At 36.2% G+C, this 112,522-nt stretch overlaps 6 protein-coding genes across 16 annotated transcripts; 3 read left to right on the forward strand and 3 right to left on the reverse strand.

Moving 5' to 3' along the window:
* Positions 1 to 1,645: 1,645 nt before the first annotated feature.
* On the forward strand, positions 1,646 to 9,149 carry LOC128866464 (BOS complex subunit NOMO1). Its single transcript, XM_054107228.1, has 7 exons — positions 1,646 to 1,854; positions 1,971 to 2,526; positions 2,593 to 2,844; positions 2,900 to 3,533; positions 3,599 to 3,777; positions 3,844 to 4,805; positions 8,061 to 9,149. The coding sequence occupies exons 1-7, from the start codon at positions 1,709 to 1,711 to the stop codon at positions 8,953 to 8,955; spliced, it is 3,624 nt and encodes a 1,207-aa protein (XP_053963203.1). The 5' UTR covers positions 1,646 to 1,708; the 3' UTR covers positions 8,956 to 9,149.
* A 325-nt stretch (positions 9,150 to 9,474) lies between these two features.
* LOC128866465 (uncharacterized) lies at positions 9,475 to 15,194 on the reverse strand. The gene is made up of 4 exons (XM_054107229.1): positions 14,945 to 15,194; positions 10,797 to 10,971; positions 10,504 to 10,734; positions 9,475 to 10,435 (listed from the first exon to the last, which is right to left on the reverse strand). Exons 1-4 carry the CDS (start codon positions 15,108 to 15,110, stop codon positions 9,949 to 9,951), a joined length of 1,059 nt encoding a protein of 352 aa, XP_053963204.1. The 5' UTR covers positions 15,111 to 15,194; the 3' UTR covers positions 9,475 to 9,948.
* Positions 15,195 to 24,035: 8,841 nt separating this feature from the next.
* On the forward strand, positions 24,036 to 25,713 carry LOC128866466 (cyclin-dependent kinase 10). Its single transcript, XM_054107230.1, has 7 exons — positions 24,036 to 24,146; positions 24,211 to 24,320; positions 24,377 to 24,449; positions 24,509 to 24,683; positions 24,738 to 24,940; positions 25,006 to 25,452; positions 25,512 to 25,713. The coding sequence occupies exons 1-7, from the start codon at positions 24,137 to 24,139 to the stop codon at positions 25,655 to 25,657; spliced, it is 1,164 nt and encodes a 387-aa protein (XP_053963205.1). The 5' UTR covers positions 24,036 to 24,136; the 3' UTR covers positions 25,658 to 25,713.
* LOC128866467 (39S ribosomal protein L42, mitochondrial) lies at positions 25,650 to 26,186 on the reverse strand. Its single transcript, XM_054107231.1, has one exon. It carries the CDS (start codon positions 26,100 to 26,102, stop codon positions 25,728 to 25,730), a length of 375 nt encoding a protein of 124 aa, XP_053963206.1. The 5' UTR covers positions 26,103 to 26,186; the 3' UTR covers positions 25,650 to 25,727.
* Positions 26,187 to 29,615: 3,429 nt separating this feature from the next.
* On the forward strand, positions 29,616 to 38,074 carry LOC128866470 (anillin). Of its 2 annotated transcripts, none has more exons than XM_054107233.1 (12): positions 29,616 to 29,850; positions 30,067 to 30,456; positions 30,523 to 31,534; positions 31,613 to 31,996; positions 32,103 to 32,355; positions 32,569 to 32,701; positions 32,832 to 32,993; positions 33,061 to 33,291; positions 34,189 to 34,561; positions 34,634 to 34,932; positions 36,391 to 36,642; positions 36,706 to 38,074. In XM_054107233.1, exons 1-12 carry the CDS (start codon positions 29,833 to 29,835, stop codon positions 37,171 to 37,173), a joined length of 3,975 nt encoding a protein of 1,324 aa, XP_053963208.1. In that variant the 5' UTR covers positions 29,616 to 29,832; the 3' UTR covers positions 37,174 to 38,074. The 2 variants fall into 2 exon arrangements, with proteins under 2 accessions (XP_053963208.1, XP_053963209.1); XM_054107234.1 differs by having other exon boundaries at positions 31,616 to 31,996.
* A 1,285-nt stretch (positions 38,075 to 39,359) lies between these two features.
* LOC128866473 (feline leukemia virus subgroup C receptor-related protein 2) lies at positions 39,360 to 87,360 on the reverse strand. Of its 10 annotated transcripts, none has more exons than XM_054107244.1 (11): positions 87,256 to 87,360; positions 66,759 to 67,199; positions 65,129 to 65,240; positions 55,036 to 55,138; positions 54,575 to 54,703; positions 52,250 to 52,345; positions 45,317 to 45,458; positions 45,052 to 45,242; positions 43,341 to 43,465; positions 42,172 to 42,282; positions 39,363 to 40,408 (listed from the first exon to the last, which is right to left on the reverse strand). In XM_054107244.1, exons 2-11 carry the CDS (start codon positions 66,847 to 66,849, stop codon positions 40,051 to 40,053), a joined length of 1,458 nt encoding a protein of 485 aa, XP_053963219.1. In that variant the 5' UTR covers positions 66,850 to 67,199; positions 87,256 to 87,360; the 3' UTR covers positions 39,363 to 40,050. The 10 variants fall into 10 exon arrangements, with proteins under 10 accessions (XP_053963221.1, XP_053963220.1, XP_053963219.1 ...); XM_054107243.1 differs by having other exon boundaries at positions 87,248 to 87,355; XM_054107242.1 differs by lacking the exon at positions 87,256 to 87,360 and adding an exon at positions 85,961 to 86,519.
* Positions 87,361 to 112,522: the final 25,162 nt, after the last annotated feature.

Genomic DNA, 112,522 nt, shown 5'->3' on the forward strand with positions numbered 1-112,522 from the left:
AAAAATATTATACCAAACCTGGGGGTCAATTCTCGTTTTCTGTAAACGAGAAGTGAAAAAAGTGTTCATTCTTGTTTTCACTGACTTTTCACTCTGTCTTTTCACAAACGATTATATTGCGATTCCCAGAGAACGTTCTATGGCGATTCCCGTTTATGCATCGATAAAAGTCATGAAACCTTTTCAAGTGTGCTATTCAAATTTCAAAACAAATGCCAAGCTAAGGGAAAATTAAAGAAAATATGATTTGCAGCAAAGAGTTCGTGATGAGGAAAGGTAAGATAATGACATTTACCAAATTTAATCCTATTGTGAAAATAATGTAATATTTATAGGAATTTGTTCAGAGTGCCGAATCGTTCACTTTGCGATATATAAAATCCCATTTGAAAGGACCACCAACGATGAGGTTTATTTAAAGGACTTTGAGAACCTGAATTACCGTCACTAATATTTGAAGTCGTAATATTTTGGACATTGCAAAAAGACAACGTTTGCAAATAGTGGAAGATGTTTTCACGAATAATATTCAATTATATAACTTATTCGTATTCATTTATTTTTTTCCATTCATTTTTGACGAAAACATTTGTTTAAAACTATTGTTTAAAGGTAATTCAATTATACTAAAATATTTTAGCTTAAAATAAAAATACTTCAAAAAAGTTCTTTTTTTTTGGTAAGAAATATTAATTATACCTACATACGTAGATGCATACAGTGGCTCTCAGTCAAAATGGTCCAGTGCCCTGTTTTACATTTTACAATATGTATATTACATGTTTCGTGTATAATTTTTTGTTGGTTAATTGTTCATAAAAATAAAGTTCATTATACAAAACAAAATACCATATAAATCCTAGTTTAAAACTTTGTGCAAGTTAAACATCTCGCTATTATACTCGCACTTGCATGCTTGCCACGGACCTCCTAAACTATTATGAAAAAAAAATTCTTATCAAAACATTTTGACAGTTGTTTTCACTTTAACACGCAACAAGAATCGAGTGCGAAATGAAAATGTGAAAAGATCTTGTTTCATTCTCCTTTATTATTTTCATGTGAAAACATTTCGACGCTTCTTTTCATTTTTTCTCGTGTAATGAAAACGGGAAAAAACTCTTCATATTACACAGAACAAGAATTGACCCCAGGTTAACTATCATCCGCGCAACCCTCTGTATTGTCTCATTCGTGTGGAAAATTGCCTTTTGCAGTTGATGGCTGGGTGGCTGAATGGTGGGGAAACGAATAGTAAAATTGTTTGGCTTAACAGTAATTGTATGCATTCAATTTTCATATATTTTGTTTATTACTTTAAGTTTTTTGCTCAATACTGAAAACGGTACTTTGCTTTTAAAATGCACCACTCTGTATTTTAAATCAGGTGCTATCAGCCTTAAAATTCGATAATCATTTCAAAGGTATGAAGGCGAATTCATACAAGATGGCTTCGATAGAGCAGCAACAACATTTATTATTATTTTGTTTTTTGCAATTTATTATTTTATGTGTCAAAATTTTAATGAGAATGTAAACAAAACAAAAAGGCTACAACAAAGAAATCATTGAAAATTGGAAAAAAGAAAAACAAATGAACGGCTCTACCGAGGTCACCTTGTATAGACTCGCCTTAGTAGATGTCATATTTACAGATTTGTACAATACACATGACTTTCACGCCGGGTCCATTTGGTTAAGAGGAGCAATGGGGTCTAATAGTGTGATTTTTTCAATTCTATTTATTAAATTAATTTGTCTTCTGTATTACTCATCAGCAAATGAAGTCCTTGGCTGCGGAGGTTTTATAAAAAGTCATGCAGATATTGATTTCTCCAAAGTAGAAGTTAAACTGTAAGTAAACAGAATTTACTTTATCGTTGTCATGACTCGACTCATTTTACTGATTTCATTTTCTAATAATCTAACCTATGTAATAAATTTGAAAACCCTTGTGTTCTTTTCATAAGACTAACCAAGCAAGGCTCACTGAAAGATAAAACTGACTGTTCGCCTTCGAATGGTTATTATTTTCTGCCCATTTATGATAAAGGGGAATATTTGTTGCGAGTCTCGCCACCTCCGGGATGGAGCTTTGAGCCGGAGCAAGTGGAACTTAGCTTTGATGGAAAAATGGACTTGTGCAGTCAAGGCAAAGATGTAAACTTCGCGTTCAAAGGTTTTGGTATTACAGGCAAAGTAGCGCTAGCTGGGCATAGCAATAGTGGTGCACATGGCGTAGATATAGTACTGAATTCCGAAAATGGTGGCGAGCAACGTCGTACTACTACCGATATAAATGGCATATTTTCATTCACTCCCATAATACCTGGAAGATACACATTGCGTGCAACACATCCTCGATGGCATTTTTCAAAATCGGAACACACTGTTTTAGTAGAAAGCGGCAACACAGAACTGCCAAAGAATTCTTTGGTCGTTGGAGGTTTTGATGTACTTGGACATTTTGACAGTAATGGTCAATTAACATCAGGCGTTGGAATAGCAATATTCAAGAAGAAAGGGGTAAGTTTTATTGTATGCTTACTTTTCCAAATGATATTTATTTAAGTTCGTTTTTATATGCAAAAGCAAACTCTTCCACTACTTTGTCACAAAAGTGCTCCTGTCGCATTGACCATTTACAATGCCGATTATGAAACAGATTCGGTATGCTATACCTTAGTAGATAAAATCGGCAATTATATTTTTAAAGGCGTACCACCAGGCAGGTATTTGGTTCAGCCAATTATTGAAAACCCCAAATACAAATTACATATTACGCCTGCATTCCTGGAGTTAGATGTAAAAAAAGATAATGTCGAATTAAATAATGAATTTAAAGTAAGTATAAAATTTAATGAATTTAATGAATTCTAATAAATACAATTCATCGAAGATTACTGGTTTCAGTGTAACTGGCAACGTACTTAAATCGATTGGTGGGATTCCAATTGAAGGTGCTATAGTTAAACTGGATGGTAAAATTATAACAAAAACGAATGCTGATGGCAGTTACACGATGGAAAATATGAAATCGGGAAACTATAAACTCCACGTGGAATACCCGAAACTCAAATTTGATGAAATTGAAGTGAATTTACAAATAACTACATCAAGTATTGCAGATTTAGTGCCTGTTGCCTACGAAGTCTGTGGAAAAGTAGTGTCCCAAAAATCATACGTTGTAGGAATTACGAAGCACGTATCCAGTTTCCACACCACCGTGTCAAGTAAGGCCGAAACTGGAGAATGGTGCACATTCTTAACAAGTGGGAAATTCAATATCGAAGTTCTAACGACTGATGCTGATAAAACAAGCGGTGTACAATTTTTCCCAGTGCAACAACAAATAGAAGTGCAATCCGAACCATTGAGGGACATAATATTCTCACAATTGCGTGCAACATTAACGGGAGAACTTAAATGCCTTCGAGATGCACCTCCGGTTTGCACGGAAGTCTTGGTTACGCTGCGTTCATTAGACGCAGTGGGTCAACCTACAGGGCAGAAGCAAAGTGTGAATGCGAACGGTAAGCTTTTTGAATACTATTTGAATTAAGTATTAAATGGAAATACATATGTTTCTTACTGCAAGGTGGAAAATACTTATTCAAAGATCTACTTCCGGGCCCATATGAGCTAACCATACCTCAATTAAATATGTGTTTTGATTCTACTACTGCTTTCATCAATATTGCTAGCGCTAGTGAAACTGCGCCGCCTTTTATTCAACGTGGCTATGAGGTTTCTATAATATCAAGCCACCGCGCTATTGTAAGTTATATACATTAACAAAAAGTTGTTGAATCAATATTTAAAAATATTTTTATTTTGCCGCAGATGAAATACAGTTCTATAAGTCCTACAGGAGCTGTTGAGCAACAGCAACCTTCAGTTGAAACTCTCAAGTTGCTTGCAGGTGTAAATACTTTTTGTGTGCCTACATTTGGCACATATAAAATTAAACTAGAAGGCTGTCACATTTATGACGAGAGTCTACCGAAAACATTTAGCACAACTGATGGTAGTCCAATAATTATCACTGCGATTGCCCATAAAATAGGAGTGAGAGTACTATCTACGGATCCGTCAACTGATAATCTACGTTTCGTAGTGGAATCCAAATCCTTGGGTAAGCAAGTGATCACTCCAACTGCTGAAGCACATAAGGTAGATGGAAAATATGCTTTCCGCTACGATACCCATTTGCAACCTGAGGAAATATTGCATATTAAACCACAAAGTGATATCTTACTTTTCTCGCCTCAAACGAAAGAGTTAAAGGGTGGTAACGATTGCGTGGACATTGCATTCAATTTTATTGCTACACGAGGTTTGATTTTAAAAGGTAGAGTGGTGCCGCCCATAAAGGATGCTACGGTTACACTAAGCTATCCTCATAATCAAGAACTGATCGCGCAAACTATTCACACAGATATTAATGGTGAATTTAAATTTGGTCCTATCGATGAGAATCTTGTATATGAGTTGAAAGCAGAAAAGGAATCGTATGTTTTCTCTCAATACAACCGGCACTCGGCTTCTTTCAGTGCGATTAAATTATGTGAGATTATTGTGAAAGTCAAAGATGAGGAGGGTAAAACTTTGAGTGGTGTTCTACTATCTTTAAGTGGAGCTGAAAGCTATCGTAGAAATTTGGTAACTGGTGAAGGACCTATAAATTTCCATTCACTTTCCCCATCGCAATATTTTTTGCGGCCCATGATGAAAGAGTATAAGTTCGAACCCAGCTCGAAAATTATAGATATTAAAAATGGGGAAACTGTCGAGGTGGAGCTAATGTGAGTATGTCAGATCATAAATATGTACATATATTATAAAATTTATCAAATTTTAAGACTTCTTCCAAAATTATAAGATGAACGGTACCTCCAAAAATGTTTTTTTTTTAAATAAAATTAATTAAAAAAAATTATAAAAAAACACAAGAGATGGTGTAAAAAAATATGCATAAAAGTGTTTAAAAATTTTTTTAAACAGAATCAGAATAGTATCATTCTAGTTTCTTTTAAGCCTCTCTTCTAAAAAAAAGTTAAGAATTTTACTCATTTAGATTCTATTGATTCTATTGAAAAGAAAAGAAAAGAAAAGAAAAGAAAAGAAAAGAAAAGAAAAGAAAAGAAAAGAAAAGAAAAGAAAAGAAAAGAAAAGAAAAGAAAAGAAAAGAAAAGGAAAGGAAAAGAAAAGATGCCGCCTATAGAGCCACGCTGCGATCGGGCGCAACGCGAGCCATGTGGGATCGCTACAGAGAGCTGAAAAAGGAAGAGAGACGTATTATCCGACAGAAGAAACGAGAGGCCGAAATACGTGAGTGCGAAGAGCTTGAGATGCTGGCCAACAGGAACAACGCCCGAAAATTCTACCAGAAAGTTCGGCGGCTTACAGAAGGTTTTAAGACCGGGGCGTTTTCCTGTAAGAACAAAGACGGCGAACTGGTGACTGACGTACAGAGCAATCTTAAATTATGGAGGGAACACTTCTCGAACTTATTAAACAGTGACAGCTGCGCATGTCACCGAGAAAGTGAAGATCCCGATACCCCAATCGTTGACGACGGAATTGTCGTTCCGCTGCCCGATCATGACGAGGTGAGAATAGCGATAACGCGGCTAAAGAACAACAAAGCCGCGGGCGCCGACGGACTGCCGGGTGAGCTATTCAAACATGGCCGCGAGGAGCTGGTAAGGTGCATGCATCAGCTTCTATGCAAAATATGGTCGGATGAAAGCATGCCTGCCGATTGGAATTTAAGTGTGCTCTGCCCAATCCATAAGAAGGGCGATCCTGCAATTTGTGCCAATTACCGCGGGATTAGTCTTCTAAATATAGCCTATAAGGTTCTAGCGAGCGTATTGTGTGAAAGGCTGAAGCCCACCGTCAACCAACTGATTGGACCTTATCAGTGTGGCTTCAGACCTGGAAAGTCTACCATCGACCAAATATTCACAATACGCCAAATCTTGGAAAAGACCCACGAAAGGAGAATCGACACACACCATCTTTTCGTCGACTTCAAAGCTGCATTCGACAGTACGGAAAGGAGTTACCTGTATGCCGCTATGTCTGAATTTGGTATCCCCGCAAAACTAATACGGCTATGTAAGATGACGTTGCTCAACACCAGTAGCGCCGTCAGAATTGGGAAGGACCTCTCCGAGCCGTTTGATACCAGGTTTCAGACAGGGTGACTCACTGTCGTGTGACTTCTTTAACCTGATGTTGGAGAGCATCGTACGAGCCGCAGAACTTAATCGCTCAGGCACAATATTTTATAAGAGCGTACAATTGTTGGCGTATGCCGATGATATCGATATCATCGGCCTTAACAACCGCGCTGTTAGTTCTGCCTTCTCCAAACTGGATAAAGAGGCAAAGCGAATGGGTTTGGTGGTGAACGAGGACAAAATGAAGTACCTCCTGTCATCAAACAAATAGTCGGCGCACTCGCGTATCGGCATCCACGTCACTGTAGACAGTTATAATTTCGAGGTTGTAAAAGACTTCGTCTATTTAGGAACCAGCATTAACACCGATAACAATGTCAGCCTTGAAATCCAACGAAGAATCTCTCTTGCCAACAAGTGCTACTTTGGACTAAGTAGGCAACTGAGCAGTAAAGTCCTCTCTCGACGAACAAAACTAACACTCTACAAGACTCTCATCATGCCCGTCCTGACGCATGGCGCAGAAGCGTGGACGATGACAGCATCCGATGAAGCGACGCTTGGAGTGTTCGAGAGAAAGATTCTGCGTAAGATTTTTGGACCTTTGCACGTTGGCAACGGCGAATATCGCAGACGATGGAACGATGAGCTGTATGAGCTTTACGACGACATAGACATAGCGCAGCGAATAAAGATCCAGCGGCTTCGTTGGCTGGGTCATGTCGTCCGAATGGATACAAACGCTCCGGCTTTGAAAGTATTCGATGCGGTACCAGCTGGTGGTAGCAGAGGAAGAGGAAGGCCTCCTCTGCGTTGGAAAGATCAGGTGGAGAAGGACTTGGCTTCACTTGGTGTGTCCAATTGGCGCCGGTTAGAACAAGAAAGAAACGACTGGCGCGCTTTGTTAAGCGCGGCCAAAATCGCGTAAGCGATTATCGCGCCAATTAAGAAGAAGAAGATTCTATTGATAAAGTTTTTAAACATTTTTATATCAACCTTTTCAGTTTACACTCTTCTATTATACCATATATATATATGAAGTATTCTATTATATATGTCGGAAGTTTGCGTTCCGTTATCGGAGGCCAACCACCACCCACCACCCATTGCAGACGAAGCGCTCCAGCTCAAGAACCGTTTCCACGACGGTCGGTTTTACGTTACCGAAACGACCCGGATTTATATCCGGGCAAGGACTGTCACTCCAGCAGCATTCCCCGGGTGTAAATATGGGGAATGTTTATGCTGCTACAACAACAACAACAACCCATTGTAGACGAAGAGCTCCAGCTCCAGCTCGAAAGTCCCGCTTAACCTTGACAATTACGTTCTGGATACTGTAGCAGGTTAAACTCCTACCTAACCAAAATCGACCCCCACATACTAAACATATGTCCGGCATGTGAAGGCATCCGACATTAACCATCTTTTCACATGCCCCATCAAACCCATTAATTTAACACCCCTCTCCTTATGGACCCAACCTGTCGAAACAGCAAGTTTCCTGTGCCCACCGTCAGATGAGCTAGACGAAGACGACCGGTGATTTACACTACATACATTGACAGGGCAAAGTATACTGCTACGACAACAACAACATCTACGACGGCCACATTTTTATGCCGACCTTGTAAGTTCAAACTCTATTACCTGAGATAATTTTTTTTGATTTTTTTAACTTATTTTATTTATAAAAGCTCTATTTTCTCTGGTATTTTTAAATCGGTCCAGTTCACGTAAATCTAAATATTTTCCCAGATATCCTGGGGGAAGTCTTAAAAAATAATATATTTATAAATCCGGTGGAAACTCCACAACTTTTTTTGGTACCCTCATGTAATATAAATAATTTTTTACGCAATTTATTTTTAGCGGAAAGCGTGTGGCTTACTCCGTTTTTGGATCCATAAACTCGTTAAATGGTGAACCCTTCGCGCAAGTAAATATCGAAGCCTCCACCGACGAAGGTTGCCAACATCATCAGGAAGAAGCAACGAGCGAAAATAACGGTCAATATCGTTTACGAGGCCTGCAACCTGGATGCAGTTATGTTGTAAAGCTTAAAGATGCTGGAGCACCTGGTTCAAATGTTGGGCGCGCAATTCCAGATTCACGAACTATTAAAATAGAGCAAAATGATGTGCGTGGTATTAATCTTATTGCCATAAGTCCAATTTCATTTGTCGATGTAATAGCACGAGTTTCAGCTACGCTGAATGATCACTATAAATCTTTACGTATCGTTATGTATCGTAAGGGAGCCTCCGAATCGCCAATCTACTCGCAACGTGTCGAAACTCCTTTAAATCTAAAATCGAACTACAATCCTGGCATTATGGTGTTCCTCCCCCGCATACCTCTTGATGGTAAAAGCTATGTAGTTGAGCTGAAGTCTACGCTTTCCGACAAGACTTACACTTATATTCTACCCTCGGAAACATTTGTTGCAGACACCAGTTCGGTATATATTCAGTTAGACTTAAAATCCGAAGTCCGCACACTTGAAGCGGATCTCAATCAAAACTCAATTTCAGCACTGATTTTAGTGGCTTTAATATCGATTGCGTTCTTCAAGCAAGACATTGCAATGGACTTCCTTAACTTTATATGGAGTAAAGTAAATGGCATTATACACGACATTGCGCAAAAGCAGAAACATAATAGCAAAAAGGAAACCCGCAATGCAGAACCTATCAATCAAAAGAAAATAGAAAAAATGGCTGAACAAATAAATGCCGTTACAAAGAAAAAGACCAAAAAAATTTAGATATTAACCGGTCTTGTGAGTTGGAAAAACATATTTTTTAGCAAATAGTGAAAATGATACGTGGTTCTTACATGTAAGAAAAGTAATAGAAAATGCTGTACAAGAAAGAAAATTTAGTATTTAATTTTTATTAAATTTAAGAAAATGTAAAATTTTTATCTAAAATAAATAAAATCACATCCAACCGAAGTAAATTTCGTGGGTATAACATTTGACCAAAAATTACTATGGAAGGCACACGTAGAAGAGATGACAAGAAATATCATTAGAGTATTCATGGCGTGCAATGCGATTGCATGGAAAAGATGGAGATATGCACCAAAATTGCTGCGATGGATCTACATGACTGTGGTCGGACCTATGATTTCCTACTAAACACTAGTCTGAGAAAATTGCACGAGGAAGCAAGCAGTAATAAACACTCTACAAAAGACTTGTGTGTGTGTGCATAACAGAATCCATGCGAACATGTCTCCAGGAAGTTGACAATCTATCAAAATCAATGATAGGTAGCTTTCAACTAAGCTGATTTAAAGATTGTATAGAATTAAATAGGAATAATTTAAGAATAATCACAGGAATTCTAACAGGACCTTATAGATTAAATTATCACAAAGTTATTAACTTTGGAACATACTCCAATTGAAGTAACAGGCTCTGCAGGAGTAAGATGAAACCGTCAAACATATGCTGGCATTACGCCTAACGGGACAGACACCTGGGTAAACATATTTTGCCAGAGGAGGAAATAAAACTCAATAAAATAGAACTAACACTGAGATTTATTAGGGCAGTTCTGCCCCGAATTCATGAAGGGGATACAATAGATATTTCAGGTCGCAGTGCTACACGCCTTCATAATAATAATACATCTAATCGTAAAATAAATAAATCTTTAATAGCTAAATTTTTTTAAATTAATATCGACACTCCATTGGCGTCTTGTATCTAAAATTAAATCGTCTAGTTTTCTAAAAACGTAATGGGCTAAGTTCAATTTAAGCGCCCCTGCTTCAGGAGGCGAGCGGTCACGGAGTTATACTTCCAATTGTTATTTTGAATTTGTTTTATGTGCCGGCGTTCCGCGTGCAGGTTCGCTTCATTTTGATTTTCCAGATGCATGATAACATCATTTGCGCTATTTTGAATCTCCGTTGAGCTATTATCCATTTCATTGGCGGCTTTAACAGTGTCGCTTTGTAATTCAACAGTATTTTGACTTTGAGATGCAGTATCATCCTCCACATTCTGCTCGATAAATACGCACTCGGGGTTAACTGCAGCACATTCTGCGAACGAATGGGCTTGACCAAGCTCATTTCGTATATTCATGTATTTTTCGAAAAAGCCGCGGCCCACAATCCGGAACGCCATGCTACTGAGTGGACTTGAACGGGAACGGAACTCCATTTCACAAATAAAACGTCGACGACACGCGCGCGAATCCAAGCCCAAAAACTCGAACATAAATTCTGCAATTCTGAAGGTTGAAATTAATTTAGATGCTTATGGTTCTCTACTACAAAATAGATATATTAGTTTATGTACCTTTCCTCAGTTTTCATTAAATGTTCGGTTTGTTGATGCGCACTTCGTCGTCCAACTCGATGTGTGCCTTCTGCTGTTGACGGTATCACTTCTGCAGTGGCTGTTATATCTTCAGCATACGAACCAGCGTAGGCAGAGTAAGGATCAACAGAGTCTGAACTACTGAATGGGTGATCGAAATGTGGCGAGTGATCGAGTGAATATGGTACATGATCATGAGCAAACGATGGACTAAGAAATGAAATTATTTTTTTTACTGTTTGAGATCAAATTATGTGTTTGATGTCACTTACGGCGGATGATCGTATACAATAGTGGGCGAGTCGTGTACAATACCACTAGCGCATTTATTTGGCCAGACGTAACGTAGAGCGACGAATACTGCGCTGCCAACAAAGAAACCCACAACAATAAGCTTTACTTTGACCCAATAGGCAATAGCTAGAGCATGCCAGCCCCAAAGGTACCCTGAAAATATAATAATAATGTGTGATTGGCATGGAGGTATGTAAACAATCGTGGAAATATTTGATATACAAATGTACATAGGTACGAAGTGAGAGTACAGTAAATTACACTTAATTGTAATCTGATTAAAGGAAAATTCTTAACTCCAATTGGAGCTAAATCACTACTTATTGTTGATATTTAAGCCTTTCTGTCGGTGGCTGTCTGTCGCTCGGCTGTGACTATCACTCCAAAAGAATAATTTCCATACAATCTTAGTAATTGGCTTATAAAAGAGATATCACGTTTTTTTAATAAGGGCTATTGGCAGGTGAGCGAGGTTATTGACCGATTTTGTGTTCTTTCAATACCAGGGCAAACAGTATTATGAGTACCAGGTTTCATAGAAATATACGGTAAAACTTTCATATCTCGAACGTAGTTTGTGGAAAACATTAAGACGCACACCGAAAACCCAATAAAGTAGGGTAAATGCTACTTATATATGTACGGGTATATATAATATGAACATGCATATACAACTAAAACAAGAAGTTTGGCACATCTTTTCTGAGTCGAACTATTTAGGGGAACTCCCAAAGTATTCAACATACGACATTAAGCTCTATAGAACTAACTCGGCAAATTCGGATAGGAATGATGATTTAAGGGATTGCTTCGTAAGTTTGAATCTATATTTGCAAACAAATGGCACTACCACTAGTGATTACTATAAGGCTTTGAACAAAATAAGAATCATTTTTTATTGAAAACTCCAAAAGAAAGGTTTTCAATCACTAAATTTTGAAAATTTAAATCTATTGTATCTTTATCTTACATAATGGTATTTTCTAAAAAAACATAGAGCGTGGTGGCTAGAGCTTAAAAGGGTAATCCCAACTTTAAGAAAAGTTTCCCGTTTACACAATAACCTCTCTACAGACTCCTGGAGAGCCGTTTGAAAATGGTGTAAAAACACCGTTACTTAGACCAAAAAATCCATCGAATAAAAACCATTTTTTTTTTTCATTTATATCCTTCCTTTGTCAGAAATTTTCCAATATTTATATTAAAATATTTTTTCATAAAAAAAAAAGAAAACAGTGCTCTAGACAAAAATGTGGAATAATACACAAAATATACAAAATTACACAATAACAAAATTACACAATAACCTCTCTACAGACTCCTGGAGAGCCGTTTGAAAATGGTGTAAAAACACCGTTACTTAGACCAAAAAATCCATCGAATAAAAACCATTTTTTTTTTTTCATTTATATCCTTCCTTTGTCAGAAATTTTCCAATATTTATATTAAAATATTTTTTCATAAAAAAAAAAGAAAACAGTGCTCTAGACAAAAATGTGGAATAAAAATCAGGTGATACACTTTCAATTTACTTATGTATATACATATACATATGTACATACAAAATACATACTCGATTTGTTTGGGATTACTATATTAGTTAGTTAAACATAAGATAAAATTCCCTTTTATTTGGTATATAACTTGCTATAGGAAATTCCACAACACATAAATAATCGAAATATTAATAGACACGAAAGAATCAAAAGTATAATACCAAAACTGGTCAAAAAGTAGAGGCATGTCCATGTCTTTATTGTCCATGGGTGTGCAGACATATATACGTGTCTATATTTATCGCGATTCTTTTGTGCTCTTACATACAATCGTTGTGTAAACAATATTATATCCTTGCACACAGGTACTCTATCTTAGTCAAAGTCGAGTTAGAGCCGGCATTTTCGTAAAGAGCTTTTAAGGTTAGATCAACGAAAATCTAAATCATTTTTAACACTCAAAAGTCGTGTTTTCTTGGAATTGTGAACTTGAGGAAAATACGATCCATTTTCATAATATTAAATATGATTTTCGCATCATTGATTATTCTTAGGTATCCAAAAATTATAAAAACAGGAAAAATCCATTTGAATAAATTTTATTTTCGGTACAGTTCGACAAAGCCATTCTGCAATTCATTATTCAAGCTTGAAATATGGAAAATTCGAGGAATAACAGAAGTCTCCCAGTACCAGTAAGCACATAAGAAAGATCTCTGTACTCTTAGATTCGCAGAAGGAAATGTCCATCAAAGTAAATTTTTCAAAGAAAATTTTATGAATATTGCTGTATTATGCATAGCTGATCCACACGGATTATCCAAGAATACTGTTGAAAGGATATTAATATAGGAAATATAGGGAAATATGTAAAAGGATTGCAACTTTGCTGCTGTACTTTATACGATTCCCTATCCGAAATAAACTGCTCGAAGTAAAAAACAAATTTTACCGCTTAGCTCGGTTTCGGAATTAAATGCACTTCAAAAGAATGTCTACTTTCTAAATGGGAAGGGATACTGTTCTCTAAATGTTCAGGTAGCTAACAAAACGAAGCCAAATTGTTATAAGCAAAAGCGAAAAAAAATAGCATTTCGTAGATTGCTTCTGAACATAGCGGTATACTAGTCTGAGATGCAGGCTACCCAGATTTATCTATACTTTTGACTCCAGCTAGGAATTCGTCATAACAAAAGATGAAAGCTAGAATCTATAAAAAGGCTTCTAATACCCCGTTTCTATAAATATTCTCGATTGGAATAGTCGATTTGCACCACAATGACATCACTCCCTTGTTGTATTTAGTAAAAATTTGTTGAATTGATTGTTGTTGTCCAGGAAAGATGACGGTTAGTTGCATACATTTATAAGTAGTATGTATGTACATATATCCATAGCTTTGCTTCGATGACATTTTGAATTCAAACATTTTTTTACTTTCTACGTTCAGCCGGATATTTTTAAGATCATTCGAATAAAATACTTATGAAGTAAATAAAATATTACAATATGGGTATCAAATGCCAAATGAGAGTTTCAATTCAATTAACCGAAAATATTACAATTTAATATATATCAAATGATTTTTTGACAGCTTTAATTTAATATTAATTTTAATATTGTGTAATAAAATTAAGCCAAAGAAAAGATTAGCTCACTTTCATTATTCACACCTTTTACCAACAGCAAATGCTCCAGTTGATATTATTTTCAGAATACGCATTTGTGACTAAACCGGCAAAATGCATTTACATATGTATATGCATACGAGTATATGTATGGGTGGGCTGATAATCAGTCTTCAACCTTAGTACAATGTAGTAATATGAATGAAAGTGAAAAGTGATAATTTCCATTAAAAGAGCACCATGCATAAAGGTATGTACATACATATGTAGCAGCTTTATCTTGTACATATATTCATTTTAGTGACTTTTTCGGAAAACGAAAATCGTGACTTATCTCTTACAAACACAGATTGAGGTTTTGCAGCATTGCAACATTTGTTAATCATTTTCAGTAATATTTGTTATTAGATTAACGGATACTATTTACATACACACGAAAGTAAATGTATTTCTAAAACTTTCTAATGATCTTCGCAATTTCACCGCCAGCGAAGATGTGAAATACAAGGTTTAGACACGATATCAACATTTCGATTATATGAGTATATAAAAAATATTACGAAATAACATATTTATGTTTAATGCATACCACAATATAAACATTCAATAAGAAAGTGAACTTGAAGATCTTATGGAAATTTCCAATTTCCAAAAAGTATTTTCTTTGTAACAAAAAAGAACAATGAAATGAAATTGTTGATCTTTGATAATTTGATTGCTTCGTTATTTTCAAATGCTTGTGTATGCCTTCAGTTTTGTAATATAACTGGTATTAAGGAAAATTATCTTTTATCACTACAAGGCGTGTATTAGATGCTCAGGATTTGTCTTAATTTTGTATTGTTTTTGAACATACCATAGAACCTAGCATTTGATTATAATGGTTAAATATGATTTAATAAATCATCATTATATTTAAAATCTGTATGGAATGTTTGTTTTTTATCTCGGATTTTGAATACCACATGATTTTTTCTTTTTACTTTGAGAGCATAATCTTACACAATTTGTGGCGATATTTTCTCGTTCTCGCCTCATCTTCTAAGTCGGAGCTGCCGAAACTTTGTAGTGTACCACTTTGCTCAGGTCGCAACACTTCTCCGCTAAGCACCAGTGTAAGATATACAATGAGGATAATAACAAATAACCACAATGTACTCGTACTCATTTTATATTATCCTTGTTTTTTAAGTCACTAGGTATTTCACACGAGTTATACTCCGATATCCTTTTTATACAGTTTTCTCAATTCAATTTACGTAGATTTTCCCCTAAAATGTAAACGGTAAATGCCAAAGCTGCACTGATATCCGGTGAGGAAATACAATTTGTTTTTATATCCGACTGCACTTGTATACAAAATTTAAGACTGAGGTGATAATAGGCCATCTAATTGTTTAGCAAATAAAATCTCCGCCATATACACATAATACATACACATGCATATACGAGTATGTGTGCATGTAAGCTGGGGTCGACCAAGTCCACATAGGCTCATATCGACTACAGTATACGACTATTTGTATTGTTTTCGGATACTCACAGCTTTTTTTCACCCAATGTGCACAACTCATCAACAATATACAAAACATGAGAGAGTACATTTTACTTTCTTGATGGCGGTTAGCGATTATTTTTTTCCAAGTCTATTTTTTAGTGTATTGGCAACAAGTTTGTTTTTTGTATTTTATTTTTTAGTGCAGTATTCCTCTCAACGGAAGCGTGACATTTACGCATTACTATATATGCGTAAAAATATAGTGCAATTAACGTTTATGCGGTGAGGATGCGGTGAGGTATCAGAAATAGCAAATTAGTTTTTGATGAAAGAATATGACATGCCATGTATTTTTAAATATAATCCTTTTGAATGTTGGCCGCAACTGCTACAAGTAGCACCGTTTTGTTGGAACTAAATGTTGTGGAGATCACGGGCTTCAATTTTCGGTATCATAAAGTGGTTTATCATGATGCGATAGCGTTCGCAATTAACTGTTACATTGGTGCCACCCTCGTCTTTGAAGAAATATGGGACAATGATTCCTCCAGCCCATAGGCCGCACCAAACGGTTGTTTTCAATGGATGTAATGCCTGTTCTTGAATAGTTTCGGGTTGCTCTTCAGCCCAAATATGGCAAATTTGCTTATTGACGTAGCCATTAGTTAGTCAGAGCACTCGATGAACACTTTTCATAGAGCGTCGATTTTCGTAATACAATTGTACGATTTGTAAACTCTAAGTTTTTCCATGTTGAAAAGTCAATGAATACGCTAAAGCAAAAGACTGTAAAGTTTACTGCTAAGTTGTGTACAAACTTGATTTTTTTCATGCGGCAGAACTGAGAAAAAATGCCGTAGTTTCGAGTAAAATATGGTTTAAAAAAAGAAATATTTTATAATACATATCTGTATAAAATATAATATTTTATGGTGTCTTTGGAATTATTTAACAGTGTAACAAATTTGCAACAAAAGAGAAGAATGTTGAGCAGACGAATTGAAGTAAAGAAAATTGTGCACTTCCCATAAGTAAGTTTCAACTTTAACTCCTATGATAAAAGAAAATACCGTTAACATAATTTGTATTGTAGTAATATCGTTTTGAAAAGAGATAATGTTATTATAAATCGGCAGTTAAGGATGACCACCACAGCCCTAGAATCAATTTTGAAAAGAGCGTTTTGAGCTTTTGGCTGGGATGTGGCGCTAGGTATGGGGTTACAGAGGCATGTTTCTCTACGAATATATCCCGCTATATTGTTCGTGGCATTATACACAAATGTATTGAAGAGTTTTTGAAGTTATTACCCACAGTCAAAAAATATCCTACTATAAATCATTATCCCGATTCGCGGTTAATTTTAATTTTCTAGGATCTATTTCAGGTTATTGCGATTGTCATTGATCAGTACACGACGAACACGTGTTAAGCAATAGCAATGAATAGCTATTATATTTTAGGTGACAGTGGTTATGCTTGCCAAAATAGACCAATTACTAATTTAACACCATATAAAAGATTGAACCAGTTGACAAGAAAGGCAATGAAAATTCAATAAGTTACGCAGTAAAGCCCTCATCAGTTGTTGACATGTTGAAAGTATGAGTACACTGTCCATCCCTTTCGACAAATATTTCGTTAAAAAATAACGCGCTGTATTCAAGTCATCACAATGCCTTATACTTTAAAGCATCAAAAACAAGTAGGCTGGTTTAAAATTTTTATTTCTTAAATTTGTTATAATAAATTATACTTGCTAATTTAAATTTCTCTATTTATTGAGCTAGTTATTACAAATGAGTATGTCTTTCTGCCACATTGGCAAGCATTTCAATATTTATTGAAGGGTTAACATTGTTTGTTATTTCATCGTTCAACATTGTTTCTCCGTTCTAATTGTATAACTATCAAGTTTAGTTGTTTCTGTCTCTCGCTTTGCTGCTTTTTGCTTCTTCCGCGTTTCCAGGTTATTTATTTTCTTGTACCACTAATCAGCAATGAATCTACTCACTTCCGCTTCATTTCCACTTCTGTTTCTTGTGATTTCTGTTAGTCTGGTTATTTTCGTTCCGTTTCCAGACATTTTCGCTTCTTGTCTAATTGCCTAGACAGACGGCGGCGGTAATCGAAATTACCGATGTAGTTAATTCTGATTAACATTGTAGTGTGGCAAACAACCGCGGATTAATGAACAGCTGATTTGCTCATTGGATAGTTTTGTCAGTAAAAAATGGACCGCAGGCAACAAATAAAGGTATTAGCTGCTTTGATACTAAGAAATAATTAATTATTTAAAAAATATGTTAAACTGCAATTTCTCAAACTGCTCCGAAATATCAAAACAATTAATGTAACTTCGAACGTGTTAGTGCAAACTAGCATTGTATCTATACTATCTCAAGAACGAGAAAGCTGGAAAATTGTAAGTTTGATGCTTTTCATTTCAATTCAACCGGTCTGTTCGGGGCATGTTCTTCGATTTCGATGTAACTCAAATATGTTGCTCTCTGGTCAAAATAATGAGACACGTATTTTTTTGTTCGCCCGAAACATTTTTGAAGTGAAAACTTCTTTAGAATCGTTGGGAGTGATTTGAGAAAAAGTGAAACGAAAAAAGCGACACTCCTGGCTACGAATATTACATATACACGTAGCGACGAACTAAATAACTTTTAGGCCAGCGCCGACAGCATGGCGCGATAGCCGAGCGGCTAGCAATGTGAGCTTCCGATCCAAAATCCTTGGTTCGAATCACAAGAAAAAAATTTGTTTTATACAGTTATTTTATTTTTTTATTTTATGATATGTTTATGAGGAGCTTTTTTTCATGGCTGAAATACACTCGGTGTTTTGCCATTGCCTGCTGAGGGGTGAGCGCTATTAGAAAAATAGTTTTCCTTAATTTTGGTGTTTTCACCGAGATTCGAACTGACGTTCTCTCTGTGAATTCTGAATAGTAGTCACGCACCAACCCATTCGGCTACGGCGTTTGTTTAATTTTACTGATGCAAAAATGAGGAAAAATATATGAATAAAGTTTGCTTACTGTTTACACATTTTCTAAAGGTGACGGAGAACCAAAAAAAAAAGTCGATTTTCAAACAAATACGAGTGCATATGTGTAATTGTGTTAGAGTTTCGGTCACGCCCCAGCAAAACCTGCGTGCATATGTGTTTGTAACATTCAAAAAAATGTAATTGTGTTAGAGTTTCGGTCACGCAGGTTTTGCTGGGGACGCTCATAATAGCAACCGCGTGTGTATTTTTATATTCGTAAATATTTTCATTTTTAAATATTTACCGCAATTATGCCGAAAAATAATGCAGAAAAGTGTCGTGAATATCGACAGAAAAAAAAATCAATAAATAGCATCACGGAATTCATTCACGAAAATTTAATAAAGTATACACCAGAAGTATCGCGGATACTTAGAAAAGATTACAATAAAGTTCCAATGATTTTAAGTGGCGATTTTAACGTAAATTTTGCTTTGGACACAGCGGTTCCTTTAATTGACGTTCTCAATACAACATTCAATTTAAAAATGTGTAACAATCGCACTGAATCGACAACACGATCAAAAACAACCATTGACGCGGTATTTCAAAGACATGTTGACAACATCGAAACCAAAGCATTTGTATCATATTTTAGCTATCATAAGCCACTCGTATCATTTGTTGAAATTGAAAACATTGAGGATGAATAATAATAAAATGAAGAAAATAAAATATGAACTTTATAGCAATATTATAATGAACCTATAATTATCTTGCTCCTAATGCTGCTTTCGTCTTATCGATTTAGCCGGCTGCCCGCACGAAAAAATGTCTCGTTACCTTGCTCATTAGTGTTACCTTGCTTATTTGTCGTTACCTTGCTCATTTGTCGTTACCTTGCTCATTTGTCGTTACCTTGCTCATTTGTCGTTACCTTGCTCATTGCCGTTACCTTGAATGAACTGCAAGCGAAAGCGCGGAACGAACAAAGCAAACGAACGGCAACGTTCGACATCTTGCTCTCTCCTACTTAAGTGAGCGTATATATGTATGTATATGCGCATATGTACATATATAAATTCACGTATTTGTATTTGCATATGCCTTCTTGTTGATTATTATTAATTTGATTTACTTGAAGAATTTAAAATAAAACCAAGTTTGTTAATAATACCTGTTGTTTTAATGTTATTATTATTAATTTCTTTATTATAATATGAAGGAAAAAATGTATGGTAATATTTACCACATACCTTATAAGATATGTTGTATACTAATATATGTATATAAACATGCATATACATATACAATTTCGCGCAATTTTCAAAAAGAACAAATCTATATGTAAAGATGCATACAAGTCATATGGACATATCAAATATACGAATCTATTCCGTACGCAAGCAAATGTAAGCTAATGTGCTTGAACTGGAAGCGAGAGCGCGGAACGAACGACAAAGAGCACAATCGGCCCCCGCGTTCGGCAACGTTCGACATCTGGCTCTGTCCTACTTGAGTGAGCATATATATGTAAGTATATGCGCATTTGTATATAAATTCACATACATGTATTTGCATATGCCTTCTTCCTGTGAGCATGGTAATGAACCAATTCTCTGTTGAGAATTAACGATGATAGGAAAAATAGGAAATGAAAGGGAGTGTTTCGAGTTTAAAGTGTCTTGAAAAAGGCAAATCGATGATGGTGCCTCTTAGTGTTGTTGACTTATTAACGTCTGATGCACCATCGAAATTGAAGATATCTTTCATGAATTTGATAAATGTTTCGTCATTCTTCACGTATGTGTAAATGTAACTTGACCTATTCCATTGCAATTCAATTAACCTCCTCCTCTATATCCATACAAAATATCTATCAAACAAATAAAATTAAAATTTTGTTTTGAAAATTTCAACCATTCCATCAATATTTTCTTATGACGTTGTCACGTTAAACTATCGTCAGTAAACCGACTTTACAGACAACCTCTTTTTTTTTTTTATTGCTCATAACTTAGTCAAAAATGAACCGAAAAATTAAATTCTGGGTTCAAAATGATCGTCATTACTTGCATGAGCGACTTCATGTACTAACAATAGCAAAAAAGTAGTTGACATTTCTTTTATTTTGCAAAAAACAAAAAGTGAGAAATTTTTTCGAAATTCCATATTTCAAAAAGTGTATTTTTTTTAACTTTTTCCAAATCAAGAGGACACCTCAAACTTCAATTGGGTTCAGCCCATTAGCTAAATCAGTTGTTTTTGAGTAATGAATTTTTGAGTAAAAAACCTGTTTTTTCGGCACAAACGTGAACTGTTCAGTAAATATATATTTATAAAAATGTGGTGTGTTCATAATTTTTGCCATATGAGAAGAAATCGCAGGGGTACGAATTAGTGGGGTTATGGCAGGTGTGTGTATATATAGGGTTATTCAATAGGTGCGCTCCAAATTTTTTCCGATAGGGAGGGCGAACGACGCAATATTTTTTATTTTTCGCTTATCATTTGTAAACTTTATTAGTATACATTTCATCATGGAACGCTACACACTTGAGCAACGATTGCAAATTGTGCAAATTTTTTATGAAAATAATCGTTCTGTTGCTGCTACTTTAAGAGCATTACGGCCATTTTACGGTCCATTTAACAAGCCGTCCCGTTTTGGGGTTATGTGAAGTCATTGGTCTACAGTAACAAGCCGGCGACGATTTGTGAGCTCAGAGCCAATATTGAACGCGAAATTGCTGGAATTTCGGCCGATTTATGCAAAAGAGTGGTCGAAAATTGGGTTCAACGATTGGACTTCGTAAAACGTACACGCGGTGGTCATGCAAAAGAAATCGAATTTCATACCACAATGTATATGTTCAAACTCGATAATAAAAAAAAATTAGTTAAAAAAGTCAAACCGTTTGTGTTTTATTCAAAAAAAAGTTAAAGCGCTCTTACTGAAAAACGCTTTATTAACAAAAATAGTATCCACTCATTATTGTTAACATTCAAATATTGTGATATTAACTTCAATTGTTCAAGCGCGAGAACGCGGACTTTAAAATTGGCTATTCCAAATTTTACACTCTCCGACCGAGATGGGTTGTCCTTTCACCTATGAAGCAATTTTGTTTGTGTATTTATTGCACTAATTTTGAATTACTATTAGTGGGCCTGAAGAATTGCTTAAATAGGTATGGTGTCGAAGTTATTTTTTGTATATCGCTTACCATACCATTTAATGTCTATCAAGAATCTTAACCTAAGTCAGTCGTATATGTAACTTATTAAATCACGTGAATCTCAACTTTAATTAAATCATGGCTGTTATTTGGCAATTTTTCACATATGTTCACAAGTTCTTGCCATGTACACTTTATTTTGTTTTTTTGTTTCTTCCAATTTCATTTTTCCACATACGACTTTCCCGAATACCTTTGTATGCTGGTGCTTTCTTCCAGATGTTTTTTTTCTCAATCCGAAAACTCTCTAATTCTTCATTTGGTATAATTAGATGTTTTATATTCGGAGTTTTTTTTGAACGATTTCAACGAATGTCTCTGCAGATTTAATATACTGTGTTTCATCAGCACTTAGATTGTGCCTCGTCGCAAAGTCCCCCCTAGTCCCCCTATACCATCGCACGACCCTGTCGCAGAAAACAACCATTTCATTTGAAGTTTCGATGTTTTGAATTCATGAAATTGGAATCGATTCTTAAAATGACTAGCCGCTCCATCAGAAATTATTGTCATACTCCGCGTTATAATTTTTGGAAATCTTTTCTTCAAATCATGTAAAATTTTGTGAATTGCCAAGAATGCATGCATGAATCATGAGTTAAATCATCAGTAATGACAACATAGCTTTCGGTACTTTGGCCAAAATAGCATACTACAATGAAAATAGAAACTTGTTTCAATTTCCAGTGGTACGACTGTACTTCATTTTTAACAATCACCGACCAAATTTCCGCGAATGTGTAATATTAAATGAGATTAATTTTGTTTTGAGAGTTTTTTTTCGTGCTATTCCATTTTGTTGAATTTTTTTGCACTGAAGGTGAGTATTTACTTTTAAAGTCCATTGAGACAATGTTTTGATAAAGATTTCTATTGAAATGGTCTTTTTGATGAGATCATTACCTTCCCAGACAGCGAAAGGTATGTCTTATTGAAAATAGTCGGTAATTTTTTCGACTATTCCATTGACGCATGCATCGCTGTTTATTGAACAGACTCCGGCACAAAGGACGATATTACGCAAATTCAAAATTTCGACACCATACCTATTTAAGCAATTCTTCAGGCCCACTAATAGTAATTCAAAATTAGTGCAATAAATGCTCAAACAAAATTGCTTCATAGGTGAAAGGACAACCCATTTCGGTCGGAGAGTGTAAAATTTGGAATAGCCAATTTTAAAGTCCGCATTCTCGCGCTTGAACAATTGAAGTTAATATCACAATATTTGAATGTTAACAGTAAAATTATTAAGAGCATCAATTTCTGTCATTTTTTGTAGTGTGGATACTATTTTTGTCAATATTTACTGAGCCGTTCACGTTTGTGCCGAAAAAACAGGTTTTTTACTCAAAAATTCATTACTCAGAAACAACTGATTTTAGCAACTGGGCATTCATCTCAATTGAAGTGTGAGGTGTTCTCTTGATTTGGAAAAAGCTAAAAGATGAAAAAATACACTTTTTGAAATATTGAATTTCGAAAAAATTTCTCACTTTTTGTTTTTTGCAAAATAAAAAAATTTTCAACTACTTTTTTGCTATTGTTTGTACATGAAGTCGCTCGTGCAAGTAATGACGGTCATTTTGAACCCAAAATTTAATTTTTGACTAAGTTATGAGCAATTAAAAAAAAAATGTTCTTATATAATTAAAAAAATCGATTTTGAGCCGAAAAACAAAATTGCCGATAAATCTTGAAAAAAATTTTTTCGGGCGAACAAAAAAATACGTGTCTCATTATTTTGACCAGAGAGCTACATATTTGAGTTACATCGAAATCGAAGAACATGTCCCTAATAGCCCGGATGAATTGAAATGGAAAGCACCTATTATACAATTTATGGGGTTGTAATTCATAATAGGTGCTATAAAACAAATACTCCATTAGTTCTCATCATATTGTGCCACAATATTAGTGCTGCAATGATTATTTCCAGCCTTCTTGTTCTTCTTCTTAAATGTTTGTTATTTTTCATTCACAATAGATATTCGACAGTACTGCCAACAACAATTCCCTTAATCCGCTTAAATTATGGGAACTAAGCCCATCAGTTGATGCGAATTAGTAACGCTAAATTCCTGACATATTGCATACCTCTCCGCTCACCAACTTTAAGTACTTGTATATATCACTAATAGAGGTTTTCATTTATAGGTATGATAACTTGTGATATAAACAGTTTTGTGCGCTTTTGTTAACATATTGTATCACAAAACGTATGCGATTGACAACTCGATTATGACGGTTGCAGCCTACTAACGTCCCGCAAAACAAAAAAATAATTGTTTCGCTTAGCTGAAGCTAACATTAATTTTTGTACACCATGGGTTAATATCTACCGGCATTTCTCATTAGTTATTGTGAATACTTCTGAGTGTACCGTCGAACGTCTAAAATTTTACATTTTTATAACGAAATTGTTTATTGTATAAAGTAATAATACTGTGAAAAACCATGAGTAAAGGTAAAGTTTTTAAGAAAAACAAATTATTTTGTTCTTTTTAAAATCACATTTAAACTGTTTGCAGAAGCTACCGATATCATTAAATCTACGGATCCACAAGCACCAGTAACAAGGAAAGGCTATTTGATATCCATAAAAAGTGGCGAACCGATTGAAATAAAAGATTCGGATGTGGTTTGTAATAAATAAACTACCATTTATGAATGTAAAATAACAAATGTCTTTGACAGCATGGATGTTGTCGCGCAGTAACTGATTTCGAAAAATTGAATCGCATAGGTGAAGGTACCTATGGCATCGTTTGTAAGTAAACAGTACGTACATATAAGGAATCCAGGTTATTGTTTTATATATCTGTTTAGATCGGGCCAGGGATACACGATCGAACGAAGTGGTAGCCTTAAAAAAAGTGCGTATGGACCAAGAGAAAGATGGTTTACCAGTAAGTGGATTACGAGAAATAATGATTTTGAAAGCATGTAAACACGAAAACATAGTAAATCTGAGGGATGTTGTTGTCGGCAAAAGTTTAGAAAGGTGTATATTAAGTATAAATATAAATCCCATATATACTAATTAAGTGTGTTTCAGCATCTTCCTTGTTATGGAATATTGTGAACAGGATTTAGCTTCACTACTAGACAATATGGCACAGCCGTTCTCCGAACCTGAAGTCAAATGTATTATCTTACAAGTTTTGAATGGATTGAAATATATGCATTCACGATACATAATCCATCGCGATTTGAAAGTGTCTAACTTATTAATGACCGACCAGGGTTGTGTGAAAATAGGTAATTCTTTTAGAGAATACAAAATTTGAAATTGTGTAATAATCTCCAGCTAATGCTTGAAACAGCTGATTTTGGTCTTGCCCGTCTTTTTGGAGAACCAGCTACACCCATGACTCCACAAGTTGTAACATTGTGGTATCGTTCACCAGAGTTGTTATTGGGATCAGCAACTCAAACAACAGCAGTAGATATGTGGGCAGTCGGCTGCATATTGGGTGAACTGCTTTCCCACAAACCGCTTCTACCTGGTAACACCGAGCTTGGCCAATTGGATTTGATTATAGATTTGCTCGGCACACCATCTGAAAACATATGGCCTGAATTTTCCAAAATGCCTGCTTTGGAAAATTTCACATTAAAGAAACAACCTTACAACAATTTGAAGCCAAAATTTCAATATTTGACTGCAGCCGGACTACGGCTATTAAACTTTCTTTTTATGTATGATCCTAAGAAGCGAGCTACGGCCGAGGAATGTTTGCAGAGCAGCTATTTTAAGGAGCCGCTATTGCGTAAGTTTAGCTTCAAATGATCTTTCTATTTGTTGACTTTAATAATACGACCATTATAGCATGCGACCCGAAATTGATGCCCACATTCCCTCAACACCGAAATTTGACAAATTTAAAACCACAAACCTCTCATCAAACTGCTTCCGAGTTACCATCCATATCGGCGATCCTGGGCAGTATATTAAAAAAACGACGAGTTGAATAGTTTTTGCTATTTATTAAGTTGAAATAAACATTAAAATGAAGTGTGAGTGCACCGTACACCTACAGTGTATTTACAAATAAGGACGATCCATGGATGTATTTTTTGCACGCTTATCACGCGATCGTGGGAACCAGCGATGTTTGGTCGTATGTGTTAGTTGCATAAGTTCCTGGCGTGCTACTTCTGGTTTTTTGTTCTTGAAGGCACTCATTGCAGTGCGCAATGCGTTTACTTTGATCAGCGATATATTCTGTGAATCTAATGCCTTCGGTAGAGGCTTAGAACATTCATATGGAAATGGTATATCTGGATGCCATGCGACCACAACAGCGCCATCATTGGTTATCGCCACTTTATCAACCAGGCTTTTATCGCCTACTGCATTTTTATGGTTTGTTTGCCGTAATGAGGCAGTAGAAAACAGTCGCAAAAAACGTATAGACATTCTTACAAAATTTCGTTCATTTATCTACTGGCAGATGTGTAATGCATAATCGTCACAACAGCTGATGGTTGGTGTCAGTGTTGCGATCTCCGCACCAAAACTCCCATTCTCAGAAAAACGCCCTTTTTATCCCACTTTAAAATTCGAAAATCCAATATGCACCAGAGATGTCAACTTTTCGTTATCTCTCAAAATGGTATACTCTAATTAGGCAATAAGTGGCATTATGTACCCTCTATAAAAAGTGAGAGGGTGCTTTTTTCAGCTGATTATTTTATTTGTATACAAAAATTAAAATTCAAATCTTATTCTATTTTCATACAAAGTATAGAACATTTTTACAGGGCGCATGATAATATCTTCGTAATGTTGACATATAAGGAGCGGAACTTTTTTTTGAGGAAAGAAATAGGTTACTTATTTACACAATTTCAACTCTGCTGTGAGTTTTTAACCGTTTCGGGACGGGAACTTTTGTGACGTACAATCTCAAAGAAAAGTGTTTATTTCGTCTCCTATGGCTATTTTAAGAAAAGTAATTTGATACTATATTTTTAGCGCATCCCTAAAAGGAGATATTGTCCTGGGATAAAAACATCCCAAATCCATCTGTATTCAAAAATATTAATAAAAATTCTAGACTTAAATTCACTCGATTTCATTTTATTTTGTCGTTTATATATTCAATTTTATCTTATAAGACATTATATTTATATCTGATGGCAAGGAGTAAAACATTTTTTACAAAATGCCAAGTTGCAAGCAATGCAAATCTGATTCGTACGGCTCTCTTTGCCCTTTTTAGCACAATTTACGCATCGTTGTCTCTTGTTCGTTCTTTGTGGCAAATGATCTCCCAGATTTTGTTTAATTTTTTTCTTCATTGCGGAGACCGGTCCTGTTCGAACTTTGCGCTGAATTTTCGCATTCTTTTTCCCGTCGTCGATGAGGCATTCGGATAGCTCTACCAATAATCCAAAGAACGGTTCTCTTTTCTGACGTGGATGGTTTGTTTCCGCCTGGATAATCCAAGCATTTACGGCGCATGTCATCATAAGTCGAAAGAAAACTTTTCGCCACCATTTAGAAGACTTTCGGTCTAGTTCATACAGGGTAACCATTTTGTCGGCCAAATCTACGCCACCCATAATGTTTCGGTATGTTTTCTCTAAATCTGGACAAGTCACATCAACTCTGGTGCCATCTTTTCGTTTTCTTTGAACGGTGCCCACTGTAGCCTCATGGCAATTGCTTAGAAACATTACATGTTTAGTATCTTGCCAAACCACTGCCAAAGTACCAGATGAATTACACCTGAAAACATATTCTCCTCTGTTTAGTTTTTCAGTAACTTTAGGTAAATTTTTTCTGTTAGATATACAGGTACCTAAAGCTGGAAAAGGAATATTATTTATCAATTTTGTTGACGTGAAAAAACGGTCAAAACACAATGTAGTGTCAGGACATCTGATGGTCGATGCCAATTTCATAATAACGCGTTCGCCTAATGTGGATGATGTATGCGAATTGTCTTCTTTTCCGGAATATATATTAAAATCGTAAGTATAGCCAGTCATACTGTCGCATCTCATCCATAATTTTATTCCTCTCTTCACTGGCTTCAATGGCATATACTGCTTCAAGGTAGAGCGACCCAAAAATTTGGTCATAGACTCATCAATGCTTTGGAATGGAGAGTCGGATCTACATTTTTGAAAGGTGCTTTTGAGACAATTGACCAAATCATCAATGAAATATGTTTTAGGTTTTGGATCAGGCTGGTATGATAACGAGGAAAAATATAGTTTGGACATAACGTGTAAGAACCGATCTCTGGACATGGCTTTTTTTATGTATGGATTCCCCAATGAAGGGCTATTTGAAAAATAGTCCTTCAAAGAAGGCACTCGATTATATGACATTACAAATGTGCATCCGAGAATTATGAGGATCTCACTAAAATCGGTTCTAGCTCGTTTGTTTTTTACATGGCTTATATTGTGAATATCAATTCTCTCATTGGTACAATATACTATGTGATGAATAAAGCTTCTAGGCAATAGCTTGAAAAATACCTCCAAAGGTTTCAGTCCACGAGTTATGCCCTCATTACTAATGATTCGTTCTTGGCTAATAGTGAATCGTGGCTTGAATGTCGGTTGTGGGTCTGTCCATATTATAATATCATCGGCCATTCATTCACATTATCTTCTTCCAAACGTTCAACTTCGTATATTTCATCATCAGTACTTTCATTTTCACGATCAATTTCTATTTCTTCATCATATGCTCTGCCGGGCCATCAGAAGATGGAGATCTGAATCAATGTTGCTTTTTTCACTGGGACTGTATGCGGAACCACTATCAGCAAACAGATCATCCTCATCACTCGATTCATTCAAAAAGTTCTGAATTTGTGAAACACCCAGTCTGCGTGGTCTCTCCATTCTGTAAGTAAAATAATGTACATGAGTACGTATGGGATAATAATATCCCACAAATAAACAGATTTGGGATGATTTCTTCCCACGGAACTTACCTTGACTTCTTATAAAGAAAATAAGTTATTCTTTATTCTAAACTTTTTATTTCAATAGATAAGCACTATTTGCACAAAATGTAACTATATTTCTAAGCTTTTTCCAAACAAATACCATCTACGCAACAACGTGTCTAAGAAAATGACATTTAATAAAAAACTGATGACTCCAACCAACAGCTGGTATTTTTGTTTTTGTAGATAAGAGTATAATGAATGATTTGGGACTGTTTTGAACCAAATCGCTTCCATATTGTGACAGATACGATTTTTTTAATTTCTTCGGGATAAAAACATCCCCATCGTCCCGAAACGGTTAAAGTTATTGTGTTTTTCTTGGTGTTACATGAACAGTTCAAAAAAACTTTTTGCTCAAATCTTTCTGCTTAATTTAACAACGCGAATTGAATACTGAAGGCGGTGTTTTCCCAAAACAGTAATTTCATTTTTCGCGATTTTGACAATCCTAACGCGACCCTCCTTTCCAATACAAAACAAACAAAAGAGGAGAAATTTATGTTTGTGAAATGTTTTGTAATTGACTTGGTAATATCGTGATTTGTGTGAAATTTAATTGTGAAAGCACAAACAAATATTGCCACAGCAAGTCACCATCTTTAACATCAGCAGTTCCTAAAAACACGCTCCAAGTCTGAAGAAATAAGCGAACAAATTTAGTGGTCAGGATATATACTTGTTAATCTAGAGATTAAGGATACTCGAAGTGTTCTTGTCAACCCGAAACGTCAGCAAATTGCGGAAATAACAGCGGCTGCCGTGGCACTGTCGCTGTTTGATCTTGCCTGAAGTATATGTTTGATCCAGTCACGCTATTAGTGAATAAAAATATTAAAAAATTTGGTTTGACAAGCTACTAGTGTAGTGTATCTCGCTCTTAAGTTGCCCAGCAACCGTGCGCTTGTATGGAAATGAAACCTATCTTCACGGGTATGTTGCTGAATTGAGCTGAATTTTGCAAAATTCAAAAAGCGTTCAGCGGCTGCTGTCAACGTAAATTTTTCTTAAACCGCGGTCGCATTATTTGGAAAACTTGTCCCAACTTTAGTAAAACTTTGTTTGAATTATACTAAGTGCTACAAATATAAATAATAATACAATTTTTGTGCAGTGACTAAAAAAATATTTGCTGACATATAGAAGGAAGTGCAAAGTCAAAGTTCTAAAAACAAGATGGATCCTTTCACACAGGTACGGACATAGTGTTCATATTAAATGAGGCAATTTAGAGTGTCACTAAATGCTTAACTATTGGTTTAAAATACCACTGTTACGGAATCGTGGGAAATACCACTATTTCGTTAATCATTTTTGAACGTTTTAAAAAAATTACATTGGTACCATATTGATACCTAAACTAACAAAAGTTATATGTCTGTTCCTACAAAAATAAATAATAAATTCTAGCGAATGCTGGATAAAGCTGAACAACGAAGTCGTGCCTTGGGCATTAGCAGCGCTGGAGTATATTCGCGTTATGAGTCTACCGGCGCTACGGAAGATGGACAAACTTGCCAACAACTTACGGTGCAGCAAAAACCATCAATAATACAGCAGTTAGATAGGCAAGTTACCCCAGCGGCGTCTGCGCAAGCGTTGACGCAAACTGTGGTTAACAGAAGTGTCGAGAGCAGTACAAGCAGTGGTAATAAATTGCAAGTCGTTGAAAAAACGCCTATAGATGTAATGAAGCCATCATCTAGTACAAAAAAAGTCCACCGTCAATTTTCGGCAGTCGATAAAGAGAATAGGGATATGGGGATCGAAATTAATATTGTGACAGATAAAAATGTTGAAGTAAGATTGAAATTCCAGAAGAACTACGTTCCAATAATACCAATCTATAACAATTTACATTTCCAGGTACAAGTTCAGGTTGAAGAAGAAGAAATTGTCCATGATGATTGTGAACAACACCGCTTAAAATCAGTTTCGGAGCAACCTATGGCTAAAATACGTGATACATCACGTAGTCGGTTGCAACGTCTTGGAGCTCTTTATGCCAATCCGAACGACCTCTCCTCGCCAATACATCGAACTGAAGGTCAGTTCTGCGCTGATTCACCTACTGAAGGAGGATTTGAAAACAGTGTAAAACCAGTTAAACAACGTTACGGCAAATTAGCTGAACTGGCTTGTTCCATCAATCAATGGGAGGATGATATATCTCATCATGACCCACGTCCTGTCAGTGCAGTACCACCGCCCAAACCAGATTTACCAAGTAGAAAAATTTCTGATGTACGGCCAAGTAAGCCAGCCTTGTCAACTAGGAACACTGCAGGAGAGGCGCTTACCAAAACAAAAGTTCTCACGCAACTAGCTCCGGTCTCGAGTGAAAGAACTGATAATCAGTCTACTGATGTTGCGGAGCAGATAAAGTCCAAACGCATATTTACCACTACAAAACAATTGACATGGGACCCTAATGTGATTAATTCGCTAGAAGCACAGGGATTTCAACGACGAGAATCAACAACCGTAAAACTTGCATATGAGTACCCAAAATTGGATGAAAAAGAGCCAATGGAGGAGGTAGATAATGAATTAAAAGTAGTTAAACTGGCTAATACATTTTCGAAGGCTATAGAAGAAAAAAAAAATGTAGCCAATCCACAGGACGTTAAGTCGATAAATGTTAAGCCTGGCTTAGTATCCGGGCGTGCGGCTGCTTTTGAGAATAAATCGAGTGGCGGTCAGCAATTAAATCGTCCACAGAAAGATCCAACAGAATTGTCGCTAAAAGAGCGTATGCAATTATTTGAAAGAAACAAAGGGGAAGCCCTTGTGCCGAAAGCTGCTCTTGGTATGGCACCATGCATAAGTAAAATTCGGCAGGACGAAGCTGCATTACGCAGGGAAGTAGGTGCAAAAGGTAAGATATAATAAACAGTTTTATATTGAGTTCATGACAAATATAGCAACGCAACATAAATTTGATCTGTTTTTACAGCAGCTTCTGCCGCTCTCGCGTGTAACCATACCAATTCTTCATTATTATTGCCCCCAAAACCAAGTAGCGAAAATAAATTCCGAGGAAAAGTGGCGGCGCTTACAGCGACTACGGTTACAATGGCTGAAAGTAAAATTAAAGCCGAAATACAAAAACAACGACAAGAAGATATGCAAGTTCTTGCAAAACGTTTCAACAAACAAAAGGAAGTATTCGAGAAAAATGAGGAGCAAAGTGTCCAGTCTGAAACTCTACAAATGCAGTCTTGCGTAGTTCCTAGCCCAAAACATACCATAACATCGGCTCCAAGGCAACTACACACACCTCCGCCACCTCCACCAATGCCCAAGACAATATTGGACGTTAACAAAAAGCGTCATTCACGTGTGTAAAAAAGATGTTTATTTGCATAGTCAAGTTTATTTCTTAATGCTTACAAGTCACGATCAAAGTTTGTTAAAAATTAAATAGTTTATCTTTCATTTTTCAGCTAGCGATATCATTGATGATGATGAAAGTAAACGTTCGCGTAAATCTGTAACTATAACGGCAGGATCAAGTAAAGCCGCATCTCTACAAAATCAAATGTATCCCGCTCTATCAGATTTGGAATCCGACTCAGATCGGGAAAATGGTTGTACTACGGCGACTATGTCTGGACATAGTGCCACAGAAGAGCATACACGTATTCTTGCAGCAACGGCTGAAACTGGCCATGCTGATAGCAATATTCACGATGAAAGGTTAGCGAACCGTTTTAATTCTTGTTTGTTTTGCATGGAATAACCAACAAATACTATTTCACTACTAATCCAATTTAATCAATAGTTGTACATAACTTAATGAAAATCTCATTTACGACCGATTCAATTTTTTACAAATTTCTGCTTCATCAAATAAATCATAGTCAAAATGAGATCATGCATTTCTTTCTTTTCATCTCATATTACTTATAGTTACATGGATTCAGAGGAAGCAGACGACAGCAGTATAGACATTTGCAATGGTAGTTTGGGTCGTGTGATAATGCAGGTGGTACAAAAGAATGACCACCAACAGCAACAATGCCAGCAATCGAAACAAGTAAAGGTGGGTACGTGTAACAAATATTAAATTTCTGTGCTTAACACAGTGCGTGATCTGGTTCTTTTTCATTTTTAATTGTTAATGTATTTTCAATTTATTTTTATGCATTTGCTTGACAAATTTTAACATGCAGGAGGTACGCTATGCTGATAAGAATGAATTTTATGGCTGCAATGACAGCTCGATAAATTCTTCTGAAGCGTCAGGAGGTGTTGATGATTTCTTGGATGAAGCCTTAGATGATTACGGCGATGATGATTGTACGGAAGAAAGCGTTGATGACATGCCGAGAGAAGTAAATATTAAATATAAAATTAATATATTGGATAATTATTATTTACTTATTTTTATAAATGTTTCAGAGTAAAGGCACAACAGCCTCCAATAGCTTCACTTTCCGCAAAACACCAAAAAAATACACTAATTATCAAACTATATCAGAAGAAAATATTGAGTCGGCATCGAGTTCAAAAACAGCTGCCTGCACCTCGCAACCTGTGAAATCTGAGCTGAGTATTAATCGTGGCAATGACGACAATATGGTTACTTTGGTGCACACTGTCAGCTTTTACAGACGACAACAGAGCGACAATGTGAATATATATAACTTTTAATTTAGAATGTTTAAACCAACTGATTTTATCCCGCCCTTACTCGCAGCGTGACCCAAACCCTTTCTTGACTTGGCCCCCACATAACATCAAGGTAGAGGTTAGAACCTCTGTTGTTGTTGTTGTTGTAGCAGCTTAAACATTCCCCATACTTACATACTTACATACAGAGAATGCTGCTGTAGTGACAGTCCTTGGCCGGATATAAGTCCGGGTCGTTTCGGTAACGTAAAACCGACTGTCGTGAAAACGACTTCTTTGGTTTTTGCGACCAATCGCCAGAATATACATGTCGGCTTGATACGACAAGGTCAGAATAAAGGCACATATGCTCAGCCCGACCCAGCTCCTTCTTAGGTTTACTGCGGGAACTGAGCCTGGATGAGGTATTGTGATGAGTAGAGGGCACAAACTTTCTTAGACACCCCAACCAAAGTGTTCGTCCACCTCAACGACACACGTGAAACTAATCAGAATGCAAGCTGATAAAACAATTAGAATAAGTGCAGTAAATATTATATTTTTTAAGTGGGGTTGATTTTAACCCTTAGCGAGTAACCGCGGGTTACTGTCCCGCATACTGCAGTAGGTTAAACTCTTACATATTGAGAATGGATTTTGACGTATCCCCTTGAATCCACTCATATAACACCCCTCCCCAACAGTTTGTTTTATGCGTCTACCGATTAATGAGATTTACGATGATGAGCAATGACTGCATTCCGCTTAATAGGGCTTAGTAAAATGCTACAACAAGAACAACAACCGCGTGTTGAACCAATAGTTTACTAATATATCAAAAAATTGTCACTCAACCCCATGATGGATCTTCTAATATATATAATTTTAGATACTAATTTACAATTTCTTCTTTTTAAGAGTGCCAGTTCGACTCCTGTGCGAAAAGTGTCTCGTGAGCAGCAGGAATTACGCTCCGATATCATCAGCGCAACGGGTGCAGCCATGCAAATTAATTATCCGAAACAGCAAGAGATAACCGAAGAAAATATCAAACATGATGAAACTTACGTGGTTGAAGAATGCGGGGAGGACGATAACAATTCATCCGAACAAACTGAGTCAGATGATAGCCATTTAGTGGAGGAAAAAATTAAAAAGCTTCTAGATGAAGTCTGTAAACAACAGACAATAATTTCACAAACCAGCCAGGCATTGAACTTGTGTGCAGCCACTATAGAATTTTCCGGTTCAACAGAGTCCGTTGAGGGCGAGCGCCATCTGCTGGTAGCAAGTAAATTGCAATAGTTTTTAGTGGTTATTTTTTTAATTTCAAAAGAAAAAACAAAAATTTTTAATTTTATAGCACATCGACGTCAGGCTTGTTTAGATGAAGTACAACGTTTGCGCGTAGAAAAGTGCTTGAGACCATTAGGAGCGTTGCGCGACAGAGGGCGTCTCACTGTTAAAGAGATAACCATACCACTGCGTCAAGATTACATACGCAAACTAGCTGCAGATACCATATCTGGTCATCATTTGGTTTGCTTACTCAAATATAATGAATATGTTTTGGCGACGAAAACGGTGCCTACACTCCCCGGTCTACTAGCAGTGAAATTCCCCGATGTATTACAAATGAATAACGTGTATGCAGATTTTAGGGTATGATATTAATTATGGCCACACGCCCATTTTTTTCTAAACCGCGGCTTAAATAATGTTTTACGATAGGTTTAGATCCTTATATTGGAAAACATTCATATTATACATACAAGATAAAAAAATGTCTAACCTTATGTAGAATAACCCGCTAAGGCGAATAGCCGTACTCAGTTTTTTTTTGATACAACTAGCCCGAAAGTTACCCACATAGTCTAAATTGGCTATTTGGTACTTTCTTTCGAGAATTTTAAAATTTATTATAGGATTGTCCAGATAATAGGAATTAATTGAACTAAAATTGAATTAATTAAAATTTTAGGTATATAAGGTGCATATACATATACACGTATACATATATATGTTGTAATATATATAGGCATGGACAGATAAATTAATATTATAATTACATTTTGAACTGGACACTGAAATAGCGCACTTTCATTGATCTGCAAGAAAACCAAAAATTAGTTATTTCAAATTCGTTAAATTTGTTTATTTCTTACCTGATTAGAATTTTGTTGTTAACCACGAGGTAAACTTTTTAAGTTTTGGCGTTACCAAAGGAATAGAGTTTCACGCTTATTTTACTCTTTGCCATAGTTCATTAGCAGTTTTTAATTATTTTTGGCTAATATCGATCCACGGATTTTTAATGGCGTTAAGGTCGGGGCTTTGTGCTGACTAGAACGAAGTGCGGACGCATTGGCTAGAGAAGCTGCGGCCTCGTTGCCAATAGAACCCGAGCCCTTCTTGCTATGGGAGAACACATCATCAAGGAGAAGTTTAGGAGTGAAGAGCTAAGGCTAAGGTAGGTTAGTTGGCACCAGGCGAAATCCTTACAGAGATACAATCAAAAGAGGTTTAGGAAGCTCATAATTCTCCCTAAGGATAAACTGAGAATACTCAGGGGCACAGGCATCTACACAAGATTGGAAATAGTCTATTGACCCTTGTTTCTGCAACCAATTTCCAGAGACTCCCATACACCTTCTCCTAGGATGCGGCGCTATTGCTCAGATAATTGCAGCCGGAAGGTAGGCAGGCCCAACCAAGCTATATCTTAAGTTTAACAAGAGTTTGGGTTTGGATGATGTACTGAAATGAGTGGAGGGCACAAAATACTATGAGGTCGAAGTGCAAACCTCAAATCAAATCTATCTCCATCTATCTTAACTAATAATGGAAATATAAGTGCGCTATTTCATTATTCAACATTAAAAACGTTAACGGGACTTGTTGTCTCATGTTAGAGAAAAGCGATTCACATCCCATTTGAGCATAGTGTCTCAACCGATTCACAGCTTAACATTCGTATAAAAATATGTACGAATATCAGTTAGAGTTCTAAGGAACTACAATTCGTATAGAGGACTCTATAGTTAATTTATTGCTTTTCCTTTTTTTCTTAAGCAATTGTTGTTTGATAAATGTTAATTTCATTTCTTGCCTTATATTTAGATTACCCTGGAGATTTACGGGATGACTGCCCAGCGTGAAGTTCTACCGCACGAGGTGAAATATCATATAAATCTAAACAAGAAGTCAGGTATCAAAACACCTAAAAAGAAGGGCAGCGAAAATCGTTTAGTTATGCCACCTGTTCAAAGCCCAGCTGGGCCAAATGCCGTCCGTACTCCTGCTTTGGTGCAGTATGGTTTTGCCATATTTTCCTTACGTGAGATACAACGCACTTCCTGGACACTAACACAGGTATGATCTTTAAACTTCCACTCTTCTATTTAAACTATTGTTTTTTGTATTGCCTCGGCACAGGTTCTCGGTGTTAGTCCATTGGAAGGTTTGGTACACATGAAAGTCAACTGTGAATTATGTTTTTTGGTAGAACATCGCGGCTTTCTCACCATGTTCGAGGAAATTTCTGGATTTGGCGCTTGGCATCGTCGCTGGTGTTATTTAAATGGGAGTATACTTAACTATTGGAAGTATCCCGACGATGAGCGTAAGAAGGCGCCTATTGGCTCGATTGATCTATACGCCTGCCGTACGCAGAAAGTAACTGTTGCGCCTCGTGATATATGTGCGCGTCTCAACACTATGTTACTTGAGTTTGTGCGGCCAGCAAAAGAAACAGATGTAGAGTCGCTTATTATTGTGCCAAATGGCCGCAATACCGTTGTACGATACCTTCTTTCAGCCGATACGAAAGAGGAACGTGAACTATGGTGCGCATACCTCAATAAAGTTCTACTACTTCTGCGATCTTGGGGACCTCCACAATAAATGGTAGCAGTTATTAACTTAAGATTTGTTACAATATTCGGCCTTAGGTAATTTTATGTGAGCTACGTAGAATTCACGACAAGGCCAATTGTTTTTTAGCTTAAGTTTGTGGGGAAGAGCAAGGTGGTTTATATGACTCAACCAATGTACGTTGTTATATCTCACCGGGATATCCGTAAAGTAGTTTAAAAGAAGACAGAGTAAACGGGCGACTTCTCTTTGATGGAAAAGTTTTACCGTACGCCAATATGTTGCGTTTACAGTTCTCGTTTTAGAATTTCACAATTGACGTTGAATATAATTTGATTATAACGCAGTTTATATTTTCTAGACAGTATTTTATTTATATTTTCATTATTTGTATGAACAAATTGTATCGATTGCTGATATCATGATTGGCCCCAAAAATGTTTTTTTAAATGAGATTCTAATCAGTGTCCAAAATTCGTTATAAAATGATACCTATATATTCATTAATTATACATACATATGTATATGTTTCTCACACGCTGCGGTAAACATTTAATCGCACGGACGAAAGAGATACGGTTACGACAAGTTTCGTGAATAAAAAGGGAAACGAACGAACAGCTGACGGATGCGGCGAAAATCGTGGAATAAACTTTTGCATTAGTTCGTTTTCTGTAGAAAGTTGAATATAAATTGTGAAAAATATTCAATTAGTACTTTAAATTAATAAAATATGTTCAATATATGTAAAATATTGTTTCATAACTCATTTATATAACGTAAAACCTCCTCCGATATAAAATTAAGTGAGTGCAGCTTTTGTGAAAATAGTAATTTTTACAAGACGTTGCACATTCCACATAAATGAGCAAATAATTTAAAATGTCGCTATTAAGATGATGGAATGAATAAAACTTGTTCAATAACTGTGTTTTAGTGTTTTTTATTTAAGTAAAAGTAATGATCCAGTTTTTGTGAATTTTCATTATGTAAAATACTTTATAAAAAAATTTATGTAAACTACTTTTGAAAGGTTTGTAAACCGCAATACAATTTTTTCGTTATGTTTTAAAATGATATTATGAATGAATTGTTATGCCCGTAAAAAATTGGTATTTGTTATGTTCGTGTAATGAAACGTATGGAATTTACCGGTTACTGATCGATCGTTATAAACAGGGTGGCCCAATAATTTCTTCGTTTTCTTTTAATTCTTTTCCGTCTTTCAATAGCTGCATTAATAACCCTTTTGGGTAACTTTTTCTTCCTTGAATATACTTAAATAGTTAGTATGAAATTAATGCTATGCATCCACCACCAACCCCAAGGCGAAGTGAATACTGAAGGTGTCATCTTCTCGAAACAGTAACTTTCTTTTTCGCGATTTTGCCAAGCCTAACGTCAGTTTTCCTTCCTATACAAAACAAACGAACGAACAAAACAAATAAAAGGAGGAGAAATTTTATGTTTGTGAGAAATCAATGAATGGCTTGGTGATATTGTGATTTGTGAGATTTAAACTAATAAGACGAATGAAAACGAAGTGAAGCATGTTGAATTGTGAAATATAATGCCCCCAAATGCATTTTTTTGCGTTTATATACGGATGACGCCATGGCAAGAATATGTGGCGAGTATAATTTCTAGTGTTTGGCAGTTTCTATTGCTTTCGCTTACTCTTCCTGTTCCCAAGCACGCAATTCCCATTCCTTTGTGTGCGTTTATTCATGGAACCTGGAGCGATTTTGAAAAACGCAACCTGGTATTCTATTGTCCTTGCACCACGCGGACTATTAACTTGGGTCAGTGCGTGCACCTATAGCCCAACGTCAAATAAAAAATCTGTAGCCCTATGTGAATCTTGGTCGAATGAACCAATTTTTCGAAAATTACACACCCGCATTAATGTTCTAAATGTGCATTTAAGACTGATCAAGAGCACAATATTGTATGTACTTACATACGTACAAATATATGGTATGAATGTATATACATAAGTAGGTGCAATGAGTTTAGACTTTTCAGATCCCTTCTGCTGATGGTAATACAAATCAAATAAGTCAATATCAATCTACCGATTCGATATAATTTATAAATTATATTAAATGAGAAAAAAAAAATACGGGCAAAACTTTATTCTTGACAGAATTAGGTTTTGAAAAGGGTTTTCCGAAAAGTAAGATTTTGCTTTCCTCTTGTTTGAATAAATGAACTATACAAACTTTTATTTTTTGTTTATCTAAATATTGACACTTGGTGGTGTTTATTATTGTTTATAATTGCAAATAACAATAATTTCTATGTATGTATATGCACCTATGAATATATGTATAGTTATTAATTAAATCTCTACGTCAACAACAATAGTCTTATACTTCTTATTTTACATTTTGTGTATACATATATATTTTTATTAATGTTTTCAAAAAACACTGCTTTAGCTTATTTTGTATTTCTGTTGCTGCTAATATATGTTTTTAAAACTTGTATGTTTTCTTTAAAACTAAATTAATAACTTGCACTTAAAATTTATAAATATATATTATACACTTTTTAACATGTGCTTACTTATTTACACAAAACTGTACATAACATTATTAGAAATAGTTACTTCCATGTGATAACAAGGACGAGGCATTGCCAGTAGGCAGTTTAGCTGTCGCCCAACACCGTCGATTAGAGAATTCAACCTAATATTTTATGTATATATACATTAAAATAAACATAATAACTATTTTTTATCACCTGAGCTATGCAGTGCATAGCTTTGATTCCGCTTAAGCGCTGCAATCTTCTCACACCTATAAAACATTGTTATTCCTTTAAAATGCGAATAGGTGTAAAGCTTTAAAACTTTAAAGAAAAAACGGCTAAAGTTTGCAATGCTTAAACGAAATCAATACGTTCCTATAGGTTAACTCCATCCATTTTGCCAGATGTGATGACTGCCACGTTTGGGGACTGCTTCGATCCGCCAGAAACGGTGAGCGCAGGCCGTGCATTCTCTTTATTTGCTTTTTGCCTTCGCAGATCTGGTTTAATGAACCCTGTAATCAATGTGCCCAGTACCAACATAATGGACATGATCACATCAGCTGGAATGTCCCCATAAGTGTAAAATACTTCTGAGTACATGGATGTGAATCCAATACCAAAAACTTGGGCGGCTGCGTTGAGAAGTCCCGAAGAGGTGCCCTCTGGTTCAGGATATGTCAGTTCAGCGGCAAATTCAAAGCCCACTGGCAAATAACCAGTCATAAAGAAACTAAAAAATAAATAGAAATGTATTTATAAGTGTGTATATATTGTATACTATTTTTTTTTATTTTCTTTATTGATTTTTTCTTACATAAGAAATCAACAATAGGCTTACAAATATTATGCGGTAGAGTTTCCTGCCAGTGCTAAGAAACGAAGTATTTCTTAAATCAAATATATGTATATGTACATACTTATATGTTTAAATCGGATGAGAATGTAATGGAAGTGAATGAATGGAGTGATCCAGAAAGGATGGGTTTACAGTCTCTGATTCTATGTAGTTGGGAGTCTCCGATTTTTCGTAGCTGGGGGCCGAAAGGCATAGTTTCCAGTATCTCTCAAATTTATTTTTATTATGTGAACGAGGAAAATCTTAAGTATCATACTAAATGGACGCATTGACTGTTGCTTTAGAAATAAATAAAAAGAACTGGCACAAATTTGGCACATACAATCAGGACAGGCGGAGGCCCAACGGAGAGAGTGATGACTCCATCACAAAAGTATTAATAAATTAAATTTAAATAAATATTACTTGTCAGCATAATTTGAACTTGCTGAAGGCCTTAGCAGCCATAGCTTTCCTAACTAGGCTTACAATTTTAATTATAAGTTTCAGTTTGTAATAATAATAATAATAATAAACAATCAGGACAGGCGGAGGCCCAACGGAGAGAGTGATGACTCCATCACAAAAGTATTAATAAATTAAATTTAAATAAATATTACTTGTCAGCATAATTTGAACTTGCAAAAAATAAAAGATTTTTCGTTAATTTAAATTTTTTTATTGTCATCAAAATTTTTACCAAAAAACAGTATCGTATATATGAAACAATTTTGGTTTAAAAGCCTGCGGTACTCCTTGTGTCTTACCGTAGTGCACCGTACCGCACCAGCTTAAGAGGTGTTGCTTTTGACAGTTACCTCATCAAATACAATGTTGTTGTTGTTGTAGCAGCATAAACATTCTCCATATTTACATACGGGGAATGCTGCTGGAGTGACAGTCCTGGGCCGGATATAAATCCGGGTCGTTTCGGTAACCTAGAACCGACTGCCGTGGAAACGCATCAAATACAATCTTATAGGCCTGTCACAATGGGTCCGTTGCGTCCATTGCGGCAACGAATTTGATTAAGATTAAGTGAAATAAGTTAACCAGACAAAGTCTCCTCGATTATGCAAGAATTACTTTAAATTACCTTGTAGTAAAAAACATCAATTTTGTGTCTAAACACAGAGGTCCCATTATATTACCACAAGCTTACAAGTCATTGAAATACCAAATGATAGAACAGATTTTTTCTAGTAGCCGTCGCCCATAGGCAGGCAATGGAAAAACCCCGAGTACATTTCGCGCATGAAAAAGCTTCTCATAAAAGAACCATCTGCCGTTCCGAGGAGGCATACAACTGGAGATCCCTCCATTTACGGAGCAACATCAAGAAGCACACCACAAATTGGAGGAGGAGCTGGGACAAACAACCAACAAAGGATGTAAGCGCCAATTATATCGGGCGACAATAAAACACTGTAAACCACCCTACCGCTATCGTTTCCTGTGAAGTGAGTCGAATAAAGAAGACACAAAAAATTAAATAATGAATGCATGAGTGCATACGTATGTCTACATATACATACGTACTCGTATGTATACTGATGAACCATTTCAACCGCAATAATTTACCTTTGCAAATATTTAAATTTTTCTTATTTACTTTATAAAGCTCTTTTTTACCAAGTGAAATTTCGCATCGTCCTTACCCCAAAAGCGCAGCCGTCACGTAAACCACAGCAATATGCCCCGTATCCAACGTAAATGTAAATATCCACATGCCAACCATTGAAAAGGCATAGACAGCCAATGTGGTTTCCCTAAAAAAGTAATGATACATTTAAATTTTATAAAGGTTTGAGGTTTGTATTTATGTATCTGAGACTACATTAAAAAATCTTAAAATTATGTACGCACTAATTATGTATGTACGTACGTACGCATACAAGGTTAATATAATACATTGGGGAATAGAGTTTTCGAAAGAGAGTATTTGCTAGCGGGGTTACATATAAATCTTCTTTTACAAACCGATTATATTTTTAACGGACATTTTTAATTTGGCTGTAATTTGTTTTACGGGTTATACTCGTATATCGAAATATGAGGGTTTTTTATATTTTGGAAAATAGTGAGGGTTAAAATGTTGAACAGGGGCCCATACTAAGTCTTGCTTTAAATTGGGTAAAATCTTTACCGAAACGTTTCAACTAATGCCCAAGGTTATAGTGATTATCACATCATGGTAGATTTCACACGTGTTAGTGCTAGGTATGCCCGAAGTTTTCATTAAAACAGTGCATAAATGTATCCAAAACCAACCAAAATTTTTATTGAAATTCATGAGATTACTCAAAACATTAATTTATAGTATTTTCACGGAAAATCGTGTGTTCGATTAGTTTCACACAAGTTAACCGAAAAATGCTCAGAATTCAATATTTCAAGGACATCATCGAATGGGTCAAGAAGGCCTACAATATTCTGACTGGTAATGAAACGTGGTTTTCCAAAATGATCGCAGAGTCAAATACAACATGACTGCGTTTGTACTGATGGATGCATTCACTCCACTTGCACTGCAGCAAATGTCGTGATAATTTTCCTGAAAGTCGGAAAGGAATATACCTTTTGGACGTAATATTTCATATAAATAGCGTCGTCAGAAAGAGTTCAAAAAATTCGTTTACTTTGGAGCACATGTGTGTTATTGTATCCTCATCATCAATTCCTCGAGTTTCAAGTTGCAGCATAGGGTCACAGGGACTGCCATTGTCGTCGCCATATTATTCAATACAGTCATAACTTAATGAGGTACCATTAAGTGATTTGATTAAACATTTTTATAAAAACTTATTGAAATATCAAGTTAACTTACTTAAATTTTCGCATCTGGTCCAGTACAACACCGCTAGCAACAGATCCTATCATGCCCGCCAGCACAATAGACAAGCCAATGCGGCCAGTGTCAACCTCATGGCCAGGATAATATTTCAGTACAACCTAGAAAAAAAAAAATAAAATCTACTAAAAATGCAAGTGTAAATATAAATGGTACATAGTCATGGAATAATATTACTTTTAAGTTTAAGATCATTACTTAAGTATCTGTTTTATAGTAGGTGACCATGGTTCTCTAATTTTCAGATTTTCATGTAGCCCTTGTTCGCTGATTTTAGAGGCTAGTCCACGCCCCTAATTCAAGTGAATTCTCTGTGTTAGGTGCTGTTTTTTAATTTTATAGAAATACGAGTTGTTCTATTTAGCTGGGTGCGCAAATTTTACGTAGCCAGCAAGAGTAAATGTGTTCAATGTTTTTGCTAAGATCTCTCAATTTTTAATAAAGTTATTCAAACGTCTGGTTTGTTTGACATATTGCTTTTTAACCAATTATAATACAAGGTAGGCGAAATGAGTCAACGTAAGCACAAATATACGGATAGACAGACTTGAATTCCCGGCGACATTCTAATTATATTGGCATATACGCCAATATCTGTGACTATTTCGATTTCGCTATTTTTCTGAAGCAAATACTATGTAAACAAAATTGTAACGGTGCATATAGTGCATATAAAATATTAAATAAATACCGTGAGCAAAAACTATTCTATTGTATGATACTAAGATGTATATCTTTTAATAGTATAGGATTCTTTTAAAATCCCTAATATAAAAATAAAAGATTTGGATTGTAGCTGTACTTTATATAGGAGATAGATGCCCAGCTTCTCCGCTTACGCCATTTCGGCCGAATTTTACAAAGCGCGCCAGTCGTTTCTTTCTCGTGCTAGCCGGCGCCAGTTGGACACATCGAGTGAAAACAAGTCCTTCTCCACCTGATCTTTCCAACGCAGAGGAGGCCTTCCTCGTCTTCTGCTACCATCAGCTGGTACCGCGGCGAAAACTCTCAGAGCTGGAGCGTTTGTATCCATTTAGACAACATGACCCAGACAGCGTAGCCGCTGGATCTTTATTCGCTGCGCTATGTCTATGTTGTCGTAAAGCTCATACAACTCATCGTTCATCGCCTGCGATATTCGCCGTTGCCAACGTGCAAAGTTGAAGAAAATCTTGCGCAGAATCTCTCTAATTAATTAGTAGCGATATTATTGTATTTATTTTTTCCTTCAGATATGCGGTCAAATTACCACTTACTCTGTGAGAAATTAAGAGCATCTACAAAATCATATCAAAAACTTTAAGAATTGCCCACAGAACACTAACTCTCGTAAAAAAGTAAAATTAACCTATTGAAGGCAAAAGAAGAAATAGCCCTTTCACGATCATTACTGCAAATATAAAGATATTTACTGTATTGTTTAGTCAACTGTGTTTTTAAAAAGTATGTAGTTTAAACTTGGCTTCTCTCAACTAAATTTCAAACATTTCGCATGATATAAATGTATATATATTTTTTTACTCTCAGGAGCCCGCATATGAAATTACTATCAGAAAAAACTTTCCCTCATTTTGGTGTTTCACGCACGTATATGGGTATCTATATTACTACCATGAAATATGTACATATTAGAAACCAGAAAGCAGTGTTTTAATAGTTCTTTTAAGCATAGTCATGTTATACTCACCGGATTCAGTAGAGTTGATATCGCATAAAAAACACCAACATTCATGCCATACGATATCAAAAGTAGAATATAGTTACGATTGATCACCAACCTCTTCAATGATTGCATGAACGGTACTTCAGAAGCTCCTCCAGATGGAGCTGTGGATGAACGCTTTGGGTTTGGCGGCGTTGGTGGTTTATCCTTAAATACTAAGGAATGCAAACAATAATGGAAACAAAATGTACTTTATATTTTAAATAAAATAAAATTGTGTATATCTTACAAAGTATCATCAACACCATTAAAATGGTCGTAAAGCCTGCGAAGCAGTAAAACATAAATAGTAAATCACTGCCAATCACTTCTAGATCATCAGAGTTTTGTACTAAAATTGGAGGCAACACGAAACCAACGGCTATGCCAAGCTAGAATAAGAGAGGAAGGCGAGATACAAAACAAACACGTGTTATTACAAATGTGGCGAATAATGCATGCAAGTCATGATGTAGAAAATACAGAAAGTGGGACATCCGTGAACCGCTATCCCGCTCTCAGTGAATTTAACAGAATCACCTAATTAGTTGACGTCATATGTGGGTACTTGTTTTGGTTCCATTGTAGGAAACAATGAAACAATCGAGCGAATTTTCTCTTGTTTCTCCCATTGCTACATCACAGCCAAAAATACTCTCGAAGATGTCACAATCACAAATCTATCATTGTTAGATGTGAGTGTTATAAAGGCCTAAGAATGGCTTGTTATTTCCATATACTGGTAAATTTATTTCTTTTAAATACAATCACTAAGGCGGCCGCCGTAGCCGAATGAGTTGGTGCGTGACTACCATTCGGAATTCACAGAGAGAACGTAGGTTCAAATCTCGGTAAAACATCAAAATTAAAGAAAAACATTTTTCTAATAGCGGTCGCCCCACGGCAGGCAATGGCAAACCTCCGAGAGTATTCCTGCCATGAAAAAGCTCCTCATAAAAATATCTGCCGTTCGGAGTCGGCTTAAAACTGTCCCTCCATTTGTGGAACAACATCAAGACGCACACCACAAATAGGAGGAGGAGCTCGGCCAAACACCCAAAAAGGGTGTGCGTGCCAATTATATGTGTATATAAAGGGTGTTTTTTTTAGAGGTTAGGTTTTCAAGATGAAATAAAACGTATATAATTTAATGTTATGGCCAAGAATTTAGCTTTATTATAAAGATAAGGGTTTGCCATTATGTTTTAAAAATGATTTCGGGCAAGTGGCCGCCGCGGCTGGCTCGAATAAATTCCAGCCGAGAGGCCCAATTTTCGACCACTTTTTGCAGCAATTGGGGCCGTATGTCAGCAATAACGCGCCGAATATTATCTTCCAAGACGTCAATCGTCTCGGGCTTATCTGCGTAGACAAGCGACTTCACATAGCCCCACAAGAAATAGTCCAGCGGTGTTATATCGCACGATCTTGGAGGCCACGCCACAGGTCCACGGCGCGAGATAATGCGCTCACCAAAAGTTTCCTTCAATAAATCGATTGTTGCGTTGGCTGTATGGCATGTAGCGCCGTCTTGTTGGAACAAAAGGTCGTCCACATCAACATCGTCCAATTCAGGCACGAAAAAGTCATTAATCATGGCTCTATAGCGCTCTCCATTGACTGTAACATTATGGCCGGCTTCATTTTTAAAGAAATATGGACCAATGATTCCCTCTGCCCATAGAGCACACCAAACAGTGACTTTTTGAGGATGTAACGGCGTCTCAGCAATGGCTTGTGGATTATGTTCACTCCAAATGCGACAATTTTGCTTATTGACATACCCATTCAACCAAAAGTGAGCTTCATCGCTGAACAAAATTTTCTTGTGAAAATCGGGATCGGTGGCCATCTCGTTTTGGGCCCATTCACCGAACGTGCGACGCGCTTGATCAGGTGTAAGTATATTCATTATGAAATGGCAAACCAAACTGAGCATAAATCAAGTGACAGCTGTCAAAAAGACCATCTACGAAAAAAGTAGTGCCAACTTGAAAACCTAGCCTCTAAAAAAAAACACCCTTTATATATGGTTATTATTTATTAGTTTGCTCATCTGATATCATTTTTTGTTACTAGCCTTGGTTAAGTTCCGAAATGAGGTCTGAAAGCAATTAGGTTTGGAAAATTCTTAAGGTGTGCTATGGTCGTATTTGAGTTATCTGGTATTTTAGCACAACTACCATAAAATGGGTGTTAAGCATATGTATATATGTATATTGAATAATATAGTTTACTATTTTAACGTGACATTCGACCAGCTATTTTTTTATATTTTTCTTATCACCACTGCTGCAAAAATAAATAAAGGTTAACAAAAAATTAATGGAGATAAATTCAAATAATCATGCAATAATACACATCATTTGGCAACCTCTTTCATTATCCATTTTCTTCAATATATTTTGCTTCCATTCAGTTAATTTTGGAAGGTGTAGCTAATATCAGAACGTTAACCGGCTCTCAGCGAATTTTAAATAATCAGCTGATTTGTCGACGTTACTTGGGATATGACGGCAAAACTGAGATTGTATTGGTAATATATAATATATTGTATTGGTATATGTATATACATATAATTGACGCGTACACCCTTTTGGGTGTTTGGCTGAGCTACTCCTCTTATTTGTGGCGTGCGTTTTGATGTTGCTCCACAAATGGAGGGACCTACAGTTTTTAAGCCGACTCCGAACGGCAGATATTTTTATGAGGAGCCCTTTCATGGCAGAAATACACTCGGAGGTTTGCCATTGCCTGCCGAGATCTGCCGAGGGGCGACCGCTATTAGAAACAAGTTTTTCCTAATTTTGGCGTTTCACCGAGACTCGAACCTACGTTATCTCTGTTCCGAATGGTAGTCACGCACCACCGAATTCGGCTACGGCGGCCGCAATACAATGGTAATATACAACAAGAAAAAATCAGCGCATCCTCTCTTCTAATTACTTCGTTGCCATCTAAACCATGCCGTCTCATTTTAAGTGAGAGCATGCCCAGGGACTCCTTTGAAATATTTAAATCCCTTTTTTGAGTATACCGTGCTCTCTATTTGAAGGAAATAGTTAGTGCAGAAATGTTAACATCGAAATATAGGAGGCGTGGTGTCTGGCATGTAGACCAAAATGCGAAAACCAATAGGTATATCTCTAAAACCAATTAAGTTAGGGAACTGCAATTTGAATCTCATATCGTGTGTACGAAATAATGAATCAACGGAAATTTCAAAATCTTAAAACAATTTTATGAATCTCTACCTGGGTTTGAAAAAAAGTTGAGGTATTTTATCACAGGAAAATTTAAAACAATACGTTCTGAGCTCTCTCCTATACAGAGTTTTTGGTATTTATCAAGGTAATTATTTGTAAACCACGTAATATCACGTATACATTTGAATTTTTGTGGTCAAATGTTTCCGGTTCAGTTTCAAAGAACGCAATTTCCAATTACAACTGCGTTTGCAATGACAATAAATAAATCGCACGAACTGACGTTTCATAGTGCTGGGACATTGTTAAAAAAACTGTTTTCACACATGGACATCTATTTGTTGCTGCAAGTCATACTCGAAGCTAAGCAGGATTACAATTATTGTAAATAAAAGAAATCTTTTCAGTAACAATGAACGAGTTTTTACTAAAAGTATTGTATATTGGACTCCGTAGTTTAGTTAATTTTTACAACTAACTAACATTTGTCAAAGTACTTTTCCAATTACTGTCAAAAAAATTGCTGGAAAAACTTGCTGAAACGGATAACCAAAAAGTTTCGGACGCCTGCACGGGAAGAATGTCACCGCTGAACACGGCAAAAACCTAGATCCACCTCCTCGGGAACCATCCTTAAGGCCGAGAGGACATGTACTACCCATTAAATATACGAACCAGACTCTTCGGCACTCTTCTCCCAAAGTTAACAAAGCTAAGGGGGCGTCCATAAATTACGTGAGATGTTTAAGGGGGGGAGGGGGTCGAGTCAAATCTCATCTAATCTTACGTTGGAGAGAGGGGGGGTCTCGGCAAATATCACGCAATATTTTTTCTGATTGAAACAAAAAAATTGTACATGCTTAAGATTTAATCTCAAGCGTAATCGTAGTATGATTAAGATCATTCACTAATTCGTTCGAAAGAAAATAATTTCATTCATACTTCGACGTTATACATTACTACTGTCAAACCACCATATTTGTTTTATACCAAATAGCTCAATTTAATCTGAATTTGCGGTACAGTGTAGCCCGTCGGTTGTTTTCGCGCCACTATGAGCCGAACGCCCTATCACTCAGGTTGACGTTTGACAATTCCGGACTTTAAAGAACATGACGGAAAATCATTTGCTCCATTTCTAATACGCGTACCGATTGAACCGCTGAATGCCTTCACCAGCACGCCTATTGATCTCTATTGCCCAAGTATACGTGATGATTTAGAGAAAATGCAGTACATGCGGTATTTACTTCGCATCTATCACAAGAGCTGCAGAGCACAGGAGAGCAGCTCACATTGCATCAGCTAAGCAGGCGCGTATGTTCCGCAAAGTGCGACCCTCACGGATTGTCACAAGACAAGCTAATGAGTTACTGTGCGCAAGCGTCAACGGCTTAGAGTGGCTAGATTAGAACGAACTTGAAGGAGCACATGATTTTACTGAAAATCATATGGACATGTTGGTCCCAATAGTCTCTCTTGAAACCGCGCATGATTCTCCATGGACTGAATTAGAGTAGATATTCTTTTTTTAATCGCAGTAGTTACGATTTAAGTCTTCTATTGTTAAATTTTTATTACACTTATAACTCTCAGCAATATTGATTACTAGTCTTAACTAGTCGTAAATAAAAGCACGAAGCAAATTTTTTTTCTTTTTACAATAACAATGCAACGCGTTTACATAAGAAACCCACATTTTGAAAAATCTCACGTGAGATTGGGGGATGGGGGAGGGGGTTGAATAAAATCTCACGGAATCTCACCAGGGGGGGAGGGAGGGTCAGAAAATTGAAAAAAACACCTCACGGAATTTATGGACGCCCCCTAAGCCCCATGAGAGAAAGTCGCTGCCTGGGGAAACCTTCTGAAGAAAAGTCATGCCCGGTTGATGGGGTACAGAAGACCCGCCTCAGAGCGCGACCCGGATGGCGTTCTTCCGCCTGACCTCCTTAAAGTGAGCCAAAGAAGTTCTCGTCTCGAGTGATTAGAGCAAAGTAGTGTGGATAACACCCAAAGTGGATCCAATAGACCTCACCCTTCGGCCTTCTCATATTTCTACCAGTCCCAGTCACAGCCCTCCAAATCCTTTCTCCATCTGATGAAGCGAGCTCTTTTAGAACAAAGTCTGTTTCGCTCGGTGAACTTGACTCATCGTTCGAAATTGCTAAAGTGGTAAACTTTGTTACCAAAATATCTAACACAGAGTTAAACATCATGTCCTAAACATGCAAAGCATTGGGAAATGGCAAACCTTTGCAACCTCTGTAGATATGTTTGTGTCACATCTTTGCTGACGCTGTTTCTTTATCGGCTGGTGTTGACTTGCATGTCAACATAAAGGGGTAAAAATAGATACTCTGAACATAAAAGCGGTTGCCTGTGTAAAAGTGCACACCTATGTATGGATGTGCGAACGAGTGCAGTTAGGCAAAATTTCTAAGTGTAAAAATTTGTTAAAATATAGTAACCAAATAAGGCAAACAAAAGGCTTAAATGCAGCATTGAGTATGGCGCAAGGTCATTATAAAGGGGCTTGTTCGCACCGCAGTTGACATTTCTGCACATTTTCCATTCAAGTGGCGGCGAAAGGAAACCAACTACGTGTAGGCTTTTTGTAAAAATGTATGCACATGAAGTAGGCAGATACGGACAAATGTACGAGTACATGCATGTTATATGCAAGAGCATAAGTAGAACCATTGACATGTCAGCGGGGTAAGTGATTCATTTTTACAACCTCTTCAGTTGCGTAGAAGGTCATTAGATAAATATACACATATTTGCATATTATAGTCTAGGATGAGTAAGTAAAATATAATATGTTAATAATCTCCGATTGCGAGTGTGTAACGAGAAATTTAGCATAGTATTAATCTTCGAATATTAGTTATTATATTAGAAATCGCATGTGAGACGCTTTCCCACTTCTGGTACTTGGGTTGTCAAAATGTAAAAATGTTCATTTAGTGATAAATAAACATAATCCATCATAAAATAGTATTTCGCACTGGTGGAGATCTTATGAGGATGGATTTCTATTTCTGCAAAACTAGTACGACATCTAGTATGTGCATAGATATATCTTAAGTGCAAAGTGATTAAGTTAGAAAAATTTTAAGGACTAAGGAAGGAACTTGAAAGGCTTATCTCGGTTTATAATATTAATTTTGAGTTCCCATCAAACCCAGTAAATTGAAGTTAAATTAATATAATATTAGTGTGAGGAAAAAGAAGTTCGTTATTTTCTCGGCAGATGGCTGTAGTGATCGATATCTCGTAAAGTATAGATCAAACAATTTAAAGTTTATGCTCGTTGTCAAGGTGACATTTCCCACTAAAAAATTCTTTTGCTATTTTTGCTTGTTTCACTCAATTGTAAGTTACAGGGTGTTAATAATGAAAGTCAACAAAGATATTCGATACATTTTACAGTTTTTCTTTGATAAAGACGAAAATGCAATGGTGCCGATACTGTAACAGCTAATGGCGTGCAATTTGGATTTCGTCGTAGCACCGCCCAGGATAGTAGTCGTAGCACCGCCCAGGAGCTAAAGATCGACTATGAAACAGTTTTAAGCCATTTGCGCAAAAATAATGGATTTCTTTTACGCAAATATAATCGTTAGACCTAAACAGTTTGAATTTTGATGTCATCCATGAAAAGAGTTCGGAAGTGGACGTAACCAAATCTACGACGAGCAGTTGCAAACGAATCATTGACCATGAAATACGCTCCGATTGCGAACGCACTCTGTTCACCCGACCACTGTGATATCGTGACTAAATAACCCGAACGAATAAAACCCTAATTTTGCCACTGGACACCCAGAAGCTTTATACTGAATTCTTTCGTAGAATGTTTTATTATTGAATCATGAGTATGTTCAGTATACCAAGTTTCAGTACTCAACATATCATACTTTTTAAAACTACAAATCTATTCCGAAACTCCAATACGAAAGTCATTTACTCACCTGGTTGCCAAATACTCCGACACTACAGGCCGATGATACCTGATGCGGCCCAAACCAAACGGCGGCGATTTGCGCCGGCAACGACAAAACGCAGACCTACAACAGAAAACGTCGAAGGGAATTGAAAATAAGTATGTATGTAGCAAAAAACCAAATGAAGATAAAGAAGCATCAGAATTGTAATGGGAAATTTCCAAGCTGTATACAAGTTTACAAATTTGTGGTAGGTATACATATGTAAATATGTTTCAGATGAAAGGCGCACGTATGATGAGCATTGCAGCGGAACTTGGTGACACTCTTTCAGAGTAAATAGCTGGAATATGGTGAAACCAAGCACGTGCTAATTCTCTCCTATTTGTGCTTTATTTTTGCGTGTATGACGAGCTTCACATGCCATCCTATTATTGTAATTCCCGAGACGAAATCATCTACAGTAGTCAGCAATTACATACAATTACAGTTAAACGCACAATTCTATTGAAATAGGGCTTTTCGAGGCACATAATAAAAACAAAAATATTACAGCTCTTATGTATTTATAAACGCTTGGAACCTTGTTGAAAATGCTAAATTGACCCTTTCCTGATGTTCGGCAATTATTTTAAATAGATACGTCAAGGAAAATATGTAAATAGATAATATGGAGTTTTCTATTGTATAAACATTTTTTTTCATATTTTCGATATTGGATAAAAAGGGGTTCGTGGCTCTATAAAGTTCGGTGCGAACCGAATTTAGCACTTCCTCACTAATTTAAGTTTGTTTACAATTTATTTTTTGATTGCAGCTACTCTAATTTTATTGTCTTCACTTGAAACATACAGTTTTATTATTTCAATACTTAATCGTTTTTGTGTTTAGCGCTGCCACAAGTAAAATGTTTCTGTTGAAGTGTTGCAGACTTTTTCCTCAATTATACATACATATCGCACCCTAAATACAAAAGGGTCACAGCTCAAAATTTTCCACACTCGAGCTTGACTTGTTTACAGTAGCACAGAAAACAAACTATGTGACATATCACGTTGAAATTTACCATGTAAGCTTATAACAGTCCTACTAAAAAACAAAAAATTTATTTTTGCCATATGTCATCCGCGGACCGTTTTTTTGATAACGTCTCGTTCATATTTGAGCAGAAGATACATTTTGAGTTGTGACCCTTTTGTATTTAGGGTGCGATATGTGCATATATATGAGAAAACTCGTATACCACTGCCAACATTTCAAGTGTTTTTGAGCACTTAATTCGATTTTTTACACAAAACACAAAACTTCTTTGATCCATTTTTTTCGATAGCAGAAAACCGCCGAACACGCAAACCACGTGTCTTATTTATGCCTCTCACAAACAAACTGCTATATTGCTAAAACCGTGAACATATCTTCGAGATGAGTGTACCAACCAAGACGAATCTATTAAAGGTGGTATTGGTAAATCAGCTGATTTGTCTTTTTTTCTTTCGCCGTGTCCACATGGCTGTCAACACAGACTATAACAATAGTTATACCTTATAAAACTAGTATAACTCACTATGCTCAATGCTGCCACCTCTGTTTTAAGAGAGTTTTATTGGACCGCGTTCATATAAGGAGCCTTTCGTTGCTTTAACTTTGCGAATTCTCTTTGGTGTTGCCCATCGTGTTTGCACGCCTTGCAATTGTTAGTTTTTAGTCTGCAGTCAGCAACAACATTGAGAAGAAGGAGAACACAGAGTGGGTTGACAGAGAACGAGCATCATAAGTAACGAGTTGGAGCAACAAATATTTCCCTGTTTGAACGCGGTCTTACCAATACTCATTAATGCTTCCAAGAAATGTAATTTTAGGCAGCTCTTTTTCAGTGCTACCAAGATATGTTTATTTGTACCAATCGCTTCAGCTATTCGCCTCCTGCTAACGGTTGGCGAATCGAAGAGGCCTAATCTAACATAAATGGGGTCGAGATTATTCCACTTTACTTTAAAACACTGGTATAACAACGAGTTTTTAATTTTGCATGCCTTCCACACCACTTTTGGCTTATGTTGTTTTAGATTGGCAACATTTTATACTGTTCGGTTACGATTGTTACGATTTTCCTATATCATATTAATATGGACTTTATTTTGACAAACCATTACATTTACAATGATAGCAATACATGCGCAAGGGTAACATCCCATTGAAAATCTGCTAGCTAATGTAATTATTCTTGCACTCATAAAAGCACAGTGGTTTACGATTTGTGAATGTGTCTGCTTATTACATACGTATTTTTATATCACTGAATAAGTGAAACATCATGGCTCAACATTTCTTCGACTACGACTGAATACACACCTGGGACAAAGCCACAATCGTTTGACCAATAAATGTTACATAAAAGAGATCCGGTTGCACAGAGAAGACTTTAATCCATGAGCCCATACATGTGCCTACGATGCCCACCAGCGCTGTAATGCGTAAGCCCTGAAAGATATAAATGAAAAAGTTGGAAATATGTTTATAAGAGGTTTTACTTCTACCAAAAGGTTTTTGAATTAAATATAATTCTGAAGGAAAATATTATATGATGTGTGAGAAACTTAAAACCCAGTTCTTCTTTAGTTCGATGAGGTTAGTCAACGAATTCACATTAGTTTTTGTTATAGAAATATGTGCCTAGTCATGATCAAAATCAAGCGGGTAATCGCGTAAGATCATAGAAGCAATAATTCAGATTTATTATCACGAGCAAAAACTTACTTTTGTAAAACAAAGATTAAGCAATATTTAAAGTTTTAGATAAAATGAACTCTTACCATTTTATCCAGGAACCAACTGCCCGGAAAAATTAGCGGTATGTAGACAATCATGTATACCATTGATGTCCAATCCACCCATTTGTCATTGATGCCATAATATCTGAAAGCGTGAGAAAAGATATAAAGTGTTTTGCAAGTGTATAACTAAGTATTATGTAATAATTTGATCATGAAAACACGTGTTTTCCCCCTAATACTTCCAAAAATCAAACGTGTTCATCTAAATTTTTAACGACCATTTATGAAGCTTAGTAAACTCACTCCATTTCGAATCAATATTTGCATATTCGCCCATAAAAAACTCACTTTCACAATTAATCTGAACTGAAACTATCTAAGGATCTAAGTCATGAATACTCAGTTCAGTAAAATCAATCAGTTTTAGTGAAACAACAAGGATTATATTTGCATTGCTGACCTTAACTGTAAATACAACTACGTAAATACATACATACATGTGAAACCGTGCATTCATTTCGAGTGCAATTTTATTTTTGCTCTCAATAAAACACCGCGGCTGCTATTTTGAAAATAAGGTACGCCTCGTTTTTCGAATTTATCTCTTGAACTGTAAGAAAATGAAATTTTTATGAAGAGGTTTTTATTTGGTAATAATGATAGATAATATAAATCCTCATCCTTCCGGTATTCAACAAATCAAGGTTTACGGGGACATCTCATAGAAAACGTGCTGAAGACTCACCTTATTAGTGGTGTGGAAAGAAGTCTAATAAAATTTTATAAATAAACTAATATATAATATATATAAATTATAAAGAGAGTTCTAAAGACATTTTTATCAAATCAATAAAAAGAAAGTTTTTTCGTTTAGTTAATAGTTGAAAAGAAAAGTTTATGAGAAAAGCTCTTCATAAAATTTCATGTTCTTTACCGACCACGAGATAAACTGAAAAACCGAATCACACCTTTTTTCAAAATGGCGCCCGCGGTACACCTCTCCCAACCCTGAAAAATATAATTTAAGTTCACGTTGATGTGTTTTATTAAAAGCAAAATTAATATTGCACCCGATATGAAGTGTTCGGTTCGATCTTTTGTTGGCCCGAATTTACTGCACTAAGGTAAAAGATAAAAAGGTAAATAAATATTTAATTTTACCTCGCTTTTAAGAACAATTCATTTATTTGAACAGGGCATGTCTGAACTAGTTCATAAAACGAGCGGGTACGGTATGTATGTATTATATGTAATAAATAGAATGATTTTAACATGAAGTTATGTAGTGTGAATTTATCCACTAGTTCATTAATAAATCAATCCAATTTATGTAACTTAACAATAATAGTAAGAAGATAAGGCTTTGGTTGTAGGAAAAGAAGGGGAATTTAGAAAAGAAAAAACAAAAGTAGATATTAGAATATATAGAGAGAAATTTATTGCCCTAATTCAATGCAGACAAACACTTCTAAAGTAATTATAGACTTGTGCCCTGTAGTTAAATCTGTTAAGTTCAGTCTTCACAGTGTCGGGTAATGAGTTCCACACTTTAACAGCGTTAATGAAGAATAATCTCGATGATGCCAGGTAATTAAATGTTGGAACGATGAAGAGAGATCTTACTGGTATCAACTTCTCTGTCAGGTAGGGAGGGGACTTGAATAATGTAAGTTTGCACATAAATATGCAATTTCTAGCAGACAAATAACTGTTAAGGCAACAGCCCAGTAACTTTATTCGCCAGGCGGATATATGATCATGTCTACCAATCCCATATACATACCGCGTGACATTATTAAATGCCAAATTAAGTTTATGGCAGGATGTGGAGTCAAGTTTGCTGTATACCACCTCAGAGTAGGTAATGAGAGGCATAATCAGCTGGAGAACTAATTTGCGCCTAGTTTCCTTTGGCGTGAATGATGCAGAGACTCTCAGCTTACGTAATGTAGCATAAATATTCCCCACAGCCCTATTTATATGGTCAGCACAGGTAAGTTTTGTGTTGAGAGTAAATATAATATGTATCTAAAGAGATTAAAGCTCCCACGGTAGAAAGTATTATATATATTTTTTTCATGTAACTATCCATTGTGATTTGGATTTAATTTGCTTCAATAAAAATGTGCTTGGTTTTGTTACAATTTTTTTAGAACATTGAGATGACTCAAACCCAAAAAAATCCTGGTTATATATCTTTATCACAAAATTTTCAAAATTCATTCAAATTCTAAGGATTCGAAAGATTCAGAATTGCAGTGACTCTCAAAATAAACAAAAGTTTCACAATAGCTGTGTCTAAAGTGTAACAATCAGTATAACCAACAAGAGCCACAAATTCTTATGAAATTTACGGAAAACTTGAGAAAAACAGCTACTGAAACGTATGGCAATAATTGTTTATTGCGACAAACGCGAGTTAACATTGCATAATTTATTATAGTTAGCTTCGCGCTGGTTTAAATGCAATCAAAAAAGTATATTTCAACAGATTCAATCCTTGGCTCGGATATGTAGCGCACAGAACTTGCATTCACATTTTTTTTATTTTTTTATTGACGATTCTTATACAGTTTTTAGAAGCACTGTACCTCTATAACTCCAGCCCGCTCTTCTTTTTGTTTATTTCCTTGCAACTTTTTCTGGTGGATTATATCCGACCAAGGATTGTCACTCTATCAGCATTCCCTGTACATGTGGGGGAATTTGTATGCTGCTACAACAACAACAATAAAAACAACTCTCATAGCACTCAACTCCCAATAGGTTCTACTTCATCAGTGCCTTCATTAGGGCTAAAGGATTTTCCCAAATGTTCGCTTTTTGTTTACTTTTCTTAGCCCAATTTCTCTCTCAATTTTAACAGTCGCTTTCACAAGGAATATTTTATGCTTTTATCAGCTGTGAGCACAGACAGAAATCGAGTGAATGTATCATTTTTAAATGTTTCAATAGTTGTGTGCGGCTGTTTATTTTTAAGTTCAATTTCGTTTTAATGTCTGGAGGTAGGTTTTGCTGCCAGCGTTTCCAGTTTTCTGCTACTAAGTTTCTGATAAAGGGTGGAGACTTTTCCCATCAGGTGCTTGTTTTGGTTTGGGCGTACTGTTCCACGCTGTCAACTGAAGTTGAGGCGTAAAATGAAGCATCGCGCCATCGAGCTGCTCGCTAGTAGTAATGTAGTTATATTTTTCTAATTGCTCTAGCTGCAGTTGATAATAATTCCAGTCATTGAAAGCATTAAGTAACCTAATTAAAGCATCGATGTTAATAGATGCAAAAAAAAAGTAGGTGCACCAGTGAGTGAGCCGAGCTCAAGTTAAAACCCTCAGTAACAGATAACTGTCTGAATGTTTTTCTAGACGAGAAAATCAATTAAATCCGGAATTTTCTATGGTCAGTAAGTCGGTTTATCAGTTGAAATTGAATTACAGCCTGCACGCTGCATAGCTTTATATGTACATATATTCAAAAATAGCTCTGCGTTAAAGTTCTCGAAAACACTTTTAATTAAGGCTGTTAGAGAAGAAAATTAGGTGAAAATCAAAGTCATTTGTTGAATGACAAAGTTGTTTCAAATTAGTAGGTGGCCAAATCTTCTCAAATAAGTTTTTGTTATTATAAGTATATTATTAGATTAGAATAATGATTATAAATAGGCATAAGCTGGTAATTTACCAGCAGTGAGATTTTCCAAAGCGAGATATTTCTCTTTTGTTACTTAGTTTTGTCAATATTAAGATATAAGGTATATATTATACAAATTTAAGTATTCCATAAATATATTCGATATTGACAATACATTTTTGATTCAGTTAACGAATATTAAAAATGTACAGACGTGTTTTAATATTGTATTTGTTTGCAATATTTATAAAATATTTATGTTAAATAAAGAAATTTGTATATTATATACTTAACCCTTTCGACCCCAATGTTGCCTGTGAGCAACTTCGGCAGTTTAACAGCTTACGGAAAGCGTTCGTTTTGTTTTTGTCTGTTCGTTATAAATGATAACGGTACTTTTATGTATCTACTCAAAATATGAGCAAAAAAAATATCAGTTGTAGATCATTTAGCGAAGTTATGTTGAATAAACAGCAAGTGCAGCGCAGAAAATATTGTTGTGAAATTCAAAAGAGTTTTTAAAGTGAGTGATTAACTTTTATAATAATGAAAAAAATTAAAAAGTTTATATGCCATGTTTTTTAGCAAGGATTTAGCTTTCTGAAACTGAATTTAAATTTGATTAGTTAAAAATATTAACCAGGTGAGTAATTTTCAAAGTTGCAATGTTGCCTGTGGGCAACCTTGGGCCATTGAAGTAATAAATATTTTTGTACTTAGTTATGAGACCGAAAGAGAAAGGATTGTCAGATGACGACATTGAGAGGATTGTTAACTTTGATTGGGATGCCTCTTCTGACGATGAAAGTGATGACGAGATGGATGACATTTCTGCAGTGCTAGAGAAGAATTTGGAAGGGATCGTGCAAAGAGGGGAAACTATAGAGATTGACCTTCTCGAAAATATGATTGCAGAAGAATGTGAGCCGAAATCTTGTGTGGCTGATAATTGCTTTGAAAAAGTTGACCCCAAGACACTAAAGAGGGAAAAAAGGCCATTTGCACCTTTGGAGACCAGTTGGGAAGAAAATACTTTGAAGGTCGACGATGTGATGATGTCAGTAGAATATTTCTGCACTTTTTTTAATAGCCAAGTTTTTGATTTGATCACACAACAAACAGATTTATATGCGCTGCAAGAACACGGCATTGAGCTCAAATGCACTGTTGAAGATATTAAACGCTATATTGGTATTTTGTTGTAAAATTGGGTGTTTTAAAATTGCCTCAACTCAAAATGGCATGGTCAAAAGATTTAAATCTTACCGCTATAACAGATTCAATGCCGCGCGGAAAGTTTGAAAAAATAAAACAATGTTTACATTTCAACGATAACACTAAACAATCCAAAAAAGGCGATTTGAACTATGACAAGTTGTACAAAATACGTCCTTTACTAGACAGTCTCAAAGAAAATTTTGGAAAGCTACCCCAGGAAGAACATCAAAGCATTGATGAACAAATCATTGCGTTCAAAGGTATACATTCATAAACGTCATAATGAACATTTTAGTTTAAATTTTTGTTACAGGTCGATCGTCATTTAAACAATACAACCCTGCTAAGCCTCATAAGTGGGGTCTGAAAATGTTTACGCGTGCTGGAACCTCTGGATTAGTGTACGACTTTACGTTGTATGTTGGTGAAGGTACCTGTCCTGCTTATGGATTGGGCCTATCTTCGGATATAGTTTTATATTTGGCTAAAGGTCTTCCTAAGGACAAACATTTTAAGCTTTATTTCGATAATTGGTTTACGTCAGTAAGCCTTCTGATCTCGTTGAAAGAAATGGGCATATTTGCAACAGGAACTGTACGTAAAAACCGCATAAGCAATTGCCAACTACTTTCAGATGCTGAGTTAAAAAAGCGTGGAAGGGGATCTTTCGATATGAAATGTGAAATCAACAATAATATTGCATGCGTCAAGTGGTTTGACAATAAGCCAGTTCAACTTATATCTTCGTGTGAAAGCAATGAACCTGTTGGTATATGCAAACGTTGGAATCCAAAGGAAAAAGCTTATATTGATGTTGCAAGACCTGCGATTGCTGCTTCTTACAATAAGGGTATGGGAGGAGTAGATTTGGCTGACATGCTCATGGAGCTCTACAAGGTCAACCACCGTTCAAATAAGTGGTACATACGAATCTTCTATTGGTGCCTCGGAACATCCGTAACACACGCATGGCTATTGTATAGAAAGCATTTAAACTTGATAAACCCGAGACAAAAGCATATTCCTCTAATAAAATTTCAACTAGAAATTGCTCATGAGTTGCTTACTGCCACTACTTCGCTCGGAAAAAGGAAAGGCAGACCATCGAATGTTGAAAAAGCTACCTCGATAGTATCCCTGAGCTCCCCATCAAGCAGCGTATCTTCCCAACAGTCCAAAAAGTACAGGTTCCAACCGAATCCTTCAGTCTCACAGCGTTACGATAAAATGGAACATTGGGTAGTCTTTAGTCAAAAGGGACGTTGCAGATTGTGCAAGACAGGAACCCCAATGTCCAAATGCCTTAAGGAAAGGCAGACCATCGAATGTTGAAAAAGCTACCTCGATAGTATCCCTGAGCTCCCCATCAAGCAGCGTATCTTCCCAACAGTCCAAAAAGTACAGGTTCCAACCGAATCCTTCAGTCTCACAGCGTTACGATAAAATGGAACATTGGGTAGTCTTTAGTCAAAAGGGACGTTGCAGATTGTGCAAGACAGGAACCCCAATGTCCAAATGCCTTAAATGCAAAGTCCACCTTTGCTGTAATAACAATAAAAACTGTTTTTTGTCATATCATACCTAATTTTTCAAAATAAATAAAAATCATTAAAAGTTGTTCGAAAGGAAAAATTTGTTTATTTTGTATACCACCATTGCCCAAAGTTGCTCACAAGTAGAGTTGGGTTTCGGGAATTTCCCGACGGGAATTCTCGAGAAATTCTCGATATTTTTCCATCCCGAATCTCGAGATTTGAAATTTTTAGCATTTCGGGAAATCCCGAATCTCGAGAATGTTTCAAGATTTCTCGAGAAATCCATTTTTTTTTTTTTTAATTTTTGCGGTCAAATATTAAGAGAAAAAACAATTCTTTCAAAAGTAAAAGAATACACATACATATGATTAATACCTGGAAACACCAAACTGTAACGGCCATTATGTTACAAAGAATCGCACACTACATACTGTTTCGCAGAATCACATACAATTCACACCATAGTTTCAATTGCTATGCGAAAAGCCACAACAGTATAACTGTTCCATTTGTTTTTTTTTTTTTTTGTTTTAGGGTGACTACAGAGTAAATGCTAGATGCGTTGCTATGCTATGTCGAGGGAAAGCACTGTAACATCAAGCTAATGAAGTTTAGTTTTATGTGTTTCTTATATGTAGCAGCAGTTAAGCAATTAGGAATGCTTTGAAAATAGTCAAGCAATTTCAACTGCACAGACGACGTTTGTAAATTTATTTTTTGTAGTGAGCGGGTGCATTTCATTTTGTGGTACCTGATTAAGTATAAATTATACACCGTATAATAAAATATTTTGTGGTCCAAATATTACTTATTTTTAAGTTTTGAATCGACGTATCGTTGACTGTGAGTACCGGTTAGTTACTTCCTTTAAAAAACAAAATTTAAAACAAATTTTGAATTTTTAGCATTAAAAATCATGAGTTCAGAATACGAATACGACCAAGTGTGGCAGCTTTTCAAGTGATTTGACGACGAAGCAACATGTTTGAAATGCAATAAAATCATTAAATGCAAGTCATCGTCAACATCTGGACTTCACCGTCACATGGAGAGGATACACAACATGAAGCGAAGAGAACATGAGGCTCCAAAAGAACAGCCACCAGCCAAGAAGACCCGAACTCTTCACAACTTTTTCAATACTTCTTCCTCGCCTGAATCGCTTGAACAAATTGTTACAAAATTGGCTGCAAAAGATGGAATTCCAATAAACGCGATAACAAAAAGTGAGTTCATTCGTAATAGTATCAGCCGCTTAGGATTTCATCTTCCAAAGTGTCCAAAGCTGTTCTGGGTTTGGTTATGAAGTACTGCACGAAAATAAAAAGCGATTTGAAGATCAAAATTGAAAATTTTAAATCTGCACAGCGTAAGTTCAGCTTGAGCATCGACGAGTGGCCAAACGTGCGAAACCGACGTTACATGAACATCCATATATATTATGACGATGGACAATCTGACAACCTTGGCCTGGTTCGCATTCAGGAATCATGTCCCGCTGAAAAAGTATATGAGCTCGTAAATGCAAAGCTTTCAGACTTCAATATAAAACTACAGTCCGACATCGTGGCTATTACAAGTGATGGTGCCAGTGTCATGATCAAATTTGGGAGACTATCACCAGAGCATCAACAGATTTGCTACAATCACGGCATACATTTGGCGGTCATGAAGGTAATATACCAGAAACGAAAAGTCGCAAACAGGATATACGATAGTGACGTGAGCGATGGAGACGATTCGGATGATAGAGGCTCCGATGAAAATGAAAACAATGCAGCCAGTACTTCATTTTCCGACATTAATGCGGAAAACGCTTCCGATGACGAGGACGACAATATCGTATTTGTTGCTGACAAGATGGTCACTATAAAGTCTGCATTTGAAATCGTAAAAAAGGTTCGCAAGATAGTTTTGAAATTCAAGAACTCGCCTGTACGGAATGCCATCTTGCAGAATTATGTTAAAGAGGTCGAGAAGAAAGAGCTTTTCTTGCTGTTGGATTGCAAAACACGTTGGAATAGCCTGGAAACTATGCTGGCCAGATACATTTGCATCAGCAAGCATGTTCGTAAGGCGCTCGACACTCTTAATTTAAATTTTATGGCCACTAGTGATGCAGAAGTAAAGTATTGCGAGGATATCATAAATGCTCTTAAACCTATACGTGTTGCTGTAGAAGCACTTAGCCGCCAAAATGTGAACTTACTTGCTGCGGATTCTATTCTCAAATTTTTGTTCACAAAATTGGAGAATCAGCACACCGAATTGGGCAATGAATTCTTATCCAGCCTAAAAAAAAACTTAACAGCTCGTAGATCTAGCCGTTTGTTATCGGCCTTTAAATATTTACACGATCCAGTTAACAGCTCTAGTGACAAATCTGAATTTTTCCACACGTGTTCTAAAACAGAATTGATAAAAGAAGCCGAAAACTACTTGGTTCGTCTATTTTCTACGAGCATTCAAGAAGACCAAGCAGTGTCTAGTTCTGACGATGATGACGTATTTGCAACCAACAACGTCGATGAAGAAGATATGGCGAAACAGCTTGAAAAATACGTTCAGCAATGCTCAAAACCGAAAGCAGAGATTGCGCAACATGCGGCGAACCAGATGTTTTCGTCGCTTAGAAACGAGCTAAAACTATATGAGAAAACTGGAGAGAAAACACAAAATGTTGAAAGACTGATCGGGGCTTTTAACACTGTTAAGCCAACATCGACTCAAAATGAGAGGAATTTTTCTACAGCGGGTAATTTTGTGTCCAAAAAGCGTACGCGATTGTCAGACGAAGCCATTGACAGTCTGTGTTTTTTAAAACACCATTTTGGGAAATAATGTTTACAATCACTTTTTTCCCCTATTTTAATAAGTATAATATTGAATTATTTTTGTTTTGAATTTTTTTGCAATTATTTTTGTTTCACTTTTTTGTTTGCAATAATTGAAATAGTAATATTTTCAAATATTTTTTTATGTAATTTATACTTTAATAAAAATAAATAAAAATAATGTTTTATGAAATTCATTGCTCCAGTGTAAGTTTTAGATTTTTTTTTTTAATTTTTTGGAATTTTTCCCGAATTTTCGAGAATTCTCGAGAAATCTCAAAAATTATTTTCGGGAAATCCCGCATCTCGAGAATTGAAATTTTCGTTATTTCGGGAAATCCCGATTCTCGAGATTGGGATTTTCTCGGGAAATACCCAACTCTACTCACAAGCAACTTTCGGTAGCGCTAAAACTGTGGGGCGTGACGACTCAAAATTTTGGGCAACTGCTTCTTAAACAAATACAAAAGGATTAAAATTAAAAAAAAAATTTTCGTTCCACAGGAAAAAAGTTGGGGTCGAAAGGGTTAAACAAATTGTAGCGTCTTTTAGGGATGGGTTTCTTTTTACATTCCTCTTCTGTTACTGTTTTATAGGCGCTTACCGCCAACCAATCGCGGTTGTTGGTGGATATTGACAATAAATGGTATCAAAAAGAAGGTGAGAAGGTGTGATATGCCACACAGTCCACCGAGCAATCAATTTATAGCAGACGAGATTTCCCTTGCACTATTTTCTGTAACATTATATAACTGTAACATTGAAAACTTCATGAAAATAATTGGCATCTATAAGCGAAGTACATTTGGAAAACATCATTTATCATTCAAATATCATTTATATGTAACAAAGTAGATAATAAATTCCGATTCAGCCCTTATATATACTTAAAAACAAACTTTCTATAAACATAAAACTTACTTCACAATAATATTGTTGATAATACTGTATTGGATCCATTGTGCCGCATTTGAGCCCGAATAAAACACAAATAGGAACAACACGACCCAACGACGTTTGTAAACTTTGATCTCTGCAAAAAAAGTGTAATATTCATAAAATTATTTCGATTTTTTGATGTTGGATTGCATAAAATTCTTAAACTCAAAATACGAGGTGTGTTCAAAAAGGTTTTAAATTTCGCGGGCTACGTCCATTGGACTTTCATTTATTATTATTTTTTATGTTGATACACTCATCTCGAAGATATGTTCACGGTTTTAACAATATAACATGATTAGTTTGCTTGTAAGAGACATAAATAAGACAAGTGTTTTGCGTGTTCGGCGATTTTCTGCTATCGACTCTTGGCTCTCCTGAACTCTTCCCTTGGGACGATTGGGCTTTGGCTTCGATGTCGTAACCACATACCCATGATTCATTACCAGTTATGACCCTTTTAAGGAAATTTGGATCATCGTTGAAGCCATTCAACAATTCCTGAGCGATGCAAAATTCAGCAATTTTGCCCAAAATTGCATGGCAAAAGATGGCATGGCTTGAGCCAACCGATGTGCCGACATCCTCAACAACTTCTCTAATTGTGATTCGACGATCCTCCATAACAATTTTCTTCACTTTCTTAATATTTTCATCGGTTGTTAATGTGGTGGGGCGTCCAGAGCAAGCGTCATCATTCACTTCTTCTCGACCTTCTGAGAAATGCTTGTACCACTTGTAACCATTTTTTTTACTCCGAGTACTCTCACCGTATGCCACTGTCAACATTTAAAGTCTTTTTGAGCACTTAATTCCATTTTATACACAAAATTTGAAGCAACTTCTTTGATTCATCTCGCAAACAACTAAACATGCTAAAACCGTGAACATATATTCGAGACGAGTGTACCACATAAAAAAAATTATAATCGAAAGTCGAATGTACGTAGCCCGCGAAATTTGAAACCGTCACCTTATTTTTTTAACACACCTCGTACATATACAAAAGCCAATTTACTAAAATTTTGTACAAAAATTTATTATTTTAGCGGTAATTTTTTATACTGAGATTTCGAGAAATTTTTAATATAATCCTGTGATTCCTAGATTCGATTTTTTGATCACTTGGATGACTTTTTGTACAAATTTCACATTTGGCCTTAGAAAAAATTGTCGCACTACTCAAAAGTTTGCCTCCCAATTACACAATTTATTTATTTTTAATTAAACTCACGTGTTTTGGCTTCTTGTTTGACTCTCGCAGTACTGTTGTACATAACCACATTATTGAAATGGCTACAATCTGTAGTATATAAATATATATCTTTTCAAACTATTTTTCTGTCTATTATATTGAGTCGGAATTTCTTTCATGCTTTTAATGGTAAGAAAAAGGAAGCAAAAGCCTCAACAAGCAAAGGGAAATAATCAAGTGCATTTTTGTAGGCCCCTCCTTTTGTGGAGCAATACTTGTAACATGATGCCCACAACAGATTGGAGGAGAAGCTCCGTCTTACACCTAACAAAGGATGTATGCGCCAATTACACAACAAAAATTAATAAAAATAATCCATATAGTAATAATAAAATTAAAACAGCCGTTATAAAATACCTTCAACTTTTATTGTATCCGTGCCCGGTCCAACTGAATATTCACTTCCGGTGAACCTAGTCGGCCGCAAATCTGTTTCGATAGTAGTCATTTCGGCCTTGTTTAGACCCTCTTCTTAGCTATGCTGTTGATACTGTTGTGGTTATATTCAACAAACACTATTTTAATCAAGAATTCCTCTTTTTATACTGTTTCTATATACATAATAGTGTTTGTATGTGTTCTTGCCAAAGTGCGGACGGGTATGTATGCTCGGTGGTATTGCAATTTCAAATAGATATGTTTTTATTGCTCTTTTCCCTAATAGTCAGTTACTCGCAGTAATTAGTGAGGTTGCAGCTGCATCAGTTTCAAACTCAGACTGTTTGCCGACCACTTACTATTTCACTGAAGACTTCATCACAGCCCTAGCTGAATTGATTTGAGCTAAGCAATGATAAACTGAAATGAAAAAAAAAAAAATTAATAAAAATTTGCATTGAATCTAAAACGGATTTCGAAAATAAACAATGGCAATTTTTTATTAAAAAACCTTAGCCGAATGCCTTACTTAGTGCATGGAATTAATTTGACGAACCTTGGCATTATTTAGTTTATTCTTGTTTAAATGAAAAAATCCGGTTTTGGGCAGTAATTGAATACCTGATTATTCTTCTTTCTCATGCCCTTCGAGTGTACAATTGCTTGATCTACACCACAATTATCAACCTCCCACCATTTAGAGGACAGTGGCGGTAATAGTCATAGTCCAGATACTCATTTGGAACATACAGAATGTATGCCTGTCAAATAATGTCTTTTAAAATAGTGACTTTTTCTGGGATATATGTATGTACATATAGTATGTATGAAGTACACATAATTCCTCCATAATTAGCTAAGAACTGTATGCACATATGGGTTTTCTATAGTAGTTTTTTCTCCCTTAAATTAATTTATATATTGTTCAATATTAGCAAATATTAAGCATAAGGTATATTTAAAAGTTAAGGTAACGTACACCATATTCGTAAGGTGAGTTTAACAAAAATTTTATATTGAACGTTTTTACTACTTAATAAGTAATAAATATGTATACTATACATACATATCGTCGTCTGGATAAATCAATGTCGTGTGACAAAATTGCACCGAATTGTGCTAATAATATGGTCTTACCAAACTAATAAAGATATTCAAATGTCGTTAATTATTTTTTGATACCTCCTTTAGTTTCCAAGATACTGAGTATAATTTTGTTGTATTGTATATCACAAAATTTGTCGCATACGACAATTTTACGCATACAATAATTTTAAGGAAAATGCCTCATCAACTTTAAAATAATTAGTAATAAACAACAAAAATAAAACATTATCAGAATCTCCAATAGTAGGAACATTCTTTGAGACTTGGGAGCAAATCCGCACTCACGTTGTTGAGAATGCTTATCATGCTTTGACTTCGGCGCCCTAGACCAAGAGGAATGAAGGTAGTGACAATAGACGATACATTCGACGTTTACTTTTTCTTTTATATTGAAATTAACATAAAAAATAACTTTAACTTACACTTGAGTTTTTACAACCCTTTGTTTGGTAACTGGAGGGATTCCTTTGCTAACCTTTAGTATTCATTTAGTTAAACAATTAATATTCGGATATGTACTTCTTTAAAATGTGTAGATATAAGGCACATCTCTAACTAAGATATAAGGCACATCCTGTTGACCTTCTACCAACAAGGTAAAATTTAAAATTAAGCAAACTGCGTTGATTGTTTCGAAAAAAAATGTACAGATATCTCGAGAATGGCGAAACAAAGATCTGGAATATTGATTCAAATTCATCTTTAGCTTAGGAGCTTTCTCTTCTACTTTAAAATTAAGTAACATTTTTTTTTTAATTTTTTTTTAAGACGTATAGGTTAAACAGGGTTTTGCAATACCTTCCAGATGTATTAAACGAAGCAGAAGAGGAAGGTGTATAGATTTATGTATTTTATAATTGAGTTGTTGGTTCTATTTACGGTTTATGTTTTTATACGTGTAAGTATAGTACGACGTTGTAAGAAATATTCCAAACTTAGAGGAAAAAATAAAAAAAGACATTTCTTTTATAAAAATTGGCTTTTTGGGACCATAAGGCAGAAGTGCAATACTGCAAAAATTTCGGAAAACTAAAGACTTTTTTTGTTGTTCTTTCCATCCAGATCGAAATGCGGAATCACCTCAAATGTAATGAATCTCTCATATCACAAACTGAATTGATATTCTCATTCGCAAGGGTAGTTCCAAATTTTTCAGGAGTAACTATTCGAATTGGAGCGCACGTTCTTAATCCCTCCAGCTCTGGATTGTCCTTTGGCAATTGAATATTTTGTGAAAGCAACATATTTAATATCCGATTCCACGTTTTAATACACTTCAAAGAAACATTTTGCTAAACTCTCACTTTGAGTGTCTTGAACATCCCTTACTTTTCTTTTCACTTCTTGAAACTTCATTACAGCTTTAACCTCGCTAATAAGACGCTTTATCCGCATTCTACTATGCATATGTGGGTGATTCATAACTGGTGATATTGTCAAAATGTCTTAAATTTTATAAAGGCTAGAAATATTTTCGAGTCTTGACAGTTTTAAACATTTGAAAATGTATGCCTTCATGGCAATATGACTGTTACAAAACCTTGCAAATTACCCAATTGATTGCTTTTCACAATATTCCGCGTTTAGTTATTGCTTTTTTCTCTGGCTGAGTTACACGAAATGTGCATAAAATTACGAAAATATATTAAAGCAGATAAGCGAAAAATAATTGTAGTTCTCGAAAATAAAGCGCAAATTAAGAATTTTTAAATTACTCTCTTTTTGGCGCATTACACAGAAGCAATTTTGTAATGCAATGCATAAATATTAAAAAAAAAACAACACTTATTCGATGATTGGTTATTCCACCGGAGCGGAGAGAAAGCTACCCCTTAGGACGTGCTCACTTTCGATGGCGCTTTCAATATCACGGAAGGCTACAAGAATAGAATATCAATGAACTTAGCAAACTTTGAAGCGCTGTTTGTCGTTTTGTATACCATATACCACCTGTTAATCAGCTGCGCAGATGTACTCCCATCAGGATCGGCTGCTTTATATGACTTCTTTTTATGGCTTCTGAAACAGTATATTCGCCGCAACAGAAGAATCAATAATAGACGTATCTAATATTGTCCGTTTGCTACCCACTCTTAGGGGCACACAACAGGAATTATTCATCTAGTTCGCAAGATCTAAGAAATTCCTTTTGATTGGTTTTTTTATATGGTACTGGTTTTCGATGTACCTTTTGCGCCAAGTACCTGTGACGTCATCATTTTGAGAACATGTTTTTGGGGAAATTCTGTCAACCTAAGTGGGAATCTTACACAGTAATAACCACATACATATATGTGCATGCAATGCAAATATCAAAAATATAGGGTTAGCCCTTTAAGGTTCAGTCTTTACGATCAAATTACAAATTATTATGCTCGTAACTAAGCTCAAAAAATTACTATTTAGTCGATTTTTGGAGACGCTAATTGCAAATCTGATATCAGTTATTTTCAAAATTCAAAATGGCGGTAATTAGCGACTCCAAAAATATCAGGTTTTTCAGTTGAACGAACTTAACTCAGTGACACAATTAGATATCTCTTTCCTACAGTCATCACTGAAAAATAACTTTGGTGGGCTCTCATTTCTTTCTTAAGGAATGCAGTTATTCGCTTGTTGTCCTTAATTTACGTCATTAATATTTCTCTGACACCTGGTGTTTTCCTTAATCTGTGGGGGGTTATTTAAATCTGAATGAATTCTGGTTACAAAAACCACGTCAGAAATTATAGGTCAATATACAAATTAACTATTTTTCAAAACTTTTTTAAAGGTGATCAAAGAAAAAATATAATTTGCAATAAAGTAAATAATAGATCTACAACAACGTGTATTTAGTTGGGTATGCTCCACAGTCTATTCCAAGTGCTGTAACTCAGCCTTATATACATATATATATAATTGGCGCGTACACTTTTTTTTGGTGTTTGGCCGAGCTCCTCCTCCTATTTGTGGCGTGCGCCTTGATGTTGTTCCAATGAGGAGCTTTTTTTATGGCAGAAATACACTCGGAGGCTTGCCATTGCCTGCCGACGGGCGACCGCTTTTTCTTAATTTTTATGTTTCACCGAGATTCTCTCTGAATTCCGAATGGTAGTTACGCACCAACCCATTCGGCTACGGCGGCCGCCAACTTAGCCTTACCCCTTCAAATTATTCGGTCTTAAATTTCGAACACTTCGGGATTTTTTGGATTAAGGAGTTTTATTAGATTTAGGTTTTACTTTACTACTTACATGTAAGCTGTATGATTTCTAAAACCCCACATTTCAAGAATCCCTACACCTGAAAGTGGTTTATATCTCTCTAGTTCGTTCAAAATGGGAGTGTGCTTTAATAATTTGGAACCCATTCTATAACCCCCACGCTGATAGAATTGAGAGAGTTCAAGGTAACTTCGTTCGGGGGTTAAATGAAGGAGTTTAATTAACCCCTTCTCGCCTTACAGTGTCCAATGCGTGCTCATAGATTTGAAGTCTCTTTTAAATAGGCGGACCTGCAATCTTTAATGACTTGAATCACTGCACACTTCTGCCCACACTTCACTTTCCCACTTCTACTCACTTCTATAGGAAGAGTAAAAAAGCCTTAACGTCCCTAATAAGCTGTAATGGTTCTATTATTCTTTTCAAGTCCCATAGATTTGAAGTCTCTTTCAAATAGGTGAACCTGCAATCTTTAATGACTTGAATCACTGCACACTTCTGCCCACACTTCACTTTCCCACTTCTACTCACTTCTATAGGAAGAGTAAAAAAAGCCTTAACGTCCCTAATAAGATGTAATGGTTCTATTATTCTTTTCAAGTCTAATTGTGTATCATATTAGATTTTTCTATTTATGACAAATCAGTTGTAATCAGTAAGAAAGTAAGAAATTACAATTAAGCTCTTCTGTACTTCTAGTCTGTAAGGTTGTGTAATGACATACTTAATAATAAAGAAATGAAAATGAAATTAATTCTTTTTACCCATCTGATAAGTATGCACTATAAATATGATTGTCTTATCCGGTTATGATATCCGGAAAAATCCGGATAGGGGTTTTTGTTATCATATATGGTATTAGTCTGCCATCAGCACGCGCCTTAAGGTGATTTGCAACAGATACGATATTCCATATAATTTAAACTGTGTCAACTTGCAAGGTCGCATTACTCCACTTGTGCTTCCACAAATGTTTTTCATGTTTTTCAGATGAGAAATAATTTTTTGCTCGTTCTTTGATTCGTTTTGCAATTTCTGTACAAATAAGAGATCTAATAAAACTTGATTTTGCTTTTTTGCAAAATTTCCTTTCTTCAGAGCTCAATTACATATGCCCATTTACGTAGATATTTCTGAAGTATTATCTTCCATTTACAGCTATTGGACCCACGTCTCTCTTTGCAATTGATTTGAAATTTCCAAACGGAAAAACCCTGGTCGTTAACGTTTCATAAAGGTAGATTTGTGCTTAAAATTTTTAAGAGTTTCCTTGGTGTCACAGTTGTAGCTTTAGGTTTTCTGGAAATTAAGCGAACTGACTAAATCAAATACAAAATTTTATTTTACAACGCTACTGATAATTTGACATTTCCACTTTTTTCTGTTTTTTGTAATAGGGGAGAACTAAGAACTGCACTATGTTGACCTTCCTATTCAAAATTCTTGGGTTTGGGTTTGACCTTGGGTATCCCATTATTTTCTGCATTTATAATTACAAAATAAAATTAAGTTGACTTAAGTCTTTCTTACAGCAGTTTGCTGCTATACTCGGAACTCCCGAAATGGATTTGACTCAAATAGAGAAAACGCAACAAGACAATACACGGGAACAGTGGTAGCAAAACGGCGCTAGTTGCTAATTACTATTATTTCAATGGAAATACTCAACCACTTCAACAACAACAACAACAAGGTGACTTAGACATAGCCAGACTTCGCAAAAACCTTGCAGGCTGTTTGAAAAGCTTAATCTTTGCTTTGCCTTTACATACGTTTCATGTAAAATATTAAAAATGGAAAAGTAAAAAATCTATATTCTTCCATATAGTGTTGTAAATTGTTGCATGACGCATACGAATAAATAAATGCAAAATTAGCCAACTGAAAATACCCGTTCTGACTTATGAATGCAGTGAAGCAGTTTATTTAATTTTAATTGAAATTGAAATTGAAAGGTGAGTAAATATCATATTTTCACATACATAAATACACGTACAGGCATAAAAATATGTGTATATTGGGCTTCAAAGATTAAATAAAAAAACAATGGAAACAAGATCTCGGTTTTTGAAATACGAATAACGTGCTACCACGACACCTGTATTTAAAAATACCTTCGCAAAAACGAAATAAACAGATGTTCAAGAAACACAAACTTTACAACAGTACGACAACATTAAGAAATATCAGCAAAAGTAAAATTCAATTTGAGCACAGGCGTATTTTCATGGTTGATATTATTGTTGATGTCGGATGACGAATAACGAATAACGAATAACATATCGCAGTTGTTTGTTCATTGAGTTGTACTGCTTATAATGCACAAATGCATTTTATTAATTTGTTTAGTTCAATTTTTAGTAATTCATTTTTAACTACAAAACAACGTGCATCCGGATTAGTTGCGTTATGCTCCCCCTTGCTAGGTTGATTATTACCACATTGTCCTAAGAAGTAGACAAAGGGCGAAGCAAAGCATGGACATAATATACATATGTAAGTATGTAGTTTGAAAAACAAATTGTGATATACGATAAGAGATTAGTTGTTTGCAATGCTCACTTTATTGTTTCACGAGCCGACACTTCACGTAGTTAGTGCAATCGTAGCGAAATGTGTGCTTGGTGCTAAATTGATAAGCGATATTAAGCCGCATGGAAGTGAATCAAGTAGGAAAAAATTCATAGATGTTACTGAGTGGATTGTGAGTAACTACCATTCGGTTGGTCCAGGTAAGATACGTAACTCCGAGAGCATTCTGCTTTACAAATAATCATTTGCCGTAGGTTCCTTCAGTTTTAGCACAATATAAATACACATAACTCACATTGGAGCAGAAGCTGAGATAGTTAAGTCTAACATATGACAAGGACGTAAACATAATAATCCGGGCGTAATCATGACCAAAGTGTTAAAGTCATCTTAGGAAATTTACATATTTATTGCACCTTTTTATCATCATTAAAACCATCCACTCGATATAATTCACTAATTTTAATTGTTATTCAGGCACAATGATAACTAAGACCAATACACTTTTTTCATATCGATTGAAAAATTTTGCTTTTGACAGATTTGTTGCCGAGTTATTACTTTTTGCTGATAATTAATGTTAGCAACTTAAGAAATCATAACAGTTCAGATAAAAGTCGCCCTTTCTTCGGTGCTTAGCGTATGATATGCTTACGATATGCCCCGTCCAACCCACTTCAATTTAATCGCGCTCTCTGATTGACGTTCGATGGCATACTAAATGTAAGAGATTGTTAACAGCTAATATAAAACTCAGCACAGTCAACAACAAGTTTGAAATTTGATTCAAGCGGTAAGTCGGCTGTGACACGAACAACCCATCTGGCAGTAACAACAAGAAAGTAGAGAAAGTATGAAAATGGGAAAACAGCTGATGTACCGAGTTAATGAAAGAAATGCATGCATTATGTATAGTATATCTGAATAGTTACAATATGGAGTATGATTTCTGCAATTTTTGCTTTCATTTCATTAAATCAATCATCAACTCTGGTATATCCAATTCATTAAATTTAGCACCTAGAAGAAAACCACCTGAAACTATTGAACGAGAGCAGAATCCGTATGTGTATTGCTTGATTAGTCCCATCAATTTTAAAGTTAATTAACGGTATATAGAGAAGTCGATTTTACAGAACGCTATTTGTTGCGATAAATGGAAAGTTTTGGTCGCTAGGCTTTATTGGTCGTATACAAAAATTTTATTACGCTAACGCTATAAAACAGCGCACATCGGCATGAACCCAAGGGCATTGAACCTGGAACCAAACGAAGCGCAGTTACACCTAATGCCACTCGACTAAGGCGGCCGCCCTAGTACCAGCTCTTAAAGTGCATATACATATGTAAGTATAACATCCATAAATTATATGTTATATTATTCAAAAACAAAAAAAGAATTGTTGATTTAATAAAATACTTGAAGGTGGAACGATACGTGCCAGTTCTATATTTATAATAATTCACACTAATATAAAAATTGTATTATAAAGGGTGATCAGATTGGAGGTACTTTTTCAATAGGGGTTTTTTGACAGATCACGCGTTACTACTGTCAAACTAAATACATAATTTTTTTCAGTATTCATTGGATTTCATCATCGTACATCAGTATTACGAAAATCGACGCGTTTTGCGTGTTCGGCGATTTTCTGCTATCGCCTCTTGGCTCTCCTGAACGCTTCCATTGGAACGATTGGGCTTTGGTTTCGATATCATACCCATATACCCATGATTCGTCAACAGTTATGATCCTTTTAAGGAAATCTGGTTGACGTCATTGAACAATTCCTGAGCGATGCTGATGGGACATTGTTTGTGGTCAAAATTCAGCAATTTTGGAATGAACTTCGCTGCCACATGTTTCATACCCAAAATTTCCGAAAAGATTGCATGGCATGATCCAACCGATATGCCAACAACCTCAGCAACTACTCTAATTGTGATTCGTCGATCCTCCGTAACAATTTTCTTCACTTTCTCAATATTTTCATCGGTTGTTAATCTGCTGTGACGTCCAGAGCGAGCGTCGTCATTCACATCTTCTCGACCTTTTGTGAAAAGCGTGTACCACTTGTAAACATTTTTTTGACTCAGAGTACTCTCACCGTATTCCACTCTCAACATTTAAAGTATTTTTGAGCACTTAATTCCAGATAGCAGAAAATCGTCGAAAACGTAACACTCGTCTTATTTATGCCGCTCCCATATAAACTAAACATGCTATATTGCTAAACCGTGAACCCATGAACGCAGGAATATTGTTTTTTAGCCACTGCAGGGGGGTTTTTGCTTTATGGGCTCTCCGTTGAAGAGACTACTGCTCAACTACCTCACCACGACTACTGAGACATCCTTCTGGCACACCTTTGCCTTGGTCTTAACCGCTTTTGCGCAGAAATGAAGAGATGTAACGCCGTTTTAAGACACTCCCTACCACAGCATTGCGGAGGCTCTATGGTGGCTACGCGGACCCTTGGAACAACGTTGTTTGTGTCTTTAGAAGTTTTTGTATACATTTTGTCGACAGTGAAAACTTCTTCAAAAGTGAAAATTTTCTCCTCTGGGAAAAGCATATTTTCATGGCCGGTGACCGCTTACCACCGAAGAAGCTGTCGAATCCAATTTTCTTAAAGCGCGTTGTCAAAAGATGACCAGTTGAGCGACGGAAGGCTTTCATGTGGAGTTCATCTCTAATTAGTCTTGATATAGACCTGGTCAATACATTCCGCTATCACTACAAAGCGACCCCCTTAGCCGAATGGGTTCGTGCGTGACTACCATTCGGTATTCGGAGAACGTAAGTTCGAATCTCCGTGAAACACCAAATGAAGTCAACTTTTTTTCTAATAGCGATCGCGATCAACATCAAGACGCACGTTACAAATAGGAGGAGCAGCTCGGCCAAACACCCAGAAAGGGTGTAAGCGCCAATTGTAAAGCGATTTTCCTTATCTCGCCAATCTATTGTTAACAAGCGAAGTTTGCCACGGTTGCCAGGTTGTAGTGGCTGTCCGCTATGGGACATACTAAGGCTCATGGCCATTGTGATACCGTGGTTATCGACCTTATACCAAGGTAAGTGCTCTTGCTGAATTTCGTAAAAATATCCAAACCTTCACTCTTTTCATTTTCATCCAAGTTTTCTTTGGGAATGGGCTCAATTTCAAATTCACAGCGAAAAGATACCCTATTGTACGTTCATTTTACGGGAGAATAGCTTAGTTCTCGAATCGAGGAGCAACATACTTTCTCATTCATTTTTGAAGGCTATATATGAAAATGCGAATGGTTTTCAAATAATTTTCTTATTATTAGCCAAGAACAATTTTTATTGGGAAAGTAATTTTCAGAACTTTAGAGGACTCATAGAAATTTTGTTAATTTGGCGATTTGTTAGCAGCAAGGCAAATCTGTTTTGCTGTGAACGACCTTTTAGACTTTTTTCTGGTAGTTTAGTAATGTTCTTTCACACCATCTGAATCACTTGCAAATTTGCTTTGTTTATCCACTGGAAGAAAATAGCCTTGAAATATCAAGGCCCTTAGTCGCTTTCCTTTGGATTTACAAAAACAAAATAACATAAAACTGCAAAGTAATGAAGGAACGAGCTCGGTGTGACGACTTCTATTATATTCGATATTTTAAAGTAATTTATTTATGTTAGCCAATTTCTTAATTCTATACAAACTAATAGTGCAAGTTGTACTTCCCAAATGCCGATAAGATAACCATAGTATATTGTGTGGATGTATGTGCATATGTTCGTATATTTGCAGAATATTTGGGCAAATCGATTTCTTATCAAATTAAAAGATAATTAAGTCAATTCAAAATCACTTACTTTGTAGGCTTAAATAATTAATTTATACGTTCAAGCACTTTTCATAAAACACTTCATACTTTGAACTTAAATCACTTTTTGACATACATTTGGGCAATTGCCAGAAAATTATAATGAGATTCCCTCGGAAGTGAATTACAGAACCTGCCCGAATTAGTTACTCTTAAGTTAACAAATACATTCGTGCTTAGAAATGAGAAGGAAATTTCCATAAAACTTTAAAAACATGATATGTAAGCATAATAAATTTAAAAATTTTGAAAGTAGGAGACGTTTCGCATGGCAAATATTTCATTGTGTACGACAATCAAAGTGTAGGTTAGAGCATAATGTAATAATGTAATTATACAAGGTGTATGACAGGCTTGCTTTGAAAAAGTTTAGGTAATTTTGCCAGCATCTATGTTTCACTATATACATCATACATCCCTCTCTTAACGGACACCTCCCATAAGGGGACACTTGTTTCAGTTCATTACCACAAATCCTTAAGAGACTTTTTTAATATTTTTCTTTTGAGCGGTTAACTTTTTTCATAAGCGGACAAATTCAATTCACATACAGTTCCTTCGGTACCCGCCTAAGAGAGAGTAATCTGTATTACCCTAATTCATAGCTGTTCGTCTTGTCGGGATGATCTGGGAATTTTCCACGGAAACTCTCATCCGCTGTAGTGTGCGTCACGTAGCTATAGTGTGTGTATAGATATAGTATATCATAAATCGCTGATCGTATGGTCCTCGGTCATCGACGATGGAAGCAGGTATGACGACTTGGATTTGAAACTCGATCAAAATCTTGAGCCTTATTTTACGGAATCCGAAGAAGAAAACCTACTTACTTCAAAAGTGAGTACGGTGGTTCCAACCACAGCACTTTGGTAGCACTGGTACAATTCGATGCACGTAAAAACCTCAAGGGTACTAGACAAAGTATACGCGGAATGTTGGATTAGTTTGGGAAAAAAAGGAATCCATTATTTTTGCATAAAATTTTTTCGCTAATGGCTTAAAACGATTTCATTACTAGTAACATGCCGATCAACTTCGATTATTTCTATAATTTTATCGGAATTTTCGACTTTATTGACATTTTCCTTAACATCAAAAAATCTTCAACGAAATACACGAAATCAAAATTCCACGTAATTAGCTGTTACAGTATAGGTACCATAAATACCATTCACAACTTCAGCGGCCTGGCTTGCATTTTCGCCTTTATCAAAGAAAAACTGTGAAATGTACCGAATTTTCTCTTTGTTGACTTCCATTGTAAACCCCCTGTAACGCACAACTGAATGGAACAAACAAAAACAATTTTTTTAGTGTGAAGAGTCACCTTGACAACGAGCATAAACTTTAAATTGTTTGATAGATACTTTAAGAGATATCGATCACTACAGCCATCTATTGAGAAAATAATGGATTTCTTTTTTCCCAAACTATTATATCCACAAATGTCGAAAGATTCCGATGATTGAGAAGGTAGAGAAGGATACGTCAGAAACGTCATTTCAATGGAAATACTCATATTAGCATCTGTTTTTATTTGAAATGCATACAATGTTAGAAAAAAAAGAATTCGATTGATACATCCTCACTTTTAATAAATTTAATCAGAAACTTGTACATTTCTAAATATTTCAAATGCAATTTTATAACATTATCGCTATAGCTGTGAAACATTTGGGTCTTGAAGGTGTTGTTGAGTTACTTAAAATAAACTTATTTCATACCAGAGTTGGTATTCGCAACGATAAAGATTGCCGCTTACACGCAAAACTAGAAAATAATAAAAAAATACTTCAGTAATATCAAAAACCATGGATCGTCAGAGCAAGACGATCGATATTAACGATAGTGTGAAACCATCAATGGTATCGATAGTTTGTGTGCTTGCCCATAACGGTGAAAGTTTCCGCACGGCTCTGGACGTGGCTTGTACCCGATCTCAATAATATTTACATACATTTACTCAAAAATGGGTGTGGCACCGAAATTACTTGCACCATATTTATTTTTTATGATTTCTACTAAATGTGAGTAATTTTTCTTCATTTATAAGAAAGAAACGTGATTATTTTTATTTTTTGAAAATTACCATTATACGGGAGGATATATTGATCCATTTCGATCTATGTAACCCACATCAACGTGTTAAAGAAATCAAGCTCAACGACTAAGCCACGTGTCGTGTTTAAGATAAGGTAAGTCTGAAATATCGTTGAACGATTGTCAGCACACTGGTAAAACTTACAGAAGGGTATCGCCTCTGTTGTTTTCAACTGGCGAAAAATGTGTAGAGAAATAATAGTCCACTGGGAAGGCGTGGACTTGCAAAAATTCGTCTGGTGATGTGACGACGTTTATTAACAGTCACTTATTGAATTAATTTTTCACCGTTTCTAGCTACTTGATCTTAAAAAAACTTGCAAGGGAAGAAGAATGAGTTTGATGATGTGACGACCGAGAACTTTCTTATTTTCGTTTATTAACAGTCACTTATTGAATTAATTTTTCACCGTTTCTAGCTAATTGATCTTAAAAAAACTTGCAAGGGAAGAAGAATGAGTTTTATGTGGATGGCGTTTTATGCGGCAATGTTACCATTGCTGAAGCCAATCGATCAAGAAGGGGGTTACAACAACTATTGCAGGGGGTTTCAATCTACGTAAAATGAACTCCAATCCTCCTAGATGCTTTATGAGACCTACTCGAATGAACGCGGTTTCCCCTCTTATGAGTTAAACATGGAAGACGAGTCGAAGGCATTAGGTATCGTTTGGATAGCACATGCCGATAGTCGACGATCCACCAAACGTCGATTTCCCTCAAACGTCGCGCGTTGATCAGTATTAGTCAGAGAAAAAATACAATTTCAGTAATTTTGGACTCTTGACATCTGCTGGAATGAGTAACTACTCAACAAAATCCAAAACGCATGACATATGCTTCGCACTGAATAAGGGAGCCTGCGCACCCTCAGAGTTCCACCCTGGATACAAACATCTAACAGTGTCACTTCATGTGAATATTATGCATTCATGTATGCATCGACACAAACATATGCTGCGGTTGTCTTTTTCAAGGTCGTTTCGGAACTTGCCACACTCACTGCGCACCAAGGTGAATAGAGCCGATTCATTTGGTCTTTTATGCGTTCTGGTAGACTTGCCCGCCATGGTTGAGCCTACATACGAGGATCTCAACGTATCCGGCCGAGGACTGTCACTTCAGCAGCATTCCCTGTACATGTATGGGGAAAGTTTATGCTGCGACAAGAACAACAACAACATAAACTGCCGCACCTAAATTTTGGACGGCAGAGGTAGGGTGCGGTCAAAAACATGAAGGTGCACCTAAGATACATAGTAGGGTCGGCAACTTTAACTTTTGAGGACTTTTACATAGTACTAAAACAAATTGATGCCTGCCTCAATTCGTACCCATGCGCCGCGGCTACTGATGATCGCAACGATGTCGTGGCGTTAACTCCGGTCATTGTTTCAGAAGGAGTCTCAGAGGGGTATTCGCTTAATGTTAACGCGGAAGAAGCTAAAAGCTAAATTAATTACTAATTACAAAAGTTTATTTCAATAAATAGTAGATACGGATTTTATTTTATTTTTTTCTAAATTTTGACCGCTACGTCCGATACACTATTGGAATCTGTCCTCCTTACTTGGTACCTCTAGCCGGAGAAGTGATGCCATAAATTATCGCGAACGACATTTTCTTTTAGTGTTGATATGGTCACTGGGTTTGTTTCATAGAGTTTACTTTTGAGATACCCCACAGAAAAAAGGGGTGTCCTAGGTAGCCATGATATGTCACCGAAACGGCTTATTAGCTTGCAAAAATTCCAAGCCAACAATACAACATCGCTACCTCGTTCTTATTCGAGATGAACATTTACCACCGAGACTATGGCCTTTGGACAGAATATAAGATATCCATTCTGAGTCAAACGCTATAATAAGAATGAGAAATATTCGCCATACTCAAAGGACCTATCACCAAACTTTTGATCCTACCTGTAAACAAAACGCTGGCAGGCAGTCGGTGTCCCGAGACAGTATAGCTTCGTCTTTGCTTAGGACGGGGCAGCAGCCGACCGTTTCAGCTCAGTCAATCATTCGCTTTTGAATTTCAAAATGAACCCCAAACAGCGTGACGCATTTGTTTAAAAAGAATTATCTCTTGGCCTTTTAAATTCAAGTATTTCGACAATTTGCAATAGAGAGTCTAGTCTGAAGTTAGATTCGGATTCCACATGTCAAAAACCTTCGGGATAATATTCTCTCAGTTTTGGTTCTAACGGCTAAACAAAAAAACAAGTGAGGTCCTCCATTTTCAATGCAATCCTTTGTCATTCAGCCGATATTGTTAACGATTTAATTTAATTTAATTCTCGGAATGTGAGTAAGCAAAATCAATATTCACACAAAATTGCACTTAAGTAGGCGACGAACGAACGCCCAGCGCTTAAGAATCAAACACTGATTGATTGCATTCTTCTGAGTGCAGCGGCATGTCCTTGCATTTACAAAAAAATGCTAAGGGCAGAAGGCCTAATCAATATTTAAAAGTGTGGCAGGTGTGGTTGAATTGAATTATGAAGGATAAGTGCAAACCACTTGAAGTCGACGCAGGAAAGCAAGCAGAGGACCAAGCGGAAACATTTTGTATCATAGCGTTTCTTTTGTAGCGTTTGCTTAGTAACGGGTGATGACAAAAAAAAAAACTTCAAAAAAGATACCGGAGAAAGTGAAATTGAAGTTCAAGCACAAATTTGAAAGTTATGCTCTGCTTGGCAATATCTGAGAAGTGAATCTCGAGGCCTTGAATTTCAAGCCAAGTGACCTTGTAGTGGACCAAGAACCTTAAAACGTACCACTCTAATGGTAACTATGTCTTCTGGCCTGACAAACCGTCCAATAGATAATTTCTTTGGGAATTTAAGTTCAGTGGCTTACAAGAACATATGGAGAGCTTTAAATTGTGCAGATCTCAAAAATTTAATCAGTACATACATACGTAAAAGGGAGAAAAATGCGGTCCAGCGGTCATTCGAAGACATCCCTCCAAAGCTTCGATGTACGACTGATCAGGTATCTTTTTGAACTATACCATAATTTTTCTTTCTTAACTACCTATCGGTACCAAATAATTTCATTGTAAACTTCTTGTGAAGAATTAAAACAAATCATTTTTACAACGTTTTCAAAAAAGTAATATAATTTTTTGTCTTCAACTACTAAATGCGGATTTAGTTATAACCACCTCCGTCTTCCTCTGAAATCACAAGGTTATTATACTTGCACGCCTGTGCCACACCTATAACGCAATGTCGCATACATGGACCATTTCCTCCTTCTAGTCACCTATGGGAGGTGGGCGTATTTACGCTACATTTTTGTGTTGTAGATTTGATTTCTATATTTGTTATAATATTCGCTTCCACCCTCTAGCTAGCAATCGGAAGCCTACATTCAGGAAATGGGCTCAATTCGCTGGCGAGCGCTTAGCTGAATCAGTGCAATAAGTTTTATTACACACCTTATCATCACAAGCAAATCATAACATACCACTACATACTCTTACATAACTGTTTGACAACAATATTCGCCAAGTGCAAGTAACAAATCATATGACCGTTGTACAGATTGGCAGACGACTGACTAAACAACACCTCAGAGTTTGCAAAAACTGCTACGGCACTACTTTAAAAAAAGAATATTAAGAACCAAGTTAACACATTTTGTAACATATAATGAAATGTTATTTATTTATTAAAACTTGCAAACATTATTTAAAGTTAGGTAGACGAAAAATCTATGATTAAAGTTTATGATAGAACATTGAATTCTTTAAAAGCAGAGTGGGATATTTGGATTATGGAAAGTTCACTTTTCAACAGAAACAAATAAAAGCTTTTATTTTATCTTCACATACAGACCATAACACTGGGGTTGATGTCAGGTGATCTCATATTTGTTTATTTACTTAGGTTCAGCAAAAAACGCTCGTGTAAACAGATGTGCACAAATTGGCTGGGGGGGGGCAAATAGACAGACAATTTGTTCTAGGCACTATGTTATGTTAGTGTAAACGACATAGTGTAGGTAAAAAACACATTTTAAAACAGTATTGTGCGCAACCGCGAGTAGAATGTCAATTCGATTTCTTGGGCAATTACATATGAATACATATTGATGCCAGTATTAGCCCTTCTTCTTTTTGCCATGTTTTAACTGGTAATTGCAAAACTGGAATTTTCTCTGAACTCTTTCAACTTTTGTCAAGCGACTATCGCCTGCCAAAAAACGACTCTTGTAAATTCACCTTAAACTTTAGTTTTCGGTTATGGAACTAAAGATTTTGCAAATGCCAAATAAAACAAAGGAGAAATTATGGATCGAAGGGATGCTGCCAGTAAATATACAATGAGTGACTAATATGAATAGTATGCCCAAATAAAAATGAGAAAACCATACTATTTAAGTGTCTACAAATGTAAAATACTTGTTTTAATATAAATGTAGCAAATAAAAATCACTTCATATATTTTAGGCGAAACTCTTTATTTGACAAAGATCATACGATGACTAACTTTAGGTTTGGTGAGCAAAAGAATTTATGCTTAAAAGTAAGTAAAACAGTAATTTACAGCATAGCTATGAACCATAATGTACTCAGCAATTCATGTAAGGCAAATAAAGAAAAAAAAAATTAATAATGGCAATAAAAATTTGGGAGATGAGTATAAGAGATTGCCACCTTAAATAGAAAAATCAAACAAATAACTACACAATTATCAGACAAGACTAAGTTTTGGCAAACAAAAACCCTAAGAGAAGTATTATTCGCAAAACGTTCAACGCCGCCTTACGTTCAACGAGAACAAATACGGATCTATTAATTTCTTTTTTTTTATAATTAATCATGTTTGCGGCTGCTATGGCCTGATGGTTGGTGCTTTACTACCATTCGGAAGTGCACAGGTTCGAAACCCCGTTCACGAAACATCAAATGATAGCGTTCGCTCCGCGGCAGATAATGGCAAACCTTCGATGCATTTCTGCCATGAAAAGTCTCTTCATGAAAGGAGGTGGCGTAGAATTGTAGACCTCTCCATTTCTGGAAAATATCAAGCTGCACACCAAAAATAGGAGGAGGAGCTCGGCCAAATACTTAACAAAGAGTGTAAGCGCCAATTATATGTGTATAAGTATATATGCATGCATGTATTTATATCTTATTGTTCAATTAAACTTGCCTAGCATACTAAATAAAGGTGGAGAATATTAATACGTATCAATGCTTTCTTTAAATGGGGATTTCTTTATTTATTGAAACGGCTAAAACGATTATCAATAAAATCCCCCTTCATTAAACAGTTATTAATGCCCTGAAATCAGATGCCAATATTTATGGAAGTACTTGATTATAAATTCCTTCATTCATATGGAATGTAACACAGAATATGCTCAAACTGAGAAAAAAAGCAAATTTTATCCATATGATTTGGTCAATCTTATTGCAACCACGAATCAAAAGTATATTGCTTACGAATTAAAACAAAGTGGGTTGGGTACAACATTTTGATGGTACGATATTCAGTCCTATACTTGATAAAATTATGTACTGCAAAATTCTGTATTGTCAACCTTTATGTATTGTGTCAGGCCGAATGTTTCCGGAAACATTTCTTAATTTTGTTAAAACTTTTCTAATTGATTTTTGTTATTTTTCGCAGGCGAGTGAGTGAGTGGAAAATGGTGCGCTGGTTGCGGTGTGAAAAATAATTATTCCATCGACTCTAACGAAAGCTGCAAAAAATTGAACATCAATCCAAGACGCCGTAATCCTGGTCGTCTCTTATGCAAAAAACGAGATTTATTATATATATTATATTTGAAAGTTCAGGGCGGACGTGATTCGAAAAAAATACCTTTATCTATTCAGGTAATAATTTCACGATTTCATTTTGAATAAAGCTGAGCTTTTGGTATTAACCAATATAATCAAATGACTTTCAACACTTCACCTTCTTTCACTCTTTTTTGTCTGTTTGACATTTACAAGGAACTTTTTTCGAAATAAGTCGTGGAATTTATGGTAACTTTTTTTCGTTCAAATCAAATTTCACAAAATAACTTAATTGACATAAGTTAATTTAATTTTCACATTAAGGCTTTTTGATGACAATTTAAAAAAGTCTATTGAGAACAAAGCCAGAAATTTCGAAATGCCGGGTTTATATTATTTAATAACGCTTGTCACTTAAATTTAATTACTTAATTAATTACTTTCCATTGAATGTTTATGAGAAACTATTATTATTAATTTTTTGGTCTACTCGAAGTTGGAGAAATTGGAATAAGTTTTTTTTCCAAGCGTCTACAAATTTGCACATATGTATGTATGTATATATGTACATATGCCAATTTCATAGAAATAAATTTAAATAAAATTAGTTGCACGACTCACCACAATGCGGTTGGCTCGAGAATCTCAAGTTCTACGCGCAGGAACCAGCTGTAATAACCTCCGCTGCTGTCGCCAAAGTCTCTAATTGGTGTGGGACAAATGCTAAAATAAGCTTAGCTCTGTTGGCGGCGAGCAGCAGAGAGCAAACATTTGCTTACTTTGCTAGTAAGTAAAATCTTTGTGTGCCACTACCTACCACTTGATGTTTTTTCTTGTGTGCATATGGTATGTATGTACATATGTATGGTTAAAAGTTCCTCGTTCTGTGTACGGCCGTTCCGCTGCCTTAACTTCACGGCGTTGCACTGCTTGGACCTTTCAGTGGGGTGCAAACCTAAGCGCGGCTATGTTTACTATTTTGGAAGGATGCAACTAACTTGAGTTTTGCTGCGCTGTTGTGCCAGTAAAAATCAATTTATAGATTTTTGCTTCAGCGCCTTACTTGCATGATTTGAAATGTGCTTTATTTACAACTGGTGTGCACTGTTCAATATGGCTTAGTTGGGGAAAACTGCATCGCAAACACAGCTTCTGAATGATGAGGGGTGAGTATGTATTTATGTATCTACGAGTATGAACATAAATTGTTACGTAAATAAATCATGTGCATGTCGTGTGAAATCAGCTGTTAAATGTGCGGCGGTAGACGAACAAATCACTAATTTCGATGCTGCTCACCATGAAGGGTGGCAGTAATAAAAACAACAGCGCGTAATGTGGCTCGCAACTGCAATACAACTAAAGCACTAAATTTATGATAAAAGCGTATGGGGTTAGAAAATGAAGTACTAAATTGAATAATTTCGCAGCCAAACAGCTTATCTTTCAATTGAGAATCTTTTCATTAAAACGCGTGCGAGCTCGAAAACCAAATAAATATAAAAGCGGTCGCGAAGTATTCTCAACACATAGGTAACACTGAGCGCTTGATTGAGACTCGGGGTTGAATTTATTCAACTGTTAAATTTGGCGCGGAATTAGTTTAATTGAAAGAATTCGGGATTTTTTTTTTTGTTTGTTTTTTTTTTTGTTTTTCGTAAACTGTAGAGAGGCCATAATGTCTACTAAGCAACAATTTCCGGTGTTAGCCCACCTATAAGACAAGCCACAAATGACTGAAATGATTGACCGCCCGCGAAACAGCGCGATGTTAAACGATGTTTGTGTTTGTTTTCTTTACATTGCATGCTCGTCTTGAAGTGCTTTTGAAGCGTTAATCAAAAGCTGATGTTTTATTTGTAAAGATTTTTTTCTATAAAGATTGTCTACTACTTTTCTAAATCGTACCGCTTCACCTGTAAAACTTGTAACTCTTGCAAAATACACTGACTAAGAACAATTTTTGTGCTGCTTTTGCAGCTGCCACCACGTAACATAACGTTCGGGTATCGGCGTCGTACTGAAATCCCCTGCCATGTGTTTAACTACTTTTATCTGTTTTTGGACTGCAGCCACTTGCATGGACTAAAGCATTTGGCAACCATTCTAGTGGATGCTGGGGAAGGGGCAAAGTGGCACAGACACTTCTGGTTACATGATTATTATTATAATACTAACTACGTTCGCTCACTTTGATTCAACTACCATGCGGTCAACAATAAAAGCATTTGCAATATTGCAGCAAAAGCTTGGGAGGTAACTCAACTCTCTTCCAGCATCCGCAAATTATTATACTAACGTACTTATACACAGTTGGAAAAGCTTTGTAGAAACGCGTTTTAGGGGTGGCTTTCAATGCTTGCGGGTATGGTTATTATTATGATAGGGCGAATTCATACATGTATTCGCCTTGGTTATAGTATTTGTTAATGTTTACTTTAACTTCGAGTTGCACTTGGTTGCGAGATACATTCACCATGAATCTAAGTTATACCTTGCGGTACGTCAGAATTGCAAAGCGGTATATTTTAATACCGGCTCGTCAACGCGAACATGTAATCGTACCTGCAGCAAATGTTGCTACACTCTATTTGGAAGAACTTTTTATCGACTATGCTAAAAAATATCTCATGCTGCCATCGTGTACCTTAAATAATCAAAAATCTACTGATTCTGGATTAGAACTATCAATTCGGCTGATTCAGTAAAAGTAACTAAGTAAAAAATTTAGGCTTACACCTAAATATTTACTTTGTTAATTTGAATAAAGACCTTATGTTGTCCAGATACTGTCATGTACAAATGGTACTCAACAATTGAAAGTGTCGATGGTTCGAAAATAACGGAGCGAAGTACTCAATCAAAAATTTAAGCATAATTAAAAAAAAAAAAATTAGTAGTAGAAGTGTAGTACACATAACAGAGGTGAAACTTTTAAGGCAAGAGAATGAGAGATAGAGAGAGAGAGAGAGAAAGAATATTTATCTAAATAAATTCACAACATTTGCAGAGAATACAAATAGACAAAATTTACAAAACACGCAAAGGGTCGACCGGTGTAGGTAAACGCAGGACACAAACCGTGGAAACAACACGCACTACTCCGGACGTTTATCACCCGCGCAAATGCAGCGATTCCAGAACCGTAGCAACGTCACAAATTACAGCAAGGCAATACCAATAAATCCGACGCCGGAATGGATAGCTCTTTATAATACGCACAAGCACTAGCCAGGAAACTAAACGGAAATAAGGGCCAAAAAGCAAGCAAAAACAAAAAACAACGCCAAAAATTGGGATAAAAAACGTCCCAAACAGTAGGCACCATCGACTCCTAAGAAGTTTCACTTCAAAAAGAACTTTTCTGAACACCTTTGGGAATTTATTATTTTATTACAATGCAGCTGTTATATCGAAGTCACGTTATGTGGATTCACCTTGGGAGCAGCGTATTAAAAATTGGTTCGTGCATGAAACGAATTCATGGCCCCATCCTTTGGATATTCTGAAATTCTATATACTGGTCCAGTATTTGTTTTTCATGGGCACTTTCTTTTATGATTTCGGTAAAGTAAGAATTATTCGAAAAAGAAGTGTAATATTTACCTGCAGTTACTCAGGTCGGAACAGCATACAAATTCGGAGAAAAATCTCAAATCTATCTCCTGCATATTTTATGAGAGCCCAATACACTCACACTAATTAAGTTTTAGCCGAAAGAGCAAGAGAACTGCTTCAACGTAATACACATAAGTATGTGCATACATACATATATTTTGGCTATTGCGCATGTACAAACAAATCGAAATATTTAATTTAAAAGGGGTTGAGGTGCGTCGGGGGATTAGCTAAAACAAGATGCAAACCGAGAAAGCTGTTTTGATGTTTATACCCTATGATCAGAAAGTACTGGGAATGTTTAAATAAATCATTTTATTTCCTTCAAAATATGAACCGTCTGAAGCAACACACATGTGCCAACGTTTAACCCAGTCCTCCATGCACCACTGGTAGGCCGACGAGGGGATGGCCTTCAGCTCTTTCGTCACATTCTTTTTGATTTCCTCTATCGACTAAAATCTCCTTCCACGAAGTGGTAACTTCAATTTGGGAAACAAAAAGAAGTCACACGGGGCCATCTCAGGTGAATACGGTGCTTGCACTATGGTATTTACTTGGTGTTTGGTCAAATAATCCAACACAATTTGGGCTCGAATTGTTTAAGAATTGTTTGCCCACATTTCCGGCCGTTTGCGACGTACAGCATCTTTCAAACGCTTCAAAATGGATAAATAATATTCTTTATTGACTACCAACATATGGAAAAAATATGGACCGGTTCCCACGTGCGCGGTTCGTTTAAATTAAACATTCCCGGTACTTTTTGATCATAGGGTGCACGTAACAGTCTTAGGAAAAGCGCTATAGCAAACGATACTTCCATACTGCGACCAGAGAGAAGCAATGCTAGTAGCGAACCCTATTTACATACATGAAGGTTTAAGTATAAGAGTATTTGTTTTTATAGGGGCTGAAGTGAATTCAAATACAATCTCATACATACGTTTCATAAACGCAGTTCCCTTAATATCAGGTCAGTCCATAAGTTCGTGCGTATTCTACTTATAATTTCACTTTTGTACGATTTTTGCATACAAAAATTATTCGCGGAATATAACGGAGCTATTTATATTTTCTTTTATATATTGTGCATTCAACAAGTGATTTTAATCGCGGATAGAAGCACGTGTTGTTAAAAAATAAAATGGAATCTTCGAACGCGTCTAAGAGGCATATTTTGTATTTTTTTTATAAAAGTGGTAAAAATGCCACAACTGCTGCTGCAGAAATAAACACTGTTCACGGAGAGGATACCGTGAGTGTAAGGACTGCGCAAAAGTGGTTTTCAAATTCCGAAGTGGTAACTGCGACGTGGAGAATGCCCCGCGCACTGGTCGTCGTGAAGACTTTAACTCCGACGCCTTGCTCGAACTCGTGGAAGCTGAGCCAAATTTGACGGTCGATATGATAGCTCAGAGGTTAAATTCATCGCATGGAACAGTTCACAGGCACCTGGTTCAGTTGGGAAAGGTTTCAAAGCTGGGAAAATGGGTTGCGCATAGACTCCGTCGCCAACCTTCAGCAGAGAGTGAACGTGTGTTCTCAGCTGCTGCAACGGCTTGAAAATGAAAGTTTTTTGAACCGTATCGTTACAAACGTCAATGGTTAGATAAAGATGAAACACCAGAACCGATCGCTAAAGATGGCCTTCACCCCAAGAAGATTCTCTCGTTTATTTGGTGGGATATGGCCGCTATTGTTTATTTTGAACTTCTGGAACCAAACCAGACGATAACTGCTGATTATTATTCCCATCAGCTATCAAACCTGAATGAGGCACTTAACAAAAATCGACCGTCTTTAGTGAATACAGTAGGTTCTGTTTTTATGCGGTAGATACGTTCCGCAAGAAACAGCATAAAAAAAAAACAGCATAAAAAAAGCTATTAGTTCTATAGTAAAACTATAGATACGTTTCAAAAGTGCTAAAACCGCATAAATCTGAAATAATGTAATAAAATCGCATAAAAAAGGGCACTAGTCCCATATTATAACTATAGATACGTTCCATAGACCGCATGAATCTGAAATAATTAAATAAAATCGCATAAACAAAATATTGTATTTTTGAAAATTATATCTTTATTTAAGAAACGTCAGAATCGAAAAATAAATTTAAGTCAGAAATAGAATCAGACAATACGCACATGTTGCGCGTTCGTTTAGGATTTGGCGTAAAATCACTTTCGTCATTTGAGGAAATGTACACGTCTGATCTAGATAGTTATGCAGGCGGTTCCATACTTGTAGGGTTAGCATTTCTGATGTAATCTGTGATGAGTTTTTGCTTAGCTGGTTTAGAATCTTGTTTATATGTACAATTCCCGATAGGTCGACATGCATTTTGTAATTTAAAAAAAAACCGCACTATTTCAAAACCGCATAAAAAAAAAGCCGCATAAAAACAGAACCTACTGTATACGCAAAGTTTTGTTTCACCACGACAAGGCAAGACCTCACACCGCAAGGCAAACATTAGGCAAGCTGATCGAGCTCGGCTGGGAGCTAATGCCGCATCCACCATACTCTCCGGATATTGCACCTTGTGATTATCATCTTTTCCGTGGGCTTCAATTCCACATGAGTAACAAGAACTACTCCTCAAAAGAAGCTAAAAAAAGGAAAAAAGGGATATCGAAGCGTATTCTGGCTCCAAGGAAAAAAAATGTTTGAGCAGGGAATTAAAAATTTGCCTAAACGTTGGGAAGACATTTTAAATAATGAAGGAAAACATATTATTGATTAATAAATACTTAAAACATCTTTTTTATAAATTTTAAAACCACCTTTAAAAAACGAACGAACTTATGGACTGACCTGATACTTTCTTTCAAAAAGGAATTTAGGAATTTCCACGAGCGCATTTAATACTTATACATATAGATACATAAATAAATTTTGTGGTTGTATAGAAGCCTTAAATTGCCCCAATGACGCTAAATGCGAATAATAAAAAAGTAATAATAAGGGAGTCTGAAATAAGTGATTTCGCAGAGTTGGTTTTGGTTAGGTTACGTCGGAGAGTTTGTCCATTTTGATGCCGCCTGGGGAAATTGTCTTTATCTTAGGAGAGAAAAAATTTTAGAAGATCCCTGATTTCCACAGTACTGAGATCTTTCAATTCATTAAAAAAAAGAGGTTGTCTGTAAAGTCGGTTTACTGACGATAGTTTAACGTGACAACGTCATAAGAAAATATTGATGGAATGGTTGCAATTTTCAAAACAAAATTTTAATTTTATTTGTTTGATAGATATTTTGTATGGATATAGAGTAGGAGGTAAATGGAATTGCAATGGAATAGGTCAAGTTACATTTACACAAACGTGAAAAATGACGAAACATTTATCAAATTCATGAAAGATATCTTCAATTTCGATTGTGCATCAGACGTTAATAAGTCAACAACACTAAGAGGCACCATCATCGATTTGCCTTTTTCAAGACACTTTAGACTCGAAACACTCCCTTTCATTTCCTACTTTTTCTATCATCGTCCTATTCTCAACAGAGAAATGGTTCATTACCATGCACACAGGAAGAAGGCATATGCAAATACAAGTATGTGAATTTATATACAAATGCGCATATACATACATATATATGCTCACTCAAGTAGGACAGAGCCAGATGTCGAACGTTGCCGAACGCGGGGGCCGATTGTGCTCTTTGTCGTTCGTTCCGCGCTCTCGCTTGCAGTTCAAGCACATTTGCTTGCGTACGGAATAGATTCGTATATTTGATATTTCCATATGACTTGCGCGAAATTGCATGAAATTATGCATGTTTATATACATATATTAGTATACAACATATCTTATAAGGTATATGGTAAATATTACCATACATTTTTTCCTTCATATATTGTATAATAAAAAAATTAATAATAATAACATTAAAACAACAGGTATTATTAACAAACTTGGTTTTATTTTAAATTCTTCAAGTAAATCAAATTAATAATAATCAATAAGAAGGCATATGCAAATACAAATACGTGAATTTATATATGTACATATGCGCATATACATACATATATACCAGAGAACTGCACCGGCTCAGTGTAAAACATTCATACGCTTCACTTGAACAAAAAAACAGGCCTTTGCGTTCAAACGATCGAACTTGTTCAAATAAGTTATTGTCATTGTTTATTTCAGCTCAATCAAATCATGTGCTGCGTTTTAGCTCTCCGATGTTATCACCAATCATCTTCATAGCAGCCGTTTCGGGTATTTGCTCGTTCGGCTATACATTCATTTTTTTGAGCAAGAATAAAAGGGCTATAGAGCCAAATGAGCCGGTTTGAACACGTATGATCCCGCATGAGTTTTTGCTTGTAACTAACGATAGCAAAGTAAAAGCAAAACTTTAAAGCAAAAACACAATATTTTCATATTTGTTTTTTTTCTTAAAACTTATAATAAAACACGAAAGAAAATAATGTAAATAAGGAAACATTGCTGAAACCAACTAATCCTTTCAAATACGAAACCCAATTTACAGCGTACATTGTACGCCAACGCTCGTTTGCTCGAACATGTGCTATTTACTATAATGACAATTACTTCTTTGAACAAGTTTGATCGTTTGAACGCAAAGGCCGATGCTAATTTCATTCAATGCTGCTTTTTGTTCAATGATTAGATTTGAGCCGAAGACATTAGATCATACGTGTTGACTGAGCTGAACTACGCGTTCGCCTGCAGGAGCTGACTGCACTTGTCCAAATATTTTGGTTCAATTGACTGAATGTGAGCAAGAAATTTAGCGTATGAACAACTCAAGAAAACAGTGAGCCATGCAGGTCTCTGATATATACGCTCACTTAAGTAAGAGAGAGCAAGATGTCGAACGTTGCCGTTCGTTTGCTTTGTTCGTTCCGCGCTTTCGCTTGCAGTTCATTCAAGGTAACACTAATGAGCAAGGTAACGACACATTTTTTTGTGCGAGCAGCCGGCTAAATCGAATTATAAGACAATATCACGTCAAAATGCTTACCTAAAATGGTAAATGTCCATCTGAATATCCAGGACAATGACACAGGAGGTGCGAGATCGTCTCTTCCTCATCTAGCCAGCTTCTGCAGAAGTCATGTGCTGGCACGCCCATCTTCTCTGCCTTATAGGCAGCGCACCGTTATAGCAGAAATCAGTGTGCTAAGACTGTGCTTATTTTGACTTGGAAGAAATTACGTGCGTTTAGCATTGAGAGTCACAATTGTCGGGCGATTCTGCATGCGGTTTCATTGCACCATCTTTCATTCCCTGCTCTTAAAAGTCTCTAAGGATATGCCTATGTCAATATCTGTGTATTCATCAATCAACTAGGTGCCGGGCTCTACAGTTACCCTCAATATCACAATGGCCAGGAACTCATGTCACTTTGGCGAAATTACTCAGTCTTCTCCTTAAGAGATGTGGCTGCCTTGGAGGTTGTCGACTGCGTTGTGAGGAATTTTATCGTGTCAATCAGTGAAAATTTAGATATTATCTCCCGGTATCGCATCACACTGTAGCAGTGCCACGGCTTTTATTATTACCAGCAGTTCAGTCTGAAAGACACTGCAATGTTCCTCTCCAGAAAAAGGCCACGATATTTAGCCCTTTCAGTTACTCTGAGAGGTTTTCCCGTAGGTATATCTGGCTGATAGTAGGTGTTTTATTTCTCCTGCTGAACAGTATCAGATCAGTATTTCTAAAAATAAAAAATAAATAATTAGCGCGTACACTTCTGTTAGGTGTTTGGCCGAGCTCCTCCTCCTATTTGTGGTGTGCGTCTTGATGTTGTTCTGCAAATGGAGGGACCTACAGTTTCAAGCCGACTCCGAACGGCAGATATTTTGTTATGAGAAGCTTTTTCATGGCAGAAATACACTCGGAGGTTTGCCATTGCCTGCCGAGGGTCGACCGCTATTAGAAAAATGTTTTTATTAATTTTGCTTTCACCGAGATTCGATCCAACGACCTCTCTGTGAATTCCGAATGGTAATCACGCACCAACCCATTCGGCTACGGCGGCCGCCTTCTCTCAGTACTTCTAGTCCTTGACTGTTACACCTACATACATAAGTTTGAGTCTGTTGAGAGATCTTTGTTGAAGGTCATACAATGTGGGAAGGTATTTACCCGAAGTTGCTATTACAATATCATCGGCGTAAGCAATCATCTTTCCTCAATTTTTTCGAGTTCCTGTACAAGATTATTGAAGAAATTATTCAATACAAAATTATCACAAACAATTCGTTTTAATGAATTTCTCATTTTTCATCAATGCTTTTGAAGAAAAATAAATAACTAACTTTGGTTAAAAATTAAGAATAAAGAATGAAAGAGAATTAACCTACATACATATATGATTTTGCAAATGGTACAGACTAAAGTGAAGCAAATATCCGATTGTAAAATAAATTCCGAAATTTTGGTTTTCAGTTGTGTAAGTTGGGTTTGATTAAAAAATAATCTCATTGGAATTTTAGTGCGATGTGTAAATGCAGTTGAGCGTCAACTGCAATTGAAGCTCAATGGGAATACCGTACCTCTTACACTATTAACATTACGCCTGAAAGCAGACTTCATATGCCATTTCATAACAGTCAGAGTAGTAAAATTAGCACAAAGGTTGAAAAAATATTTCTGCAGCAATATTTAATTTTTTAAAACGTTTATTTAATTTCAAAACCTTTAGAATTGTATATTTGTGGTTATTAGATCGATTTGAAACTAACTTCCTAATTTTCGGATATTATAGAATATACATAGGAGAGTTCATCAATATAATTAAAAAGTGTTAACAATACTTTAATTTATGGTTCAATGATTATTTATTAAGGATCAATATTTGGTAATAATAATAGCTGCTGTTAATGACTCCAGGCAGGTTTGAGAACAGTAGGTGTCGGAATTACCACATTCACTATCTCTCCAACGGTCCGCGAATATCGAAGTAACGAAGCAACTATGCTTTTCCTTGAATAAGTGAGAAAAGGCTTGTCCATTGAGCCTGTCTCATGAGCTCCCGGACTTTTCCGAGGAGAATTTGGGAACACTCTGGCAAAACCTTTAAAAGGGAGTTTAATATTCACCTGGAACAGGTAGAAAAGAATCTCTGTTGCCAACAAGTGCTACTTTAGACTAAGTAAGCAATTGAATAGTAAAGTCCTCTCTCGATGAACAAACCTAGCACTCTCATCATGCCTGTCCTAACGTATGGCGCAGAAACTTGGACGATGACAATATCCGATGAGGCGTCAATTGCCCAAAACACGTATGGCAAAATCTATTAGTACCGAACTGACGTGTTTGTAGAGGTTACGTTCTTTATCTTTCCAACATAAGCAACAACTTAGTTCTGCTGTTATGTCTTAGGAAATATCAAAAACCCCCTGTAGGCCTCTTCTGGTTTGGAACTAATACTAAAATCGACAAATCTAGATTTCATTTTCTGTGTTTTTCATCACTTTTTCGAAGTGTTTCCGCTATTTTTAAATACCGCTAGTTATAAGTAATCCATAAGAAAAAAGTGAAACTTGGCTTCCGCTGCTGTCATGCCATAATAGTAGACAGCGTACGTCACGTTCGAGGTGCAATAAAAAAATTTGATACAAGTCGACAACCTTCCCTCTCTAGATTGTGGTTGGCATTGCAATTTGATAAATGAACTTTGTCTACATACATCACCTTTTATTCGCATATTAATTTTATTTTGCTGGACTAAAAAATGTACATATTTTTGTATATTATTGGAAATTTGCACCACAAATGTTGGCTTAATAAATTTATTTATGTGTTGAGGGATGGACTATATACATATGTAAGTATATAAGCAATACAAAACTGATAAACTAAGAATTGCAAATCAATTAAAATATTTATTCCAAAAGCTTCAATAGGATAAGAAGAACGCTTTTCAATTTTTTGTAGGGTTGATTCAAGCAGTTAATAAACTGAATTAATTTAAATTAACTACAGGGTGGTCCAAATAAGACCTACTAATGTTAAGCACAAATAACTTTTTTATTTTTTGACATATTTATTTTTCTCTTTTTGTTGGTTATAATTGAATTGTTGGAAATTTATTATGGAACCCTACAGTACAACACAACGCGTTCAAATTATCGTGTTTTTTTATTCTTACACAATTAGCCACACAAATTGATTTTTTAAATGATGTTTTGATGTCGGATGAAGCGCATTTCCATTTAAATGGTTATGTCAACAAACAAAACTGTAGATGGTGGGGCTCTGAAAATCCAAGGGCAACACACCAACATCAGTTGTACCCATCTAAATGTACTGTTTGGTGCGGTGTTGTGGCCACTAAAGTTCTTCGAAAATGAGGATGAAACGCCGGAATAGATTTCAGAAGCTTCTTACAGAACATTGATTGAAAACTTTTTGAGGCCAATGGCGGAGCAGTATCCTAATTTGTGGTTTCAACAAAATTGAGCAACTGCGCATACTGCTATGCAGTAGTATTTAGTCATTAGTAGGTCTTATTTGGCCCACCCTGTAGTTACAAATTCAGATTTATTTTTATGCTCGCGCTTATGCGGCAAAAATAAGTTTGTTCACCTAGCAGTTGTGTGTAACAACATAAAGGAATCAAGAATGCTCAGAATGATGGGCCGAGGCGATTTAAGCATGTCTGGACGGTGTATATCTTGGTAAAAATTTAAATTCGGCTTAAATATTATTGATATCGGAAACAAACCATGCACACTTTTAACATGATAATTCAAAATTTTCGTCCATCCCTATGATGCTACAAATAGTAACTCTCGTTGTTTATCTGTTTGTTCAATTCGAAAATGTAATATCATAATAAATATTGTAATTAAATTTTATTACAATGTGCGCGTAGTACAATTGTACGTCTGGTAAAATTATAACCAACAATCCATTTTTGGGTAGATTAATAACGAACGAATAACGCGAACTCGAACATAAGCCTCTGACAGATAATATAGTCCGGAAGCCAGGGGTCATTTTGACCTCATAATTTCATGCCGACTGATTTTAATTCTGAAGGCCGACGCCATCCAATGGACGACGAAACCAACCGTCAGCTGGTCCAATAGCGGTGGGTACGTGCGTGGGATGCTGCGAAACGTGTTGAAAAAAAATGTTTAACAACTCATTTAATACCGGCTGAAAATTTTTTTGTGCATTGTTGAGATTTAGTAGAATAAAAAAAAAGTCAGCTGTGCGGTAGAGGGGGGAAAATACGTCAGCTGAACAGGCGAACTTGTAAAATAAATTAAAAAGAAAACGACATACGTATGCCGAAGCGGTGGGAAGACCGTCAGCCGAAGCAAGAATGTATCATTGCGTTCAGCTGACGTATTTTTCCCTCTCTACGGCGCAGCTGACTATTTTTTTTCAAAAATTTCAGCCGGTATAAAATGAGTTGGTAGAAATCTTTTTTTGACACGTTTCGTATCCTCCCACAATCACACCCACCGTGGGTGCGCCAGTTGACGTTCACTTTCGTTATTCATGAAAGCTAAATCACAAGTATAGTCAAGAATTTAACGGTATAAAAACGCAGTCCAAAATCGACCCCTGGCTCCCGGACTAATACAAAAATTTAGTAAGAATTGCTAAGTCAACCATCGAGCCAAAAAAATGAATGAAAATACACTTCACGTAAATATAATCAAAATTTTACCGGGTTGAATAGTAGCAGTTTAACTAATTTATACTCAAACAGCGTGGTAATTTAGATGTACTTTCTTTCCATTACTGAAACATGGCTGAAATTTCCAATTTTTAATTATGAGACCCTGTGTAACGAATAAAGAAATTATCGTTTGCACAGAGTCTGCGGTGGCGTTCTTTTTGCTACTCATTTTTCAATGCCATCCGAAGAAGTGTTCCTTCAACAGAATCAATAGAATTTAAGTGCATCTAGCTAAAACTTCATGTTAGATCTTCTCCATACAATACTCGCCTAAAGCTTATCAATCTTACCACTCTTGATGGTCAAAGAAAAGTACTGGAAATAATATTTATGATTAACCTGCTCGCGGAGCCAATTTCGAACACATTTCTTCTGAAAAAAGTTAACCCCTTCCAGCATTAAGGCAATTTAAGCCTCTTTATTTTTAAACCCTGTAAATCAAATTACGAACTTATTGACCAATTTCGATCCTTATGCCTTATATCGGATCTGCTGTTTACCATCAAAAAATGGTGCTGTCCTCTCTCAATAAATGATTGACGATGGTATATCTTCAGCTTTTTATTCAGCTTATTAGCTTTTTTTCCGTAGCTGAACATTTTTGATCTCGACCCACAACAAAATCTTCCTTTTTTTTGGCCCAGCACCAAAGCAAAATTAGTACAATTATTAGTACATCCTGCGAACTACACCCCTCGTTCCGGTTGGCCGGGAGAAAGGTAGCCGTTGGGTTTCATACACAAACATTTTTAATGAAATGTTTTTGAAGACGGATGGTGGGCTTAATGTCATGTGGTTAATTATATATACATGCATATATGTACATATACAAACATATATCAGGCGCTTACAACCTCTCGTATACTCTCCCAGACCGACTTGAACCCGCAACACGCAACTTGGTGTTAATGTGCGAAAAGGAAGTTTGCTTTTCGGCCCTGATAATGTCTCATTTTGATGAAAGATGCCACTACATGGTTTGGAATCGGCGAACTCGTACAAATTCTGAATAAGAAGTTTGATTCACCAGCTCAAGCTTTGTGGGCAGGGTATGGACAACGGAACCAATTAGTAGTGACGACAATAGTGCCGTAGAGCAAACACAAAGCATTCATATTTGAATGTTAAAATTCCAATCAGAATAGAAGCAAAGAAACGAAACACTAACGAAATAAACATATGACTTTCGCATTCAGACAAATCAGCTGCTCTACTACTATATATATTATATACATATAATTGGCGCGTACACCATTTTTTGGGTGTTTGGCCGAGCTCCTCCTCCTATTTGTGGTGTGCGTCTTGATGTTGTTCCACAAATGGAGGGACCTAAAGTTTCAAGCCGACTCCGAACGGCAGATATTTTTTGAGGAGCTTTTTCATGGCAGAAATACACTCGGAGGTTTGCCATTGCCTGCCGAGGGGCGACCGGTATTAGAAAAATGTTTTTCTTAATTTTGGTGTTTTCACCGAGATTCGAACCGACGTTCTCTCTATGAATTCCGAATGGTAGTCACGCACCAAGCCATTCGGCTACGACGGCGGCTCTATTGCTATCACCTTGCATAGGGTTTTTCAGTAAGAGCGCTTCAACTTTTGAACTTTTTTGAATAAAACACAAACGGTTTGACTTTTTTAACTAATTTTTTTTTTATTATCGAGTTTGAACATATACATTTAAGTATGAAATTCGATTTCTTTTGCATGACCACCGCGTGCACGTTTTACGAAGTCCAATCGTTGAACCCAATTTTCGACCACTCTTTTGCATAAATCGGCCGAAATTCCACCAATTTCGCGTTCAATATTGGCTCTGAGCTCACAAATCGTCGCCGGCTTGTTACTGTAGACCAATGACTTCGCATAAGCCCAAAACGGGACCGCTTGTTAAATGGACCGTAAAATGGCCGTAATGCTCTTAAAGTAGCAGCAACAGACCGATTATTTGCATAAAAAATTTGCACGATTTGCAATCGTTGCTCAAGTGTGTAGCGATCCATGATGAAATGTATACTAATGAAGTTTACAAATGACAAGCGAAAAATAAAAAATATTGCGTCGTTCGCCCTCCCTATCGGAAAAAAGTTGAAGCGCACCTATTGAACAACCCTATATAAATACGGCTTGCAATAGAGTATATTGCATTGCCAGGCGCTCGGGTTAGCTGGAAGAGTAACAGCAATTGCATTGTCACCTCGTCTCGCACTGCACGAAATCGCATAATGTATTCTCTCACACAAAATATACATATGAATGTACATGTATGGTATTGTCCTCCTTCGTTACTGCAATCGTTGACTCGCTTTAGGTCGTACGACTCTGCTCGCTTCTTGCCGGCCAAACCAGATGAATTCGTCCGTTCGCTTTGTGCGTTCGTTTGTTATTGGTTTGTTAAACCAAATTGTTAGCATTGTCACAGTTGTAATTTTTTTACATATTGGCATATTTGCGTTTTTTTGGTTCAAAAGATCATTTCAGTCTGAGCTTGTTTTATTCCATTTATTCGCTCACATTACGTCCGCATGTGTTTGTGAATCAGTAGAGCAATATTAAGTAAAAATGTATAAGCAAAAAATTAAGTTTAAGAGAGCCAATTGAATATCGAAGAGCATGACAAGTAAAAAAATAAATGCAGCAGCAACTAAATGAAATTATAAACGTGCATGTGCATATGTACGTACATATATGTATGTATGCATACCAAATTCCAGAGTTAAAGTTGTGTGAGTATTAGAACAGAAATTGACAACGCAGCAATTAATTTGCATATTGAGCTCAACGAAGATAACGCTTTAAACTAACAAAGGACCTTAAGCAAGTTGGTTAATTGTGGGATTCAAAGAATGGGTGACGCTTTTCTAGTGAACGAGAGATACAATTATGCTTGTTTTTGATAGTTCTAATCTTACGTGTTTTAATGAGCTTGGCGATTTTTGTGCAGATTTGCTCAAAAAGAGCATAACTGGTAGAAAAGCATTGATACGTATTTATCATGTCAAAGGAAGCAGCTAAATAGCTAATGAAAAAGCACGCCAAGTTCGGTAAAATGTGAAGGTTTTGCTCACTGTTTTCTTCGCTACAGTGGTGTTACGTGAGTTCCCGAATGAAGGTAGTACGGTGATTAGGTATGAATATCACCTACCTAAAAACGGTATCATATCTACTAAACGGAACTCCTTGCAACTTTCTCGTGTTCCAAAACTAAATAAAGATGCGAAATAACTTGACATTTTGTGTGTACATATGTACATACATGAATAGTGTAAAAATTATCCCATTTTTGATTTTAAAACTCTATTTCTTGAATTCTGTTTACTAAAATAATAAAAATCAAAAAAGGGAAGAGCTCTAAAGCAGCTGCACGGAATTTGTTGGCGAATGGTAGGTAGGTAGTCACCAGCACTGGTGATTAATTTGTCTTTGTGTTTTCCCTTAGTAATATTCAATATACTCTATTACATTGATTTCATTCATCGCGCTATTTCATGGCTTCTCTAATACCACTTCGTTCTGCGGGGAATACTTGTCGACTCACTGTTTTAGCTTTATATACCGTTATCAAATAGGCAGTATGTGTGCATGCATATTTATGTTAGCCTACAAATGTACTTATACCTATAAACAAATATCAATGAACCATCACAGATGCAGCGTCATTTCGCACCGAAATCACATTGCTCAACAGCTCAACCGTTCGATGCTTTGTGATCGACAATCGACAGGGAGAGCGTTGATTTGCTTGTAAGCAAAGCATTATTAGCCGCTCTTTACGCACCCGCCCGACAACTAAAAAAACAAGCAGTACACTCGTATTACTCGTGCAGTTTGTTTAATTTTCTTACTCTTCAGTTCATTCCTCGAACTCATGGCGCTCTAATGCTGGTGGCTTTGAGCGTGTTGTGTACGGCTCAGTTGAATCGCTCTGAACTTCGTTTAATTGCAGCGCGAAGGTATTCTTCGCCATGCACTCCCTGAGCAGAGGTTGGAATTGAAAGAATACGTGTTATGAGCGCACAGTTCGTACGTGCAAGCTTTGCCGACCTCGGTTGTAGAGTCTCATTCGCAGCTCTAACTCCGGCTCCAACTCATGTATTAACCAAATAAAATATTTATTTGTGTTTGTACCTTCGTGGTCAACAAATGTGAACATTATTCGGTCGGTTCTTTTTGATGTTATTGTAAATAGGAGGATGAAATGATAGTTATTTGCAGTGAAAACTTTGGTGTTAAGTACGGGAAAACTAAAATCGCTTTCAATTAAAAACAATAGATCCCAAATTTATAATTATAAAACTTATTTATATATTTTTATAATAGAAAAAAATTCGACCATCATAAATTGGAAAGTGAGTAGACTGCAAAACGGTACACAGGCTCGAACTACGATTTCCGCGCGAAAATGTTAATTGGTGAAGCGGAGGCATCAAAATTTTGTATATTACCTCCAGCTATAGTGACAAAAGTGGTTATTTTGTGTGTAAAAAAATAAGAAAAACGAAAAAATTGTTGACGAACTCAACACAAATAATTTACGCAGCTGCATACACATACTCCTTGATATACTTGTACATACATACATCATTGTTAACGTATGCGTATATATTTTATGCTTTGAAGTCCACGTGTTTAAAAATGGGATTGTTTACAGTTCGAAACTGTTACCCCCAGAAATATTGAGCGGTAAGTTTTAGTGCCGCACACCTCGCGATGCACTGCAATCTGAAAAGAGTGTGACAATTGTAGTTTTGTTTTCATTTGCAATACATATACATACATATGTATGTCTGTATACACACATTTGATTCAATATCCAATGGGCAACCCTTTAGGAATCATGTTGATTGTTGTTGTTTTTTTTTAGTCTACTGAACCACTACCGAGCCAAGCCTGCAACCTAACGTTTGTCAACCGGCCAGAAGGCAAAGAGGTCAGTGGAGCGTGTGATAAACAACACAAAAGGGGAAAAATGTACAGATGTATGCATGTAAAAAAGCAAAAAACACGGTCAACAACCAATTTTACTGCTATACTCTTTTACTATTGTTTTTGCATTTTGTATTTTTTGTAATTTTTTATTTACTAAATGTTGTATCATACTCGCTCAAGTGTCAATGTCACTAGTGTTTTTAAAAAGTAGGTACAGTGAGAAAAAGGCAAGCTTAAAAATGGAAGTTGTAGAGAAAAAATTAAAAAAAAAGTGCTACAAATCAGATAATTATACACTTAGCACTATACTTTTCAGGTAATTGTGAGCAAAGGCCATAATTTTATTTTTACGAAATATCAAAACTATGCATGCGCGTAAAAATCTTTATTGAACAAAACGAAAGCAAAACATCAAATACCTTGAAAAAAATTGCAAAGAAATACATGCATCCGCTGTTCTTATCGCAAATGCCAACAGAAACGATATCAGCAAAAGTTATGACCATGGAAAAGGTCTGCCCAATGGTTATGATGCTTTGGAAGAACTACTACACTATAGTTTAGATTTAAAGTTTTTGTGTAATTTCGCAGTTTCCCTTCAATCAATAATTGCAAGTATGTTCCCTTGCGTGGATCCAAAGTCAACCGTAATGGAGAGTTAAAAACTTATCAGTAGCTTCGCTTCAATCATTAAATTTTTTTCTATATTTCCATTTCTTGATATTTTTCTTTATTCATGCCAACATACACATTCCTACTTATATTGTAACATAAAAGCAGCAAAAAAGTGAGCCGTGTGAATTAGTTCGAGCTTTATAATGACTTACTTACTAGCAGTATTATATCAGTTTTCTACCACGTTCCAAGTATTGTCTATACGAGTATTTATATATATTCGTTGCATGCAAGTGCAAGTACTTGTCTTTGTTTTTAGTTAAGCATTTTAAATACTCTCACGTTTTCTAGAGTCAGCGAGTATGCCGTCTGGTGTGCATACATATATTAGTGCATATAATATAACTCAAAGCCTCTGTCATCCCTCGCGGGTGGGAATATTGAAGTGTATACATCGTTTCCAGTTGTGAAATTGTTTTGAATAAATTGCATTTTTTGCATGCAAATTTAGTGCCAAATAGTAGTGTAAAAACTGAGAGCAAACCAAATTTTAATTACAAAGAAAAATAAGCTGGATGACCCCCTTGAGAGATTTTTAAAAATCACTTTAGTCACACAGTCTTATACTCGGGCTGATATCGTCGATTGCGCTAAAACTAGTATATAAATGTCCTATGTAACACATGTACGTAAATTATATATGTATTTATATATACGAGGTGTGCACAAAAAGTATCGCAAATGTTGTGTTTTTTTTTAAATTATTTATTTATTCCTTAATATCTATTTTGTCCCTTTCAAAGTAATCCCCATGAGATATTATGCACTTGTGCCAACGTTTTTTCCAATCTTCGAAGTACTTCAAAAAATATTTTTTTTCCTTCGATGCCGTCTTCATCTCGTCAATCGTAGGGTAGCGTCGTCCTTACACGGGCTCTTCAGCTTCGGGAACAAGAAAAAGTCACAGGGAGACAGATCTGGGGAACACGGTGGTTGTGGCATCATTAGTGTGTTGTTTTTGGCCAAAAAGTCGCGCACAAACAACGATGTGTGAGCAGGGGCGTTATCTTGATGCAAGAGCCAATTTTTGTTCTTCCACAAATCCGGGCGTTTCTGGCGGATTGCCTCGCGCAAATTGCGCATAACTTGCAGGTAATATTCCTTATTGACCGTTTTACCCTGTGGCGAGAACTCATGATGCACAACGCCCCTTAGCAATGTTCATGCGATGGTGCTTTTGGTCGAAATTGAGCAGTTTTGGTACGAATTTTGTGGTGACCCGTCCGTCTCATGCCCAAATCGAATGGCACAAGCCAATCGATATGACTAGGTCCTCAACAACTTCTCTAACGGTGATTCGACGATTGACCAATACCATTTTCTTCACTTCATCAATTTTTTCGTCTGTTGTTGAAGCGCTCGGGCGTCCGGCACGCTTTCCGTCGTTCACATCTTCTCGGTCTTCTGAGAACGTTTTTTACCACCGATAAACGTTGCTTTGGTCCAAAGTAGCTTCTCCGTACGACACAGTGTACCAACATACCGCCACATGAGTACCAACATATCGCCACAAAAAAATCGATATTCGAATATACGTAACCTGCGAAGATTCAAAATTTGCGATACTTTTTGAACACACCTCGTATAGTAATTGGTACGTCTTGATAATTTTGAGGCACTTTCGTACGGTGTTTATATATGAAAAGTTATTTTCATTATTATTATTATCTCCTTTACTAGCAGTGCCCGTTGAACTTCGTAGCTCCTAAAATTAACTTGATTTTTATTATTCATGAGAATCCTAAACAACCTTCCGACTTCAATTTATTTATTATTTAGTAAATTGTGTGACCGTATGCTATAGTTGGCTATATAGAATTGAGCACAAATTTCGATTCTCCGACTTTCGATTATGAAACAACAAAAACCTTGTTACAACAGTTGTGAAAATATAAGATGCGCAACATAAATGACAGTACAACGGCTGCGTATTGGGAACAGCTCAGGTATACATATGTTCATTATATATTTGGGTCATAATTCGCCTCCTGCATGGGAATTAAATTTATCTCGAAAATTATTAATCGACTCGAAAAATTTCGCGGCAATGCCAAAGCAACTTTGTCTTATAATATTACTAGAAAATTCCCGCCACGTTGGTATGTTGTTATTTATATAGAAAAAAGAAGTGAATAACACAATAACAAAATAATCATTAAATAGAAGCTGCTTTCGATTCACCAACCACCAGGCAAGGTTTGAATAAAGCAAAATATGATATTTCCCTTAAATCCAACGTTGCATATGATTTGGCAGCGCTGCATTATTTTCATTTTGGCAAACTGTAATTATTGCTGTCATTTTTCAAACCAGAAAAAGAATTTATTGTACTCGTATACTAACAATTGTAAAAGAAACATAATGAACCGCTGTTTCACACATGTATCCATAAATCTTACGCAAAATCAGATTCTCTGGACATGCTTTCTTTGAATTTGAAAATATGTCAGCAAATAAAAGCTAAAGAGGTACTCATGCTAAATTTTCCATTCATGCATATTTATTAATATACAGCGGCTCAAAGTTATAATGGAACAGTATCCGCTCATCAGCACCATAATCATCTACAAATAAAAAACTTTAATATGATTAGCTTTTATTAAAAAAATATTCTTACATCAAAACGTAATATTTCAAAGTTATATGGGAACTCAACAGAAATTAATCAAAAAAGTTTAAGTTACCATGGTGTTAATATTTTACTTAGTTAGTAGTCCGTTTTGTTGTATGATAGCTCTCTACCTCCAATTTTGTTTTATTATTATGCGTGGACTTTTTAATCTTTGCTCCAAATAACTCTAGACGTGTTCAATGACATTAAAGTCAGGTTCTTGGGGTGGCGTTTCAATCACAGCCGTAAAATTGTCGGCTACTACATTTGTGGGAAACATTAAGACGCACACCACAAATAAGATAAGCTCGAACAAACATCCAAATAAATATACATATAAATCTATAAAGCGGGGCAGACGCACAGGAAGTGGTCCGCCGTCTCATCCTCCTTTTCACAAGCTGGGCAGAGTACACTGTCTGAGATGTTCAACATTTTCATGTGCTTTGCCCACAGAAAGTGGCCCGTCATCAGTCCAACCAGGCGTCTGCACTCCCTTCTGCTTAATGGCAGAACGGTTTGCGACAGTCGATCGGACATGACAGGTAATATCAGTTTAGTCCATTTGCAGCCTCTCTCAGCCAGCCAAGCTCGCTTGTGGGTTGTAGTTACCCATTTGCTAATAGTGACTTTGATGGCCGCTGAAGGGAGTGGCAAAACGGGCTCTAGACCAAAGATGTTGGCCTCAAAGCCCATTTTAGCTAAGGAGTCAGAGGTCTCGTTACCCACGATACCCACGTGCCCCGGGACCAATGTTAGTATCAGGCTATTATGTCTACCGACATAGTTCAGCATGGATTTACAGGACTCGACTACCCCTGATGTAGTTGGAGGGCTGTCTAAGGCCATAAGCGCAGCTTGGCTGTCACTGCAGACACATCGCTCTCCATCGCTTTTCCACAACAAAGTTCATTGCTTCTTGAACTACATACACCTCCGCTTGAAACACAGATGCATGCATTCCAAGAGCAAAGTGCAGTTTTGTCCTGTTGGATTCCACGTAGACCCCAGTGCCGGAGCCATGCTCGGTCTTGGAGCCATCCGTGAAAATGCGGAAGAGCCCAGTGTTTGCCGGGCTCATTTTCTGAGTTTGACCACAACTGAGCCTCTGGCAGCACTTCACTCTATCTCTTTTCAAGTACGACTCTTGATGGCATGGAGTCAAGGGGCATGGAGAGAATCGTTGGATCGAAGTCCATGCCTTCACTGTTTTCCAATGCCGGACAGGGATCGTACCAGTTTCCATTGTGACCTTTAAGGCCTCTCCTTGGATGAAAGCATCAAGTGGTGGTAAACCAATCAGAGCATCTAATGTAGGGCCGGAAAAACTCCGGTGCAACAGATGGCCACAGTGCGTCTATAAGTTACGCAAACGGGAAGATTTGGAAAACTGAACTTTGGCCAATGGTCAAAAGATAATTATGCAATTCTCACAGAAATGTGAGCATGACGGTTTTCACAGTAGACGTATTATTATACGGTGGACGTATTAATATACAATTAAATATACGATTTACTAGAAGGTTTTTAGAAAGTTTGAATTCATTTTGCCCATATTGCCCTCGTTGATATGAAGATTACCTGCCAAGCAACAGAAATTGCACCCCATATCATTACTAAGCCTAAACCGTGCTTAATGGTCGAATACACATTTTTGTTTAAGCTCCATATTAAGGTTTGGCCAGACATACCATATGACTAATCCAAATGCATCTTAACCAAAATTATTAAATTTACTTTCACCCGTAAATAAAACAATTTTCCAGGATGGAAAATATTAGTATAAAAAGTTTTTGGCAAATTCTTTACGATTTTGGATGTTGTTCTGGCTCACAAAAGGTTTTTTATTGCTGCACGTCCACGATAATTATGTTCTCTGATCACCGTTTTAGGGTTTGCTTTTTCCTAAGATATTTCTCTGCCTTTGATGGTTACTATCTTTGGATCACTGGTATGTGATAATTTGTAGTATCCACCGTGCGTCCGACTCAGAAAAGATTTTATGACTTATAGTCAAAGTTCTCCGAGTTTTTGTATTGCTTACTAATATTTAAATCAGTAGTCGAAACTGCGAGCCAGGAAAAAAACTTAACCAACAGAAACCAATTTTTGGGGAGCCCCAAGATTCAAACGAAGAAAATCAAACTAAAAATGAAGTTGGTTGCAGTTTAAGCGGAAAATAAGTCTAAATAATATAGGTTGATCCATTATTACTTTGGGGCTTAAAGCATATATTTTTAGTCAGTCGAGTTTTATTTTTTAAATATTATATTACAAATCTGTAAAATTTTTGTACATAAATATTATTTGTACATTAAAAACTCTTTTAGTTAAATATATTTTGGTTCTTTTAATATTACGTCAAAAATGTATAAGTCCACGCTGTTTCATTATAACGTTGAGACGCTGTAGGTATATGTACAGTTGACTGCAAATTGGTAGCAACGTACACTCTGGGCTAACAGAAACAACAACGAAGTAGACACAGCAAGCTTCGGCGAGTCAAATTTAATTGTCGATCTGAGTTCATGGAAATTTGATAATAAGAAGCAGGCAGAAATTGAGAAGTATCATAAAAGTAAACACACGACCGTAATTGGCAAGCAATAGCGAGAATAACTCGTCTGGTTTTCCAGATTTTTGTTTTGTTTAAGTTTTGACTTATTTTTTTGCGGCAATTATAAGTAATTTTCAGGTAGAGATTAATGAGAAATTAGCTTCTTGCTGCAACATATTAAAAATGTATACTGGATTCAAGTTTGTTTATGGCTTTTATTATTATAATATTTACAGTTAAGTGCAAATCTCCTGGCATCATGGCCAATATACAAGTACAAGTATACAAAACATATAGAACATATGACGCCAAGTGCAAACCTGATTGTAAGCTGCCCTATTTGCTCCGCCGTAAGAAGCTTTATTACCACAATTTCCCTAAAAGTTTATATTCAATGGGCCAAGATAAGTTGAAAAATTGACTACTATTACACTTCTACAATTATTAAAGAGATTAATTGCGGGAAAACTTCTTCTTCTTCTTAGCCTCACAGTCCGTGGTGGACCATAGCTTCATCAACAATTTTTCTCCACTTTATTCTATCCATGGCTACATCTCTCCAGTTGTGTACGTTCATTTGCTTAAGACGTCATCTAACCATCGCTTTCGTGGGCGTCCTCTTTTTCTTCCTCCAATTGGTGTTAAAATAAAAGCTTTCCTAGCATTTCGCTCTTTCGGCATGCGCAGTACGTGCCCAATCCATCTAATTCGTTGGGCTTTGATAAAACGTATTATATTTTGTCCTTGAACGATTTCTTCGATTTCATTATTGTAGCGAATGCGGTAGCTGCCATCTATTGTTGCAACCGGACCATATATTTTCCTTATGATACGTCTTTCGAAGCACATCAGCTGATGAATATCATTTGTTTTCAGCGTCCATATTTCTGCACCATATGTAAGGACGGGTCGTATTAGTACTTTGTACATTCTTATTTTCTGTGCTCTGGACAAATCTTTTGATTTAAATAGTTTTATGTTAACGTAGTAGGCGTTATTTGCAGCTTGGATTCTGTCGTTAATAGCTATCGACGAATCTTTATCTGCTGATAGTTTAAAACCCAAGTATTTAAATTCAGTGATATTTTCGAAAGCAAAGTTGTTAATACTTAGGTCATCGCGTGTCGTGTTGTTGAGAATCAAATTAATTAGCTTCAGAGGTATTCCAATTTTCTGAAAGCAGTATTTTATCCGTTTTCTATTTATACTGTCAAATGCCTGTTTGAAGTCAACAAAGAGGCAAAATATATCAATTTTATATTCGTAAAACTTTTCGAATATCTGGTGGACAGTAAAACCTTGATCAATCGTTGAGCGGTTGTTTCTAAAACCACATTGGTAATCGTCTAGGATGTTCTCAGCATAAATATTCAGCCTTTCAAATAGAATGTTTGTAAATACTTTATAACCTGTATTAAGTAAAGATATGCCTCTGTAATTTTGGCATTCAGTTTTATGTCCTTTTTTGTGTATAGGTACTATTATGCTTGATGCCCATCCAGTGGGTATTTCATTTGAATGCCATATTTGGCTTACTAAGGTAAATATTTGTTTATGTAGTTCATGTCCGCCATATTTCAGAAGTTCTGCGGGTATTCCATCTTCACCACAGCTTTTATGGTTTTTAAGTTTTCTTATAGCCAATAGTACTTCGTCAAAGCTAGGTTCTTCAACATAGATTTCGGCCGTATGTACTACTTGTTCCTCCTTACTTGTATTATCGTAGCTTTCTTTGTTAAGTAGTTCGTTGAAATATTCTTTCCATCTATCTATTACTTGTTGTTTTTCGCTGATTATGGAACCATCCTTTGATTTGCATATATTTGTTCGAGGTTGAAATGTTTTAGTCTGTTTTTTGATGTTCTGATACATAGCTCTGACATTTTTGTTTCTAAAATCGCTTTCAATTTGTTCAATTTGCCGCTTCATGTAGGTTTTTTTGTTTTTTCGCATTATTTTCTTAGCTTCTTTTCTTTTATTTACATAATATAATCTATTTGTACGTGTGTTTCTTTCCATATATTTTATTCTAGCTTCCTTTTTCGCATAATTAGCTGCTCTGCATTCCTCATCATACCATTCGTTCATTACTGATCTCTTCTCTCCAATAGTATTCTTTGCGGATTTTATGATTGTAGCTTTCAGTTTATTCCATTGATCTTCAATATCTAATTCAGTTGAGTCATTATTTGTGCTATTTTCATTAAATAAAATGTTTTCAATCGCATATTTGTACTTTGCTTTCATATCTTCATTATTTATAAGTTCATCTGTATTCCACTTTAATTTTTTATAGCCTTTGTTGTCATTTAATATTGAAATTCGTTGTCGTAACTTAGCTACCACGAGATAGTGATCTGTGTCGCAGCAAGCGCCTCTATATGATCTCACATCTATGACTGATGTAGCATGTCTTTGCGGGAAAACAAAAAACTTAAAATCTTGCAATATGCGGTTTTTTATTTTTTAATTGTGGGAGTTTTTGATAATATCAATACTCACTAATTATAATAATATTAGTATAGCGCAAGCATTCTTATTCTATTGTGTATGTGTATATAATTGGCGACTACATATTTTGTTGGGTGTTTGTCGAGCTCATCCTCCACTTTGTGGCGTGCGTCTAGGTGTTGTTCGACAAATTGGAGAGATCCACAGTTTTATACAACTTCCGAACGCCAGAATGTTTTTGAGTCAGAAGGTCGAGTGTTTGTGGTTTATGAGTGTACACATTTCCTTTTAAGTAGCCCTCCAGGATATAGTCCTGCGCTGTGAAATCGGGTGAGTAAGGAGCCGACTCGAAGTAATGGCTTTGGAAAAGGGAAATTACTGTAAAAATTCAGAGATTATGGACTTATACCGATCACCATTGACAGTTACGGTACAGTCTTCGTCAGCATCGAAAAAGAATGACCCGATAATGTTCGTAGCGCACGCACCACATCAAACAGTGACTTTAACAACATGCAGAGGTAGACTTCGGCCTCGGTTTCGGCCACAAAATGTGAGCTCGTTTGAACAGCCGAACAGTAAGGCTTCAGCCAAATACGTGCCGAAAATTGGCCGAACAATTCTTTAAAAAAACATTGCTTGTTTATTACTTGGGCGCTTTA

The sequence above is a fragment of the Anastrepha ludens genome, chromosome 6 (assembly GCF_028408465.1).
Source record: "Anastrepha ludens isolate Willacy chromosome 6, idAnaLude1.1, whole genome shotgun sequence".
Taxonomy (NCBI): domain Eukaryota; kingdom Metazoa; phylum Arthropoda; class Insecta; order Diptera; family Tephritidae; genus Anastrepha; species Anastrepha ludens.

Coding starts and splice junctions, on each gene's coding strand:
- LOC128866466 (XM_054107230.1), top strand. Junction 24,450..24,508: donor AGGTACCTATGGCATCGTTT/GTAAGTAAACAG, acceptor ATATCTGTTTAG/ATCGGGCCAGGGATACACGA. Junction 24,941..25,005: donor CCAGGGTTGTGTGAAAATAG/GTAATTCTTTTA, acceptor TGCTTGAAACAG/CTGATTTTGGTCTTGCCCGT.
- LOC128866464 (XM_054107228.1), top strand. CDS start 1,709: ATGGGGTCTAATAGTGTGATTTTTTCAATTCTATTTATTAAATTAATT. Junction 2,845..2,899: donor AATTAAATAATGAATTTAAA/GTAAGTATAAAA, acceptor AATTCATCGAAG/ATTACTGGTTTCAGTGTAAC. Junction 3,534..3,598: donor GCAAAGTGTGAATGCGAACG/GTAAGCTTTTTG, acceptor TCTTACTGCAAG/GTGGAAAATACTTATTCAAA.
- LOC128866465 (XM_054107229.1), bottom strand. CDS start 15,110: ATGAGTACGAGTACATTGTGGTTATTTGTTATTATCCTCATTGTATAT. Junction 10,735..10,796: donor ATTGTATACGATCATCCGCC/GTAAGTGACATC, acceptor TTCATTTCTTAG/TCCATCGTTTGCTCATGATC. Junction 10,436..10,503: donor TTAATGAAAACTGAGGAAAG/GTACATAAACTA, acceptor TTCAACCTTCAG/AATTGCAGAATTTATGTTCG.
- LOC128866470 (XM_054107233.1), top strand. Junction 31,997..32,102: donor TAACAAAAAGCGTCATTCAC/GTGTGTAAAAAA, acceptor TTCATTTTTCAG/CTAGCGATATCATTGATGAT. Junction 34,933..36,390: donor ACGTGTATGCAGATTTTAGG/GTATGATATTAA, acceptor CCTTATATTTAG/ATTACCCTGGAGATTTACGG.
- LOC128866473 (XM_054107244.1), bottom strand. CDS start 66,849: ATGACTACTATCGAAACAGATTTGCGGCCGACTAGGTTCACCGGAAGT. Junction 55,139..65,128: donor ATCAACAATATTATTGTGAA/GTAAGTTTTATG, acceptor TCACGCTTTCAG/ATATTATGGCATCAATGACA. Junction 42,283..43,340: donor GACCAGATGCGAAAATTTAA/GTAAGTTAACTT, acceptor TTACTTTTTTAG/GGAAACCACATTGGCTGTCT.
- LOC128866467 (XM_054107231.1), bottom strand. CDS start 26,102: ATGTCTATACGTTTTTTGCGACTGTTTTCTACTGCCTCATTACGGCAA.